General features: G+C 48.1%; 1 protein-coding gene across 1 annotated transcript; it reads left to right on the plus strand.

Annotated features, from left to right (window-relative positions):
- Positions 1–9973: 9973 nt before the first annotated feature.
- Positions 9974–81466, plus strand: LOC134414007 (nicotinate-nucleotide pyrophosphorylase [carboxylating]-like). The gene is made up of 6 exons (XM_063148007.1): positions 9974–10036; positions 10727–10748; positions 24711–24741; positions 74375–74999; positions 77882–78013; positions 81088–81466. The coding sequence occupies exons 1-6, from the start codon at positions 9974–9976 to the stop codon at positions 81292–81294; spliced, it is 1080 nt and encodes a 359-aa protein (XP_063004077.1). The 3' UTR covers positions 81295–81466.
- The last annotated feature ends 62713 nt before the right edge of the window (positions 81467–144179 follow it).

Here is a 144179-nt window from a genome sequence, read left to right on the forward strand (position 1 = left end):
CAAACTGCCCTGAGCATTTCCTTGGCTTCACCTTTGCTTTCTTTACTCTTCCTGTTTCAAATTTCTTCCTATTGCCCACCCCTGCTTCCTCTCCTGCAAACATCCCATCCCTGTTTGCCCTTTCCTCTCTGGCCCCACTCCCCATTGCAGTTCCTGACTTGGCCCCATGGGAACGTCCCTTGGGCAGCAGGATCATCCTATAAGTGCTGCAGGAATTGTCTGCAGGCTCCTGCAGTGCCTGGTGCTGCTCCCTTGCCAGAGGCACCCCAGGCCAGGGGGGCACATCTGGGCTGCTGTGTTTGGCTCTGGGGCTCCCTGTTCTGGGTAATGAGGAGGAGCTGCAGAGGCTCTGCAGGACTGACAGGATGGGCTTTGGGGCTGGCAGGAGAACCTGAGGGATCTGGGCTGCTGGAGCTTCTGAAGAGGAGGCCCAGGGATATTCCTGCAACTGCTCCAAGGGTGGTCCCAGAGAATCCCAGAATCAGCAAGATTGGAAAAGTCCTTGGAGATCATCCAGTCCAACCTGTGCCCTGACACCGCCTTGTCTTCCCTGAGCCTCCTCTTCTCCAGGATAAACAACTCCAGCTCCCTCAGCCTCTCCTCCCAGGACTTGTGTTCCAGACCCCTCCTCAGCCTTATTGTCCTGCTCTGGACACGCTCCAGCCCCTCGATGTCCTTCTAAATTGGGGGGCCCCAGAACCGCAAAGAGCACTCGAGGTGCTGCCCAACCAGTGCCAAGCACAGAGGAAAATTGGGTGCTCTGCTCCTGCTGGCCACACCATTTCTCATCCATAGGTGTCCCAGGGCTTTCATGAGGGAAATGGTGGGGAGGAGGTAGGAACAAAGTAAGATTGGTTGTCAGCAGCCATGAAGGATCTTCATTTTCATCTCTGTCCAGACTGCATTAGAAGGTGCTGGGGGTCAATATCAATTGTAAATTGTAGATATGAACCTATAAAGAGGAAAAGGAATGAGGAAAAAACATTTCTCTCTGATTTTTTTTAAAGATAGCAGATAAACTTTGAATATATTTTAGAAATGTGTACACCACAGAAAAATTGAAAATCTAAATTATTCCCAAGAGCTTTCCTTGTTCAGCTAGTTTGAACAAATACTTATGAGTTTTTGTCACTGAATTCCTGAACTGAGGAGATCCAGAACGAAGAGGCTTCTGGAGTAGTAAAATTCATCAGCAACCGCCAAGTGGCTGAGGATCCATCCCCATCCGAGCAGCAATGAACAGAAATGGGCACAGCTTTGTGGCTGCCCCAGCTCTGGGATGGGTCCTGGGCCTGGAGCAGATGCAGCTTTTGAGGGCCCCAGGGCTGGGGCTCTTGTGCTGCCCTGGGCAAATGGGATGGCAGCAGGGGCTGCAGAGCTCTCAGCACCTCAGCCCGAGGGGAGCAGGGCAGCCAGGGAGCCTCCTTTGGCCTTGGCCAAGCACCTTCCCCCATGGCTGGGGCTGAGTCCTGTGGCAGCTGCAGCTGCTGCTGTGCCCTTGCCAGGGGCTGAGGCCGTGGGGCAGTGCCCAGAGCAGCCTGGCCTGAGCAGAGCTGTGGGGCCAGAGCCGGCTGGGCAGGGCTGGGGAGAAGCCCTTGGTGCTGCCCAGAGCTCAGGGCAGCTGGCAGAGCTTGCAGGGAGCTGGGCTGGGCTCAGAGAGCCTGGCCCAGAAACCATCAGTGTCCATCTCAGCCTGGCTGAGCGTGCAGGGGCAAGACTCAGGCCAGGCCTTGTGGGGCAGGGCCAGCGCCTGTGCAAGGCATTGCAAACAGGCAAGTGGCCCAGAGAGGAGGCTGCTCTGTGCCCTTGGTGGCATGGACAGAGCAGGGAGGGGGCCCAGGACATTGGTCAGCACAAACCTCTGTGCCCATGCATTGGCAGCCCTGGCTGCTGAGCCCAGCTTTGGCCTAGGCTGAGTTTGGCTGTGGCCCAGCTCCATCCTCCTGCGGGGCTCAGGGCCTGTTCCCAGCCATGGCCAGCCCTTGCTGCCTCTCTGCTGTCCCAGAGGCCAGCAGAGCCCGGGGCAGGGCTGTCTGTGCAGCCCCACAGGTGCCAGGGGCTCTGCAGGAGCTGGCAGAGGCTGCCCAGCAGGGAGGCCATGGGGCACAGAGCCCCAAGGCTTCTGTGGGCACCACGGCACAGGGGCCGTTCCCAGCCGCAATGCTCCTGGCCTGGGCTGGGCCTGCACAGGGGCTGGGCCACTATGGCTGGGCCAGCCCAGGGCCACAAAGGGGCCACGCAGCCGCTGCCGGGGCTGACAGCAAGGCCAGGCACACACAGGGAATTGCTGAGCATGGCCTGCACTGGCCAGGCCTGACTGTGCCAAAGGCAGAGCTCAGCTGCCCCTGGTGGCTGCAGGAACAGTCAAGAGTGCAATGTGATAAATGGATGTGATTTGTGCTGACTAAATTGTAATTGTGTCAATAGCTTGGGAAAATATTAGAAAAGTACATGTGATTAGTGTTGTGAATCAGAGGGGTTTCTTTGTAGATGGTACATTTGAAAATACAGGATACCGGAAATTGGAATCAGACTTGGGAAAGACAAAATAGGAAGACTCCAGACCAGGGCTGGCATCAAGACGAAGTTAAGATGACTCCCAGGGCAGGATCATCCTTAAGAAGAATAACATTGGGACAATTCCAGATAGGGAGTCTAAAATACTGGTGTTATCTAATAAATAAATAAATTTTAATTGGAACATAATGCTTGCTTACATAACACAAAGCTTAATGCCAGGTTATTCTGAGGACAGTGAGGAAGACTCAACCCTTCCTCCAAGAAGACCCTTCAAGAGCCCAGAAGACCCCATAGTAACAATGAGTGCATGCGCTGTGTAGTGTAGTGACATAGATATTAGGAATAGAAAATAGGAGGAGATTTACAGAGAGATATTGATGAATATGTATTAGCATACAGTGTATAAGCTGTGTTGGGAGTTCTTTGTCTTTTGTACATGAGGCAGGGTAGGAAGTACTCCCCATACCCCAATCAATCAATTTTGCTTGTGCTTTATCCAAACCACTGCCAAATTTGTTTTTGTAACTACCTGAGTATATTTTATTGTATTATAAAAAGGCTGCTTAATTAAAAAACTGCTGCTGAATTTTAGGTCTGTGAATTAATAAATTAGACATATGGGACCTTATTTATAACCTCAAAAAGCCTTCATGGTTGCGCTCGAGACCAAGGCTGCAGGAGGGAAATGCAGGGCTGCTGAGGGATGGGGAGGACATTGAATTCCAGCACGCACCTCAGCTCTCTGATGATCCCAGCACCATGCTGGGCCCTGTTTCAGACTGTTGCAGAGCAGATGTTGATGGGACAGGAGCCCTGCAGGACTGGCAGGGACCTGCAGCTTGCAAGGTGCTCTGCTCTCCCTCAGGTGCTCTCGGAGCGATTCAATCCCAGCTGGGCACCTCAGGGCACAAGTGACACTGCCTGTTCATGGGCACACAGCTGATGTCTGCCTGGAAAGGGGCACAGGTGTTAATACCTGTTACTTTCATAATATACAAGCAAATCTTTATTGTCTGTGTCATTGGAGTACCTTTAAGGACTGGCAATGTTTTCCCACCAGTAACAGGAATTTCCTGGATCTACTGGACTCTTCTTCTGATGGCAGGAGAAGAAATACTCATCTTCCCCTCTGCCTTTGCCACAAACACTCCCTCTAATATTTAATGACCCCCTCTCTTCAGGTGTTTCCAGCTCTCCTGTTGAAATGGCCCTGTCTAAGAACATCTCTTCATTAAGAGCAGCTGCATCTATGTCCTTTCCATCGCTCCCAGGTTTTCTCATTCAGATGCTCTCTGGCCATTCAAGTGCCTCTCAACTTACTAGTTACATGCATTGAACATCAGGGAGTTGTCACATCTTTCTGAAGTTCAAATAAGTATCACATTGGACAGCATCCTAATGGTGTTTATATCTATCAAAGAATTACCACTTCTTATGTCTTTGTCCAAAACTCTTGCTATACAACGATCCCTGGGGAATGGTGGACATGTCAGATGGTGCTGGGACATTCCAGAGAGCCGTGGGAAGAGCTGTGATGGTTATTAAACTGTTCAAATGTTCAACTTCTGTTTGTTGGCAAGAAACATTTCTGTGCCTCTGAGTGCCACCAGGCCCTGAGCCCAAAGGACACAAACCTGATGAGTTGTGGTTCCCACTGCAGGGGCTGCACTTGGACCTTGGCTCTGCACAGGAGAGCTCTTCATCCCCTTTCTCTCTTTTCCTCCCTCTGGGCATGGAGGGAGCTCCTGACTTCAGCGTGGGACTTGTGTGTGCAAAGAGCAAATCTGGGCAGAATCGGGGCAGGGAGGGGGGACTTTGGGGGGACTTTGGGATCTGTGCTGGGCACTACAGGTGTTTTCCATTGCTCTGAGGCTGTCTGCTGCGGAAAGTGGATTCAATATCCAGCAGAGTAATGACTTCTGTATTTGATAGAGCAATGCCTTCCCTTGGCTTTGTTGGCTGACAAGAAATGAACATCCTTCTGTGTCTCGGGCAGCTCCTTCTCCAAGGAAAGCAGGTGGGAGTTGGAGCCAAGGAGCTGAAAGCTGCAGGTGCAGCCTGGGCTGGAGGGAGCTCAGATTTGCACAAGGCTGCTCTGAGTGCCAGGGCTTGGATGGGGAAAATGGTGGGGTGGGGGTAGGGACAGAGTCTGATTGATTGTCAGCCATGAAGGGTCTTGACTTTCATATCTATTCAAACTGCATGAGGAGGTACCTGGATTCAGTGTCAGCTGGAGATAGCACGTATCAATAAATTGACAGGGAAAAAACTCTTAAATTTGGCCTAAGTAATCTTTTCTCACTGTCTTTTTAGATAGAATCTATTCACCTTGAAAAGACTCCTGGAATTCATCTAATTAACCACAAAAGATTTGAAAATTAAAATCAAATTATTCCCAGAGGCTTGGCTTGTTCAGCTGTTCTGAATGTTAATGAACCCTGGGACACTGAATTCCTGCACTGAAGAGCTGAAGGCTGAACAAGCCCCTAGAGCAGTGAAATTCAGCAGCAGCTTCCAAGTTGCTGAGGATGTCAGCAGCCCCCACTGAGGCCATCCCTGCCCAGAGACCGTGGGGGAATGGGCAGACAAGGAGAGCGTCCCTGGGGCTGGGGCAGCACAACTCAGAGGCACCAGCGGCTCCAGCTGGGAAATGGAGTGTGGAATGTGGCTGGGAAAGCCCTGCCTGGGCTGTGCCAAGCAGGACACACAAGCCCTGACTCCCATTCCCCAACAAACTCTCTCAAGGAGACATTTAAAAGGAATTACAATTGTTTGTGTCCTCTGAGTAGGATGTACTGGAGAAATACCAGCAAGAGATTTTCAGGACCCCAAAACAACAAAACAGACTTTGCTGGTAACTTCACAAAATGAGAGAAATTTTAGCAACTGGTTTAAAACGACATTCAATCAACACAGAACACTTCTTAAAGCACTGACTTGGCCCATTCAACTTCACAAAATCTAAGCTATTTGAATTTTACATTACTCAAATTTACAAAAGGACAGAAATAGAAGGAAATGACAGAAAGAGGGAAAGGCAAAAAATGCAGAGGAGCACAAACAGAGGTACCAACTCCTGGATTCCAGCAGTGTTCAGATGGAAATTCCAAGAGGAGGTAGGGTCAAGATGTGTGCTTGCCTTGTGATCAGTCTCAAATACCCCTTGGTCTCCCTGGGCCCTTCCCCCAGGTGGGCCTTGGGCTCATTTGGTCCCTCAGGAGCTGGGCTGGGGCTGCAGAGGTGGCTGTGGAGCATTGCCTGTGCTGTGCCAGGGACTGGCAGACACTGCTGGGCTGGGATAGAGGCTCCGGGGGGATTGGGGTTCCAGGGCAGGGCAGTGCTGGGGTTCCAGGTCTGGGCAGGGCTGGACCTGCCCCTTCATCCCCCCCCGCCCCTGACAAAATGTTTTCAGCCAACAATCTCCAGTCTCTCACAACAGGGAATGTTGGAGGTGAAATCCCAATCTTGGACATGGGCACCTGGACTAGAAGGACAGTTCTTTCCCAAAGTAAGGAAAGCGCAGAGCCTGCCCCAGTGTTTTGGGGACAGATGAAAGGTGACCCTTGTGAAACCATTACCAGCCAGATTTGTCCTGACAATCTTCCATTGGAACAATCTCTGGATAAATGGAATTTTGGAGGTGAAATCCCAATTCTGGCCACGGGTGTCTGGAGGAGAAGGCCAGTTCTTTTCCATGAGAAGGAAAGCACAGAGCCCCAGTATATCAATAGCAGATGAGGAGACTCTCAATGTGCCAAGGTCAGCTGGACAATTGCCTGTTGATTACAAGAAGACCTGCAGTGTCACAATGGACCCTTGGTTCAATGAAGTCCAGCATTGTCACAGTGGTCCCTAGGTTTCATAAGGCCCAGTGGTGTCACAATGGTCCCAACGAATCCATGAGGCTTTGCAGTGTCACAATGGTCTCCGTAGCTCTCCAAGCCCCACAATGTCACATGACTCCTCTGTTCCATGAGCCCTGAAATGTTGGACCCTGGGAGTTTCTAGTGTCACAATGTTCTCCTTTGGGTCAACAGTGTCACAAGGGACCAATTATGACACGAGGCCCTACAGTGTCACAATGGTTGGTTCCATGAAGCCCTGCAGTGTCACAATGGCCTCTTGGATTCACAAGGCCCCACAGTATCACAATGGTCCTCTTGGTTCAGTAAGGAACCCCAGGGTCACAATTGTCTCACTGGTTCCATGAGGGTCCACAGAGTCACGGTGGACCCTTGGTTTGATGGGGCCTGCCAGTGTCACAATGATCCCTACATTCATGGAGCCACACACTATCACTACAATTCCCTTGTTCCATGAGGCCCAGCAATGTCACAGTGGTCTCCATGATTCCATGAGGCCCCACAGTGTCACAATGGTCCCTTTGTCTCACAGGGCCCCACCGTGTAACAATGCTCCCTTGGTCTCACAGGGCCCCACAGTGTCACAATGGTCCCTTGGTTCAATAGGCCCTGTGCTGCTGCATTCCCCCCTCCCCTTCTCAGGCCGCCCTGCCAGCTGAGAAATGCTCCTTGGGCCTCGGCCTTGGCCAGCAGCCCCTGGGCTCAGCTCCTCTGCAGCTCATCACAAACACTGTCTGCTCCAGGCACTGCTGCTGCCCAACCAGCTTCTGGTTCCTTTAGCAGCAGCCCTGGGAACTTTTTTTGTTCCCTCCGTGGCAAAACACACCCTGTTCTCACACTGCCAAAAAAAGCTGTTGGTGCCAAGTGCGGGCAGGATGAACCATTGCTGGGAATGAAGCCCCTCTCTTGGGGCCCTGCAAACAGCGCTCCAAAAGGAGCCATTGGAGCTCTCCTGGGCCAGCGACTCCCTCTGAGTGGGGCCTCTCCCAGCCAGGAACTCTCCCGTTTGCTGCACTCAGGGATCCTGAACAATGACGGAGCCTGGGCCGATCCCCCCACTCCTCCAGGCTCAGCCCTTTGCCCGCTGGGGAGATGCCAAAGCATCAGCAGTGAGCATTTCCTGCCCTCAGGGGAATTTCTCACAGATGCCTTGCACCGACTATTTGTAACTGTGTGCACACAGGAGTGCCTGTGCTGGGGAAATGTGGCAGAAATGCTGCTCCCTGAGGGGCTTGAGTGCCTTGGATAGCTGAGCCAGTCAGGCCTGTAAGTGAGGTTAAGTCGCAAGGTTTAAGCTAAATGCTGCTAAGAGTTGTTCTTTTCCTAAGTTGTCAAGTTTAAGTTATTAGCTAAGTTAAATGTTTTTAAGTGTTATTCCTCTGTCAAATTGCCAAGTCATAGGTTTTAATTTAGGTCAAATACTGTAAGGTGCTGTTCTTTTGCTAAATTGTGAAGTTGAAGGTATCAGTTAAGGTTAAGTCCTGTTAAGTTTGAGCTCGGTTAAGCTTTTAGGCCATATTCCTTTTATCCTTGCCCTCACTGTCCTTATGTCTCACACACACACAGGGACTGTTCTTGGTTCATTTCTGCTTTGATTGCCTGGATTTGGTTTGGTTTTGTTGTTGCTTTGTTTCCTTGGTGTGCCTGAAGTGTCCCCTCAGGAGCAGAGTGACTCTTGCCAAGGAACTTTGTGCTGCTTGAAATAAACACGGCCAGGAGACTTCTTCTCCTTTTTAATGCCTTTATTGAAAGTGATCAGCTCAGGATTGGGCAGCTCGGCGGGGCTGCAGTCCCCGTCGTCTCTCCCACGGCGACTCAGAGGAGGAAGACGACATGCGCAGCTTTGTCCACCAGGGGCAGAGCTGGGGGTCCGGTCCTCGTGGGAGCCTTTATGGCATCAACACCCTCCGATGTTGGATTGGTCTCAGTATCACTTCCTCCCAGATCTGGCCTGGGGGCTCTCGAACGCAGGGTGAGGAACAATGAAGGTTTCAGCATCTCTGCAGGCCCAACACTCCGCTCCTCTCATCAAGACATCACTCCAATCTCTCAGCTCTTAGCTGGCTCGTTGTTTTTGGGGTTTTCTCAGGGCATTCGGAGCAGGGGTCCCAAACAGCACGCTGGTCCTTGGAGTATTTTGCATATCCCTCCCCTGCAAAGTCTCTTCTCCTCGATGTTCGGGAGGTCCCCACCCTTCACTGTCTCAGAGCAGGGCCATTACCCCCAAAAAACCCCAAATCACCCCAAAAACCCCTGGTGGAGGAGATGGAGCTCAGTCAAACCCGCTGAGCTGAACTCCATGGGAGGGAGGGGTTAAACAGGGGGAAATTGCGAATATTAAAGGATTTGGGAGCTCGGAGGTGTCTGAGTGTTGGTCGTGAAAGAAATTTGGGGTTTTTTCCTCGTTTTGGGGGGTTTTGGGGGTGTGGGAGGGAATTAACAGTGATCTGTGGGGCGCGGGGGGTGATGGGAATTGGAGGCGCAGATATAATGGGGATCTATGGGGCGCGGGGCATGATGGGAGTTGTATGCGCAGATATAATGGAGATGTGGGCGCGGGTGTAATGGGGCTCAACAGGGGGTGGGGGATGATGGGAGATGTAGGCGCGGGTATAATAGGGATCTATGGAGCGTGAGGGATGATGGGAGTTGTATGCGTGGGTATAATCGAGCTCTATAGGGCTCAGGGGATGATGGGAGTTGTATGCACAGATATAATTGGGCTCTATGGGGCGCAGGTGATGATGGGAGTTGGAGGCGTGGGTATGATGAGCTCTAAGGAGCGCGGGGGATGATGGGAGTTGGAGGCCTGTGTATAAGGCGGCTCTATGGAGTGCGGGGGACGACGGGAGATGTAGGCGCGGGTATAATAGAGCTCTATGGAGGCCTGTGTATAAGGGGGCTCTATGGAGCGCGGGGAATGATGGGTGATGTATGCATGGATACAATAGGGATCGATGGGGCACGGAGGATGATGGGAGATGTAGGTGCTGCTTTATTGAGGCCCGGTGCATCACCGGAAATGAAGGCTTTGTTTAATGAGGCCACGGGGCATCATGGGGGATTGAGGCCCTGCTTTAATGGTGCTTAATGGAGCCGCGGGGCACGATGGGAGCTGTAGTCCCAGAACTGCCTGTGACGAGCGCTCGAGGATCCGGGAGGGCACCTGAGAGGACCATGTGGCCTCGGGGCGCCCTTGGAGGGCACCTGGGGAGGCTCTGAGGGGTCTCCGTGGGGCGCGGGACATGTCGGGGTTGGCAGGGCCGGAACTCGGCCATGAGGGGGCTCTGTGGCCACGGGGGATGACGGGAGATGTAGGCCCGAAAGCGGCGCTAGAAGGCCTCTGTGTGCCCTGGGGCGTTTGGGGGTCCCAGGAGGCATTTGGGGGTCCTGGATGAGCTCTGGGGGGCATCCGGGGGTCCCGCAGGGTCTGGGGGCGACAATGGGGCACGGGAAGGCGATAACGGGCGCTGTGGGGAGCGCGGGGCATGACAGGAGCTGTAGGCCCGGCTCCATTAGGGTCTATTGGGCTGCGGGGCATGACAGGAGCTGTAGGCCCGGCTCCATTAGGGTCTATTGGGCTGCGGGGCATGACGGGAGTTGAAGACCCGGCTCCATTAGGGTCTATTGGGCCGCCGGGCATGACGGGAGCTGTAGGCCTGGCTCCATTAGGCGTCTATAGGGCCGCGGGGCATGACGGGAGTTGAAAGCTAAAAGTTTCTAAAATGGCACCGCCTCCAGGCCCTGCCCCGAGGTCATGTTCCCGGGCGCTGATTGGTCTCAGCAAGTGACGGGCGGGAGCGGCAGCCAATGGGCGGCGGCGGAGGTGGGAACAGCCCCTTTAACCCTTCAGTGCCTCCCAGTCCCTCCCAGTTCATCTCAGTCCATCCCAGTATCGCTCCCAGTACATCCCAGTTTGCCCCAGTGCCTCCCAGTATCTCCCAGTTCATCCCAGTCTGTCCCAGTACAGCCCCCGAGCCCTTCCAGACCCTCCCAGTCCATTCTTTGATTACTCCCAGTACATCCCAGTTTGTCCCAGTGCCTCCCAGTATCTCCCTGTCCATCCCAGTACAGACCAGTCCATCCCAGTATCACTTCCAGTCGCTCCCAGTCCCTCCCAGTTCATCCCAGTATCACTTCCAGTATGTCCGAGTTTGCCCCAGTCCCCTCCCAGTATGTCCCAGTCCCTTCCAGTCCATCCCAGTATGCCCCAGTTTGTCCCAGTCCCTCCCCGACCCCTGCTCAGCTCTGCCCCGCCCCTTATATGACCACGCCCTTTCTTTCCTTGGCCCCGCCCCCTCCATTGGCCCCGCCCCCTCCCAGTTTTCCCCCCCCATTTCCAGTTCCAGCGGCTGCTCTGGGAAGGTGAGTGGGGCCCCAGTTCATCCCAGTTCATCCCAGTAACTCCCAGTAACTCCCCAGTAACTCGCAGTAACCTTCCAGTAACTTCCCAGTAACTCCCAGTTCATCCCAGTAACCCCCCAGTAACTCCCAGTAACTCCCAGTAACTCCCACTTCATCCCAGTAACCCCCCATAACTCCCAGTAACCCCCAGTAACTCCCAGTTCATCCCAGTAACTCCCAGTCCATCCCAGTAACTCCCAGTAACTCCCAGTTCATCCCAGTAATTCCCAGTAACCCCCCCAGTGCTCCGCAGTCCATCCCAGTAACTTCCAGTCTATCCCAGTCCCCCCCAGTTTGTCCCAGTTTGTCCCAGTCCCGCCCTGCTCAGAAATCCCAGTGATTCCCCCGGCCCCAGTTCCCTCCCAGTATAACCCAGTCACTCCCAGTATAACCCAGTTCCCTCCCAGTTCGTCCCAGTTCCCCTCCTGTCCCCCCCAGTTTGTCCCAATCCCTTCCCAGTTCCCCCAGTCCCTCCCAGTTTGTCCCAGTTCCCTCCCAGTATCCCCCAGTTGGTCCCAGTCTGTCCCATTCCCTCCTCCCAGTATCCCTCAATTCCCTCCCAGTGCACCCCCAGTCCCTCCCAGTATAAACCAGTATCTGCCAGTCCCCTCCCAGTCCCTCCCAGTATAAACCAGTCCCTCCCAGTCCCTCCCAGTTTGTCATAATCTCCTCCCAGAATCCCTCAATTCCCTCCCAGTGCACCCCCAGTCCCTCCCAGTGTTGGAAAAGAAATGAAATTTAGCAAAATATTTAATTATAGTGAGTTGTGTGTGAACTGGTTTGTTAAAAAGTAGTTTTGTAGCTGTTGAAAAGTGTGTGTTGGGTTTTGTGTGTTACCTAGCAGGTAGTCTTAGGGATTTAATAATAATTAAACTAGTGCAAGAAAGTAAGAATGCTAACCTGTCTAGAGGCAGCATACAATGCACTTAGAATAAGATAAGCAGAGGATTAATGATCTTGTTTGTGAACCAAGGAATGTATCACAAGGAGTCTGTGACCAGGCAAGGGGAACGGGAAACTGTTCCTTAGAGACTTTGTTGTGAATCGCATGTATAAGAGGGAAGCACCCATACGTGAATTTGGGGGGCTCGGACTTTGGGACGTGAGTCCCCCAGTTCCCCGGGCCCTTAATAAAGCACCCACAAAACTTATCCGAGTTTTGTGTCATTTATCAATCGGGCAACAGTTTTCTGGTGACCGCGGCAGGACTCCGAGGGCTGCTGGGGTGGTTCGCGTCCCGATCCACTCCAACCGGCACCGAGCACTTCTCGGGGAGTCATCGGTCGTGCCCGACCCCCCGCGCCTGTCGGACAAACTGCATTAAGGTAAGCCCGAAGGTGCTTTATATTGGAAAAAAGGTGATAATTGGATTTGGATTTGGTGGTTGGTAAAAAAAGCCTAGGCTCCGGCCATAAGACGTCTAAGGACGCAGGACCGGAACTCGCCTCCTGTTTGTTTTAGGGAAGGGCGGTGAGAAGGTATATTGGTTTAAGATATATTGGTTTTTTGGGATTAATAGTGGAATTAAAGGTTGTAATATGATGTCTTTTAAAACTTTTAAAACCTTAGTGCAAGCAAATGGTAAAATACCTGGAAATACACCATTAGGTTGTATATTGAAACGGTGGAAAAGTGAGGGGTATTATCAAGAATTGGATAAAAGTAAAATGATAGATTATTGTAATCATTGGTGGCCTGAATATGAGATTGGGGAAGCGGGATGGCCGGTGAATGGTACACTGGAATTGGGGATAATGGAATCTTTGATGCAATTTTTAAGGAGAAATGAGAAATGGGATGAAATACCATATTTGGATTTGTTTTTCGTTTTATATCGGAAAGAGGAATGGCAAAAGGAATGTGGTATTTTTGTTTTAGAAGTGAATGATGAAAGGGAGTGTGTGGGATGTAAAGAAAGAAAGGAGCGTAATTTGTATCCTTCAATCGAGGAAGATTTGTCTTATTGTATAGCACTTCCAAGGGTTCCGGTTGCTCCTAATGTGCCCCCTGCTCCCCCTGCGGATATAGCTATAAAAACGGGATCTAGTGAGAGTGATAGTGATGGTGGTGATGGTGAAAAGAATGAGTGTGTTAAAAGAACTCCGTTAGCAGGGCGGACTCGCAAGGGAAGGAAGGGGCAGAAGGGGCCACAGTTAATTGCGCTGTTAAGGGAAGCTGTGGGACCACTGGGAGAAAGTATACTTATAAAGGTGCCTTTCTCCCCCGGGGATTTGGTAATATGGAAGCAATCAGTGGGGAGTTATCGGGAGGATCCTGAAAGGGTGGCAAGGGTGGTTAAAATGGTAATAAAGACTCAGAATCCGGACTGGAATGATTTACAGGTATTATTAGATACTATAATGGATTCCACGGAAAAGGAAATGGTTATTAGAGCCACTAGAGAAAAGGCTCGTGAGGAAATTCGGTTGAGACAACTAAATGACACAGTTGATGAATTGGTACCAAGTGAGGAACCTAAGTGGGACCCAAACTCTACGGGAGGAATAAGGGCTGTAAAACGATATCAGGAATTGTTGGTGGAAGGAATTAGGACAGGAATACCTAAGACTATGAACTGGTCTAAGTTGTATTCGGTCAAGCAGGACAAGAATGAGTCTCCGTCTGCCTTTTTAGAACGATTGAAAGACATGGTTCGGAAGTTTACTAATTTAGATGTAGAGGATCAATCAGGAAAACTTCAATTGGCATTGTTGTTTATGGGGCAATCACAAGAGGATATTAGGAAAAAGTTACAAAAACTGGAAGGAGAGGATACTAGAAGTTTGGATAAAATGCTGGAGGTAGCGTGGAAGGTATACAACAACAGGGAAAAAGAAACTGCAAAAAGACAACAAGCTAGTATTCTGGCTGTAATGCAACAGACAGGGGCAGGAGGAAGACCCATTAGGGGTCGAGGTCGGGGAGGAACTAATCACGGACAGAGGGGGTTGCCAAGAGGTCGGGGAGGATTTGGGTTTGCACCTAACATGGGGAGGTTGGATCCAAACCAGTGTGCGTTTTGCCGACAATTGGGACACTGGAAAAATGAATGCCCAGTTAGAGGAGGTATGGGCATGGGAAACATGGGATTAAGGACAGGTCCAATGGGGAATGCTCCTGTGGGAAGACTCACGGGAGGACCAGCAGAAGTCGCTCAAGCACTAGTTTTGGGAAACTATCAGAATCAAAGCTGACTAGAAAAGGATTTAAGGGTAGTTTTAGAAATAGATGGAAAGGATCAAAAATTTATGGTAGACACTGGAGCTACTTATTCTGTACTCAATAGACGATTGGGACCTTTGAGTGACACAATGGTACAGGTGGTGGGGGCAACAGGGAAGCTAGAGGAACAACCATTTTTACAACCTTTAAATCTTAGGTTTGGGGGGAAGGAATTAGATCACCAATTTTTGTATATGCCAAACTGCCCCACACCCCTTCTTGGCAGAGATCTGTTGTCCCGACTTAATGTGAAAATAATATTTGAAGGGGGAAGGGTGAAATTGGAAATACCTGAGGAACAAATAGCAGGCATTTTTGTAATCAAGGAAGTGGATGCCTCTCCTATTCCAGAAGAAATTGAGCAGGCTGTAGTACCCTGGGTATGGAAGTCAGGGGTCCCCGGAAAATCTAAAGCTGCACAGCCAGTAAAGGTGGAGCTAAAGGAAGGGGCCCGACCAGTGAGGATAAAGCAATACCCCTTGAAGCTTGAGGCAAGGAGGGGAGTAGCCCTGTTAATTAAACAATTTTTGGCTCAAGGAATATTACAAGAATGTGAATTGGAGTATAATACTCCAATTTTTCCACTAAAGAAACCTAATGGTAAGTACCGTTTGGTACAGGACTTAAGGGCTATTAATGAAATAGTTAAAGACATACATCCAGTTGTTGCTAATCCTTATACCTTGTTAACATCTGTATCGGAGGAGTTTAAATGGTTCTCAGTGATTGACCTTAAAGATGCCTTCTTCTGCATCCCACTGGCAGTAGAGAGTAGGAAATATTTTGCCTTCGATTGGGAGAGTCCTGATTTTGGGAGAAAGAAGCAGCTAATGTGGACGAGACTCCCACAGGGATTTAAATGCTCCCCTACTATTTTTGGAAACCAACTGGCCAAGGAGCTGGAGGAATGGAAGATAACCCAGGTAACAATATCCCCATCCTTGTATGTAGTCCTGCAATACGTGGACGACATTTTTCTGGCTACTAAGGAAAGGGAAATGTGCGTGGAATTAACAATTAAATTACTCAACATGCTTGGCCAAGCAGGGTATCGGGTTTCTAAGGAAAAAGCTCAATTGGTCAAAAATAGCGTTATTTACCTCGGTTGTGAGATCACACAAGGGCAGAGACGTTTGGGAGTAAACCGAATAGAGGCAATATGTGCTATTCCTTTGCCTCATAACCATCAGGAATTGAGATCTTTTCTAAGAATGGTGGGATGGTGTCGACTGTGGATCATGAATTTCGGTCTCCTAGCCAAGCCACTATATGAGGCCTTGAAACAGCATCGGTTGGAGTGGACGACACAGCAAAAGAAGGCCTTCCAGGAATTGAAGCAGGCACTAAAGGAGGCCCCAGCCCTAGGACTCCCTGACGTGACCAAGGAATTCCAGTTGTACGTGAATGAGAGGCAAAAACTGGCATTGGGGGTCCTCACCCAGAAGGTGGGATCCTGGAAGAGGCCAGTGGGATACTTCTCTAAACAACTGGATTCAGTAAGTTCCGGCTGGCCCTCGTGTTTACGAGCCGTGGCGGCAACAATAATTCTTATTCAAGAGGCCCGGAAATTGACTTTGGGGGCAAAAATGAAAGTGTTTGTTCCCCATATGGTCATGGCCGTTTTGGAGCAGAAGGGGGGTCACTGGCTATCATCCAGTCGAATGTTGCAATACCAGGCCATCCTGAGAGAACAGGATGATATTGAAATAAGGACTACTAATCATGTTAATCCAGCAGAGTTTTTACGCAGTGACCAGGAAGCTAGGAGACTGGTGCATGATTGCGTAGAGGTAATTGAACAAGTATATGCCAGCAGACCCGACCTAAAAGATGAACCATTGGAAGAACCTGAATGGGAACTATACACTGATAGATCCGGTTTTGTCGAGAATGGGACTCACTATGCTAGGTATGCAGTGGTAACATTGGATCAGGTAATAGAGGCAAAGGCTTTGTTACCTGGAACTTCGGCCCAGAAGGCAGAGGTGACTGGACTCACCAGAGCCCTGTATTTGAGCAAGGACAAAAGAGTTAATATCTGGACAGATTCTAAATATGCCTTTGGTGTGGTTCATGTACATGGGGCGTTATGGAAGGAAAGGGGGCTTTTGAATTCACAGGGAACCAACATCAAGCACCGGGAAGAAGTGCTACAGCTACTGGATGCGGTACACAGTCCCAAAGCAGTTGCAGTAATGCATGTTAGAGGACATCAGACTGCGGAAGGAGACGTTTACAGAGGAAATCGATTTGCTGATGTTACAGCTCGGCAAGTGGCACGGGAAGTATGGACTCAAATGGCATTGGTACCGGTAAGAACAAATCCGGCTACCCCATACCTGAATCAGGAGCCCAAATATTCAATAGAAGATGGAAAACTAATAAACTTGCTAGGGGCACAGAAGAATCAACTTGGGTGGTACGTTACACCAATGGGACAAATAGTGGTACCTACCCGCATAATGAAATTTATTTTGGAATCAGAACATAATAAATGTCATTGGGGGGCAGACGTATTGGTAAAATTTTTGAAGACTGAGATAATCTCTAATCAGATGTTAACGATGGCAAAAAGAGTTAATGCAATGTGCCCAGTATGTTTGAAAAATAATCCAGTAGTTAGGAGACAAATACAAATGGGAAAGTTGCAAGTCGGGCCACAACCAGGAGATTACTGGCAAGTTGATTTTTCTGAATTGCCTAGGGCACAGGGATACAGATACTTGTTAGTGTACGTATGTACATTCTCAGGGTGGCCGGAAGCTTTTCCATGTAGAACTAATCAGGCTAAGGAGGTGGTAAAAACCTTGTTAAAAGAAATAATACCAAGATTTGGAGTACCTTTAGGATTGTCATCAGATAGGGGTCCACATTTTATAGCCGGGGGTAGTGCAGGAATGAGCACGAATGTTAGATATAACCTGGAATTTGCATACCCCCTGGAGACCTCAGTCTAGTGGGCAGGTGGAAAGGATGAATCAAACCCTGAAAGGACAAATCAAAAAGATTTGCCAAGAAGCTAAACTGCACTGGCCTCAAGCTTTGCCTTTGGCCCTACTCAGGATTCGAATTAAAACAAGGGCAAAGGTAGGCATAAGTCCATATGAGATATTATATGGCAAACCATATCATGCAACTGTATTAAAAGGGGAGGTACATGTGAGTGGGGACCAGGCGATTGCAGAGTATGTTATGTCACTTAATAAGATCTTGAATTCTTTAAGAAATACGTTACAGTGGAATAGACCGCTCACGCTGTAGAATTCTGTCCACGACATCCAGCCTGGGGACCAGGTGTACGTCAAGAAGTGGATCACGGATCCGCTATGGGAATCATGTGGCGGACCCCACCAGGTGATGATGACGACCTACACGGCGGTGAAGGTCCAGGGGATGGATGCTTGGATCCATTACACCAGGGTAAAGAAGGCACCGTTCCAGTGGGAAACTCAGATAGTGTCTCCAACCCGGATGATCTTCCGCGCAAAGCCGCCTTCTTAATTATATTACTGCTAGTGATCATGAGACTATTACCCGTTCAAGGGTCTACTCTAGTACAGGTTGAAGAAACAAAGGTTACAGTCATGGAAGGGATGGATGTTCAATTAACTTGTGTTATCTTTGACAGCCAGAAAGTTGAGGCCGGTGAAGTTATTGCAATATGGCAACGGGGGGCTGAAAGAAGCCGAGGCAAGATAGGAGTCGGTTGGGATCAGGATAAACAACAAGGAAACACGGTACTGAATCTTACCAAGGTAACCACAAACGATACGGGAGAATATACATGTTTGGTCAAAATACGGGATAGTTTTGATTACAAAAGAGTGAGTATGAGGGTTTTGCCATGGACAGGGGATCGTGCTGAAAACATAAAGGTTAATCCAGTATCAATGGCAGTGGACATGTGGGATGGGCCACCTCTCAGAATAAATTGTTCCTTCCTAGTAAGATCAAAATATCAAAGGAACCTTTGGGTCAAATGGTAGAAGCAAAATAGAGAACTGACCTGGGACAGAATAGAGGACGGGACCAATTGGTGGGGGAAGGAAGGCAAAGGTTGTGGGTGGTCAAGTGTCACTAATCCTAGAATAGGAAATGCATGGTGGAGGCATGACAGAATGATGTTATCCTTACAGAGACACGGTACGAGTAGACGGGAGGTTAATGATACAATAGAACGAAATACTGAGCAGGAAAATTTAGTGGTAGGATTAATCAGAGATTTTGGGATCATGCAGAATGTGACTAAAATAACAGCTTGCCTGCCGTTACCACAGGCTGCAGGTGAACCAATTCCCTGGGGAATAATACCAGTAACCAAAATGCCTGAAACATTCAAGAATGTTTCATGGTCCTGCCAGTCAGTTCCCAAACCAGTAGATGTATGGAGGGATTTGTGTATGACCACTCGGGCTATGACTAGAGAGGAATGTGAAAAGAAATCCAATCATTATGGTTGGATTCAAAATACCAGGAGGTGTTTAATTGCAACACCAATAGATGAGCCATGCAATACAGTACGAATAAGAACGAAATCCCAACAAAACGAGATGAGTTGTCAGAATGTCACACAGAATTTTGACACCTGGAATAGTTGGAAGACATTATGGGGACCCAGTGTTTTGGAACACTACAATTACCTTGGGGAAGTACAATGGTGCATCCAATGGTCAGGAGTAAAGAATCAGTCACATTATAGGGCCCTTATCACGTCTACATCTTCCCGAGAGTTCAGACCGCAGAAAGAGGATTGGAATTGTACTGAGGTTTTTACATCTGATACACCGGAAGACCGAATTAGATTGGTACCGGTGAAAATGGCATTAAAGTGGGGATGCGAGTGTAGGGGGTATGATCACACGGTTAGCAGAGAGTCCATGGATGGGCCTATAGATTGCAGATATACTACTGTGCATAGCCCTGGAAATTTAGTCTGGGTGTTGGGACACGGACAGTGGACCACACATTTACCTCTAGATGGATCAGTAACACAAATCACCCTAGGGGTTCCACATTGTGTCCATACTGGAAACAGAATAGATTGGTCCAACGGAAAGGACTCAGAAAGAGGGAAGAATCCCTAGAGGAGCAGTGGCATGAGCCTGGCTCAGGAGTGCAATTTGGATGGATATTGGAGTCATTATTCCCTCCGGTAGCGACATATCGAAACAGGGAAATGCTCAACAATTTGTTAGGACAGACAGAAAGGTTGGCAGCAGCTACTAAGAAGGGATTTAAAGATCTAAATTTGCAATTGCAACCTACATCAAGAATGACCCTACAAAACAGAATGGCATTGGATTTGCTACTGTTAAAGGAACATGGAGTTTGTAGTTACCTGAGTAAGAGAATAGATCATTGCTGTGTACACATTCCAAATGTTACACTTGAAGTTGAGAAAGATATTTCTCAACTGGCAGAAGTGGAAACAAAAACCAAGGAAATTGAAAGGGAAGCACAGCATAATTGGATAGGAGCAGTATTTGATTCTTTGGGGCTTCACCTGTCTGGCTGGATTACGTCTGCTATACAGTATGTACCAATGTTTTTAGTATTTCTAGTGACTATATGGATTGTATATAGATGCCTCTTAGGTGTGATCGAAAAGGAAAAGAGGCGATCTCTCCGGTTGCTGAAGGCGATGACCCGCGGGCGGCAGAATGAGGAACACTCTCCACCTCGTTATGAAGATGTTACTGTCAATACTGTTGATTGAGCATCCTTGCAGCAGGACTGAAGGATGCTCAAAAGGGGGGAAATGTTGGAAAAGAAATGAAATTTAGCAAAATATTTAATTATAGTGAGTTGTGTGTGAACTGGTTTGTTAAAAAGTAGTTTTGTAGCCGTTGAAAGTGTGTGTTGGGTTTTGTGTGTTTCCTGGCAGGTAGTCTTAGGGATTTAATAATAATTAAACTAGTGCAGGAAAGTAAGAATGCTAACCTGTCTAGAGGCAGCATACAATGCACTTAGAATAAGATAAGCAGAAGATTAATGATCTTGTTTGTGAACCAAGGAATGTATCACAAGGTGTCTGTGACCAGGCAAGGGGAACGGGAAACTGTTCCTTGGAGACTTTGTTGTGAATCGCATGTATAAGAGGGAAGCACCCATATGTGAATTTGGGGGGCTCGGACTTTGGGACGTGAGTCCCCCAGTTCCCCGGGCCCTTAATAAAGCACCCACAAAACTTATCCGAGTTTTGTGTCATTTATCAATCGGGCAACACCAGTCCCTCCCAGTTTGTCCCTCCAGTTCCCCCTTCATCCATTCCCAGTTCCCCCCAGTCCCTCCCAGTATCCCTCCAGTTTGTCCCCGTTCCCTCCCAGTCCATCCCAATCCCCTCCCAGTTTATCCCAGTTCCCTCCTAGTCCCCTCCCAGTATCCCCCAGTCCCCTCCCAGTATAACCCAGTCCATCCCAATTCCCTCCCAGTTCCCTCCCAGTTTGTCTCAGTAACCCCAATACCCTCCCAGTCCCCTCCCAGTTCACCCCAGTCCATCCCAGTTTGTTCCCAGTCCCTCCCAGTTCCATCCCAGTCCATCCCAATCCCCTCCCAGTCCCTCCCAGTATAAACCAGTCCCTCCCAGTTTGTCCCTCCAGTTCCCCCTTCATCCACTCCCAGTTCCCCCCAGTCCCTCCCAGTATCCCCCAGTCTCCTCCCAGTATAACCCAGTCCATCCCAATTCCCTCCCAGTCCCCTCCCAGTATGACCCAGTGCCCTCCCAGTCCACCCCAGTCCCTCTCAGTTCACCCCAGTTCCATCCCAGTTCCCTCCCAGTATGACCCAGTCCCTCCCAGTGCCCTCCCAGTATAACCTAGTCCCCTCCCAGTTCACCCCAGTTCCATCCCAGTTCCCTCCCAGTATAACCCAGTCCCCTCCCAGTTTGTCCAAATACACTCCCAGTATAACCCTGTCACTCCCAGTTCCCCCCAGTCCCTCCCAGTTTGTCCCAGTCTGTCCCATTCCCTCCTCCCAGTATCCCTCAATCCCCTCCCAGTCTGTCCCAGTATAAACCAGTATCCGCCAGTCTGTCCCAGTTCCCTCCCAGTCCCTCCCAGTTTATCCCAGTCCATCCCAGTCTGTCCCAGTTCCCTCAAAGGTCACGGAATGGAGCGAGAGCGGCTGTGGGCACTGGTGATACTGGGACAAACTGGGAAAAACTGGGACAAACTGGGGTGAACTGGGATGAACTGGGAGGGAACTCGGATGGAACTGGGGTGAACTGGGATGAACTGGGAGGGAACTGGGAAGGACTGGGAGGGAACTGAGGGAGGATTGGGAGGGACTGGGAGATACTGGTTTATACTGGGAGGGAACTGGGAGGGACTGGGATTGAACTGGGATGGAATGGGATGGAACTGGGTTATCCTGGGAGGGAACTGGGACAAACTGGGAGGAACTGGGATGGACTGGGAGGGACTAGGGGGTACTGGTTTATACTGGGAGGGCACTGGGAGGGAATTTGGGGGTTACTGGGAGGAACTGGGACAAACTGGGAGGAACTGGGATGGTTTTGGGGTTACTGGGATAAACTGGGATTAACTGGGAGGGACTGGGTTATACTGGGAAGGAACTGGGAGATACTGGGAGGGAATTGGGAGGGAATTGGGATGGACTGGTTTATACTGGGAGGGAATTGGGACAAACTGGGAGGGATTTGGGTTATACTGGGAGGGAACTGGGATGGATTGGGATGAACTGGGACAAACTGGGGATACTGGTTTATACTGGGAGGGAGGGTCCGTACTGGTCCATACTGGTCCATACTGGTTTATACTGGTCCATTCTGATCCGTACTGGTTTATACTGGTCCATACTGGTCCATTCTGGTCCGTACTGGTTTATACTGCTCCGTACTGGTTTATACTGGTCCATAACGGTCCATACTGGTCTGTACTGGTTTATACTGGTCCATACTGGTCCGTACTGGTCCCTACTGATCCATACTGGTTTATACTGGTTTATACTGGTCCATACTGGTCCGTACTGGTCTGTACTGGTCCGTACTGGTCCATTCTGGTCCATACTGGTTTATACTGGTCCGTACTGGTTTATACTGGTCCATACTGGTTTATACTGGTCCGTACTGGTTTATACTGGTCCATACTGGTCCGTACTGGTCCGTACTGGTCTCTGACTCCTCCCCTCCCCCCCAGGTGCCTCCAGTCCATTCCAGTATGGTGAGTGACAAACTGGGACAAACTGGGAGGGCCCCAAAATGTCCCCAAATGTCCTCAAATGTCCCCAAATGGCCCCAAAATGGCCCCAAATGGCCCCAAATGGCCCAAAATGGCCCCAGGATGTCCCTAAGGTGTCCCCAAGCTGTCCCCAAGCTGTCCCCAAAGTGTCCCCAAGGTGTCCCAAGGTGTCTCCAGGTGTGTCACAGGTGTCCCCAGCTGTCCTCAAATGTCCCCAAAACGTCCTAAAGTGTCTCCAAAGTGTCCCCTAAATGTCCCCCAAAGTGTCCCCAGGTGTCCCAAAGTGTCCCCAAGGTGTCCCCAGGTGTCCCCGTGTGTCCCCAGGCCGGTGTCACCTGCACGTCGGTGGCCTTATGGTGGCCGCGGTGCTGAGCGTGCTGGGGATCACTGTGCTGTTCAGTGAGTGACACCTGAGTGTCACTGTCATTGTCACCTGTGTCACCTCCCTGTGCCACCTGTGTCACTGTCACCTGTGTCACTGTCACCTGTGTCACCTGTGTGTGCTGAGCGTGCTGGGGATCACAGTCCTGTTCAGTGAGTGACACCTGAGTGTCACTGTCATTGTCACCTGTGTCACCTGTGTGTCATTGTCATTGTCACCTGTGTCGCTTGTGTGTCATTGTCACCTGTGTCATTGTCACCTGTGTCGCCTGTGTGTCACTGTCACCTGTGTGTGCTGAGCGTGCTGGGGATCGCTGTCCTGTTCAGTGAGTGACATTGTCATTGTCATTGTCACCTGTGTCACCTGTCTGTCATTGTCACCTGTGTCACCTGTGTGTCACTGTCACCTGTGTGTCACTGTCACCTGTGTCACCTGTGTGTCACTGTCACCTGTGTCATTGTCACCTGTGTTGCTTTTGTGTCATTGTCACCTGTGTCGCCTGTGTGTCACTGTCACCTGTGTGTGCTGAGCGTGCTGGGGATCGCAGTCCTGTTCAGTGAGTGACATTGTCATTGTCATTGTCACCTGTGTCACCTCCCTGTGCCACCTGTGTGTCACCTGTGTCACCTGTGTGTCACTGTCACCTGTGTGTGCTGGGGATCGCTGTCCTGTTCAGTGAGTGACACCTGTGTGTCATTGTCATTGTCACCTGTGTGTCACTGTTACCTGTGTGTCATTGTCACCTGTGTGTGCTGAGCGTGCTGGGGATCACTGTCCTGTTCAGTGAGTGGCATTGTCATTGTCACCTGTGTCACTGTCACCTGTGTCACCTGTGTCACTGTCATTGTCACCTGTGTCACCTGTGTGTGCTGAGCGTGCTGGGGATCACTGTGCTCTTCAGTGAGTGACATTGTCATTGTCACCTGAGTGTCACTGTCACTGTCACTGTCACCTCTGTCATTGTCACTGTCACCTCTGTCACCTGTGTCATTGTCACCTGTGTGACATTGTCATTGCCACCTGTGTGTCACTGTCATTGTCACCTGTGTCACCTCTGTCAGTGTCACCTGTGTCACCTGTGTGTCACTGTCACCTGTGTGTCACCTGTGTGTCATTGTCATTGTCACCTGTGTGTCACTGTCATTGTCACCTGTGTCACCTGAGTCACCTTTGTCACCTGTGTCACCTGTGTCACCTGTGTGTGCTGGAGATCACCGTGCTCTGCAGTGAGTGACACCTGTGTCACCTGTGTGTCATTGTCATTGTCACCCGTGTGTCATTGTCATTTTCACCTGTGTGTCATTGTCACCTGTGTGTGCTGAGGATCACCATGCTGCTCAGTGAGTGACATTGTCACCTGTGTCACCTGTGTCACCTGAGTGTCACCTGTGTCACTGTCACTGTCATTGTCACCTGTGTCACTGTCACCTGTGTGTGCTGAGCATGCGGGGGATCACCGTACTCTTTAGTGACACCTGTGTCACCTGTGTCACTGTCATTGTCACCCGTGTGTCATTGTCATTGTCATCTGTGTCATGTGTCATCTGTGTGTGCTGGAGATTTCTGTGCTGCTCAGTGACATTGTCACCTGTGTGTCACCTGTGTGTCACTGTCACCTGTGTCACTGTCACCTGTGTGTGCTGAGCGTGCTGGGGATCACCGTGCTCTTCAGTGACATCTGTGTGTCACCTGTGTCACCTCCCTGTATCATTTTCACCTGTGTCCCCTCTGTGCCACCTCCCTGTGTCACCTGTGTCACCCGTGTGTCCCCTGTGTCACCTGTCTCTGTCACCTCCCTGTGTCCCCTGTGTCACTGTCACCTGTGTCACCTGTGTCACCTGTGTCACCCGTGTGTCCCCTGTGTCACCTGTCTCTGTCACCTCCCTGTGTCCCCTGTGTCACTGTCACCTGTGTCACCTGTGTCACCTGTGTGTCATTGTCCTTGTCATTGTCATCTGTGTCACTGTCACTGTCCCCTGTGTCCCCTGTGTCCCCTGTGTCCCCTGTGTCACTGTCCCCTGTGTCCCCTGTGTCCCTGTCCCCTGTGTCATTGTCCCCTGTGTCCCCTGTGTCCCTGTCCCCTGTGTCATTGTCCCCTGTGTCCCCTCTGTGTCCCCTCAGGTGGGCAGTGCAAGTGCCGCAACAAGGCCAGGTGGGACCTGGGGACATTAGGGACATTGGGGACATTTGGGGATGTCTGGGGACATTTGGGGGAATTTGAGGGATTTGGTGACATTGGGGACCTTTGGGGACCCTCTGGGGACATTTGGGGACATCAGGGACCTTGGGGGCTTGGGGACATTGAAGGAGTTGGGGACATTTGGGGACATTTGGGGTTGGGGACACTGGAGGGGATTTGGGGACATTGGGGTCGTTGGAAACTTTGGGGACACTTTGGGACATTTGGGGACACTTTGGGACATTTTGGGGACATTTGGGGACATTTGGAGGGAATTGGGGGTTGGGGACATTTGGGGACATCGGGGGGGATTTGGGGACACTTTGGGGTTATTGGGAGGATTTGGGGTTGAGGACACTTGGGGACATTGGGGACACTTTTGGGGCACTTTGGGGACAATTGGGGTAATTTGGGGGTTGGGGACATTGGGGACATTTGGGGACATTGAGGGGCTTGAGGACATAAAAGGGGTTTGGGGACATTTGGGGACATTTGAGGACATTGAGGGGGTTGGGGACATTTGGGACATTTGGGGGATTGGGGACACTTTGGGACATTTTGGGGACATTTGGGGACACTGAAGGGATTGGAGACATTTGGGGACACTGGGGAGGATTTGGGGACATTTGGAGTCATTGGAAACATTGGGAACACTTTGGGGACACCGAGGGGACACTGAGGGGACAGTGCCACCCCTGACCCGCTCCTCTCTCCACAGGAGCCTGAGATGTCCCCAAATGTCCCCAAATGGCCCCAAACAGCCCCAAATGGCCCCAAATGGCACCAAAATGTCCCCAAATGTGCCCAAATGTCCCCAACAAAGGCAATGAATAAAAATGGAAGAAAAAATGGGATTTTGGTCACTGGGGGAGGGGACACGGGGACAGCGGTGGCACCGGGAGGGGACATCGGGGCATTGGTGGCCATGGGGACATCGGGGCCATCGTGGCCTTGGGGACATCAAGGTGATGGTGGCCCTGGGGACACTGAGGCGATGGTGGCCCTGGGGCCATCGTGGCCTTGGGGACATCAAGGTGATGGTGGCCCTGGGGACACTGAGGCGATGGTGGCACCGGAAGAGGACACGAGAGCAGCGGTGACACGGAAGTGACAATGGTGGCCTTGGGGACATCGGGTCATTGGTGGCACCAGAGAGTGACACAAAGCCAAGGGTGACATCGGGGTGACAGCGACTGTGGGGACATCGGGGCAGGGGTGGTGGCCTTGGGGACATCAGGACGATGGTGGCACCAGGAGGGGACATTGAGTAAATGGTGGCCTTGGGGACATTGTGGCCATGGTGACACCAGGAGGGGACATCAAGGTGACAGTGTCTTTGGGGAAACTGAGTCACTGGTGGCCTTGGGGACATCGGGGTGAGGGTGGCCTTGGGGACATCAGGTCATTGGTGGCCGTGGGGACATCGGGTCATTGGTGGCCATGGGGACATTGGGTCACTGGTGGCCGTGGGGACAGGGGGTGAGGGTGGCCCCAGGTCCGGCTGTGTCCGCTCCCCGATGTCCCCGCGTCCCTCAGGTGACCGAGCCATGGGGACGTCCCCCGGTCCCTGCAGCTGCATGAGGCCGCGGTGGCGGCAGCAACGTCCCCACGGTGTCCCCATGGTGTCCCCAGAATGTCCCCATCTCTACAACAACATGGTGGCCACCATCCCCATGTCTCTCCAGATGCCACCACCACGTGTCCCCTGATGTCTCTGATGTCCCCAGAATGTCCCCATCTCCATGATGATGTGGTGGCCACCATCCCCATGTCCCTCCAGGTGCCACCATGACGTGTGTCCTGATTCCACTGATGTCCCCATCTCCACAAGATCATGGTGGCCACCATCCCCACATCCTTCCAGCCACCACCACGTGTCCCCTGGTGTCCCCATCTCCAAAACATCATGGTGGCCACCGTCCCCACGTCCCTCCAGATGCCACCAAGTGTCTCCTGATGTCCCCATGTCCATGATGCTGTGGTGGCCACCATCCCCACGTCCCACCAGATGCCACCACCACATGTTCCCTGATGTCCCCTGATATCCCCATCTCCATAATGTTGTGGTGGCCACCATCCCCATGTCCCACCAGCCACCACCACGTGTCCCCTGGTGTCCCTATCTCCATGGTGATGTGGTGGCCACCATCCCCACGTCCCTCCAGATACCACCACCAAGTGTCTCTTGATGTCCCCTGATGTCCCCATCTCCATGGTGACGTGGTGGCCACCATGCCCACATCCCTCCAGATGTCCCCAGGTGTCTCCTGATGTCGCCATCTCCACAAGATCATGGTGGCCACCATCCCCACGTCCCACCAGCCACCACCACATGTCCCCTCGTGTCCTCATCTCCACAAGATCATGGTGGCCACCATCCCCACATCCTTCCAGATGCCACCAAGTGTCTCCTGATGTTCCCATCTCCACAACATCATGGTGGCCACCATCCCCATGTCCCTCCAGATGCCACCACAGGTCCCCTAGGTGCCGATGTCCTCGGTGACGTGGGCATAGATCTGCATGGCGCCCCTGAAGCTGGTGGCCATGGAGCCCTCCTAGCGCATCACCTGGGCGTGGTGGGGGGGCCATGAGATGGTGGTGGGACCATGGGATCTCTGGTGGGACCATGGGATCAGTGGTGGGACCATGGGGTGGGTGGTGGGACCATGGGTTGGGTTCATTGGGTTGGGTTGGAGCCCTCGCAGAGCATCACCTGGGCACCAGGGTGGTCATGAGATGGTGGTGGGGTCATGAGATGGAGGTGGGACCATGGGATCAGTGGTGGGGTCATGGGATGGGTGGTGGGACCATGGGATGGATGATGGGTCATGGGGTGGTGGTGGGACCATGGGGTGCTGGTGGGTCATGGGGTGGTGATGGGACCATAGCATGGGTGATGGGTCATGGGATGGGTGGTGGGACCATGGGGTGGGTTGATTGGGTTGAGTTGGTTGGGTTGGGTTGGTTGGGTTGGGTTGGGTTAAGTTGGGTTGGTGGGGTTGGGTTGGGTTGATTTGAGTTGGGTTGCATTGGGTTGAGTTGGGTTGGTTGGATTGGGTTGGGTTGAGTTGGGTTGGTTGGGTTGGGTTGGTTGAGTTGGGTTGGGTTGGTTGGGTTGGTTGGGTTGGGTTGGTTGGGTTGGGTCAGGTTGGTTGGGTTGGGTTGGTTGGGTTGGGTTGAGTTGGGTTGTGTTGGGTTGGGTTTGTTGGGTTGGGTTGGTTGGGGTGGGTTTTGGGGTCAGTGGTGGGACCATGGGATCAGTGGTGGGGTCATGGGATCTGTGGTGAGACCAGGGAATGGGTGGTGGGACCATGAGGTGGGTGGTGGAACCATGGGATGGTGATGGGACCGTGAGATGGTTGAGTTGGGTTGGGTTGGGTTGTGTTGAGTTGGGTTGGGTTGGTTGGGTTGGCTTGGTTGGGTTGAGTTGAGTTGGGGTGGGTTGGGTGGGTTTTGGGCTCAGTGGTGGGACCATGGGATGGGTGGTGGGACCATGGGGTCAGCAGTGGGCCCATGAGATGGATGGTGGGACCATGGGGTCAGCAGTGGGCCCATGAGATGGGTGGTGGTACCATGGGGTGTTTGGGTTGGGTGGGGTTGGAGCCCTCCCAGCACCATCACCTACCTGCACATGGGGTCAGGGGGTCAGAGGTGGCTCACGTGACCCCAGTTGGCCCCCGTGGCCATGTGGTGACCATCATGACCATGGTGGCCGAGCATGACCCTGGTGACCCCCCTTGACCACATGATCTTAATGGAACTGCATGACCCCATGACCTTGATGGAACTTCATAACCCCGTGACCTCCATGTACCCCCATGACCCCATGACCCTGATGGAGCTCCATAACCACACGGCCTTGATGGAACTCCATGACCCCATGGCCCTGATGGAACCCCATAACTCCATAACCATGATGGACCTCCATAACCCCATAACCTTGATGGAACCTCATAACCACATCACCCTGATGGACCCCCATAACCCCATAACCCCATGACCCTGATGGACCTCCATGACCACATGACCTTGATGGACCTCCATGACCCCATGACCTTCATGGACCCCAAGGACCTTGATGGACCCCCATGACCCTGATGGACCCCCATGACCACATGATCCCATAACCTTGATGGAACTCTATAACCCCATATCTCCATGACCCTGATGGACCTCCATAACCATGATGAACCTCCAGAACCCCATGACCGTGATGGACCCCCATAGCCACATGACCCTGATGGAACCCCATAACCCCATGATCCATCCCATAACCATGATGGAACCCCATGACCCTGATAAACCTTCATAACCACATGACCGTGATGGAACTCCATAACCCCATAATCATGATGGACCCCCATAACCCCAATAAATCCCCATGACCTTGATGGACCTCCATAACCACATGATCCTGATAGACCTTCATAACCCCATAACCCTGATGGACCCCCATAACCACATGGCCTTGATGGACCCCCATAACCTCATTACTTTGATGGACGTCCATAAGCCCATAACCATGATGGACCCCCCTAACCCCATGACCCTGATAGACCTTCATAACCACATGACCTTGATGGAGCTCCATGACCCCATGGCCCTGATGGAACTCCATAACACCATGACCCTGCTTACTCCCATGATCTTGATGGACCCCCATAACCACATGATCCCATAACCCTGATGGACCCCCATAACCACCTGTCCCTGTGCAGGATGTCCCTGTGCGGGATGTCCATGTGCGGGACGTCCCTGTGCGGGATGTCCCCATGACGGGATGTCCCAGTGTGGGATGTCCCTGTGCGGGATGTCCCTGTGCAGGATGTCCACATGCGGCGCGAAGCCACCGGCCCCCCACAGGAACACCCGGGGCAGCTGGGCCACCACCAGGAGCAGCGCATCACCCACCAGGACGGGGTGGCAGGACACCGGGGACGAGCCTGGGGGAGAGGGGACACGAGTGAGACCTTGGAGACCTTGGGGACCTTGGAGATGTTGGAGATGTTGGGGTGATGGGGATCTTGGGGACCTTGGGGAGCTTGGGGACACTGGGGGACCTTGGAGATGTTGGAGGTGTTGGAGACCTTGGGAATCTTGAGGATGTTGGGGACTTTGGGAATATGGAGGTTGTTGGGCACATTGGAGATGTTGGGGACATTGGAGATGTTGGGGTGATGGGGACCTTGGGGACCTTGGGGACATCGGAGATGTTGGAGACCTTTGGGACCTTGGGGACACTGGGGGCACTGGGGACATCAGGTGCACTGGGGTGATGGGGCCTTGGGGACCTTGGGGACATTGGAGATGTTGGGGACACTGGAGATGTTGGGGTGATGGGACCTTGGGGATACTGAGGACATTGGAGACCTTGGGGACATTGGAGATGTTGGGGTGATGGGGCCTCGGGGACATTGGAGATGTTGGGGACCTTGAGGACCTTGGGAGTATGGAGGACACTGGGGACATTGGAGATGTTGGGGCCGTTGGGGACATTGAGGACCCTGGGGACATTGGGATGATGGGGACCTTGGGGACACTGGAGATGTTTGGGACCTTGGAGACCTTGCGAATATGGAGGGTGTTGGGGCCGTTGGGGACATTGGGGACCTTGGAGATGTTGGGGTGATGGGGACCGTGGGGACATTGGAAACCTTGGGGACATTGGAGATGTTTGGACCTTGGAGATGTTGGGGTGATGGGACACTGGGGACATTGGAGATGTTGGGGACCTTGGAGATGTTGGGGTGATGGCACCTTGGGGACATCTGAGGACCTTGGGGACATCTGAGGACATTGGAGACCTTGGGGACCTTGGGGACATCTGAGGAGGCCTCGGGGCCATCGTTCTCCCCGAGGCCACTTTGGTGTCCCTCAGCCCATCCTGGTGTCCCCAAGGCCACTCCTGGGCTGGCATTGTCACCCTCGGTGTCCCCAAGGCCGTTCCTGGGCTGGCATTGTCACCCTCGGTGTCCTCGGGCTCCATCTTGATGTCCCTCACCCATTGACACCATTTCCACCCATTTTCACCATTTTTAACCCAATTTTCACCATTTTAACCATTCCCACCCCATTTTTTCACCATTTCAAACAATTTTTCACCATTTTGAACCCATTTTCACCATTTTAACCCATTTTCGTCATTTTTAACCAATTTTTCACCATTTTTAACCCATTTTCACCCTTTTAACCCATTTTTCACCCATTTTCACCATTTCCCCCCAATTTTCACCATTTCCACCCAAATTTCACCATTTTAACCCACTTTCACCATTTCCCACCCCAATTTTCACCATTTTAAACCAAAGTTTCACCATTCTAACCCATTTTTGACCATTTTAACCCATTTTCACCATTTCTAACACATTTTTCACCCTTTTAAACCCGTTTTCACAAATTTAACCAATTTTTCACCATTTTAACCCAATTTTCACCATTTTAACCCATTTTCGTCATTTTTAACCCATTTTTCACCATTTCAACCCATTTTCACCATTTTAACCCAATTTTCACCCATTTTTCACCATTTCCCCCCAATTTTCACCATTTTTAACCCATTTTCCACCTTTTCCCCCAATATTTTCACCACTTTCCACCCAATTTTCCCAATTTTTTCACTATTTTTCCATTTTCACTATTTTTCCTATTTTTCCCTCTTTTCCCCTCCCTTTTGCCCCCATTTTTCCCCTATTTTTTTTCTCATTTCCCCCTATTTTTTCCCATTTCCCCAATTTTTCCACTTTCCCCCCGATTTTCCATGGTTTCCCCCATTTTTCCCTGTTTCCCCCCAATTTCCCCATTTTTCTGCAGTTCTTTCCATTTCTTCCCCTTTTTTTCCAATTTCCCTCCATTTTCCCCTGGTTTTTTCCTTTTTTTCCCCCCATTTTTCCCTGTTTTTTTTTTTTTCCTATTTTTTCCCCACATTTTTCCCACATTTTTTCCTCACATTTTCCCCCCATTTTTCCTTGGATTTTTCCTATTTTTCCCCATTTTTCCTTTGTTTTACCCCATTTTTTTTCTTTTTTTCCCCCCACTTTTTTTTGTTTTTTACCGTTTTTTTCCCCCAATTTTTAAATTTTTCCCATTTTCCCCAAGTTCCCCATTTTCCCCCCCAATTTCTCTCCCCACTGACCACGCTCTGAGCCCGGAACCTCCCCCTCATTTTCCCTTTGTTTTTCTCCATTTTCCCCATTTTTTCCCATTATTTTCCCATTTTTTCTCATTTCTTTCCCTGTTTTCCCCCAATTTTAAATTTTTCCCATTTTCCCCCAATTTCCCCATTTTTCCCCCCAATTTCTCTCCCCGTTGACAACGCTCTGAGACCGGAACCTCCCCCTCATTTTTCTTTGTTTTTCCCATTTTTTCCCCATTTTTCCTGGAACCTCCCCCTCATTTCCCCCCCCCCATTATTTCCCCATTTTTCCCCATTTTTTCCCATTTTTCCCCGTTTTTTCCCCCAATTTTTAGATTTTCCCCATTTTTCCCAATTTCCCCATTTTTCCCCCCCAATTTCTCTCCCCGTTGACAACGCTCTGAGACCAGAACCTCCCCCTCATTTTTCTTTGTTTTTCCCATTTTTTCCCCATTTTTCCCCAATTTCTTCCATCTTTCCCCATTTTTCCCAATTTCCCCACAGCTCCGGGGACACAAAATGGGGACTGACATTGGAAAATTTGGTTAAAAATGGGGGGAAAAGCGGGAAATTTGGTCCAAAATGGGAAAATTTGGTCCAAAATGGGAAAAATTGGTTAAAAATGGGAAAATTTGGGGAAATTTGGGAAAATTTGGGATTTTTGAGAGACTGGAACGGCTGCAGCTCTGGGGACACAAAATGGGGAAAAAAACCCAGAAAATTTGGAGTTTTTCACATTAAAATTTGGTTAAAAATGGGAAAATTTGGGGAAATTTGGGAAAATTTGGGGAAATTCGGGAAAATTTGGGAAAATTTGGAATTTTTGAGAGTCTGGAACTGCTGCAGCTCTGGGGACACAAAATGGGGACAAAAATTGGGAAATTTGGTGAAAAATGGGAAAATTTGGAGTTTTTCACACCAAAATTTGGTTAAAAATGGGAAAATTTGGGGAAATTTGGGGAAAATTTGGGATTCTGAAGAGACTGGAACGGCCGCAGCTCTGGGGACACAAAATGGGGGAAAAACGGGAAAATTTGGGGACACTCCCAGCCCCTCCCAGTCCTGTTTTCCCCTCTAAAATCCCCATTTTTAACCTCTAAAATCCCCGGATTTTTCCCTTTAGTCCCTCCCAGTCCCTCCCAGTTCAAACCAGTTTGTCCCAGTATAACCCAGTTCCCTCCCAGTCCCATTTTCCCCTCTAAAATCCCAATTTTTAACCCTAAAATCCCCAAATTTTGACCTAAAACCACCAAATTTTCATTCCCCAGTCCCTCCCAGTACAAACCAGTCCCATTTTCCCCTCTAAAGCCCCGATTTAAACCCTTAAATCTCCATTTTTTAACCCTAAAATCCCCGGATTTTCCCCCCAGTCCCTCCCAGTACAAACCAGTATAACCCAGTCCCATTTTCCCCTATAAAATCCCCAAATTTTTACCCGTCAATCCCCCAATTTTGACCTAAAACCACCAAATTTTCCCAGTCCCTCCCAGTTTGTCCCAGTCTCTCCCAGCACAACCCATTCCCGTTTTCCCCTCTAAAATCCCCATTTTAACCCTAAAATCCCCATTTTATTTCCAAAAATCCCTGGATTTCCCCCCCCCCAGTCCCTCCCAGTACATCCCAGTACAAACCAGTATAACCCAGTCCCATTTCCACCCCTAAAATCCCCATTTTTAACCCTTCAATCCCCATTTTTAACCCTTCAATCCCCATATTTCCCTGTAAAATCCCCATTTTTAAAACTAAAGTGCCCAAATTTTAACCCTTAAATACCCGGATTTTTTCCCCCCAGCCCATCCCAGTTTCTCCCAGTCCCTCCCAGTATAACCCAGTCCCGTTTTCCCCTCTAAGGCCCCAACTATTAACCCTTAAATCTCCATTATTACCCCTAAAATCCCCAATTTTTAACCCTAAAATGCCCGGATTTTCTCCCCCCAGTCCCTCCCAGTGCCTCCCAGTCCAAACCACTCCCATTTTTAACCCCTAAATCCACGTTATTAACCCTGGAAAAAAAATCGCCATTTTTAACCCTGAAATTCCCACTTTTAACCCTTAAATTCCCGGGTTTTTTTCCAAAAAATCCCCGGATTTTCCCCCCCAGTCCCTCCCAGTCCCTCCCAGTCCGTCCCAGTCCGTCCCAGTCCATCCCAGTCCATCCCAGTCCATCCCAGTTTGTCCCAGTCCCCTCGCCTGCGCACTGGAGCCGCGGGGAGCGGGGCCTCGCAAGGACCACGCCCAGCTGGGGGAGGGGCACCAAACGGGGGCCAAATGGCACCAAATGGCACCGAAATGGCACCAAAATGGCACCAAATGGCACCAAATGGCACCAAGAGGCGCCAGGTGGCACCAAATGGCACCGAAGTGGCATTAAGTGGCACCAGAGTGGCACTAAGTGACAAAAAATGGCAGAGAGTGGCACCAAATGGCACCAGAGTAGCACCAAAGTGGCGCCAGGTGGCGCTGAGTGGCACTAAAGGGGCAAAAATGGCACCAGGTGGCACCAGAGTGGCACCAAAGTGACAAAAATGGCACCAGATGGCACCAGGTGGCACCAAAGTGGCACTAAAGTGACAAAAAATGGCATCAAAGTGGCACCAAAGTGGCACCAAATGGCATCAAAGTGACAAAAAGCGGCACCAAGTGGCACCAGAGTGGCACTAAAGGGACATCAGGTGGCACCGAATGGCACCAAAATGGCACTAAAGTGACAGAATGTGGCACCAAAGTGGCACCAAATGGCACCAGGTGGCACTAAATGGCATTCGAGTGGCATAAAGTGGCACCAAATGGCACCGAAGTGACAAAAATGGCACCAGAGTGGCACCAAATGGCACCAAAGTGGCACTAAAGGGACCCCAGGTGGCACTAAATGACACTAGAGTGGCACCAAGTGGCACCAAAGTGACAAAGTGGCACTAAAGTGACAAAAAGTGGCACCAAAGTGGCACCAGGTGGCACTGAATGGCACCAAAGTGGCACCAAAGTGACAAAAATGGCACCAAAGTGGAACTGAGTGGCATCAGAGTGGCACCAAAGTGGCACTAAAGGGACATCAGGCAGCACCAAATGGCACCAGGGTGGCACCAAGTGGCACCAAAGTGACAAAAGTGGCACCAAGTGGGACTAGGTGGCACCAGAGTGGCACCAAGTGGCACCAGAGTGGCACCAAGTGACAAAAGTTGGCACCAAAGTGACACCAGGTGGCACCAAAGGCACAAAGAGTGGCACCAGGGTGACACCGAGGGGCCGCAAAGTGGCACCAACCCCCCCAATGTCCCCAAAGTGTCACCAAAGTGTCCCCAATGTCCCCAATGTCCCAAAATGGCCGCCAAATTTTAGGGACAATTTGGGGACATTTTCAGGATATTTGGGGACATTTTGGGGACAATTTTGGAGTTGAATTTTTGGCAAATTTGGGGACAATTCTTGGTTATTTGGGGGAAAAAATTTGGGGACAGTTTGGGGTAAACTTTCAGAATATTTGGGGACATTTGGGGACAATTTTCGGACATTTTGGGGTCAATTCTGGGGACATATTTGGGGCATTTTGGGGCCATTTGGGGGAAAATTTGGGGCCAATTCTGGGACTGTTGGGGTCAATTTGGGGCATTTTTGGGGCAAATTTGGGACATTTCGGACATTTTGGGGACATTTGGGGACAATTTTGGGACACTTGGGGACATTTGGGGTCAATTTTGGGGTAAAATTTAGGCGAAAATTGGGACATTTTAGGGACAATTCTGGGGGAAAATTGGGGCAAACTTGGGGCAAAATTTGGGGACAAATTTTGGGACAATTTGGGGTCAATTATGGGGAAAATTTGGGGTCAAATTTGGGGTCATTTTGGGACATTTGGGGACAATTCAGGGTCAATTTGAGGCAATTTTGGGACAAATTTGGGTCATTTTGGGGACATTTGGGGAGATTTTGGGGACAGTTTTGGGGATTTGGGGGCATTTGGGGACAACTGAGGACATTTGAGGGGCAATTTTGGAATATTTTGGGGTCCATTGGGGACATTTTGGGGTTAATTTTGGGGAAACTTCGGGGCCTTTTGGGGTCATTGCAGTAATTAGGGTGAGTTTGGGTCATTTTGGGACATTTGGGATTTTTGGGGGAATTTTGGGATTTTTTGGGTTCACTCACAGCAGGGTCAGTGCCAGGAGTTCAATTTGGGATTTTGGGGGAATTTCTGGGACGTTTTGGGGTAAATCTTGGGGTTTTGGGGGTCATTTGAGGACATTTTTGGGTCACTCCCTGCAGGTTCAGCATGAGGGGGGGAATTTGGGGTGAATTTTGGGGTGAATTTGGGATATTTTGGGATGAACTTTGGAATGTTTTATGACATTTTTGGGGTGAATTTTTGGGTAAATTTTGGGGTTTTATGGGGTGAATTTGGGAGTTTTTGGGGTGAATTTTGGGGTTTTTGGGTCACTCACAGCAGGGTCAGTGCTGGGAGGTAAATTTGGGATTTTTGGGGTGAATTTTGGGGTAAATTTGGGATTTTTGGAGATAATTTTGGGGTAAATTTTGGGGTAAAATTCGGATTTTTTGGGGGTAATTTTGGGGTGTGTTGGAAATTTAGCTGCTAGAGATTGGAAAATTATAAAGCTGTGGCTAATTCCAAGTCCTGCACCTGTGAGATAGTGTGTCCTTGGGCCTAGCTGTAGTAGGATAACAAATAGTGAAAGAGACATGAGAAAAGAGAGATGTAACCCCTAAGGAATGAGGAAGAGTTCATGGTACAGTTTAACCAATAGATTGCTTGGTTTACAGAATATTCATAAGCTTATTATTTGCTGTATAAGTGTTTGATGCTTTCTTCAATAAACTGGACCTGTGATGAACCAGCTGGTGTCCTGGTCTCCTTCCTACGACACATGGTGACCCCTAACGCTGACCCCTCGTCTCGACTAAAAGAAAAAGGGGGAAAGAACGTCCCACGGTCGAGGAAGTTGGAGCTGGGTCCTGTTCACAGCTGGGACGGTGCTGGAATTTTGAAGCACCCTTGGGGTTCACATCGGTGACTCAAGCCATTTACATGCTGCCGGAGCCTGGAAAGCTGCAAGAGCGCTCACGAAAGAGGTATGAAAAGGCAAGCAGCATATAAGTTATTCGCCGCGTATCTAGAATGGCGAGGGGTAAAGGGGATAGATTTGTTATTAGCCTACGGATACGCTGAAGAAATTTTCCTTAACCCACATGAACTTTCGGAATGGAGAAAATCTGGGGATATACTGTGGGAAGCAGTGTTAGAAGATGATAAGTCAGCAAAGAAACCGAGCAAGCCATGGCGGGTGATATACAATACACTTCAGCATGTTTCTGATTGCAAAGCAGCAGCTGCGGCTCAGGGCGGCTGCAGGGCTGTGCCGCTCTGAACTCGGCATGGGTGCAGCGGCGGTAGCGGCGGCAGCCACGGGGGGAACGACCCGACCAGCGGTGGCTGCAGCGGAGTCAGCCTGCCAGCGAGTAAGCAAAGAGCCCAGCGCGGGGGGGTTCGCCCGCTCCGACACACACGCCGCAGGACTGGAGCGCTTTTTCAAGCGGGAGCGCTTCTCCCTCCGCCCCGCAGCAGGCAAAAGCTACAGTTTGAGATCTAACAGCTGTAATGAATCTGACTCTTGTCACCAAAGAAAGATTCCTACTACAATTAAGAGACCAGTGATAACAAAGAAACGACACCAAGGACCATTGCGCCAGCGTTTCTCACCTAAGTTAGAAAAACCCTTTTGCTTTTCCTAGCAGAGACTGTGAAAGACAAATCAGCATAGTGAATGCAGGAGTCAAATTTGGGCCAAATTGACTCAGCATTCGTTATGCTGTCTTAAAATCACCTGTATTAACAGAGACTTTAAACATCAGAATCACAGACTTTAATCGGTGGAACATTAAACTCTGAAATTATATTTTGAAAAATTTAAAAATGTTAAAAATGTGTTAAAGTGGTTGTAGAAGTAAGATGTAATGAGTGTGCTTTTGTATTTTTTAAGCTTTGTTTAGATGTGATAAAGGTAAAAGCAAGCACTGAATTCAAACGAATTTCTCCACAGGTATACCTTGAAAAAAACTTCTTATGTTTAAGTGCATTTAAGTATAAAAATGCTGCAGCAAATATGTGAAGAAACTTGTTTAATTTAGTATTTTAGAATCAGGCATGTAAGTAAGTTATAGTAAATGCTATATTCTCTTTCTATAGTAAGTTTTATTTGTTACTAAGTAGTTTAAGTTAAATTATCTATTAAGTGCTGCTAAATGTTAAATATTGTTAAGGTTTAGTTTTTTTAAGTTTAAATGTTTTAATTATTTTAATTCTAGGTACTATTAAGTTTAAGTCATGTTAGATAGATTTATGCTTTTATGATAGACGTTTATTTTATGACTTGTGTGGAAAGTGTTCTTGTGTTAACATCAGAGAAACTTTAGTTAAAAGAGACAATCAGAAGCATTTGTGAGTAAAGCTGTTCCTCTTTGAACTATATCTGCTGTTTGAGAATAGAAAGTAAACTTACGAGACAATCAATGCAGGTGAAACCTGCGCACATGTTACTCCTTTAGCTTATTTTTGTAGGTTGTATTAGCACATCTGAGTTTGGTTTGAGCCTTGTAGCGCATAGAATCCTTTTTGTATCTGTTCTATAGCATATCCTATAAATAGTGATAGCCTTTTCTGTTTGTTTCTCTGGCTTAGATCCCTTGTAAGGGAGAAACCTTGCTAGCTGAGAATATTGTTTAGTTGTTAGAATTGCCTATTTTTGTGTTGCAAAGAGTGTGACACAGTTAGCCCATAGAATTTTGCTTTTTTAAAAAAATAAAAACAGGGGAGATGTTGGGAATTTAGCTGCTAGAGATTGGAAAATTACAAAACTGTGGCTAATTCCAAGTCCTGCACCTGTGAGATAGTGTGTCCTTGGGCCTAGCTGTAGTAGGATAACAAATAGTGAAAGAGACATGAGAAAAGAGAGATGTAACCCCTAAGGAATGAGGAAGAGTTCATGGTACAGTTTAACCAATAGATTGCTTGGTTTACAGAATATTCATGAGCTTATTATTTGCTGTATAAGTGTTTGATGCTTTCTTCAATAAACTGGACCTGTGATGAACCAGCTGGTGTCCTGGTCCCCTTCCTACAACACCCCCAGAAAGAAGAAGATCCCTCCCCCAGAGGTTGGGAGGAGTTTAAGTAACATGAGGCCTAACCCAGGCTGTCTGTCCCTCTGGGTTTGCAACCAGCATGGGCCACAGGCTCACGTAGCATTGCGCTGTCCCTCCCAGACCTGCGTCAGACATCCCCACCGGATCCAGGGGCCACTCTGGGGGCCAGGCAGCAAGGGAGAGAACCATGACGTCAGCACCGCTGTCGAGAAGCCGGCAGAGGTGAATTTCCGATGGCGTCACACCAGGAACAGACAGGGTACACAGCATCTCAGGACGGTCCTTGGTCAGGACAGCAGTCCAGCGAACTTGAGGCGGCCCAGTGGATCCAAAGCCACCAGCTACGCGCAACCGGTCAGCTGCCCTGCCAACAGAGGACTTAAAAGGCACAAGCTGAGCAAGTCGCGTCCCTTTCGGGATCGTGACGGGAGGGGGTGGGTGTGGAGACCATGGCACAAATCTGCCCTGTGAAATCTGCATCAATGAGCCCCAGGGGCACAATGATGCCCTGAAGGGTGGCACTAGATCTCCCCATCAGGAGAGCACTCATGCCCCCACCCAAGGGATCAAAGGAATCCAGGGGAAACTTGTGTATTTTACAAGATTCTAAGACAACTGTTGCTGTGGTGCAGACATCCACACCTGCTGATCCACGGGTGCTGGCTACAAGCCGGCAAAGAAGACCTCCATCAGCTCCAGGGTCTGGAGAGAAGCTTGTGTCTGGGCACGTCCCTGCTGCGCGCTCTGCTTCACATTTGCCGAGCCTGGTAAAGCCTGGCCATTAACATGAACAGTCCCCTTGCAGATATTGGACATGTGATTCGACCTACCACACCGACCACATAAGAACATGGGAAATCTGAACTTCTGTGCTTTCTTCCCCTGCTTCTTGCCAGCCTGCGCAGTCCCCTGCTGTGGCCGCCCGCCCTGCGGTGCTGCCCAGACTGGCTGCACAGCGGCAGCCACGGCAGCCAACTTCTGACCCGAGGGGATGATGTCCGCACAGGCCTCTGCCATCTGAGAGACAGTAGGAAAACCAGGCAGAGCCACTATGATCCTCCTACAAGCATCATTCCAATTACACCTCACATGGTTTGCAATCACAATCCTCTTTGCCACAGGATCAGGCACCTACCTCTCCACAGACGCAGTCAGCCTTGGGGCAAATGCCATGAAAGGCTCATCCTCCCCCTGGACAATGGTCACAAATGGCTGCCTGGGAGCAGCCATTTTCAGGGTCTGAACAATCACTGCCATGCCCAGTGTGGGGCACTGGTCAAGCGCAAGGGGATTGAAGCCAACATGCCCCTGAGAATTTTCATAAAGCCCTGTGCCCAGCAGCATGTCAGTGACATCCACACGCCTGGGGTTCTGCGGCGCCAGCGCAGCATTCTGCACCACCGCTTGGGCCGCCAAACGAGCCCACTTGGTCTCAAAAACATCAAACTGCACAAAGTCAAAAAGCGAATGTGCTACACGACAGAGGTCATGAGGTGTCTGCACATCCATAGCAACCCTCCAGAGAGTCTGCATAACCTCAGCAGACCCCAAACCATGCTGAGCAACCGCATCATGGACTTCCCTCCCCAGCTAATACAAAAGCGGTTCATGGGTGTTTTGAGTAACACCCCTGAGCATAGGGAAAGCCTGGGGACTTTCCAACAAAGCCACAGCACCTGCTGTGTCCCAGTCCTTGAGCCCCACAGGGACAAGAGGAGATGATTGACTGGGAGCCAACTCAACACCACTCGCCTCTGTACCCCTTGCAGCCAGAGGAGCCCCCTCCATGATCCAGCAGATGCCGTGAGGAGGCAGGCTCAGACATCTCATCGGACTTGGTTTTGGCTTCTTGCCAGAAACGTTCGGGGTTACTCGGACGCGCAGTCACCTGGCACGAGGAAAGTGTCTACAAATTCGGTGAGGAAGTGTCACAGCCCCGGCCATCCACCGGCCTCCCGCTGGCTGTGTTGGCATTCACACTAAAGGTAAATACCTCAGCGCCCTGTTGTGCCACTGCCCTGGCAGCGGGCGCCTTTCTGGGCACAGGTGCCAGCACGGCCTGCAAACCCAGTGTAGACTGGGACGATGTGATGGTGGTCACAAGGGTTTTAAGGATGAGAGAGAGACAAGAATGTTGACTCCATGATCAGAAGGCTTGATTTATTATTTTATTATATATATACTACATTTTAACTGTACTAAAAAGTAATAGAAAGGAAAAGGTTTCTCGGAAGGCTAAGCTAAGAATAGAATTGAAAGGAATGAATAACAAAGATCTGTGTCTCGTCAGAGAGCAAGAGCAGCTCTGCCGTGAGTGGTCAGTAAATCCAAACATCCACAGGAGACCAATCACGGATCCACCTGTTGCATTGCACAGCAGCAGATAACCATTGTTTACACTTTGTTGCTGAAAGGTCTCAGCTTCGGGAGGAAAAATCCTAATGAAAGGATTTTAATGAAAAGATGCCTGCAACAGGGCGAGACCGGCGTGGGGCCCTGTCGCCGACATGGAGGAGGGGAGGGGTGACAAGAGAGGTGCAGCCTGTGGAGCCGCATCACTGCAGAGCGGCACAAGGGAGCCTGGCACAGCCAAATCCACCCCAGAGGAACCATCACCATCCCCCGTGTTGGACCCGTCCCCCAGCACACCGTCCCAGGGTGGGGAGAGAGCTCCACATTGCACAGAAACTCAAACTTCCCCTCGTCCGTGTCCGAGACAGAAGGGCTCCACTGGGAACTCCAAGGGGTACAAGAACCAGACCCCCGCCAAAGATCCTCACACTTTTTCCACTGCACCAGCAGTGATCCCACGTCTACGGTGCAATCATCAAGGAGGGCCTTCATGAGGTGTACCCCCACAAGAGACCACTCCTCCTTGGAGAACGGCTTTGCAGAGTCCGAAAAGAGCCCTCGCTCTCGGGCCTGTGGGATCTCAGCACCTCAGGATGAAGGTGCAGAGTGACCGAGACCATACTTGGGGGGCTCGGGAGTCCTGGAATGTTGCCAGAAGTGTCTGGTGGCTGGACTTTGATCCTACACAGGAGATGACACCTGTATGAGGACTGGGAGGATTTCACTGGGTGAATGGTGAAGGGATAAGTTAATTAGAGTGTAAGACACAGGGTTTAGGATTTCTGTACAGGGGGGTCTAAAGAAGTAAGATGGAGGAATTGGGGTGTGTCCTGTCCTTCTTCTTCTTCTTCTTGGCCTCCATCTTCTGTGGTGATGGTGGCACTTTGGGATTGGTCTTTACTAGAAGTGCACCGGTTAATAAGAGTAGAAGGTATTGGAGAAAAATTGTAAATATTGTACACGTAACTTCGAGTATAAAGATAAGTGACCGCCCCGGAGGCTGGGGAGTGTGCCCATGGCTGACTTGCTGTGCAGACCTCTGTTGGGCTGAAAGAAAATCTTTTAGATAAACAATTAATAAACACTGAGACCGAAACAAGATCAGAAGTCTCTCCTCGTCCTTTGAAGTGCGGGCTGCCCAAGGCCACTCTGGGCCTTTCCAGGTCTTTGAAACAGCTGAGAAACCGAGCAAGTGGCATCCCTGAGCTATCTCCGAACATAAATCAGCCAGCAGGAGAAACAGAAAACCAACAAGCATAAATCAACCTAAATCAGCATAAAACAGCGAGAAAAGAGAAACCACAGAAATCAGACAGGGCCCACAGAAGCAATCGCTCAAATTCATTCCAGGAAATAGAAACCTGTTTCCACTGCAGGCCCCCCCTCCAGAGATCCAAAATGAGGGAATCCTCCTTGAAACCCACTGCGGTTGCCATTACCCCAAGAACAGCAGGCAAAGCACCAAAGAGGGGAGACAATAAAACCTCACCGTCAATCCGGACTCTGTCTCTAGGCTGCAGTACACGTTGGCAGTCACCTGATGTCACTAGGGGACAGGAAAGAACAGAAGCACACATCACTGTTCTCAAGGTGAAGAAAAAATGTGAAGTTTATATTCTGACTCCAACATTTATAGTATTCCAAAAGTGACAGCGGATTGGAGGGTGACAGTGCCACCTCTCCAATGACACTGATCAAACCAACAGCCCTTCAACTCTCTCCTCCTCCATAAAAGGAATGCGAAACAATGAGTTACTTACAGAAAGTATGTGAGAAAGTTCACTACAAGAATGTCAACATGAGAAGGCTTAGAAAATCTTAAAAAACCAGGATGACACAAGTTGGGCTAAACTTGACCTCTGGTGACTGCTTCTCTGGTGACTGCCCCTGCACAACTGGGGCTCACTTGTGTCCTTCCTATGGAGACCATTGTGACACTGCGGAGTATTGTGGAACCAATGGGCCATGGTGACACTTAGGGACTTGTGGAACCAAGAGGAACATTGTGACCCTGCAGGGTATCATGGATTCCAGGGGCCACTGTGACACTCTGGGCCTCGTGGAACCAAGAACATCTTTCTGTTCTCTTCAAACCAAGAATATGAGGCCCAGTTGGGCGTCACAGTCCCAAGGGCCAGTGTGAAGCAGCAGGACTTTGTGGAACCAAGAGGCTATTGCTGCATTTCAGGGCCTTGTGGAGCCAAAGGGCACTTTGGATTCATGGAGAACATTGTGGCATTGCAAGGCCCCATGGAATCAGGCAGACAATTGTGACCCTGCAGGGCCTTATGGAAGGAAGGGGCCATTGTGACACTATGGGAAGTTGTGGAACCAAGGGAATCATTGTTGCACTACTGGGCCCCAATGGAACCAAAGGGCCATTGGACACAGCGGGACTTCATGGAACCAATAGACCATTATGGCACTGTGGGGCTTTGTGGAACCATGGAGACCATTAAGATCCTTAAGGACTTGTGTAATCAAGTGACCGTTATGACACCTGAGGGCACCATGGAAGCCAGGAGCCATTGTGACACTGCAGGGCCCTGTGGAACCAAGGGAACAGGAAATAGGTGTGGCTGCCTTGGCTTCCCAGGGGTCACCTGACAGGTCTGTCTGACCTTGGAATGCTGAAGGCCATTCCCATCTGCCCCTGAAACATTGGGGCTCTGGGCTTTTCTTTTAATGGAAAAGAACTGTCCATTTTTTCCAGGCATCCATGGTCAAAATTCCGATTCCACCTCCAAACATCTGTGTATTCAAGGATTGCTGCCAGACTAAAGTTGCCAGGACAGACAAGTCTGACTGGTCATTGACTCCTGAGTGGCAGCACTCATCTATTTTCCAAACACTGGAAAGGGCTCTGTGCTTTTCTTTGGAAAAAAAAATTCCGTCTTTTCCAGGCACAAATGTTCTAAATTAGGACTCCGCATTCATAATTTCAAATATCCAAGGGTTGCTCCAAGCAAACTTGCCAGGACAGACAGGTCAGGCTTGCATTGGCTGCTGATGGCTGCCGTTCATCAGCTCCTGAAACATTGGGGCTCTGTGGTTTCCTTCCTACGGAGACCAGTGTGACATTTGAGAGCCTTGTGAAATGAAGGGGCCATTGTGACACTGCAGAGCCTTGTGGAACCAAGGACATCATTGTGGCTCTGTTTGACCGCATGGTCCCAAGGGGCCAGCGCAAAGCAGCGGTGTGGGAGTTAGCCGAGCTGTAACTCAGAGTCAGACAGATTTTACCCTGGAAGAACTGGGTGTGAGTTTCAAGTTCTAGGAATCATTCGATTTACTTAGGGTGAGCTTGAGACTTTTCCCATAAGCCTTTATTGTTGTTATGCTAAGTTGTCCAAGTTCTACTCCTGTATTGGTTTATTGGTTACTTGTTTCTTCTATATGGTTATTGTTCTAGTTTTCTAGCCCCAAGCGTCTATGTTGTGACTTCCTCTTTGTCTCAGGTTTTAGGATACTGCCCCTCATACCGTGCTCGACTTCTCCATGTTTATTGTTTTTCACCCTGTAATTAAAGTTCTTTTTGGGAAACTCCATTAAACCCAGTACTTTTCATTTTTGCCACCCTCGCCCTGCTGAAGTCAGGGACACAGGGAGGTTTGTTTCAGCCACCCCTATTGTGACATTTTGCACCTGAACAGGCACCATGACATTCAGGGCTCTCTGTGTCAGTCACGTCAGCTGGGGTTAGCTGATGGATAGGCCAGTGCACCCTGGGATTTTGGATTGTGCAGGCCTGGTGGATTCATTGTTGCTTCAAGGGACCTCGGCCCGGGATCGGCAGGGGCAAAAACGGTTTCACCTGTATAGGATTGCAGGTGGGTTTGGGGAAATGCAAGACATTTATTGCCCATTTTGCCGCAGTGTTTTTACAATATGCACCCAAGTCCCATTATTGATTTGGTGTGCTCTGGTGGCTGTTGCCCCTAAGGTGGAGAAGGAGAAAAATGGGCAGCTAGATGTCCAAAGTAGAAAGGAGCTTATATGGATGCTTTAAGTTAATTCTAACAGATCCTGACAAAATATTTTCAAAGAACAAATTAAAATCAATTATGAGGTGGATCATTAAAAATTTCCTAGATGCCTCTGCTGATGAAATCCATACCACTGAATTTTAGGACTCAGTGGCACTTAAACTGTACAACCTTTCGATCAAAAGGGAGCCCATTGCAGCCCACATGCTCCCCATCTTCCACACCATCCTTGAGACCCTTCAGCAGCAAGCAATGTCTCAAAAACTCAATCCGTTGGTCACTCCTAACTCAGGACCTCCCCTAAAACATGCCTTTCTCAGACCTTCCACAATGGTCCAAGATGGCAATGGCCACGTGGTCTTGGAATATCATGCCCTGGAGACTCAAGATGGAAGGAGCCTGAAAGTGGCTTGGGAGCCGGATCATCCTCCCTCCATCTTGGCTCCTCCACTTCCTGCTACCACAACCTTCTCTTCCGCCCTGAACAAACCTCCAGACTCTATCCCCACAACTGTGGGTCATGTCCCTACTGTCAATCATTCCACTTTCACCCTGGGCAATGCCTCCAGAACTCTACCCCGGAAGTCTGCCATCGTAAATCAAGGCCCTTCCTCCCCAACACCTGACAAAATGGCAGTGCCTTTTGCCTCACCCTCCAGCAATAATATAACCCCATGGTCACAGATACTAAGCCCAACTGTCACACTATTTCTAATCCAAATGTTTCTCCTCCAAGTTATTCTTCCTCCCCGGAAGACAGTTTGGATTCCCCAGAGCCACCTTTCCCCTCAACCCCAGAAGGTCCCTAGGAAAGGATTCGGAAGGGAGCAGTTAAGGAAGGACACTGGCAAAGAGCCTCGAAACCCCTCATTGCCCCCGTACGTTATGAAAGAAGGGGGCAGAATCCCAGGTATCAGCCATTGGTTTACAGGGAAATCAAGGATCTGTGTAGGGCAAAAAAAGACCATAGGAAGGACTTACTTGGTTTTAATGGCCTAATGAGGCCCATGTTTACAGCACATCATAACTCTCTATGATTTAAAATGTATTAGGACCATGTTGTTGTCTCCTGCAGAACACACCCTGTGGGAAGGGGGATGGAAGTGTTTACTAAATCAATTAATAGCAGACTATGCTAATAATGAGGCAAGGGCAGAATTGAAAATCAACCATCTAGCTGGAGAAGGACAACACAGCCCACCAGATGATCAAGCAGCAGGTGTCCTGAGAGAAGTATTGGATAATATCAAAGAGATGGCTTTGAAAGCTTTAATCCAGGTATCGCATCGCATACCCCCAATTTGGACTACCTTGGGTGGTTGCAGCTAAAGCTTTAGGACAATCAGACCATCTTAGGTGCCTGTTAAGTAAGCAAACCAATGCTACTCCCTCACACTGAGTGGCCTGCTCTCAGACATAGAGACCATCAGACATGCTACCTTGCAGAACAGCAATAGAGTTTTTACTCTGGGCACATGGGCATGGCTGTGTAGACTCTGAGGGCATGTGTTGCATGAACCTCTCCAGCCACAGCAAGTCAATCCACAAGAGCATTCAAGTACTAAATGAAGAGTTCCAGAAGCTTCAAGTGGAAAACAAAGACTGGGTAAATGAACTCTTCCAATCCAAGGGACTAAGGGTTGGATGATGTCTATCAAACAGGACATTTAATTTTCTTAACTGTTGTTGTATTGTTAATTGTCTCATGTTTGTTTGGATGTTTTGAGAAAGCCTTACAAAATTCTTTCTGTTCCATATTGGTTGTAAAACAGAAAGCGGGAAGATACCCAACACAGGCTCCTCATGGACTCCTTGGAGGAGAGAACTGCAGGTCAGGATGGTACAAAAACCTTTCAGAGACTCAGTGTGGGCAAGGAAATCCTTAAAAGTACCTAAAAGTATTCTTAAATCCATAAAGTACCTTAAAAACATTAAGTATTTAAAGCCATTAATGAGCCCCACTGAGTGTCTGTACAAAGCTCTCCAGGGACTCGTTAAAGCAGATAATTGGGGCCATGATTGCCCAAACCTCTCACAGAGTCAGTATCAAAAGGGAAACACCAAGTACCTTAAAATCACTGAAGTAAGCTGAAGTACTAATGAGCCCCACTGAGTGTTGTTACTGAGAAAGCCTCTCCAGGGACTAATTAAAGCAGATAATTGGAGGCCATGATTGCACAAACCTCTCAGAGACTCCAAGGCAAAAGCCAAACCCAAAGTCCTTTCAAAAACCTGCAGTCCCTACAGGGAGCATTAAGGAGCCCCCAGGGCCATTGCTGAGTGAGGCTCCCCAGGGACTCCTTCCAGCTGATCCTTGAGGCCACTGGGATGTGGGCTAGGGGAGCCTGCTGAGGGCAGGACAAGGGGATGACAGTGCCCAGCCTGGCTGGGGCTGTGCCAGGAGGCCCCACTGCCTCAGGACAAGGTGTCTCCTCACAGCCCTTGGTGGCACAGACCCTGCTGTGCTCCAGGGCACAAAGACTTGCCTTCTCTTTGTCCCCACCTGTCATCACTGCCTCCAGTTCTCTGCTCTGCCTGGGGCCTGGGGACACTTTCTCAGTTGTGTCCCTCTCTGGGACCCATTAAAAGTCCAAGAAACTTTGGAGTTGGATTCTGATTTGGAGATCTGGAGAGGTTTCTTCAGCTCCCTCTCAGGGAATGATGTTCAGGGCCTGAGCACAAAGCCCTAGAGGGTCATTAAAATCCTTGTGCTGTGTCTGTGCTGCTGAGCTGGGCTGGGCTCCTGGCACAGAGGCCACTCCTGGAAACCAAGAAGAGCTTCAAAAGCACATTTCTCTTGATGAGCAGCTCTTCTGCCAGCCCAGCAGGGCTGGGGCACTGCCTGCAGCCACCCTGGGCGCAGCACAGAGGCACAGAGAGCTTCAATCAGTCAGGGCTGGGAAGGTGCTGAGAAGTGCCTGGGGCAGAATCACTGCCAGCCCTTGGCACAGGAACCTCTGCCTGCGGGACAATGCAGCTGCAGCTCCTGGAGCCATCTCCTAAAGCTGGAACATCCCAATGCCTACAGACCCTGTGAGTACATTCTCTGATTGTCTCTTGTGCAGAGCAGCCAGGGGTGCCCAGGGCTGTCCTGCAGAGCAGGGTCCTGCAGCCCAGGGCGCTGTGCTAGGGCAGGGACTCTGCTGCCTGCCAGGGACAGCTCTCAGCCAGCCCTGGCAGCTGCTCCCAGCACTGGGGGACAAGATCTGGGTGGGAGGCGACAGCTGGTCAGGCTTGGAAGTTTTCTCCTTGCGTGGGTTGATGATGCTGCATTGTTCAGGACTGCTCCCAGCATGGCATTTAACTGCGTGACATTTCCAAGTAGATTATACAGGGAGCAGAGCAAGGCAGGGGTTGCATAAAGGGGAAAACCTGCTTTTTGAATCTAATGCTCTGGGTTGCCTGGGTGGGAAACTGCCCACAGATATTCATCTCTCTGTTAAGGCTGAGAAAAATAAACAAAAAAATTCTCTTAGATGTGAATAAACTGGGCTGTTACAGAGATCAGCAGAGGCCCCCTCACAGGCAGCATCAGTGTTCCTTTTCCAGCGTCCTCAGGGTTGATATTACTTTGCCATCAGAGCCTGCAGAGCCAGAGCTGCCCCTGGGCAGTGCCAGAGCTGGGAGGGGTCTGCAGGGCAGAGCTGAGCCCCCAGGGCTGGGCTGGGCTCTCGCAGCACTGGCAGGGCCCAGCCCTGGGCACAGGGAAGGAGCTGCTGGCAGGGACAGCTCCAGGCAGCAGAGCCCTGGGCAGGCAGTAGGGGGAAAGTGCCCCCAGGCTGTCCTGGGATATTTAAAGTCCCCTCAAAACGCAACTATTCCATGAATACTTTTCTTACAGATCCCGATATCAAGGCAGGGCAAATGTCCAACAGCAGCTCCATCAGCCACTTCCTCCTGCTGGCATTGGCAGACACGCGGCAGCTGCAGCTCCTGCACTTCTGCCTCTTGCTGGGCATCTCCCTGGCTGCCCTCCTGGGCAACGGCCTCATCATCAGTGCCGTAGCCTGCGGCCACCACCTGCACACGCCCATGTTCTTCTTCCTGCTCAACCTGGCCCTCGCTGACCTGGGGACCATCTGCACCACTGTCCCCAAAGCCATGCACAATTCCCTCTGGGACACCAGGGACATCTCCTACACTGGATGTGCTGCACAGCTCTTTTTCTTTCTGTTCTTCATTGGAGCAGAGTATTTCCTCCTGACCATCATGTGCTACGACCACTACGTGTCCATCTGCAAACCCCTGCACTACGGGACCCTCCTGGGCAGCAGAGCTTGTGCCCACATGGCAGCAGCTGCCTGGGCCAGTGCCTTTCTCAATGCTCTGCTGCACACAGCCAATACATTTTCCCTGCCCCTGTGCCTTGGAAATGCCCTGGGCCAGTTCTTCTGTGAAATTCCCCAGATCCTCAAGCTCTCCTGCTCCAAATCCTACCAGAGTGAGGTTGGACTCATCGGTATTTGGTTGTTTTGTTTTCATTGTTTTTTCCTATGTGCAGATCTTCAGGGCTGTGCTGAAGATCCCCACTGAGCAGGGACGGCACAAAGCCTTTTCCACCTGCCTCCCTCACCTGGCAGTGGTCTGTCTATTTGTCACCATCAGCCCAATTTACCACCTGAAGCCCCCCTCCATGTCCTCCCCATCCCTGGATCTGGCCCTGTCAGTTCTGTACTCTGTGGTGCCTCCAGCGCTGAACCCCCTCATCTACAGCCTGAGGAACCGGGAGCTCAAGGCTTCTGTGAGGAGACTGATGACTGGATGCTTTCAGAAAAATTAAACTGCTGAGTAATTTCTGCAAACCACTTGTAATAAAAGTTGTCTTTGATACTTCTTGATGGTTTTATTTGGAGGGTTGATTTTCATTGTTTTACTTTTTTCATATTGTCCACAAATAAATGTCAATGTTTGTGCCATTTCTCATTCTGTTTCTCTCCACCTTCCTTATGGACACAGACTGTGTAAATGAGGGTGGTGCTCTCAGTGGCTTTAAAGGAACTAAAGGATCTCCCAGCAGAGTTTTCCGCAGAGATGCCCTTGTGTTGCCCTCTCTGGAGCTGCAGCAGCAATGTCTGTGTGCAGAGCTGGGGCAGATCAGTGCTGGCCCAGCAGCTGTGCCCAGCAGCAGCAGCACTTGGTGTTGCCAGTGCTGCTGCCGTGGCCCTGCCCCACTGCCCTGGTGGCCCTGGTGTTGCTGCAGGGCCTGAGTGCTCTCGGGGCCGGGCACAGCCCTGGGGGTGGCAGTGTCGGGGCTGCAGCAGGGACAGGCCATGGGCACTGCTGGGGCAGCGCGGACACCTCAGGCCAGGGCCTGGGAGCTCCAGGCTCCTTGCCCAGGCTCTCTCAAGAACACACCCAGGCCAATGCTCAGCACAGAAAACCGCCTTGAGCAGTCCCAGGCTGGCCGTGGGCAGGCTGGGGGCAAACAGCATGGCTGGGGCTCTGCAAGGGCCCTGGGGCAGATGGGAAGGAGCAGCAGAGCAGGGGCTGATCCATCCCCAGTGTGCTGCACAGCCCAGGGCAACATCCCAGAGCATCCTCATGGAGCTGCCAACAACATCACCCCTCTGCAGCCCTGGCCTCTGCCCCAGCTCACACAGGTGCCCCATCCTTGCAGGCACAGACACGGCAGCACTGGCTCAGGAGCCCCTGTTTGCATTGCACAGAGCAGGGGGAGCACCCCCATGCTGTTGCTGTGGGGACACGAACCTGAGGGAGCACAAATGCCATCAATGCCTGGTGGAGAACACCTGTCCTGAGGGAAACCTGTCCTAATTTTAAAAATTGTGACAAACATTGTGTTAAGCAGCTCAGTCTTTTCCTTATCTTTAGTTTCTATATTCTCCACTGCCTCCAATGAAGAGTAGAGATTCTTATCTCATGTTTTGCTGTAAATGTATTTGTAGAAATATTTTCTATTATTTTTCACAGAATGGTCAGATTAAGCTCAATTTTAGCTTTCACACTTCAACTTTTCTTTCTGCATGACCTAACAACATTCTTAAATACTTCCTAAGTTGACTGACCTTCTCTCCAAAGTTGATGCATCCTCTTCTTTCCCTTGAATGCTTGCAAAAGCTCCATGGGCAGCCAGGACAGTAATTTTCCTCAATAGCTCATCTTTTGGCACACTGGGAAGGGCTTCTCCTTCCCCCTTAAGATTACTATCTTGAAATGTGTCCATCCTTCCTGGACTCCTTTGTTTTTAGGGCCTGTTTCCCTTAAAAGAATCAGTACATGATTTGGTACTCCCCAAAACTACATCCTAAACAGGCCAAAGTCTGCCCTTCCTATTTCCAGTGCAGAAGTTTTTTTGTTGCCCCTCCTTCTTTCACAGAACATTGAACACTTGATTATTTCATGGTCACTGTGCTCCAGGCTGCCTCCAAGCCCCACATCTGCCACCAGCCCTTCTCTGTTTGTGAACAGCAGCAGACAGAGCTTTCCTTGGCAGTGAGGTTGTCACCAAAAATTCTGTAAAACAGAAAACTCCTTAACCCCAATGCAGCATTAAGAATCAGCATTCTTTATTCAGGGGGATGCACGGAGGATATCTCCTTCCAAAGCCGTGCAGGCTGAGCACAGGAAAGTTTCTTTTTATTTTCTGTATATTGCACACATATTCGTTGATTTTCCCTGACTGAACACACATATGATAATCATTTCCCCAAAATCATTAGCACATTTCTCCTCCCCTTTTTGAATGTGTTCTTCTCTCCTGGGGGTCTCTGGTGGTCCCTGGTGGTCATGGACCCCAGTGTTCCAGTAGGTCTGGCTAAGCTGGGAGGACACTGAGGCTGCTGAACTTCCAGTTCCCCTTCTCACACAATGGGCATTGTGTGGTTTCCACAGGCCTGGGGTTGTGGAGAACAAGCTCCAGGTGTCAGCTCACCTGGTGAAGACAATTTATCATCTGGTAACATGAGGACACAGAGTGGGCTTTGACATCACAGAGCGGGTTATGTGAGGTGTTTGAGCAGCTATGACATCATATACTGCCTCTGGGACATCACAGAGCCATCTGTGACATCACATATTTGGCTGTGACCAGCTGTGACCAACCATCAGAGACCAGCTGTGTGACATCCCAGCAGGGCTGTGTCAGGTCACTGGGTTGGTCACTCCACCCCAGCTCCCCCTCACATTTTCTCCCAACAAGTCCAACGCTGTCCATGCCCAGCAGGGTCCCTGTCCCCCGGGATCCCCCTGGCCCACCTGGAGCCACAGCCTCCACCAAAGGATGTTCCACAGGATCCACCCCAGAGCCTGACAGGGGACAAGGGGCCAGGGCTGTGTGACCAGGACATCAAGGACGTGGGTTCTCCAGTCACTGTGGTCTGGATTTTGTTGCCCATGGCAGGAAAAATGTCTGGCAGCTGGAGCAGGGTCTGGGAAGGGCCTCCAAGGTGGGGCTGGAGCCCTTGGGCTGTGAGCAGAGGCTGAGGGAGCTGGGCTGGTCCAGCCCGGAGCAGGGAAGGCTGAGGGGCTCCTCATCCCAGCCTGGCAGTGCCAGCAAGGAGGGGATGGAGAACACAGAGCCAGGCTCTTCACTGGGGAGCCTGGTGGGAGACAAAAGCCAATGGGTGGAAGGGGAAGGAGGGGAGACATCAGCCAGGGCATGAGGAGATTAAATGAGTCAGCTTTTTTCAGCTTTTCCTCAACACCAAGAGCAGCCTGACCTCCCATCTCCATCCACCACTGACAGCTTGGCAAATCAGGAATTGTTGGAGCTGTTTTGCACCCACTCCAGGACGAGCATCCTGATACAAGAACTTAATTGTTCTTTTGCCAGAAATTAATTTTAGTATGGAAATCACCTGTGAATGGTGGACTCATCAGATGCTGCTGGGACGTTGCACATATCTCAGGGAGGATTGTGATTGGTTTGAAATGGTGTCTTGTTCAACTGGGGCCTGTTTGCCATGAAGAGAAATTTTCTGTGCCTCTGAGTGTCACCGGTTCCACACCCCCCAAAAGACACAAACGTGATGAGTTGTGGTTCCCACTCCAGTGGTAGCACTTGGACCTCCCTCCATAGCCAGAGCAGAGCTCCCTTATCCCACAAAGTCCCTGGCAATGCAGGGATGAAGGAAACAAGACAGGCTGTGGGGATCAGGGGCAGGGTATGGTCAGGGATTTGGGGTGGTTGTAAGCCCAGGGTAGGACCCGGCCCTTGGCTGTGGTGAACCTCATCCAATTGTCCTGGGCCCATGGCTCTATCGTGTCCAGATCTATCTGCAGAGCTTCCTGCCCTCCAGCACAGCCACACTCCCACCCAGCTTGGGCTCACCTGGGAACTGACTGAAGGTACTCTCGATGGCCTCATCCAGATCAGCAATAAAGAGATTTCACTGACCTAGCCCCAGTTCTGAGCCCTGGGGACACCCCTGGATGTGACTCCATTCCTCAGCTGCTCTGAGTGCCAGGGGTTGGATGAGGGAAATGGGCGGGAGGAGATAGAGACAAAGTGTGATTGATTGTCAGCCATGAAGGGTCTGGATTTTCATATCTGTTCAAACTGCATGAAGAGGTGCTGGGGGTCAATATCAATTGGACATTGCTGATATCAATCTATGAGCAAAATAAGAAAACAGGAAAGAACAATTCTCTCTGCATTGTTTTAAATACAGTATATTCACTTTAAATAGACTTCTGAAATCTGTCTAATTAACCAAAGAACACTTGAAAACTTAGATTATTCCCAAGGGCTTTTCTTGTTCAGGTGTGTTTGGAACAAATATTTATTAGCCTTTTACATTGAATTTCTGAACGGAAGACCTCAAGAAACAAGAGGCCTCTGGAGAAATAAAATTCATCATCAACCTCCAAGTGGCTGAGAACCAATCCCCATCAGGGCAGAAATGAACAGAAATGGGCACAGCTTTGTGGCTGCCCCAGCTTTGGCATGGGCCCTGGGCCTGCAGCAGGAGCAGCTCTTGAGGGCCACAAGGCAGCGGCTCTTGTGCTGCCCTGGGCAGATGGGATGGCAGCAGGGGCTGCAGAGCTCTCAGCACCTCAGCCCGAGGGGAGCAGGGCAGCCAGGGAGCCTCCTTTGGCCTTGGCCAAGCACCTTCCCCCATGGCTGGGGCTGAGTGCTGTGGCAGCTGCAGCTGCTGCTGTGCCCTTGCCAGGGGCTGAGGCCGTGGGGCAGTGCCCAGAGCAGCCTGGCCTGAGCAGAGCTGTGGGGCCAGAGCTGGCTGGGCTGGGCTGGGCTGGGGAGAGTTCTTTGGTGCTGCCCAGAGCTCAGGGCAGCTGGCAGAGCTTGCAGGGAGCTGGTCTGGGCTCAGAGAGCCTGGCCCAGAAACCATCAGTGTCCATCTCAGCCTGGCTGAGCGTGCAGGGGCCAAGAAGAGCAGCCCAGGGTCTGCAAGTTCTCTGGGTGGGAGCTGAGCTTGGGAGCCCTTGAGCCCTGCCAAGGGCTGGGGCTGCACCTCCAGCTCCAGAGGAGATGGGACAGATGGGAACAGACACAAATCATTCCTGCTGGATTCCTTCTTGTGTCTGCTTAAACAGATTACCTGGATCCATATGTAGAGGAGGTGTTTTGTGTCAGATAACACTGGTAGAACTAGAAGATTAATGTTATTTACCTGAAAATAATATTTCATGCATAATACACAATAAGTAATAAAAGACACATATGATCAGAAGAGCATCTGAGTTTTTCAGAGGAGGAGAGACTCATTGATATTTCAGAGGTCAAACCTGTTCAAATACTTTGCTCAGGGCTTCCTTGAGATGAGGGGTGACCAGCAGAGGACAAGGCCAGCCAGAGCTCTCTGTCCTGGCAGGTTTTGTCTAGGAGAACCCTTGCACATAGGGAATTTTTCAGGGGGAGTATCAGTTTTGTCCATGGACACCTGGAAAGAGGGATGGTTCTTTTCCATAGAAAGGAAAGCACAGAGCCCCAGTGCTCCAGGGGCTGATGAGAGGAAGCCCTCAACATTCCAAGATCGGCTGGACCTGTCAGGTGGCCCCTGGGAGGCCAAACCAGCCAAACCTGCTTCATCTACCCTTGGTTCCAGGAGGCCCTGCAGTATCACAATGTTCTCCTTGGTTCTACACTGTCACAATGGCCCCGTGCTTCCATGAGGCCCTGCAGTGGCCTTTTGATTCCATGGGGCCCCACAGTATCACAATGGTCTCCATGATTTCATGGGGCCTTGCAATTCCATAATGCTCTCCATGGATCCACAATGCCCCGCAGGATCACAACGGCCCTTTGGTTCCACGAGGCCCTGAAATGCAGCAATGGCCTCTTGGTTCCAAAAAGCCCTGCTGCTTCACACTGGGCCCTTGGGACCAAGCGGCCCAGCAGAGCCACACTGATGGCCTTGGTGCCATGAGGCCCCTCAGTGTCACAATGGTCTCTTGGACCCATGGTACCTTGCAGTGTCACAACGGATACTTCATTTCTGAAGGCCCAGAAGTGTCACAATGGTCTGCATTGTTCCATTAGGCATGTGAGGAAGCTCTCAGGAAGTCAAGGGCAGGCAGGCTTGTTGGGAAAGGCAGCTTTTGTCTGGGAGCAACCCTGGATATTGGGAATTTTGGAGGGGGAAGCCCATTCTGGCCATGAATGCTTGAATGAGAAGGGCAGTTCTTTTCCATTTGAAGGAAAGCCCAGAGCTCCAGGGTTTCAGGGCTATGTGAGAAGAGACCCTCGACATGCCAAGGGCAGTTGGACCAGTCAGGCCAAGCCAAACAGACCTGTTCCCTGGGATCCATGGGGCCCTGCAGTGTCACAGAGGTGGTGTCATATTGGATCCTTGGTTCCATCAGGCCCAGATGTGTCACACTGGCCTCTTGTGTCCATGGGGATCCAGAGTGTCACAATGGTCCCTTGCTTCAATGAGGCTTTGCAGTGTCATAGGGGTCTCCTTGGTGCTGCAGTGTCACAATGGCCCCTTGGTTCCATGGGGACTCACAATGTCAGAAGGGTCTCCTTGGTTCCATGAGGCCCTGCAGAGCCCCTTGATTCAACGAGGCCTCCAAGTGTCATCATGGCCTCCAGGATTCCATGAGGCCTCACAATGGACCTTTGGTTCCATGGGGTCCTGCATTGTTCCATGAATCCTTAGTTCCATGGCACCCTGGAGCGTTACAATGGACTCCTTGGTTCCATGGTGCCACACAGTGTGACAACTGCCCCTTGGCCTGCCAAGACTCCACAGTGTCACAATGGTTCCATGCTTCCATGAGACCTAGAGTGTCACAATGGTCTCCATGATCCCACGAGGCCTTGCAGTGTCACAACAGACCATTGGTTTCATGGAGCCCCACGGTGTCACTGTGGTCCCCTTGGCTTCACAAGGCCCTGAAGTGCCACAATGGCCCTTTGGTTCCACAAGGCCTCCAAGTGTAAAAATGGCCTCCATGGTTCCATGAGGCCCTGCTGTGTCACAATGGACCTTTGGTTCCATGATGCCCCAGAGTGTCACAATGGAGTTGTTGCTTCCACGGTTTTAGAATGGACACTTCATCCCATGGCCACAAACAGTGTTCACTGTTGTCCCCTTGATTCCACCAGGCCCTGCCATGCTCTAATGGCCCCTTGGTTCCAGTGGGTCCCAAAGTGTCAGAACAGTCTCCATTGTTCCATGAGGCCCCACAATGTCACTGCGCTCCCCTTGGTCCCACAGGTCCCCACAGTGGAACAATGGACTCTTAGTTCAATCAGGTTCCTCAGTCCCAATGGTCTCCTTGGATCCACAGGGTCACAGTGGCCCCTTGGCTCCATGTGGCCACGCTGTGTCACAATGGCTCATGGTTCCATGAGGCCACACAGTTTAACAAGGGACCCGTGGTTCCACGAGGCCTAGCTGTGTCACAATGGACTTGTGGTTCCATGAGCTCTCATACTGCCAGCAGCAGTCTCCTTGGTTCTGCAGTGTCACCATGGACCCTTTGTTCCATGAGGTTCCGCAGTAGAACACGGTCACCTTGGTTCCGTAAGGTTCGGCAGTGTCACAATGGACCCTTGGTTCCAAGAGATTTCTCAGGGTCACAATGGTCTCCTTGGATCTGCAGTATCACAACAGGCCATTGGTTCAATGTGGCCCCAATGTGCTCAAATGGATTTTGGTTCCATGGGGTTCTGCTGTGTCACCATGGACCCTTTGTTCCATGAGTTTGCACAGTGTCACAGCTGACTCCTTGGTTCTATGAGGCCCCGCTGTCAGCAAATCTCTTAAATATCAGAATAAGGCTCCTTAACAGTCATTTGCTATTTCAGAGGGTATCGTTTATTCAGGCCTGAGGTCTAGGAGGCATAACCCTCAATCTCACATGGACATGTAATTCTACCAGTTGGCCCTGCCAGAGCCAACTTGGGCAGCACTTTGGCCATGGCTGCTGGGCCTGGGCCTGAGGCAGGAGCAGGAGACAAGTGACCCTTGCAGGCCTGGGGCCTCATTGCCTCCTTGTCCCTGCTCAGCAGCCTGGCAGGGGCCGCCCCATGCTCCTGCCCTTGCCATTGCACAGCCCCACATGCCAGTGCCCATCCCGGCAAGAGCCCTGAGCAAGGAGGGAGGGACAGGATCTTCCTGGCCAGGGGCTGGGGCTCAGGCCTTGGCCCTTGGCATTCCTGACACACATCGAGCTTTGCTCAGCACCAGAGACACCTTGGCCTTGTTTGTCCCCAGCTGTCATCACTGCCTCCAGTGTTCTGCTCTAACTGCAACCTGGGGACACTTTTTCAGTCGTGTCCCTCAGTGGGACCCATTAAAACTTCAAGAAACTTTGGAGTTTAAATTTAAGTTTGAGTTCTTGAGAAGTTTTTTGAAGACACTCTCAGGGGCTGAGTCTGAGGTAAACAACAGCAAAGCCCTGAGAGGGTCATTAAAATTTTCCAAGTCCTGTTATGGAGAAGGATTTCAAACACCTTGTAAAAAAATACACATTCCTATTTTAAAGGAGGTATTTTATTTTATTTCTCTTTAGAGCAGATCTGGTTGCAGAATTCTGTGATTGATATTGACCCAGGGTCTCTCCTCAGCAGCTCTGGCTTGCTCACAGAAGCTGTGCCTGGAGCTCTGACCCAGTGTGGACAACCTTGCTCCCCATTGCCCAGCCCCATCCTGTCTGTCCTCACTGCCCTGGGCCCTGCTGTGCTTGCAGAGCTGGCTGCACCCAGCCTAAGAGGGGTTTTCATTTTTTGGGGTTTTTTGAAGCAATCTGAAACTGCTGAGTTTCCCCACTGCAAACAGACACACTGCTCAGGTGTGTGCCAGCCCCAGGTGCCACCAAAGGCAATGCAGAGCTGCCCTGGGCCAGCTGTGAGGGTGGATCATCAGCCCAAGCTGCACTGGGCCCCTCCAAGGGGCTGTGGCCATGGGCACTGCACTGACTCCACTGCTGGGTTTGGCTGCCACAGCCACCGAGAGAAATGAAACTGTCCTTGGAAACACTAGGGAGGACTGGGACATACTGGGGACACTGGGAACGCTGTGGGAGACACTGGGATGTACTGGGAGTGACACTGGGGAGGACTGGGGCAAACTGGGGACTCAAGGAATGCTGAGGGGGAATCTGGGTGGATTGGGATGGACACTGAGGGTACACTGGGACATACTGGCAGGTACCAGGATATACTGGGAGTGATACTTAGCGATACTGGGGACACTAGGGACAGTGGGGAAGGCTGGGGACACTGGTGCATCCTGTGCATGACATTGGGGGGAAACTGAAAGGGACAGGGAAGAAACTCAGGTGTATTGGGAGGGACTGGGCTGTACTGGGAGGGATTGGAGGGGTACTGGGTTTCTACTGGGTTCTACTTGGGTCGAAATGGGCTGTACTGGGATGGAGTGGAGGCTGGTGCATGGGCTGTTCCCGCCTCCTCCCCATATCATTTGCCGAGGCTCCTGCCCATCACTTCCAGCAGCCTATCAGCGCCAGAGATCTGGGCCTGGGGGCGGTACCTCGATAGACGCCTTCTTTTATTATTGACTACAACTCCCATCATGCACCGCGGCCGGGTATAGCACGATTGCAGCCGGGACTACAAGCCCGTCAGGCCCCGCGCTCCACAGAACCCCGGGATCCGCCCCCATCTGTTCCCTAAGTGTCCGCCAGACCCTCCAGTATCCTTCAGTGCCCCCTCAGCGCCCATTCCGGACAAAAGCGGCCCCGGATCCCCTGAGTGCTCCCAACCCCACAGATTCCCGGTACAGCCACTTCTGGGAATTCATCTCCTCTCATCTCCCGCGGCCCCAGAGCCCCTCAGAACAGTCCCGCGCCAAAAAATACTGCCGTGTCCCGAGCTCTAAGGAGCCCGGTTGGAACACCCAGAGATCCTTCCAAGTGCTCCCAAACCATTTAAGTTCCCCCGAGGTCGTCAAGTCGCGGCTTGGACACTAAAGTGTCCCCCAAGAGCCTTCCTGGACCCCCAAACATCGTGTTTGAACCACTTCCGTAACTACAGCTCCCATCATGCTCCGCGCTTCACCTAAGCCATTGCAGCTGCGCCTAGAACTCCCGTGATCCTCCGCGAACCCGTTTAACCCTTCGATACCCGCGCTTACAACTCCCATCACCCCCTGCTCCCCTGAGCGCCCCGTTGGAGTCCCCCAAGGGCCCGCCCGGATCCCGAGGGGCCCCAAATTCCCCTCCCTGACCTCCAAGGGCCCTCCTGGACCCCCAAGTGCTGCCCCGCGCCCCGAACTGTCCCTCAGAATCCCTGAGTGCCCCTCCAAGTGCCCACCCGGCTCCCTAGAGTTTCCTCCAGACCCTCAAGTTCTCCCTGAATTCCCTCTCCAGAACCAAAACTCCCCCAAAAGGGCCCCAGAAATGTCTCCATGGACCCCAAAGTGCCGCCCCTTGACCCTATTGGAGAAAAAGTTTATAAAAATGGTGCCAAAAGGACTACAAATATTATTAGTTACCGTAAAGAAGAAGAAATAAATAGCCAATAAAGCTTAATTAATTAATGAACCGTATTGTGTTTACTTTGAACTAATGAGAAATAATTTTTTTGGTTGCTAAAATAGTATTGATTTTTAAATATAAATATAAAAATTAGGTAGTAAAATATTGAATAATACTATCATAACTAAAATAATATAAATATAATTTTGTTACTTAATTAAATTTTATTTAGAAGGAAAAATGCTTAAATTTTTTTCATGTTTTGTGATGTGAGATATGGTGAGGTTTGGGGTGAGGAACAGCTTGTCCAAACAGGCTCAGCCTGCAAGGGGCTCATTCTTCTCCCTGCCCAGACCTCCTAAGGAGACATTCAGCATCAAGATCACCTGAGGAATCCTTCTGTCCCCCTCTTCTCTGAAATAAAAATAAAAAAAATATTTCCTTGACTAAAACCAAAAATCCTGATGTGCACTTTGGAATCTCCCTCCTGAAGAGAACTCCAAACTGACTCAATCCCTGCACAAGCCCTGGAGACTGGAAGACAATGGAAGGGAGACAAAGAGCTCCTGAGGGCTTTCTGTATTTTAATCAGCCCCACGCTGGATTTGGGGCTGGCTCCAGGAGCCTCAGGCACGCAGAGAAGGATGGAGAAGCTGCTCAAGGAGTCAGCAGCAAAACTCCAAGTGCCTTGGAGCATGGCTGGGCCCCAGTGAGGGCAGGGAGTGCCAAAGGCTGCCCAGGGCCTGGTGAGAGCAGATCCTTGAGGGCAGGATTGCAGGGAGCCCAAGGCTCTGAGCAGGGAACTGCAGTGCTGAGCAAGGCCTGGCTTGGCTGGGTTTTCTCTCCTTTCAAGAGTCTCTGGGTAGGCACTGCTGGTTTCAGGTCCATGGTCCCTGTGCTGCTCTTGGCCTGTTCTGGTTAGGGTGACGAAGGCAAAAAGCTCTGACCATGGTTATGTTTTCTTTGGTTAGCGGTGTTATTTTAATTCTTCATTTGCATGGTGGCTTGTTGTTCTAGGGGTTTTCATTAGGTCATTCTTTTCTGCTAGGTCTTATGGCATTTTCATATTTGGTTATTATGACATAATCCTCTTCTTTATGGTGTCAGGTGGTTCACCATCTTAGATGAGTGGGAGTGACAGTAAAAGGTTTTAAAATAATGAAATTTGGAGAATTAGAAAGAAGCTATAGACTTAGTGGGGCCCTGGAAAATGTTTAAAAAAGACTCTGAAAACGTTAGAATTTGTGTTTGCCAGATCATGTGAAATTGCACCTGGGTAAGCAGTATATGATAAAAGATGTAATTGTTAGATGTGATGATTGTTTAGTAATTAAATATAATTATTGTATAATCATACAAAGAATCATGAGAAACTATTTCCGAAATTTAAAGGGGAGCCACGAGGAGCCCATGCTTGGATGAAATCTATGTATACAATAGAACAATATAAGTTTAATAATGAACATGAAAGTTATATGAGGATTGAATATAAAAACATGTTCATCCTGAATGCATGTCGGAGACAGATTTGTGTTTGTACCCCTGACACCCAGAGCTCTTCAATAAAAGCACCTGCATAGAATCATTGTCGTGATTATGTGCTTCTGAACACTGACAGGAGCAGTGGGGGTAACACCTGACAGTGAGGGGATTTACATAATTATAAATCCTTTACCTAATATTGGAACTTGACATAACTATTAAACACTCAACAAACAATCTATAATTAACATTGGAACTTTATATTAACTCCTTTAACAATGAACTTTATATCAACTCCCTTAACAATGTATTCTCTACAATTTCCCCCTCTAATTGTTCAATTGGGGCTCAAGCATGCATCAATTAGCAAATACTTCTTGAAAGTAAAATTTTTAAAATTGGTTGTGAATTTGCTTGGCATCTTGATGTTCTTGATCATTCATTATCATGATTACTTTTACTTCTTTCTTATTAAGCTCTCTTGGTATCATTACACTTGCTTGTACAGCAGATGTTGCAACTCGGATTATACAGTGGAGCATGCAAGGTAGGAGTATCAAACTAGCAATTTCACATAGGATGAAAAAGGCTGGTTTTTCCCACCAGTTTCCTTTTAATGACCAGAAATTGTCCCACCAGCTGGTATCGAATGTAGGGGTCCACTCTTGTGTTCCAACATAACTTCCGGATTTCCTTTGAGATATTTCTAATGACTTCACTGCAGTCATCCATTTCTAAGCAGCACTGGGGGAGTTAAATTTTCCACAAATAATAAATAATCTACTGCTAGTCTGATTTGATACACCGCAGTTCTAGTCTGGGATAGTTGGTCATTTATGTGGTCTAAAGCTAGAGAGGTTCGTTTCAATACCATCTCGAGCACTGCCTGTAATCTCAGAATCCGATTTAACCCTGTATAAATTGGGGTCCGGTGTCCCCAGGACCCATCTTGAGCCCAGGTTGCCGGTCCATAAGTGCAAATTATTTCCTGGGTGTTCCATGTCTGTGTTCCTCCAATTTCAATTAAGTTTCTTTTTGGTCAGCTAGATTTGTTGAAATAATCGCATACTGGGACCCCTAGGTTCAATCCAAGCTCTTTTGGGAGTAAGAAAAATGACGGTTTAATAATTCCGATAGTGCAAGTGCTGCTCCACTCCCCGGGTAATTCAGTGTAAGCCACATTCCCACATATCCAAACCAGGTTTTCTGGAGCTTTCCAAGAAGCATCACTGATAGTCATTGGAAATTCCCAGTATTTGGCTATTTCTCTCACTCCCCAGAATGGGTTTATTCCTTGATTTATTCCTTGATTTATTCCTTTTCCTTCTTGGTAGGGACACACCGTTTCATTCTTCCCAATGGATTTTCAGTATCTATTATTTTTAAAATAGTAGTAATAATAATAATAATAATAATAATAATAATAATAATAATAATAATAATAATAATAATAATAATAATAATAATAATAGTAATGAAATAATAATAAAGAAAATAATAAAATAATATATATAATAAATTACAATATAATATATACTATTATATTTCTATATATTATATAATATATAATATATTATATTAACATAATAAATAATTTATAATAAATAATATATAACATATAATATATAATACATAATATATAATACATTATGTATAATATATAATATATAATATATAATATATAATATATAATATATTATATATTATATATTATATATTATATATTATATATTATATATTATATATTATATATTATAAATTATATATTATATATTATATATTATATATATAAACTATATATATTATAGTTTAAATTATTTATTATTTATTATTTATTATTTATTATTTATTATTTATTATTTATTATTTATTATGTTATACTACACTATATAATATTATAAAGCATATAATATATATTATATTCATTATTAATAATTATATATTTTAGTTTTATACTATTAATTATTATTTCAATATTATAATAATATATAATATTATAATAATGTATGGTAATATAATATTAATTAATATATATATACTAAAAAATATATAATATATTATATTAATTATTAATAATATATTTTATTAATATGTTGTGTAATATATATTGTTATTTTTTACTATTAAAATAATTATTGTTTTAATAAGGTAATATTACGTATTATTATTTAATCAATAATATTTTAATAAACGAATAATTTTATTATTTCTAATTTAGTAAATACTACTTCCAGTATATAAATAGTAAATAATACTTCCAGTATATAAATAATTAATAATACTTCCAGTATTTATTGGGTTCTCTAGGGACCTACCCAGGTACTGGATATTTTATTTCTAAATATCTCTTACAGGCCATTTCTCCTATGGGGTTTTATAAATTTATACATTATCCCTTTCCTTGATATACACTGCTCTTCTCCAATTATTTTAGACTTTAATTCCCACCATTCTTTTCCTATTTGTCCAATAGCTGGTACTTTTTTTCTTGTTTGTGTCCATTTTAAGATTTCTATTGGTCTTTAGCTGATCCCTTCCCAAGGCCGGACTTTGGCCATTTGTGTATTTCCACAGATCCAGCAATTAGTTAAATGTAACTCTTTACTGATCTTTTCCACTAAATCTATGAACAAGTTTTTCCCACGAGATGTTTCTACGTCTTCTTTCTCATTTACTGATGTTGTTACTTCTTTCTCTTTTATTAAGTCTGCTGTGCCTTTTTGATTGGACTTACGTTCAAAGCAAAGCCAAGCATCTCCTATAGGACGCTCCCCAGGCAGTCATTGCAGTCATTCTATATTTTGTGAAATCCAATAAGTCTTCCCGTGCCCTTGACAGGTTGCTAACAGAGAGAGGTTGACACAGTTTAGGTTTAAATTTGTATGTACTCGTATTAAAGATATGGTTTCTTCCCCTCTGTAAAGGGGGTGGTAACATTGAGCACATGGGCTCTTCTGACTTCCCAGTGTGATGTTAAACAAGTAAGATCAGTAAGAGCATTCCCAGGAGTCTGGTATGAGGCATTCCCCTAAACTCTACAACTACTGAGCTGCACCCAGTGATTGGAGTGGCTGGTTTTAGGCGGAATGTAGACTCACCCAGCCTTGCCTCCTGGTTATGCTTTTCTCCTATGGAAGAGCTCGTTGGTTTTAGCACAGAGTTTTTATTCTCTCAGTGTCAACACATTTGACTTTTCTTTACTAATTTATTTTTGCCCTGAGGGATGTTCTTTAGGAGATTACTTTATACACTAAGATTGGAGTAAACTGGGGTATTTTAACTTTTTAACACAAAAATATTCATCTAAAAACCTTGAACTCAATGGTCAGATGACTTTAAGAATTTTCGGTATCCAAAATTATAGATAAAACACTCACACCAAACAAATAACAAGGTATTTACTCTTATGCCTAACCCTACAAAATAATAGTATGATTTTATGCTAATCCTACAAAATCATAATACACCTTATGCCTAATCCTACAAAATCATAACATACGCCGAAACAAACAAAGGCTCCAACGCAAACAAAAAATTCTTCATTCTTTAATAAACACTAACTAATAATACATGCAACAGGAAAGTATCTACTTTTCAAACTCAGAAGTAAAATATAAATAACATTAACTGCAATTTTTAACAGTTCTTAACAAGTTTTGATTATTTAAACAGTTCTTAACAAGTTTTTGACTATAGACAGTCTCCAATAGTCTTTAGGTCTCCTCTGGAGGGTTAGCTTTAGATTGTCTGAGTGATTAGTCACAACCCATTCATTAGAAGACTTAGTAGGGGATGTGGTTGGTTTTGACTCTTCAGTGGGAGGTGGTGCAGGTCCTTTAGTCTGGGTTATATGTGTCCACCCCTTCTCTTGGGTTGTATGGCTGTATTGGTGGTGAGTAGGACCTGAAAATGACCTTCAAACTTAGAGGTTAAAGGTGCAGAGTTCCATGATTTAACTAACACCCAGTCCCCTGGATTGATGCTATGTCCCTTAGTGTCTAAGGGAGAGGTTTGAAGGACATAGCCCTTTTTCCTAAGATCTTTGAATCTCCTTCCTATGGCCTTTACCTATTTTTGTGTGGCTGTCTCTCCTTCTGGATAAATTCCCGTGCCATACAGGGTTGTCAAGAAGGGGAGTCCTAACATCATTTCATAAGGTGAGACTCTTATACCTGTTTGAGGCCTTGTTCTTATTTGTAACAGTGCTAAGGGTAGACATTTAAGCCAATTCATCTGGGTTTCTGTAACTAATGTAGTTAACGTGTTTTTGATGGTTTTATTCATCCTTTCTACTCTTCTGGAGCTCTGGGGATGCCAATGGGTTGTGCAACCTCCATTTCATTCCCAGGGCTTCAACAACTTGTTGTAAAACTTTGGCAGCAAAATTTGGACCTCGGTCAGAATCAACATTATTTATCAACCCATATTGGGGAATGATGTTTTCAAGGATTGCTTTTGTGGCTGCTTGGGCTGTCTCTGTTTTGGTCAGGAACGCCTCTACCCAATGGCTGAGGTGATCCACGGTCACTAATAAGTGTCTGTATCCCTGGACAGGGGACATTTCTGTGATGTCTACCTGCACGCTTTGGAACCTCCGCAAGGACAACTCTCTTCCCCCAGATCAGACAGTACTCTTCTCATTACTTTCTGATTAATTTGTTGGCAAGTTAAACATCCCTTGGTAACTGCCTTTGCTATGGTATGTACTCCCATGCACATATGATCCCTTGGAAAGGGGTCACATAATCCTTGTATTCCCCAATGGGTCAACTCATATAACTCTGTCATCACCTTTCGGGCTAGAGCTTTATTTAAAATTTGCCGTCCATCAGGGGTCCATCATTCTCCATTTTCTTTTTGCTGTCCTCTCATCTTTTCTAACTCACTTAATTCTTTCTCGTCAAAGATGGGTCTTTCCTCTTTTCTTTCTCTACTAGGTGTTCCTTCTATCTTAAGAATTTTAACTGGTCTATCTTGGTCCAAGGCTACTTCTTTTGCTACATAATCAGCTAATCAATTTCCTTTCATTTTAAGGATATCCCCTTTTTGATGTCCTTTTATGTGACATTTGGCTATCTCTATTGGTTTCCTTAGGGACTCTAGTACTAATTTTATTAGCTCTTCATGTATTTAAGTTTTGCCTTTAGAATTTAGGTATCTCCATTCTTCCCATATTTTTCCAAATGTATGGACAATTCCGAATACATACCAGGAGTCGGTATAGATTGTTCTTTTATCTTTTTCTAGTAAATCTAGCCCTCTCTTCAGGGCATAGATTTCACAGCACTGGGCAGATCAATTTGAGGGTAGCTTTCCCATTTCCTCAACTTGCATGTTCTGCCCATCTATGATTGCATACCCTGAGACCCGTTTACTGGCTCCCATTTGTGATGATCCATCTGTAAATAAAATTCTCCCATATGGGAGCAGCCCTTTTTCTAAATCTTCTCTCACTTTAGTCTGCATTTCAATAATTTCTAAACAATCATGCTCCAGGTCTGTTAACAGCTCTCCTGTGAGGAACTGGGCTGGATTTAAACATTTTGAAGTGACTAATTCGAGGCCCTTGGTACTTATTAGGATGACTTCATGGTTTAGTATTTGGGAGTTGGTTAGCCCCTGAGGGGCCTTGTGACTTAAAACATCTTTGACATTGTGTGGGGTATGAACCCGGATCTTCCCCTTTCAGGTTAGTTTCTGTGTGTCTTCTATTGGGGTGGCTGTCGCCTCTATCACGTGCACACAGGCTGGCCACCCTCTGGCTACTGGATCTGGTGACTTGGAGAGAGATGCGACCGCTTCCTGCATCCTCCCCAATCCCGTGTAAGGACTCCGCAAGCTGTCCCCTCTTCCACGTTTACCAATAGGTCAAAGTTCTTTATAAGGTCTGATAGGCTCAGTACAGGGGCAGGGGACAATTTAATTTTCAGATTCCGAAGGTGTTCTTGTCATTTGAGGTCCAGGTTACAGGCTCTGATTCATTCAATTTGCCATATGGAAATTAAATTCTCTTATTATACTGATCAAGCCATAATCTGCAATGCCCAAACAAACCTAGTAATTGTCTAACGTCTCTTTTGGTCTTTGGGGCAGGGATGGACAGAATTCCCAAAATTCTCTTGGGGCTTCACCTTTTATACCCTTGGCCCATTATATGTCCTAGATATGTTATTTCTTGTTTCACAAATTGCAGTTTCTTTTGTGATACTTTTAGGCCTTTTTCCCCTAAGAAATTTAGGAACTCTATGCTAGAACTTTTAACATTGTCTTGTTCTCCCTCTGATGCAAGTAAATCATAAACATATAGTAAAATATGTACCCCACTCTCAGGTTTAAACTGTTCTAGGATTTCTTCTAGAGCTTGCCAAAGAGTTTCGGGGATTCTCTAAACCCCTGGGGAAGACCTGTCCACCTTCGTTGCTGTTTTCTTTTCTTTTCAATGTCCTCCCATTCAAAGGCAAACCAGTTCTGGCATTCTTCAGCCAGGGGACACACCCAGAAGACATCCTTTAAATCCATGACTGACAACCATGCATGCTCCTCAGGTACTTGGCTTAAAACGATGTGGACGGGTTTTGTACTACCGGGTAATGTGGTGTGCTGTAATGTCCCATTTTAGACTTCCAGGTCATCCCCCCAGGTGTGCCTATGCCTCTCTCCCTTCCCCCTTGCCCCCATGCTGAGTGAGTCCTGTCAATCAGGCTTAACATTCCAGCAAGGCGTCGTGTGGTTGGTCAAGTTCAAAGGATGCCCCTGTGCCCAGAGGTCATTGGCCTTTCTGGGTGTCATCTTCCCCTGAGACCCTGCCCCTCCTCACCTGGTTGGTGGCTCACCTGTACCTCCCCTCCCCCTATACCTGAGCTTAAAAAGGTGATCAGACCACACGGCCGGAATTCTGTTGGAGCAGTTCCTCAAATCCAGACCTCTGTAACCATGGAATAAACCTCTGGACATTAAACCCTCCAGCAGAATCCTCTCCTTTTTCTCTTCACCATTGCCTGAAGCCATTCCTCCTGAGGTAAACGGGGTTCCTAACCAGCCTGGACTTGTTCAGTGCCCAGCTGCAACCACCAGCAAGCCAAGGTATCTCTGGGGTGTTACACCGCAGTTGCTGCCTTTGGCCCGGCAGCGAGGGTCAGACTGGCCCAGGCACAATGTAACTGGGAATATTGGGAGCCTTTTTCCAAACACCAGTGACACAGCACAGTGACACAGCACAGCGCTCCCAGTGACACCAGTGACACATCCCAGTGCTCCCAGTGACACCAGTGACACATCCCAGCACTCCCACTGACACCAGTGACACCAGTAACACATCCCAGTGCTCCCAGTAACACCAGTAACACATCCCAGCACTCCCAGTGACACCAGTTCGGCTCATCCCAGCGCTCCCAGTGACACCATTGACACATCCCAGCGCTCCCAGTGACACCAGTGACACATCCCAGCGCTCCCAGTAACACCAGTAACACAGCACAGCGCTCCCAGTGACACCAGTTCGGCTCATCCCAGTGCTCCCAGCGCTCCCAGTGCCCCGGCGCTGCCCCTCCCAGCGCTCCCAGTGCGGGCGTGCCCGTGACTCACAGCGCCGGCAGCCGCAACAACAGCGGGGGGAACTGGGGGGGACTGGGGGGAACTGGGAGGGACTGGGGGGACTGGGGGGGACTGGGGGGGACTGGGGGGACTGGGGGGACTGGGGGGGGTGGGGAGGGACCACCAATGTCCCCCCCGTGTCCCTGTCCCGTGTCCGGCCCCCGTCCCTGTCCATGTCCCCATTGTCCCCAATGTCCCCCCCTTTTGTCCCCTCCCCCTTTCGTCCCCTCCGTGCCCCCCCCGCCCATCGCGTGTCCCGGCCCCCGCCGAGGAATTTCGGGAGTTTGGGAATTTGGGAATTTGGGAATTTTCTCCATCAACAGCGATGAGATCATGGAGGGGGGGGAGGGGCGGAGGAGCCCCGCCGGGGGGGGTCCGGCCCCGAATTGTTCCGTTGGTTTGATTGATTGATTGATTGGTTTGATTGGTGGAGTGATTTTATTGATTGATTGATTGATTGCTTTGATTGATGGATTGATTTTATTGATTGATTGATTGATTTGATTGATTGACTGAATGGTTTGATTGATGGATTGATTTTATTGATTGATTGACTGGTTTGATTGATTGATTGAGTGGTTTGATTGATGGATTGATTTGATTGATTGATTGGTTTGATTGATGGATTGATTTTATTGATTGATTGATTGATTTGATTGTTGGATTAATTTTATTGATTGGTTTTATTGATGGATTGATTTTACTGCTCGATTTATTTTATCGATTAATTTAAATTATTGATTGATTGATTTTATTGATTTATTTCATTGTTTGATTTATTTATTTCAATTGAATTTATTGCTCGATTGATTGATTTTGATTGATTTTATTGCTCGATTGATTTTATTGTTCGATTGATTTTATTGCTTGATTGATTTTATTGTTGGATTTAATTTATCGATTGATTGATTTTATTGCTTGATTGATTTTAATGTTCGATTGATTTTATTGTTTGGATTGATTTTATTGTTCGATTCAATTTATTGACTGATTTATTTTATTATTTGATTGATTTAATCGATTTATTTTATTGTTTGATTTATTTATTTCGATTGATGTTATTGCTCAATAGATTTTATTGTTGGATTGATTTTATTGTTCGATTTATCGATTGGTTTATTTCATTGCTTGATTGATTTTATTGTTTAATTTAATTTATTGTTTGATTGATTTTATTTTTGGATTGATTTTATTTTTCGATTCAATTTATTGACTTATTTATTTTATTGTTTGATTTAATTAATAGATTTATTTTATTGCTTGTTTTATTTATTTCAATTGATTTTATTGTTGGATTGATTTTATTGCTGGATTTAATTTATCGATTGATTGATTGATTTTATTGCTTGATTGATTTTATTGTGTGAATTGATTTGATTGCTCAATTTAATTTATTGACTTATTTATTTTATTGTTTGATTTATTTAATGGATTTATTTTATTGTTTGATTTATTTTATTGTTAGATTGATTTTATTGTTGGATTGACTTTATTGTTCGATTCAATTTATCGATTGATTTTATTGTTTGATTGATTTTATTGTTCGATTCAATTTTTCGATTGATTGAAATTATTGTTTGATTGATTTTATTGATTTATTTTAGTGTTTGATTTGTTTATTTTGATTGATTTTATTGTTCAATTGATTTTATTGTTTGGATTGATTTTATTGTTCAATTTATTTATCGATTGATTGATTTTATTGTTTGGATTGATTTTATTGTTCAATTTATTTATCGATTGATTGATTTTATTGATTGATTTATTTTATCGATTGATTTTATTGTTCGATTGATTTTATTGTTCGATTTAATTTATCGATTAATTGATTTTATTGTTTGATTTAATGTATCAATTGATTGATTTTATCGACTGATTGATTTATTTCGATTGATTTTATTGCTGGATTGATTTTATTGTTCGATTTAATTTATCGATTGATTGATTTTATCGATTGATTGATTGATTTCGATTGATTTTATTGCTGGATTGGTTTTCTCCCAACCTCTCCTCCCTGGGCTGGGTTTGCCCTTTGCTCGGGGCCATAAATGCCCTGAAAAACCAAAATTTGTTTGTTGGGGTTTTGTGTTTGCAGAGCATTCACAGCGGTTTTGTGTTTGCAGAGCATTCACAGCCTTGTTGGGGTTTTGTGTTTGCAGAGCATTCACAGCCCCAACCCCAAATCTGTTTGTTGGGTTTTGTGTTTGCAGAGCATTCACAGCCCCAGGATGGAATTTGGAATTTGGAATCTGAAGAAAAACAGAAATAAAATCGAGTTCTGAAGAAAAACAGAAATAAAATCGAGTTTTGCAATATAATACAATATAATATAATATAATATAATATAATATAATATAATATAATATAATATAATATAATATAATATAATATAATATAATATAATGTAATATAATATAATATAATATAATATAATGTAATATATCTAATGTAATATAATGTAATATAATATAATACAATACAATATAATGTAATATAATATAATACAATATAATATAATATAATATAATATAATATAATATAATATAATATAATATAATATAATATAATATAATATAATATAATGTAATATAATATAATATAATATAATGTAATATATCTAATGTAATATAATGTAATATAATATAATACAATACAATATAATGTAATATAATATAATACAATATATATAATGTAATATATCTAATGTAATATAATGTAATATAATATAATATAATACAATATAATACAATATAATATAATACAATATAATATAATATAATATAATATAATATAATATAATATAATATAATATAATATAATATAATATAATATAATATAATATAATATAATATAATATAATATAATACAATACAATATAATATAATATAATATAATATAATATAATATAATATAATATAATATAATATAATATAATGTATTATAATATAATATAATATAATATAATATAATATAATATAATATAATATAATATAATATAATATAATATAATGTATTATAATATAATATAATGTAATATAATATAATATAATATAATATAATATAATATAATATAATATAATATAATATAATATAATATAATATAATATAATATAATATAATATAATATAATATAATATAATGTAATATATCTAATGTAATATAATGTAATATAATATAATATAATACAATATAATATAATATAATACAATATAATATAATATAATATAATATAATATAATATAATATAATATAATATAATATAATATAATATAATATAATATAATATAATATAATATAATATAATATAATATAATATAATGTAATATATCTAATGTAATATAATGTAATATAATATAATATAATACAATATAATATAATATAATATAATACAATATAATATAATATAATATAATATAATATAATATAATATAATATAATATAATATAATATAATATAATATAATATAATATAATATAATACAATATAATATAATATAATATAATACAATATAATATAAAATAATATAATATAATATAATATAATATAATATAATATAATATAATATTATATTATATTATATTATATATTATATTATATCATATTATATTATTTTATATTATGTTATATTATTATATTATATTATTTTATATTATATTATATTATAATATAATATAATATAATATAATATAATATTATATTATATTATATTATATATTATATTATATTATATTATTTTATATTATATTATATTATATTATATTATATTATATTATATTATATTATATTATATTATATTATATTATATTATATTATATTATATTATATTATATTATATTATATTATATTATATTATATTATACAATATAATATGTTTAAAAACACATATATTAATATATTTAATATGTAATAATAGTAAATACAAATAGTAAATACAAATAAAGAAACAAACCAGCTCAGACAGTGCCTGAAATAAAGGGAAATCAACCAGCTCAGGGAGTGCCTTGGAATGTCCCCAGTGTCACCAAGGTCCCCAAATCTCATTTTTTCCGAATTTTCCCCCATTTTCCCCCAATGTCCCCCAATGTCCGCAGTGTCCCCCATGTCCCCAAATCTCATTTTTCCAAATTTTCCCCCAATTTTTCCCCAATCCCCCCAATCTCATTTTTCCCAATTTGCCCCCAAATTTCCCCAATGTCCCCCCAGTGTCCCCAATGTCCCCAAATCTCTTTTTTCCCAATTTCCCCCCATTTTCCCCCAATGATCCCAATGTCCCCAAATCTCATTTTCCCCAATCCCCCCAATCTCATTTTTCCCAATTTGCCCCCAAATTTCCCCAATGTCCCCCCAGTGTCCCCAATGTCCCCAAATCTCTTTTTTCCCAATTTCCCCCCATTTTCCCCCAATGATCCCAATGTCCCCAAATCTCATTTTCCCCAATTATCCCATTTTTACCAATTTTCCCCCAATTTTTTCCCAAATTTTCCCCATTTTTTCTCCAATGTCCCCAAATCTCTTTTTCCCCATTTTTCCCCATTTTCCCCCGCCAATTTTCCCCCAATTTTTCCCCCAATGTCCCCCAATGTCCGCAGTGTCCCCCATGTCCCCAAATCTCATTTTTCCAAATTTTCCCCCAATTTTTCCCCAATCCCCCCAATCTCATTTTTCCCAATTTGCCCCCAAATTTCCCCAATGTCCCCCCAGTGTCCCCAATGTCTCCAAATCTCTTTTTTCCCAATTTTCCCTAAGACCCCCAAAGCCCCTCCGGGACCTTCCTGGGACCCCCAAAATCGCCCCCAGACCCAAAAATCTCCCCATAGATCCCAATGGGGACCCCAAAACCCCCTCAAGGACCCTCCTGGGACCCCCAAAATCCTCACAGAGACCCCCCAAGACCCCCAAAATGCCCCCCAAGGACCCCAATATCCTCCCCCTAATTCCCTTTCTCTCTCCCCAGGTCTCTCCGCACCATGTCCGGCTCTGCGCCCCCGAACCCCCCGGGACCCCCGAACCCCCCGAACCTTTTGGGGACCCCCTGGCCGCCCCCCCCTCCCCCGCACCGCCTGCGGGCCCTGGCGCGCTCCTGGCTGGACGAGGACGCGCCCTGGCCCGACCCCACCGTGGCGCCGCTGGGGAACCCCGAGATCCGCGCCCACATCCTTGTCAAAAACCCCGAAACCCCCGCATTTAACCCCAAAACCGCCGGATTTAACCCCGAAACCCCCGCATTTAACCCCAAAACCCCCCCGTTTTTCGGGGTGCTGGCCGGCTGCCCGTTCGCCGAGGCGGTTTTCGCGGTGTCAGGCTGCTCCGTGCTCTGGAAGGTTCCCGAAGGTTCCTGGCTGGGCCCGGGCCGGGCGCTGCTGGCCGAGGTTCGCGGCCCCGTTTCCGGGCTGCTCCTGGCCGAGCGCACGGCCCTCAACGTCCTGGGCCGCTGCAGCGGCGTGGCCTCCATGGCCGCCCGGGCCCGGGGCGTCGCCGAGAGCCGAAACTGGGGAGGGGTCGTGGCGGGGACGCGCAAGTGCACGCCCGGCTTCAGGGCGGCCGAGAAGTACGCGCTGGGCGTGGGCGGCGCGCAGGGGCACCGTGAGGGGCTGGGGGCGTTCGGCCTCATCAAGGACAACCACAGGGCCGTGGCCGAGATGGGCGGCGGGCACGAAGGGGTTAAACGGGTAAGGACCCCGAAATTTTGGGTCGGGGGAACCCCGAAATGTGGGTGGAAATGGGGGAAAAATGGGTGGAAAATGGGGAGGAAATTTGGGGGGACAATCACAGAGAGAGTGACAGCGGACAGCAAGGGGTTAAACGGGTGAGCACCCCGAATTTTGGGGGGTTTTGGGGTGGGGGAGCCCCGAAATTGGGGGGGAAATGAGTGGGGGGACCCTTGAATTGGGGCAGTTTTAGTTGTGGGGAGAGGGGCTGAAATGAGGAGGGGAGACCCCGAATTTGGGGGGAAATGGGGGCAAAATCTGGGGGTAAAATTTGGGGGGTTCTGGTTGTGGGGACACTCAAATTTGGGGGGGAAATGGGGGGAAAATGGGGAAAAATTTGGGGTAAGATGGGGGAAATTTGGGTGGAAATGGGGGAGAAATGGGAAAAAAAATGGGTGGAAAATGGGGTGGGGAAACCCAAAATTTGGGGGCAAAATTTGGGGGGTTCCAGTTGTGGGGACCCCGAATTTGGGGTAAAAATGGGGGAAATTTGGGGCCAAATTTGTGGGGGATCGGGACAATGCCAGAGCGCTGGCAAAGGTGAGCACCCCAAAATTTGGGGGGTTTTGGGTGTGGGGGGACCCCAAATTTGGGGAAATTTTTGGGGATTAATTTTGGGGGGAAATTGCCAATTTTTCCGGGGAAAATTTGCAATTTTTGTGGGGAAATTCCCAATTTTTTGGGAATTAATTTCGAGTAGAAATTCCCAATTTTTAGGGAATTAATTTTGAGTAGAAAATCCCAATTTTTGGGAATTAATTTTGAGTAGAAATTCCCAATTTTTTGGATTAATTTTGAGTAGAAAATCCTATTTTGGGGGGATTAATTTAGGGGGCAATTCTCAAATTTGGGGATTAATTTTGAGGAAAAATTCCCAATTTTTTGGGGAATTAATTTTGAGTAGGAATTCCCAATTTTTGGGGATTAACTTTGAGTAGAAAATCCCAATTTTTTGGGGAATTAATTTTGAGTAGGAATTCCCAATTTTTTGGATTAATTTTGAGTAGAAAATCCCAATTTTTGGGGATTAATTTTGAGTAGAAATTCCCAATTTTTGGGGATTCATTTGGGGGGAAATTCTCAAATTTGGGGATTTATTTTGAGGAAAAATTCCCAATTTTTGGGGAATTAATTTTGAGTAGGAATTCCCAATTTTTTGAGTAGAAATTCCCAATTTTTAGGGAATTAATTTTGAGTAGAAAATCCTATTTTTGGGGGATTAATTTGGGGGAAAATTCTCAAATTTGGGGATTAATTTTGAGTAGGAATTCCCAATTTTTTTGGATTAATTTTGAGTAGAAAATCCTATTTTTTGGGATTAATTTAGGGGGAAATTCTCAAATTTGGGGATTAATTTTGAGGAAAAATTCCCAATTTTTGGGATTAATTTTGCGTAGAAATTCTCAATTTGGGGGGAATAATTTCTGAATTTTTGGGGATTAATTTTGCTGGAAAATTGCCAATTTTTGAGTAGAAATTCCCAATTTTTGGGGATAATTTTGGTGGAAAAAATCCCAATTTTGGGGGTGAAAATTCCCAATTTTTTTGAATAGAAATCCCAATTTTTTTTGGGGGGGGGGGAAATTTTGAGTAGAAATTCCCGATTTTTGGGGATTAATTTCTGAAATTTTGGGGGTTAATTTTGGGAAAAATCCCCAATTTTTTGAGATTAATTTGAGGGGAAAATTCCCCATTTTGGGGGGATTATTTATTGAGTAGAATTTCCCAATTTTGGGGGATTAATTTACAGGGAAATTCCCAATTTTTGCGGATTAATTTGGAGTAGAAATTCCCAATTTTTTGAATAGAAATTCCCAATTTTTGGGGATTCATTTTGAGTAGAAATCCCCAATTTTTGAGGATTAATTTTGAATAGGAAACCCCAAATTTTTGGGGATTAATTTCCAAATTTTTGGGTTTAAATTTTGAGTAGAAATCCCCAATTTTTAGGTATTAATTTGGGAGTCAAATTCTCAATTTTTGGGGATTAATTTCTGAATTTTGGGGGATGAATTTGAGGGGAAAATCCCAATTTTTGGGGACTAATTTTGAGGAGGAATTCCCAATTTTTGGGTGGGAAATTCCCAATTTTTGGGGATTCATTTGGGGAAAAAAATCCCAATTTTTGGGGATTAATTTCCAAATTTTTGGGGATAAATTTTGAGTAGAAATCCCCAATTTTTGCGGATATTTTTTGAGTAGAAATCCCCAATTTTTGGGTATTAATTTGGGAGTCAAATTCCCAATTTTTGGGGATAAATTTCTGAATTTTTGGGGATGAATTTGAGGGGAAAATCCCAATTTTTGAGGACTAATTTTGAGTAGGAATTCCCAATTTTTGGGTGGGAAATTCCCAATTTTTGAGGATTAATTTCCAAATTTTTGGGGAAAAATTTTGAGTAGAAATCCCCAGTTTTTGGGGATTAATTTTGAATAGAAATCCCCAATTTTTGAGGATTAATTTCCAAATTTTTGGAAATTAATTTCGAGTAGAAATCCCCAATGTTTGAGGATTAATTTTGAATAGAAAAACCCAAATTTTTGGGGATTAATTTCCAAATTTTTGGGTTTAAATTTTGAGTGGAAATCCCCAATTTTTGGGTATTAATTTGGGAGTCAAATTCTCAATTTTTGGGGATGAATCTGAGGGGAAAATCCCAATTTTTTGGGGACTAATTTTGAGTAAGAATTCCCAATTTTTGGGGATTAATTTCCAAATTTTTGGGGATAAATTTTGAGTAGAAATCCCCAATTTTTGAGGATTATTTTTAATAGAGAAAACCAAATTTTGGGGGCAAATCCCTAATTTTTGGGTTTATTTTGGGGTCCCACAGCTGATTGTGGAGGCGCGCCAGGCCGGGGGCTTCACGCGGAAATTGGGCGTGGAGTGCGCGAGCGCCGAGCAGGCGCTGGAGGCGGCCAAGGCCGGGGCCGATGTCGTCCTGCTCGACAACCTGAGCCCAGAGGTGAGCCCCAAAACATCAGGGAACCCCGAAAATCAAAATTTTGGGGGGAAAAATGGCGAAAATTTGGGAAAAACGGCGAAAATTTGGGGAAAAAACGGTGAAAATTTGGGGAAAAAGCAAAAATTTGGGGGAGAAACTCAAAAAACTGTGCCCAGAATTGGGGTGAGGGTGGCAGAGATTTGAGCTCTGAGCCCACGGGGCAGCCCCAAAACATCGGGGAACCCCAAAAATCGAAATTTTGGGGAAAAAAGGTGAAATTTTGGGGAGAAACACAAAAAATGGCGCAAAATCGGGGTGGGGGTGGTGGAGATTTGAGCTCTGAGCCCACAGGGGAGCCCCAAAATTCGGGAACTCTGAAAATCGAAATTTTGGGGGGAAAAGGTGAAAATTTGGGAAAAAAAGGTGAAAATTTGGGGAAAACGGCGAAAATTTGGGAAAAAAAGGTGAAAATCTGGGGGAGAAAACCCCAAAAATGTGCCCAGAATTGGGGTGGGGGTAGCAGAGATTTGAGCTCTGAGCCCACGAGGGAGCCCCAAAATTCGGGAACCCCGAAAATGGAAATTTTGGGGGAGAAAAGGTGAAATTTTGGGGATAAAAGGTGAAAATTTGGGGGGAAAAGGTGAAAATTTGGGGAAAAACGATGAAAATTTGGGGAAAAAAGGCAAAAATTTGGGGAGAAAACCCCAAAAATGTGCCCAGAATTGGGGTGGGGGTGGCGGAGATTTGAGCTCTGAGCCCACAGGGGAGCCTCAAAATATCTGGGGACCCCGAAAATTGAAATTTTGGGGGAAAGAGGGGAAATTTGGGGGATAAAAGGTGAAAATTTGGGGAAAAACAGTGAAAATTTGGGGGAAAAACTCAAAAAAATCGGCCCAAAATTGGGGTGGGGGTGGTGGAGATTTGAGCTCTGAGCCCACGGGGGAGCCCCAAAATTGGGGAACTCTGAAAATCGAAATTTTGGGGGAGAAAAGGTGGAATTTCGGGAGGAAAAAGGTGAAAGTTTGGGAAAAAACAGTGAAAATTTGGGAAAAAAGGTGAAATTTTGGGGAAAAAAGGTGAAATTTTGGGGGAGAAACTCAAAAAAATGGCGCAAAATCGGGGTGGGAGTGGTGGAGATTTGAGCTCTGAGCCCATGGGGGAGCCCCAAAATTCGGGAACCCTGAAAATCGAAATTTTGGGGGGAAAAGGTGAAAATTTGGGAGAAAAAGGTGAAAATTTGGGGAAAAACAGCGAAAATTTGGGGAAGAACGGTGAAATTTTGGGGGAGATAACTGCAAAAAATCGGGTTTTTTGGGGGGGGGTCAAATAATCCCAGAATTGATAAATTTTTTAGGGACCCAAATTGGGCAAATTTTGGGTTGAAAATCCCAAATTTTGGGGTTTTTCTTGGTGGGTCGGACCCCAAATTTTGGGTGGAAAATCCCAAATTTTTGGTGTTTCTGGTTTAAGGGGAATTTGGGGTGGACACCCCAATTTTGGGTTCAAATCCCCAAATTTGTGGAGATTTTTATGGGGAAAACCCAAATTTGAGCAGGGACACCCCAATTTTGGGTGGAACACTCCCCAAATTTGTGGAGATTTTTATGGGAAAAACCCAAATTTGAGCAGGGACACCCCAGTTTTGGGTGGAACAATTCCCGGATTTGTGGGGATTTTTATGGGAAAAACCCAAATTTGAGCAGGGACACCCCAATTTTGGTTCAAATCCCGCCCAACCCCAATGAACCGAACCCCAAATTTTGGGTTCACTGACATTGTCCCCCTTTACCGGGATCTGCACTCGGATAAACTCCAAAAATGGGGAGAAACCCATAAAAATGGGAAAAATCAAAAAATATTTGGATAAATCCCCCCCCCAAAAAAAGGGGGGGGGGCAGATCTGAAAAAATTTGGGATAAACCCCAAAAATGGGGAATTGACAAAAAAAAAGGTGGAAAACCCCCAAAAAATGAGGAAAAAATCCCAAAAAGGGGGGATGAACCCGCCAAAAAACTGGGGTAAAGTCCAAACATTGAGAAAAAACCCAAAAAAATGGAATAAATGCCAAAAAATTGGGATAAAACCCGCAAAATGGGGGTAAAACTCCAAAAAATGGGATAAAAGCCCCCAAAATGGGGATAAACACCAAAAATAGGGATAAAGTCCAAAAAATGGCATTATTCCAAAAAAATGGGGAAAAACCACAAAAAATGAGGGAAAACCCCAGAAAAATGGAAAAACCCAAACCAAACAGTGGGAAAAAATAAAAAAACATGGGAATAAAAACAAAAAAAAGGAAAAAAACCCAAAAAATGAGGACATGCTGCAAAAATTTGGATAAGCCCCAAAAATTGGGATGAAACCCCAAAAATGGGAAAAACAAACAAACAAATAAAAAGGAATGAACCCTAAAAAATGGGGAAAAAAACCCCAAAAAATTGAGATAAACCCCCCAAAAATCTGGGGAAACCCCCAAAAATGGAGACAAACCCCAAAAAATAGGAAGAAAAACCCAAAAATGGGGCTGTGGACTCTTTGAAATGGGATAAACCCCCAAAGATGGGAAAAACCCAAAAAAATGGGGAAATAAGCAAAAAGAAATTGGGATAAACCCAAGAAGTGGGACCGAAACTGGGCAGGTTTTGGGTTGCAAACCCCGAATTTTTGGGGTTTCTGGTTTGAAGGGGATTTGGGCGTGGGCACCCCAATTTTGAACACCCAATTTTAAGTGGAACAATCCCAAAATTGATCATTTTTTCTGGGGACCCAAACTGGGCAAATTTTGGGTTGGAAACCCCCAAATTTGGGATTTTTCTGGGTGGGAGAGACCCCAAATTTTTGGGTGAAAAAAAAAAAAAAAAAAAAAAATGCCAATTTTTTTGGTGTTTCTGCTTTAAGGGGAATTTGGGGGTGGACACCCCAATTTTGGGTGGACTAATCCCCGGATTTGTGGGAATTTTTATGGGGAAACCCAAATTTGAGCAGGGACACCCCAATTTTGGGTTCGAATCCCGCCCAACCCCAATGAACCAGACCCCCACTCATCCAATGAACCCCAAATTTTGGGTTTTTTGACGTTTTCCCCCCGTTTCCAGGAGCTGCACGCGGCGGCCGCGCGCGTCAAGGCCGCGCACCCGCGGGTGCTGGTGGAGGCAAGCGGGGGCATCGGCCTGGAGAGCCTGGGCAGCTTCCTGGGGCCCCACGTGGACGTCGTGTCCATGGGGTGCCTGACCCACAGCGCCCTCGCGCTCGACTTCGCCCTCAAGGTGGTGGGGATGGGGAGTGGAAGTGAGGAAAAGTGAAAATCCGACGTGGAAACCCCAAAATTTCACCCAGAAACCCCAAAATCCAGTGTAAAATCTCGAAAATCCAGCCTGGAAACCCCAAAATCCAACCCGAAACCCTGGAGATCCGTCCTGGAACCAATAATGTCCAACGTTGGACCTGTCAAACCTGGAACCCCAAAATCCAACCTGGAACCCAAAATCCATCCTGGAAACCTCGAAAGCGAACCCGAAACCCTGAAATTTGGGAACCCCAAAATTGAACCGGGGAACCCCAAAAATCCATCCCAGGAACGCCCAAATTCCAACCTGGAACCAATAAAATCCAACGTGAAACGTAGAGACACCTGGAACCCTGAAATCCATCCCAGGAACCCCAAAAATCCAACCTGGAACCCCAAAAATCCAACCTGGAACCCCCAAAATCCAACCCTCAAAACCCAGCCTGGAACCAATGAAATCCGGGAACCCCAGAATCCATCCCTGAACCCCAAAATCCGCCCCAGGCGCCCCCCAGCCCTGCAGGCCCTGCCCCGGTTCCTGGGGCCCCACGGGGCCGTCGTGTCCATGGGGTGCCCGACCCACAGCGCCCCCGCGCTCGACTGTGCCATCAGGGTGCTGGGCATGGGGGACGGAGCCGAGGAACCCTGAAAATCAAACGTGGGAACCACAAAAATTTGCCCAGAAACCCGAAAATCCCACCCAGAAACCCCCAAATCCATCCCAGATACCCCCAAAATCCAACCTGGAACCAATGAAATCCAACCTGAGATGTGGAAACGCCCGGAACCCTGAAATCCGTCCCAGGAACCCCAAAAATCCAACCTGGAAACCTCAAAATCGAACCTGAAACCCTGAAATTTGGGAACCCCAAAATCGAACCCCGGGAACCCCCAAAATCCAACCCAAAACCCTGAAGATCCAACCTGGAACCAATAAAATCCAACCTGAGATGTGGAAACACCTGGAACCCCAAAATCCATCCCAGGAACCCCAAAATCCAACCTGGAAACCTCAAAATCGAACCTGAAACCCTGAAATTTGGGAACCATAAAATCCAACCTGGAACCCCAAAATCCGTCCCTGGAACCCCCAAAATCGAACCTGAAACCCGGAAATTTGGGAACCCCAAAATCGAACCCCGGGAACCCCAAAATCCAACCTGGAACCCCCAAAATCCAACCTGGAACCAATAAAATCCAACCTGAGACCCAGAAACACCTGGAACCCCAAAAATATTTTTTTTTTATATTATCCAATATAAAATTGAATATATGAATTCAATTTTACATTATTTAGTGATTCGTTTAATTTAATATAAAAATATTTTCAATATATTTAATTATATAATCTATTTTCTTTTATTTTAATAATTATTATTTAATTTTTTATATTATCCAATATAAAATTTATTATATAAATTTAATTTTACATTATTTAGTGTTTCATTTAATTTAATATAAAAATATTTTACATATATTTAATGATATGATCTATTTTCTTTTATTTTAATTTTTATTATTTTTTTATACTATCCAACATAAAATTTATTATATAAATTTAATTTTACATTATTTAGTGTTTCATTAAATTTAATATAAAAATATTTTTAATACATTTAATTATATCTATTATATCTATTTTCTTTATTTTAATATTTATTATTTAATTTTTTATATTATCCAATATAAAATTTAATATATAAATTTAATTTTACACTATTTAGTGTTTCATTGATTTAATATAAAAATATTTTCAATATATGTAATTATATATATTATATTTTTTATTTTAATATTTATTATTTAATTTTTTATATTATTCAATATAAAATTTAGTACATAAATTTAATTTTACACTATTTAGTGTTTCATTTGATTTATTATAAAGGTTTTTCTATATATTTAATTATATATATTATCTATTTTCTTTTATTTTAATAATTATTATTTAATTTTTTATATTATCCAATATAAAATTTAATATATAACTTTATTTTACACTTTTTATTTAGTGTTAAAAATGACACAAAAAAGGTGAAAATATTAAACATATTGAAAATATTTAGATAATAAATTTAATGAAATAATGTAAAATAAATTCATATATTACATTTTATATTGGATACAATAAAAAATTAAATAATAAATATTAAAATAAAAGGAAATAGATAATGTATATAATTAAATATATTGAAAATATTTTTATGTTAAATTTAATGAAACACTAAAAAGTGTAAAATAAATTTATATATATTAAATTTTATATTGTATAATATAAAAATTAAATAATAAACATTAAAATAAAAGAAAAAATATAATATATATAATTAAATATAATGAATATCTTTAGATATTAAATTTAATGAAACACTAAATAATGTAAAATTAAATTTATATATTAAATTTTATTTTGGAGAATATAAAAAAATTGAGTAATAAATATTAAAATAAAAGAAAATGATAATAATAATAGATATATTAATGGCTTTATGACCTTTTATGGGTTTAATGCAATTAAGCATATTGAAAATATTTAGATATGAAATGTAATGAAACACTAAATAATGTAAATATAAATTTGTCTATTAAATTTTTTATTGAATAATATAAAAAATTGAATAATAAACATTAAATTGAAAGAAAAAATATAATATCTATAATTAAACATATTGAAAATATTTAGATATTAAATGAAATGAAACACCAAATAATGCGAAATTAAATTTATATATTAAATTTTATATTTTATAATATAAAAAATGAAATAATAGATAGTAAAATAAAAGAAAAAATATAACATATATAATTGAAGATATTGAAAATATTTAGCTATTAAATGAAATGAAACACTAAATAATGTAAAATAAATTTATATACAATAAATTTTATATTGGATAATATAAAAAATGAAATAATAAACATTAAAATAAAAGAAAATATATAATGTATGTAATTAAACTTATTGAAAATATTTAGATATTAAATTTAACGAAACACTAAATAATGAAAAATAATTTTATATATTTTAGATTTTATATTGGATAATATAAAAAAATTTAATTAATAAATATTTTAATAAAAGAAAATAATATTAGTAATATTAGTAATAATAATAATAATAATAACAACAATAATAATTGTAATAGATCTATTAAGGGCTTTATGACCTTCAATGGGTTTAATGCAATTAAACATATTGAAAATGTTTAGATAATGTTTTGCAGAGAAAAGAAGAAACCTCACAACTCTGTAAAAGTTGTAAAGTTCGGTATGCTTTATTACGACACGCGCCGGACACAAGCCTCCCCAATACGCAAGCGTGCCTCTGAAAACCTCGGGTCTTCTTTTATCCCCCTCCCAAATGCATATGCATACAGTTTCACAATAAGTTCATACATATTCATTCTGTGTGACATTTAGTACCAGTTCTTCTTTATCAGAGGAATTCCTAGGTCTGGGGCAGATCGACTTTGCGGTAATTTCTGTTTTTCTTTCTCTGTCTCCTTGCTGTCTCTGGAATGCGGCCTTTCCTTCAGCTTTGGCCCCACAGACCTCTCACCTCTTCCCGGCACTTCACCTAAATCAGAATGGATCCCCACTTCGTCTCATTCCCCCCTTTCCTAGGAAATAAGTAAATTCTTTTACTTAAGGAAAACCCCCGCGACGATAGGTGTCTTTTAACGCTTCACGATGCACGTTTGACAGAGGTTAGTACAGCTATTCGTTGTAGCATCCTACAGTTCCAAATTAACAATGTAATAGATAGTCCTAAACTTATCCCAACTAATATTAGTAAAACTACAATGGGGTGACACAACTTATTAAAGATTCCATTCGCAGTTGGTGACCACCCAAAGATCACATCCCAGCAGTGATGATCTATATTTTGTTTTATTCTTTGTAGAACCCTGGTTATCTCCTTTGTGTCGTGTTGGACAGTAATTAAGGTTTTCTTTCCACTTTCTTGGATTTTCTTCAGGATTTCCAATAAGTCTTGGTGCTCAATTAATTGTTTCACTAATGTAAGGTTCATCCCAATAGGGGTAGGTGGTAGTCTGTGATACATCGTGTAGTTAGCTTTAATCAGCTGGTGGGATGTCACTGGGGCCAAGTACGAAAAATCACACCCGATAATCTTAACAAAATTACAAATACAGAAGTTAGAATGATTTTTACTAGACAGAATAACATCATTGCTATCAATTTTTACTGCAGCACAGGCAGTCCTCAGTCACACACACCCTTTTCCAGTATATACGAGCACAGTTTTATGGTCAGTGACTGGATGAACTTCAAAGTGACAAATACTCTGTTCAGTGTCCAAACACACATCCTGAGCATTAATAGTATTGCTTTCACAAATGAATCCCATCTGTTCTCTAGTAATGCGGGATTCTAAGTTTACTGTCTGCCACTTTCCATTCATCTTTTGTGCCCACACTCTATGTTCTGAAGGATAGAGTATTGTTTTTTCATGGTTTAATCCTAGGGCAAGGAGGGGATGGATAACATAAACAGCGGCATTACGTATGGTAAGCACAAAGGCAGTTGCCACATTAGAAACAGGATCATAGGTGAAATTCACCATAGTCCACCAGGACTTATTATCCCACACTTATTATCCCACACCAGGACTTATTATCCCACACAACCTTCCGAATTTCAGCTGGAAAATTACCTTCACCCCCTTCCCGTATGATCAGAGCTGCTGTTGCCTGCATCCATAATTGTGCTTGTATACAACTGAAAGCTAAGGACACATTATCTTGAACTGTACCAAGTGCTTCTACTATCAGCTTGTGGTCTTGGTCCCCGGCCGTTTCCCACTTTGACAGTACTTGTGAAATCTGCCACTGGCTAGTTCCTAATGCCAATAGAGATGACTGTAAGGGTTGCTTCAATTTTGTTAGGCTACCTGCTGCAGCAGCCAGTTTATTCATCAGTATTTCTGAATCAATTCCATTTAAAACTCCTAATCCTGTCCCTAATAAGCCAGTTAGGTCCTTTCTTGTTCTGCTCCTGAGGTATGCCTGTTTTTGCAACCATGTTGTCCAGCCTCCAAATGAAGTTTTTAGGAAGGAGGAGCAGGCTGGTTGGATTTTTGAGATGTTAATTTGCATTATCAACTCCACACGTTTGAGAGACCATTCTGGATTGAATAATAGTTGCTGCTCACCCACATTCCTTACTACATAGGGGCCTATTCCATACACCTCAGGTTCAAGTTTGGGTTGAGTCTGAACTATTTGAGTCTTGCTGTGGGCTGTATAGGGTCTTGCTGTGGTAAAAGGTGCAGTGTCTACTTTGAATTTAAATGAAAGCCCGATATCATCTTGTGCCCAAAGGCAAGTTATTTCTACAGGCTGTATTAAGGTGAAATTACACCAGCAGTCTGATTCATTTGGGCTATCACAGATTTCCTGGTGTTCATATGCACCAGGAGAGGTTGAGACAATAATTTCATTTGGTGTCTCATAAGCCGTCCCATTTATCATCCGGCACCCTACCTTGATTTCTTCTCCTCTAATCCCTTGAAGTGTCCACAGCTTCCGTTCCTGCCATTCCTGCTCCCCATATACCTGATCTACATGAATAACCACAGTGGATAGATTTAAATCCTTTATCTCAGAAGGTTTTCCCATGGATCCAGTATACTGATTAAACGCCTGGGACCAAGGCCATTCAGCATTGCTCTGAATAAACGTACTCTCAAGTTCTAAAACTTCAGTTATGATTACACACAAAACAATTCTACAAACTAAAATATGAGCTACTCCCGACCGCAATATACTCATTTTGCCCGAGTAAGTTTTAGTCTCAGTTCATTGTCTCCTGGTGTCACTCCTCAAGGGGTTTCTGGGCCTTCTTCACCCGAGAGTGATGAATCCAGGCGTTCTGCTCCTTGATTCTGATTGCAGTGAAGGTGGTGAGAAGCACTTGGAACGGTCCCTCCCACTGTTGTTCCAAGGTCTTTTCTGCAAGAGACTTAACATATACATAATCTCCAGGTTGTATGTTATGTAGTGGCCCATCTAACTCCTGGCTCCGAGTTCCAGTCAGATGTTTCTCAATTTCCTTGAGCTGTTGGTTTAAGGCCACCATGTAGGTGGCTAGTGTTACCTCTCCAATATGGGTGGACACTCCCTTTTGTATTGCATATGGTCTTCCATAGAGTATTTCAAAAGGGCTCAACTTTTCTTTAGCTCGAGGTTTCGTTCGAATTCGCAATAGTGCTAGTGGAAGAGCTTGGGGCCAGGGTAGATTAGCTTCCTGCCCCAGTCTTATGATTTGCTGTTTAATCAAATGATTCATTTTCTCCACCTGGCCGCTTGATTGGGGGTGGTATGTGGTGTGAAGTTCCCAGTCTATGCCCAGGTGGCTACTAATCTGTTGTACTGCTTTGGAAATGAAATGTGATCCTCTATCTGAGGATATTGTGGCTGGAACTCCGAAGCACGGCATTATTTCTTGTAATAATACTCTGGTCACTTCTCTAGCTTTGACAGTTCTGGTGGGGAATGCTTTTGGCCACCCTGAAAATGTATCTGTCAATACCAGCAAATATCGATACCCCTCTTTCCTTGGGAGTTCTGAAAAGTCAATTTGCCACTGCTGTCCAGGCCCATGGCCTCTCCCACTCTGACCGAGTTTCGGTCTGGGGGTATTTTTGGGGTTAGTCTGGAGGCAAAGATCACACTGTCGGGTCACCTGAGTAATAGTGGCATATAAATTCCTAGCAACAATTCTTTCAATCAGGTATGTGTATAGGGCATTTATGCCCCAGTGCGTTTTCTGGTGTTCCTCCCTTACTAGTGACCACAATAGATGGGAAGGGATTACCAGTTTCTTTTCAATGGTAGCCCACCCTTCTTGGTTATACGTCCCTTTTTGATCTTCAATTAATTTCCTATCTCTCTTGTTGTATTCTGGCTTACCTTCAAGGGAGATTTGTCCATCTGGAATAAGGACTCCTTCAGTAGCTACCTCACCTTTTGCTGCCTCTTTCGCCAGCTCATTTCCTTCTTCCAATTCTGAACTCACTCTTTGGTGTGCCTTAATATGCATAATTGCTACCTTTTCAGGCAGCTGAACTGCTTCTAGCAGCTGGATTATCTCTTGTGCATGTTTGATGTTCTTTCCTTCTTTCCCTGTGAGGTAAGCAGTCCCCTCTCCTTCCAGATGGCCCCATGTGCATGTACAACTCCAAATGCATACCTCGAGTCTGTGTAGATGTTTATTCTCCTCCCTTTTGCCCTTTCCAAGGCACGGGTCAGGGCAATTATCTCAGCCTTTTGCGCGGAGGTACCTGTTGGTAAGGGTCCAGACTCGATTACCTCTCTGCAGGTGGTCACTGCATACCCAGCATGTCGCTTCCCATTGGCAACATAGCTGCTCCCGTCAGTGAACCAGGTCTCTGCATCATCCAGATGGGTATCCTTTAAGTCTGGGCGGCGGGAGTAGGTAGCTTCGATGGTCTCCAGGCAATCATGGTGTACTGCTTCTCCTTGATTTCCACTGAGAAAGGAAGCTGGGTTGACAATATTAGTCACCATGATCTCTACATCATCTTGCTCTACCATGATGGCCTGGTATTTCAGAAACCTCTGTGGTGAAAGCCAGTGGCCACCCTTTACTTCCAGTACTGCGGACACTGTGTGGGACACTAGCACAGTCAATTTTTGTCTCAGGGTAAACTTGCGTGCCTCTTGAATGTTCAGCACAACTGCTGCTACAGCTCTGAGGCAACCTGGCCATCCTTTGGCTGTTGCATCTAGCTGCTTAGAGAGGTAAGCAACTGCCCTCCGGTATGGACCCAAGTCCTGAGCCAGTATTCCCAGGGCAATTCCCTGTTTCTCATGGGAAAATAGGAAGAATGGTTTACTCACATCTGGAAGTCCCAGAGCTGGAGCTGACATGAGAGCATCCTTCAGCTGGTGAAAGGCCCGTGTTGCTTCTTTTGTTCACTGGAGATCATGCTTCCATCGGCAATCAGAGCATAGAGGGGTCTGATGAGCAGTCCATAATTATAAACCCACAGCCGGCACCATCCTGCCATGCCTAAGAAGGTTCGGAGCTCTTTTATTGTCTGGGGTTTTGGGGTTGGGCATATGGCTTCCTTGCGAGCCTGCCCTAAAGTCCGTTGCCCAGCACTCACCTCGTACCCCAGGTAGATAACTTTCTGTTTTACTATTTGCGCCTTTTTCTTCGATACTCTGTATCTTTGGAGTCCTAGGAAATTCAAAAGGCTTACCGTCCAGGCCACACATGCTTCCCTCGTCCGAGTGGCCACTAGAAGGTCGTCCACATACTGCAAAAGCCTCCCTCCTTCCTGTGGAGCTTCCCAGGACTCCAGATCCTTTGCAAGTTGCTCCCTGAACAAAGTAGGGGAATTTTTCCAGCCTTGGGGTAGTCTGGTCCATGTGAGCTGGGTTTTGCGCCCACTTTTAGGGCTTTCCCATTTGAATGCAAAGATTTTTTGGCTGGCTTCATGGATGGGGAGGCAAAAGAAGGCATCCTTTAAATCTAAAACAGTAAACCAGGTTAGTTCAGGTGTTAGGCAAGTTAATAAAGTGTATGGATTTGCTACCACCGGATACAGATCTTCTGTTATTTTATTGACAGCCCTCAAATCCTGTACTATCCGGTATGACCCATCAGATTTCCGAACAGGTAAGATGGGAGTATTGAAATCAGATTGGCATTCTTTCAGTAATCCTAACCGCAGAAAATTTTTGATTATTGGGCTGATTCCTTTCCTATCCTCTTTCTTTAGGAGGTACTGCTTGATTCTCACTGGTTGCGCCTCCTCCTTGAGTTTGATTACTATGGGGGAGGCATTTTTCGCCCTCCCTGGCACATCAGAGGTCCACACCCCAGGAAATACCTGACCTAGTATTTCTTCATCACTTTCTTCCTTAATGCCAATAGCTGTCAGAGTTAAACTTAATACCTCTATGTACTTTTGATCATTCACCTCCAGAGTAATTTCCCCATTTTTGAATGTAATGGTTGCTTGTAATTGTTCCAATAAATCTCTCCCTAAAAGTGCTTAATTCACCAAATTAGGCATGTACAAGAATTTATGAATACTCTGTTGTTTTCTCAATTTATACTTCAAAGGTTTACAAAAATATGCCCTTTCAGACTGGCTAGTTGCTCTTTGCACTACAACATAATCATTTTCTACTGGTACTAAAGCTTTATTTAAGACTGAATATGTAGCTCTTGTGTCAACTAAAAATCCTACTCTTTTCTTCTCTTAGCTTCATTGTTATGGATCTGCTGGTGTAGAATCCCCTGGTCCTCTTCAGTTGTTTTGTACGTGTGCAGCTATCTGTTGGTCACTCCTTCGTTCTGGGCATTGGCTTTTCTAGTGACTAATTCTTTTGCAGATTGCACACTGGTTCTTGCTTAGCTGAGGTGGTCTTTGTCTTGGCGGTCTCTGGTTGTATTTCTTCTGCTTTTCTTCTTGTACTACTGCCACTAACTTTTTCATTCTTTGTTTTTATCTTTCTTCTTGGTTACTAAATACTCTCTAGGCTTCTTCTAACAAGGCTTCAAGATTCTTCTCATCTGGTCTCTGAATTTTCTGAAGTTTACGCCTGATATCTCTAGCAGACTGCTTTAAAAATGTATTAACTAGTTGATTTGTCCCTATCTCAGACTCCAGATCTAATGATGTATGACGACGCATAGTATTCCTTAAACGCTCTAGAAATTCAGATGGAGTCTCAGAACGCTTCTGCTTAAGGGAATATAAGGCAGACCAGTTTATGGTTTTTGGAATAGCTCTTTCTACTCCTGTTGCTATCTACTCTTGATACTCTGCTAATTTCTTTACCTCTGCCGACACATTAGGATCTCATTCTGGGTCTTGGAGGGGGAAATGTTCTTTCACATCTAGCTGTGTGGCTTTACAGTAATCTTCTGCCAAATTCTCTGCTGTCTTTAGGATCAGCTGTTTCTCTGTTTCAGTGAAAGCATCTAGTAGTAGCTGGATGTCAGCCCAGTCTGGATTGTGTTGTTTGATAACATATCATAGGCATTTGGCAGTGAGTATCAGGTCAACACAATAATTCTTCGCAATCTTTTCTCATGCTTCTAAATCAAGGGTGGTAAATGGCACTTTAATCATTAATTTGGCTCCTTCTGGTCCCACTGCCTGTCGCAGAGGGGCCTGTAGCACTACTTGCTTCTTAGTTCTAGATGCAACTGGACTCCCACGGGTGGGGTGGGTTCTAGTAGATGTGCTTTCTCTACTTGAGTCCTCCTCCTTTTTGGGGAAGTACTCTTCCTCTTCATCTTCAGTTTCAGCTTCAACTTCTCTAACCTCCCCCCCTCAGGGAGGAGGTGGAGGAGCTTTCACTCACTCAAATGTGTCTCGTTCTTGCTCCTCAGAACGATAGACCTTATCTGATCTCATACACCGTTGTCCTATACTGCATGCTGAACAACAGCGTTTGATTTGCATTCTCTTTGCCTTGTTATCTTTTTCAAGGGCTAAGACCAGTAGGTCTGAGGGTGATTTAATCTCACAGTCTTTTTGCTACTCTTGGTGATTTCTTAAAAGAAAACCTTATCAGCATACGAGACCTCATGTCATTTACTTTCTCGTCTTAAAAACAACATTAACTGCAGTAAAGTATTATAGTCTAGGGTTCCAGTGGGTGGCCACTTTGCTCTGTCTTCTAACTTGTATAAGGGTTATTAGTGTGTGCAATACTGGATTAGAATTTTTTTATTCTCAGAGCTCCCCCGGCTAGTGACTTCTTTCTAGTGGGCTAAGATGCACCCTAAGGGGTTGGCCTGTGGAACTTTTTTGCTCTGGTTAGTTCTCATTATTTCCTTCTTGCCCTATCTCGCTCCCACCCAAACCTCTTTTCAGAGGACTTCACAGTAGCTTCTCAATCTTCCTCCCACACACTCCAAGTGGCAGGTATCAGATGCGATTTCCCACACACAAGTTTTAAGATCTTAGCCTCTGAATCAGCTTGATCAGAAACTTCTAATCTACACTTGGGGCACGTGCTCTGTCGCTTGTTAGAACAGCAATACCAGTGTTTCTCACAAACTATACACTGTAATAATACTTACGCAGCGTGCCAGCCCCTTGATGTACCAAAGGCTACTTGAAATTTTTCGCAAAGGCAAGCTATTCTATTTATTACAGGGAGCTCTAAATCTTTTACGGCAAGTTGTTCTCAGTCTAGACTTACAAGAGTGTTAGCTGAAGTCTGGTAGAGTTTTTTTAAATGAATTTGTTCATCTCCCCTATCTATCCAATAATCTACCGGATTCACAAACTCTCAGGGGTCAAGTCTAAACCACTGAGGCAGAGGAACCCCTCGGGTTCGTCTAGCGACGGTGAAAGTATGCACAACTTACACTACAATTTACTACTTTTACTCAAGAAACGTCTTCACCTACGCTTTTCTACAGTTTACTCTGTCTTCTCTGTCAGGCGCTCCCCGCCCCCACAGCTTGCCTCGGCCTGTGTTTACTCAGCTTCTTCAGCGGCAGGTAGGACTTCCTCCCCCCGTGCAGTAGAGCACTATGGATCTACTCTCTTTTATACAACATACACTTTATACACTTGCACAATTACAAATACAGCGTGCCGATCACTCAATGCAACATACAGCAACACAGTGTCTGGACACCACTCACACACACACAAAGAAAACATACGCGGGTTCAGCTCTACCCTATCAGAACAATGAACCTTAATACACGCATACACGGGTTCACCCAGCTCACCCCCAGAGCTGCTGGCGGTTCCGCTCTATCCGAACGATGAACCCCGTCTCTAATACAGCTGCTCTATCAGCTGAACCCAGACATCTCTGGGTGGTTTACTCCTTTGCTCTCCTTCCTCTCCCCCAGGGGCCCCTCAGTACATACTGTATCTTCCTCCGCAGGCCAGCAGGTCCTTGTCTGTCCCAGCAGGAGGCAAGTCGAGAGGAGCGGAGCCTCCTCCAGGAAAATCTTGGGGCGGGCCTAGGAGTCCGTCGGTCCCCCCCTGTCCCTGTGGGGGCAGAGATGGAGACGGAAAGTATCTCTTTCTCCTGCCTGGCTCACCAAGAATGTTTTGCAGAGAAAAGAAGAAACCTCACAACTTTGTAAAAGTTGTAAAGCCCGGTATGCTTTAATTACGATGCACGCTGGACGCAAGTCCCCATAAAGGCAAGCATACCTCTGAAGACCTCGGGTCTTCTTTTATCTCCCTTCTAAATGCATATGCATGCAGTTTCAAAATAAGTTCATACATATTCATTCTGCGTGACATTTAGCACCAGTTCTTCTTTATCAAAAAAATTTCTAAGTCTAAAACAGATTAACTTTGTAGTCATTTCTGTTTTTCTTTCTCTATCTCTTTATTGTCTCTAAAATTCAGCTTTTCTTTCAACTTTAGCCCCACAGACCCCTCACCTCTTCCAAACACTTCACCTAATTCAAAATAAATTCCTACTCTGTCTCAATCTCACACCTTTGCTCTGGCTCAGTGCAGAACTGCAGGATTGCAGGCGCTTCCTCCCAGAGCTGCGTGAGGCACTGGCTCCTGCAGATGTGCCCTGCCAAGCTGTCCCTGCCTCACACTGGCCTCGCTTCCCTGGCACAATTGCTGGGCCTGAAGGAGCTGCCCTGTGCTCCAGCCTGCCGAGCAGCCCGGCTCCCTGCCCCGGTGCCCAGAGTGCTGCACACACTGCTGGCCTTTGCCAGGAGTTGCAGGGCAGCCGGCAGAAGAGGAGGAATCCTCAGGCAGCCCAGCAGCCTGCGGCTGCCCTTGGCCTTTCTCTGCTCCTGGGTGTAGAAGTCCATCCGAAAATCCTTCATTTTTTGCCTCACAATTGTCATGAGAAAAGACTACCGAAGGGTTAAAGCTGCTGAGCCGGTTGGGAAAGAAAGTCTCCTGCTTATCTAGTGTGTTCACAAGTGATGTTTGCAGAACACGCCATGCTGTACTTGAAGGGGGCATGCTGCCCTTTTCTGGACAATTGAACTGGACTTTCTTCCAAACTCCTGACCTGGCTGGACTGAGCTCTGGGGTGGTTCCCCTCCGCTCCATAAGAAGACCCCTCTTGTCTGTCTTCAACCACCGTGACAGACCAACAGAGATGGGAATCCCCTCATCAAGGAACCAAGAACCCCTCTGGCACCCTATTGACACCCCCATGGCACCCCCATGGCAACCCCATGGCACCCCCATGGCAACCTCCTTCCAGAGACTGGGACTGTTCTCCCTCCACACTCAGGGAGGGGGAAAAACCTAACGTACCTGTGAGCATTCGGCCATGAAAACAATGGACTTCTCCCCTCCATGGAAACCTAATTTCAGCTACCTTCCCCCAACCAAGAACAGTATATATATTGGGGTTCGGCCCGACTGTCCTTTGAGATCTCCCCAAGATGTGTACCAGCGAGTTTCGGCGGCGGGACCCCGAAGACATCACGTTTTGGTAGCTATACCCCATTCCCTGACCTTCTTTCCTCCCTTTTTTCCTTGTCTTACCCTTCTCTTCCCCTGATCCCTCAACCAAACTCATATTTAGCTGTGGTTATAATCAATAAAATTGCACCTTGTTGATTTGTTACTGCAAAACCCCTGTGCCTGTGTTGGTTATTTTTGCACCCAAAAATCATTCGTCACCCGTTCATTTCGGGCGGACCTTCACACTGGGCACACTCCAGACGGCCATGGCCTCCAGGCTGGGCTGTGCCCAGCACGGCTGCGCTTCCCCTTGGCAGCAGCCAGCTGCCACCTGGGCTCTGAGGGCAGAGGATTTGCCAGCTCCCAGGAAGAGGCACCCAGGGCCCGGCTGCTGCCTCTTGCAGCTCCAAGGGCCTCCTTCCAGCCTGCCTCTGCCGGGGCTCAGGCTGCTCCGGCCTCTGCCGGGGCTCTGCTGGGGCTCCAGCCCGGGCAAGGCCAGGCCCGCTCTCACCTCACAGGTGCTGACAGCTCTGCACCACAGGAGACCTTTCCGAGCACCCTCTCTGATCTTTCTGCTTTCTCACTTGAGCAAGGCTTTCCTCCAGCCAAAGAGATTATTGCATTTAGGGATCCAAATACAACTGGCAGGAACCCCAATGCTCTCCAGTCACAGCTGAAGGCCTGCATCTGCACAGGGTGTTTGGGCTGCCTCATTCTTCTTTTGGTTTTGCCTTCAAATGCCATTGCCCTTTCTGCCTCAAATAGAAGTACCAAAGCTGGCCAAAAATAGACCAGTGGTCCATATTCCAAAGGCAGTGTGGTCTGGAGAGGATGAATGAAGAACATCCTTCCCCTCTTTGACATGATGCCAAAGACACTGTGTCACTATCCACCTTTAAGAAACAACAGACAATTCAGAAGGAATTTTTGAGCTTATTCACAGAGTGAGAAGGAAGGGAATCTTCAAGGTTAGGTGTGGTTTCAGAAACTTTATTCATTTCCAGTCCTACTCTGCAGTCCTATTAGACAATCCTACTCTAACCCTAACCCTAACCCTAACCCTATCCTGAATCCTAATCCTAATCCTAATCCTAATCCTAATCCTAATCCTAATCCTAATCCTAATCCTAATCCTAATCCTAATCCTAATCCTAATCCTAATCCTAATCCTAGTCCTAACCTACAATTCTACTCTAAACTGGTTGAGGAATAAATGGTCCTGATGGTATTGTCACGTTCTTGTCTCCCTCCTCTTCTTCACTGAAACAATCAGTGGCACCAGGCTGGACGCAGGCTCAGCAAATGTTACAAATGGATGCTGCCCAAAGGGAAAATAAACAAATCAACAAAAAACAATGGACCATGACTTTCCAAGCTCAGTGCTTCACAGGATTCCTCTGGCTCCTAGAAGGATACAGGAAGAGGACCATCTACACCTCCAACTTTATGTGCAGGAATTTGCCATCACAGGCAAACCTGGCCCAGAATCCCACTCATCCATTTATCCAGTTGTCTTCATCTTGCTGAGATTTTTGTCCTGCCAGTGCTCTAGAAATGGTGCTTTCTTTGTCCTTGGAGTTTCTACTTTTCAGGAAACTCCAAAGCCTCACACTGGTCCCTCCCACAGACAGGCACTGTGCTGATTTCCACTGGGAGACAGAGCAGTGTCTACCATTCCATGCCTTGCCCCTCATGTGCTGGATGGCACCTTCCTTCCCAGCAGGGCCAGCCCAGTGGCACTGGGCCCTGCAGTTCCCTCTCTGCCACACAACCTGGCAGTAACCCTGGCACAGTTCCCGTCTGCTTGAGCGTGCCAGGCAGCAGATGGGGCTGGGACAAGTCCCTCCCAGCTGTCCCTGTTTGCATGGCAGAAACCTCTGAGGGTGGGCTGGGGGGCACCAACCAGGGCCCCTCAGAGGCTCACAGTGAGCCCCCCACAGCCAAATCTCTGACCCCTAGGGTGGGACTGGCTTCCTTGGGTTCCTCCACCACCATTTAATGTCTCTGAACCCTGCATTGCTCTACTTCAATTCTTTTGCCATTACATAAAATTGAACACCCCACCAAATTACAAAAGAAGGTGACAGAAACAGCCAGAGGACCTCTCTGACTCAGGAAATGCAGTAAGAGGTGAGGTTATTCAGTTTTGTGAAGAACAGGCCCCAGGGAGACTTTATTGCCAATTTCCAAGACTTCAGAGTGGCTTTGAGGAAAGTGGAGGACATCTTTTTTAACAGGGCCAGTTACAATAGGATGGGGGTGAATATTTTTTAACACAAATAGGATCTTGTTTACTCGGAGCATGGTGTGACCCTGGCACAGGTTGCCCCAAGAGCTTGTAGGAGCCCCATCCCTGCAACCATTCCAGCTCCGGTGGCAAAGGGCTCTGAGAAACTTAATGTCTTTAAATAGGTCCCTGCTCATTGCAGGACACTTGCACCAGAGGATCTTTACAGGACCCTGCCAGCCCAGCCCAGTCTAGGATTCCTCACTGTTTTCATTTGAAGAGCACCAAGAGTGGAGGTGAGGAGGAAGGGGGCTCATCTGCTGCCTTGGGCTTGAGTGGAGGAGGAGCCCATCCCTCAGAGCCTGTTTCACCTGCAGCCCCTTCACATTTTACCTGCAGGAGCTCCTTGGCAGACCAGCGCCGCGCCTCGTCTCTCTGCAGGCAGCAGCTCAGGAAGTCACACAGGCAGGATGAAAATAGGTTGGGCTGCTTCAGCTTTTGTCTTCCTCCTGTGGCTATCAGGAGTTGGGGCTGGGGAAAAAGGAGACACCAGGCTCCACCTGCTTCTTTCCCACCTGTAACCGCTCTCCCAGATCCCATTGATTAAGCTCCACTCTGCAGTGGCAGTTTCTGCCCTGGCACAGACCCAGAGATTACTTTCCTTTACCAACCAAAAACCCAAACCCTGATGCACAGCCTCTCCAACATCCCACAGATCTTGCCTTGGCAGCTGATTTCATTGACTGACCTAGTTAGTGGGAACTACATCAGCACAAGCACATTTCCTTCCCTGAGGATTCACACCAGCTTGAGAGGCTTTTTGGAAGAAGGACTTTGCTATACTAACTCTACTCTATCCAAGGGTTAATACATGAAAAGTATTTCTGCAGTGCTTCTTGTCCCTTAAGCACAGCTGCCATAAAACAAAATGAAACAATCTTTTTGCTTTGTTCTTGAAAAGAATGGGAATTGGAAAAAAAGAAAGGAAATCCACCAGGTATTCCTCAGGTAAGGAAACAAATCTTTGGAATCTCAGCTTCAATACAGATACATTAAGATCCATGCACAAATGTACTGGGATGAAAACACCTGCTTGGACCCACAGGAGCCACCTGCAGCTCTGTCTCTCAGCAGTCTGAAAATTTCTGCTTTCCTTACATGGAAAAGTAAAACCTTTCATGGTCAAATCAGAAGGAGAGGTTCCATCCCTACGGTCACCCTCTACTCCTTTGGCCACTCAAGTGAATGCATGAATGGTAGGTCCATCCCAGAAAGTGCCAGGAAACAAATGGGAGGATCTGGCAGGCTCTCCACATCACCAGGCTCTGGCTTGGTGACGGGCAGAATGTGGCTTGGGCTAGGAGAGAAACGTGGTCACTGAGTGTTTCAGCAGCACTGCACAAGAAGCAGAAGAGACTCTGTGGCCTTTGCACCCTCATGCCCAGGTTTCAGGAACGTTTCTCAGTGAGAAGAAACTGCACAGGGGGTTAAGTTCCTCTCTAAAAACCAGTGCCTTAGCAACTTTCTTGTGTTTGGGCTTCTTTTCTTCATTTCTGGAAATGTAACACCACTTCTGAGAGGCTTGCCTTGTGTTTGAGGGGCATCTTCACAGACAGACAAGTGGGAAAACTTGAAACCCAAAGCAAATGTTGCCTGAGAAGAGCTGGGGAGTGTTTGCCTGTGGTGAGGCTTGAGCTGTCTGGCAATCCCCTTCCATGATGTGCAGAAACATCCAGCTGCTCCCCAGAACTCAGTCCCTCTGGGCACGCAGGCCTCTGGAAACACCTGACGATTCCAGCCTTTCTCCTGCTCAAGAGCATCTAACCTAAGCTGAGCTCCAGTTTCTTCAGCAAGGCCAAGGATGCTCACTTCCATGCAGCTGACAGTGTCCATGGAGCTCAGCAGGTCTTTCTGATACTCCACAGGCCAAGGAATTACAGTATATATTGGCAAGACATCGACTGATCATTATCCAGTGTGGTTCATGTGGAACCAAGCTCTAACACGCTGACAAGTCAGAGGCAGAGAGCTCATTCTGCTTTTGCAAGATGGTATTTAGAAACATAAGACACCGACTTGGAACTATTCAAACCTCAACTTGCAGAATCCATCTCAAATAGACAAAAATAACAGTGGCAAGAGGTCTTGGAGTCTCCATAAAAATGCCCACCACTGTAATGATAACTCTGTGCTCATGGCACTGAAATAGATGGTGACCAAAGAGACTTTGCTATTATCCTCTTTAAGCCAAAGGAGAATTTCAAAGCCAGAAATGGCAATGCAATCCCCTTGTGTACAAATAATTGATGCGGCTATCTGTCCTTTTCCCACATCACCAGAGGTGACAAAGAGGGTTTTATCCTGACTCTCAGCTGAGCTCAGCCACTGGCCATGGTGGGGAGCTGGAGCCCTCCCTGTCATTAGAACTGTGCAGGCCAGGGATGGCCCTGCTCCTGAGGTAAAGAAACACAGCACTGGTGTCAACTGCCCACGTTGGATTCCAGCCCAGGCACCTGCCTGCGAGCTCATCAACTTGTTAAAGTACCCAGAAACAGCCAAGGGTTTGGCAAACAATTCTAACTGCAGTCGGAGATAAACACATCCTACACTTATCCAGGCCACCCACACACATGACTGAACAATGTACAGGTGACTTGAAAGCCTGAAAGTTTCAACGACCACGGGATTTGGAAAAGATGCTACAGAATGGAAGAGAAGAGATGCATTTAAAAAATGAAAAAGCAAGCAGAACTGCTTGGGCATTGCTTTGGTAGTAGGTTTTTTTCTCTTTTCCTTTTTTGTTTAGTTTTCTTTTTCCTTTTTTCCTATGTTTTCTATAAAATTGAAACTGGGAAGGTCTAACCTCCATTTCTCAGGATGTTTATCACATGTCTACCCTGTCCACTGAAAAATTCTTGTCCTTCAGAAACAGAGTTCCAACATTGTTCAAAAAACAAGTGGGAAATGCCAGGCATGGCTGGAGGCCAAAATGGCAGGTTTCTGAACTGGTTAGGTTTCTGAACTGCCACTTCCCTTTCTGATACAACCACAGCTACAGCAGATGCTGCTGTGCTGCAGGGGCATTTTTAGAAGGGGACCTTGGTGGAAGTGGTGCCAGCAGATGGCAATGGGATTTTGTCCAATGGCACACAGAACACGGGACAGGTGAGAAAGACAGTGGGATCAGTGAGTATTTGCACCTTACCAAGACAGGAGTTGCATTCCAGGAAGGAACTTCTCGTTCCACCATTTCGATGCCCACGATTCCCAAAGACCATATGTCCACTTTGGGGCCACATGGTTGACCTGTCACCACTTCAGGCGCCAGCCACCCAGCAGCGCCGGCCACGGAGCTCCGTCTGTCCTGCTCAGGGCTGAGCTGAGCAAAGAGGCCAAAGTCAGCTGTGGAGAAAACAACAAACCATGAAAGCCAGCTCCAATTTGGAAACCAAGCAACTGAATTCCCCACTCTCAGGCTAAGAATGTGCTGTTGGATCTCCTGGAGAACTGTCCATGCGCGATTTCCTTGGGGCTTTAGCCAAGGGAGTATGGAATTGGCCACTTCCAAAAAAACCCAGGTTTCTTAACGCTCCTCACAGCAGTGGACTTCATTCCCCTGAAGCTTTAGATTGTAGCTCCCTCTGTCTGGAAGGGACACACACAGAGCAAGGCCACTCTTGACTGCTTGTGGTTCCTTATACCTCTGTGCGCATTCCAACTGTGCCCTCAGCTCGCAGCAGGAGTCCCTGCACTGCCACCAGCACCATTTCTGGGGAGCTGGCAGTCACGCCAAGCAGCCCCACACACACATCCCTGGAACGCTGCACCTGACCAAGAATATACTGACCCAGCTTGACAGAGCCGTCAGTTCTGAGAAGGATGTTGCTGCTCTTCACATCTTGGTGGATGACATGGTTTGAATGAAGAAAATCCAGTCCTTGCAGGCACTGAGAGAGAAAACAGAAAGAGGAGGGCAAAAATGAGTGATGTGATTTCATCACAAAAGAAAGGAAACAAAGAATCTAAAAGATTCCCTCTCCAGGGGAATGGGGAGTAATGGCAGAACAGTAATGGCCACTGAGAGGAAGAGCTTGCTGCTCCAACACTTGCAGAGCAGGACCTTTCTGAGGAAAGGCACATCAGCTTTTGAAAGAGCAACAGCACCTGTTGTTGTAGGCTGTCCCCTGCAAACCAGCCAGGACGACTCCTGCTGCAGTGGACGTGCTTTTTCCATGCAGAGGACAAAGGAGGGGTTTGGAAAGGAAAAGTCCCTCTCTTCGGTCTTTAGTGGATCACTTTTGGGTGGGAGGCTGCATGACAAAGATTTTCTTGCTGGCCTCAGCACAGGCTTGGAAGTATCACACCAGTCACTTTGTGGAAGCAAAGAGCATTTTTGGCTGCACTTTTATTCTTTTCAGCTGAGGACTATGAGAAATGAGTCTTTTTTCTTTGCTGGTCATTTCATATCCTGCCACCAGCACCTTTGCTTTTACAGGCAAGGAATGCAGTGAAGACAGACTCCAGGCAAACATTTAGAGAGGCAAGGTGGAGAACAGCAAATACAAATACAAGAGACAGAGCAAGAATACAACAGCAGGAGATAAGAGTACTGGCACTAAGTACAGGGAGTGAAGGGGCACTGGCAGGCCTTTCACTTGAGATGCTTTTACTTGCCCATAGAATAGCAGCAACACAGAAACAAAGCTTGGCACAGGAAATCACTCCAGCTCTGAGCCCCCGTTTCCCAGACAATGCTGCCCAAGCCCCTGGAAACACAGATGGGATTGCAGACCTCCCGACTGATGGCTGCCATCTCATCTTCCGACAGGTAGACCTGGCTGATGACATTGCTCAGAGTGCCTCCATCCATGTACTCCATAACCAGGGACAGTTCCTCACCCACAAGGTAGCTGAAAGAGGGAAAACAAGGGCGTGGAGATGAATGTACATGGGTAGGTTGCTGTTTGGAAAACATGGGTTGATTCTTCTTTTCAGGTCCCTTTGAGACAAAGACAAAAAAGAGGAATAGACATTCCCTCTTCGCTGTGCATTGTTTGCCATCTGTGCAGTCTCAAGGAGAAAGGCACAGCTGCAAAAAAGGAGATGTCTTAGATGGGCAGTAAGCAAAATGTGCAGTTTAGTAACAGCCCAGATAAAAAACGTGTCAGGCATGGTGTTTCTGGAAAAAAGCACCTAATCTTCCTGGCATGCATGGCAATGAAAACCAGTGGCAACAATCCAAGGGAAATCCTTGTTAGTTTACCTGGACATAAGAAGACACTTGAAAAAAATCAAGCTCTAAAACAAAGTGGTGGCTGTGAATATAGAGATCATTGATTTAGTAAGACACGATTCATCCGGGTTTTTGAACAATTTTCAAATACCATGTGCCAGCGAAGACCCATGCAGACAAAATGCAATCTCTTCCCACCCACTGGAGATGAAAAGAGCAATAATAATTAGCCAATAATTACAGCTCTATTTTCTGCCAGTGACCAAAGTGGGATTTTAACTTGCATGTTTGCAATATGTGAACAAACATTCATGGGAAAAAAGCACAACTCACCTGTCTAAACAGTTGACCAGGTTGGGATTTCTATTCACCTTCATGACCATGAGTTCATTTACTTTTAGTTCCTCCTTTCTCAGTCCTTGAAGCTGTATTTTTTTTATGGCCACCTAAAATGACATTGAAAATCAGTAACTTGAGAAGTTGGTGGCACAAGACCACAAGGCACATGGAGCGAGTGATTTTGCAATGACACAGCTGAGCTGTGCCAAACTGCCTTGTGATTAGGCACTGCAGTAATCAGGAACTGACATTCCAACAGCCCATTTCTCTGCTCCCTTGAGAGCCAGTTACAGGACACGTGGGGTCACAGACATTTTGCCTTGACCACTTGGTAACAGCAGTGTCTCAGTTATCACCCACAAAGCTCTGACCACACTCTCTGCTGCTTGGCTTGGGATTCAGAAGAAGTAATCCATGCCTTAATACTCTGTGGATACATCTTGTGATATGGGCAGGGCTTAGGGCTTTCAGGGACGCCTTGCAGATCTCTCCCTATGTGCAGTTCCCAAGTGCAGCACTGCAGGTGGCTAAGGAACTACCAGTAACTTTCAGATGGATTTGCTGGCAGCCAGAAATGAGAATTCAGGACTCTGAAGCCGTAGCCACAAAGAGCAGTGAGGTGCTCGAAGGTAGCGCCTTTGTTTTAGCAATGGAGAGCAAGTGAGCGCGTCCTTCTCTGAAAGGAACCGCTGCCCTCCGTGCCTTCCTTCCGGCAGCTGAGGAGGACAAAGTCCCAAATGTGTTTTGTGGGCTGGCACCAGTCTGTGCTTCTTGTGCCTTTTCAGCACAGCTCTGCCCAGAGCTCCAGCCACAGCTCACACCAGAGGGGAAAGCCCTCGAGTGCAGCAGAGACTGCAGGGGCTGTTCACATTTACCTCTCCTCCTGTGGCAGTGTTGAGCGCTCTATAAACGTCTCCAAAACTCCTAGAAACAAAACAGAAGCAGAGAAAGGAGAAGCCATTTAGATCTTGCAGTGAAAGCCAGCCCACACAGGAGATCTCTGCTGTAAATGCCTGCAGGACACTGGAAGCATGAAGATGTCTTTGACAATGCCTTCTGAGCACACCTAGAAATTCTGATCAGCACTGACAATCTAAGCCCAGTGCCTGAACACATTTGCAGTTTGTCTGACTTCACACTTGATACCTATTCCACCAGCAAAACACCTGATGCATAGTTTTGTACCATTAACATTGCTTGGACTCACCCACTGCCAATATTTTCCAGTTCAATGTATTTTAGAATAGGACCTTCCATCTTCACCATTCTCCCTGAGGGAAACAAAATGCAAGATGTTCACTTTAAAGCAGAGATCCCAGCTTCCAGGAGATACAAAAGGCAGCCCCACTGTCTGGAGCTCTGAGCCTCCCTTGGTGGACAGCTGGCCAACAACAGGAACAGCAACTGGAACACCAAGAAAAGAACAGCAGGCCCACAGCAAAAGTGGCTGTCACAGAGACTGATTTCCAGCATCCTTTGAAGGGAGAGACCTCTTGACAGCAGACACACAGGGAAGCACAGGGAGATACATTCAGAGGACACTGAGACCAGAAGAGAATACCTACCTAGGCAAGTAAGTTTGTCATCTAGAAACATTAAGGAGAGCTGGAACTAACAGTGCCTTTGTTTTCTTGGGAATAAACACTGTGAGATTTAGAAAAGGTTTCCTACTTGCTAAGATTAAATGCACCTGGACATCTAGAATCAATTCCTCTGAACAGATGCCAAGTTCAGAACAGGAGGAATATTGCCAAGTGTTCCCATCTTTTCCACCTTGCAGCAGTTTGCCAGAAGAATGCCTCTGCATTTGTAAACCAGAGCAGCTCATGCTAGAACCAATCCCCACGGGGCTTTCAGCATCAGGACCCTCACCCTTTATGAGCAGGCTGAGCTCACAGACGCCCTTGCCCGTGCCCCGCGTGAAGAACCGCGTCGCTTCTCTTCACCCTGACAGCGCGGATCAGTCGCTCCCATTGCACTCGCCCTCTCGGCACCGCACACGTCCCCATCTTCCCAACCCGGCAAGGCGGGCACGGGCACAGAGGACAGCAGTGCTCCTCAAGCGTCCCTGTGACACAGAGAGCTGCCCAGAGGAGATGCTGACCCTCTTGTGAGCCCAGGCCGTGCGAGGCAGAAGCCGGCCCAGAGAAAGGGGCTGCTGCCTCAGGCAGCTCCGCACTGCAGCAGCCGGGCAGCAGTGGGACCCTCCCAGCTCAGGAAGGCTCCAGCCTCTGCATTCCCACAGCCCTCAGGGGCAGGGCAGCGACCACAACAAGGCTGGCAAAGCCCAAGCATGAGCACTGACAGGCACTGATGGGAAGAAGCCAGAGTGAGTCTGAGCCCCGGACAAGCTGTTGCCCCCATTCAGGATACAACAGGATGGGCTCTGAGATCAGCCACACCCAGGCACAGATCAGTGCCCTTTTTGTCCCAACAGGTGATGGTAGACACAGAATCCACTGGGCTCCCTTCTCAACCCTACCAGATCTTATCTGAGAGCACAGCACTGGCAGCTGTTCAGGGCAAGAAGCAGATTCATTGAGTTGTGCTGCAGAATCACAAAGGGCTTGATGTGTTCTCCTAGAGACTGATCTCAGCAGGGCTTCTGCCAATGGCTAGGACTCAAGCAGTCACAGCCTTCTGCTGATCCAGGAACAATCCCTGCTTCTGCCTTCGGCAGAGAGGGAAGCCCAGGAAAACTCCAGCCAGTCTAAGCTGCCCTCAGAGGCAGCAGGAACACCCAGAGCTCTCTCTTGCTGCCTCGGAGCGCTGCCAGCACTTCTGTGACACTAAACTGAGCAGAACCCTTTGGTACAGCTGTGCTGACACGTGCACACAACACACTGTCCCTCAGATAAGAAAGATACCAGATGTACTCTGCTGCTCCAGGGAGTCACCCGCCATCTCCTGTTGCTGAGCAGCAGCTGGGTCAGCACGGCAGGTGAACCAAGGGCTCAGGCTCCACTTCTTCAGCTGGAGAGCAAAAGCTCCTTGGGATGGCACTGCTGCTTCTGCAGCAGCTTCAGTGTCAGAGTCAGTGTAGATCTGAGACAAGAAATGAGTTGATGTCAGGAAGGTGTGGCAGAGATTGCCCTGAAATGCAAGAGAGATTGCTATTTGAAATGCAAGCCCTAAGGAAGCTGCTGTCAGCCACATGCAGAGCTCTTCAACTGGATTGCTTTGGATGTCCACTTGTGAAACCAAATGGTCAAAACCAAAGGCTGGTTTGACTCGAGTTCATAGCCAGTTTCGTGTTCTGAAGGATGACTGCAGCAACGACCGCTCCACTTCTCCCAAAGACTCCTTTCCCCCTCCTAGGTCTGCAGATACATTTGCAGCTCCTCATTCTAATATTCTACCTCCTGCCATGAAATTCTCTTTTTCTGCACCTTCCTCGGGATGTGCTTATCCTGCAGCATCTCTGGATGGGTCATATCCTGAGCCTCATGCCAGCCTCGGGGCTCTTGGTTGCCCGTCATTTGCTGGAACTCTCTGCAGGCTGCCAGGTAGGATGGTGACACTTCCACCTCAAGTCAAACAGAACAAGGCAGTCAGAGACTACAGCTTGTCCCTGTCAGCCAGGAGTCATCGACTGGGAAGAAAGTAAAGGACAGGAACAGATTTGCAAGGGATACAGACAGCTTGTAGCTCGTATTCCAAATCTATGTGAGTGACCATGTTCACCTGCAAAAACACCTCAAGAAACAAGGCCACCTGGAAGAAACCAGCAGGAGTTCATTCGCATGACTGCTGGCTAAATGGCCAAAGGAGTAATGCCACTGTCTAGAGCATCAGCTGAGATCCAGCAGAGCAGGAAGTGTCCCTGAGAGCAGCTCTGACAGAGGCCTCATCAGGATGGCACTCAGAGGCATCACCCACCCCCTGCTGCTGCTCTGCACTGGAAAGGCAGGGCAGGCAGAAACCACCCCTTGGGTGACTGCAGTGCCTAGTGCTATTTCACTCGCTTTCCTAGAGCCTTTTGCTCCTGAAGGAGGTGATTCATTTTCTCTTTGATGATTTTAATTTTTTCATCTAGCCTCTTCTTCCTTGTCTTTATCCTAGTCTCAGTTTCTTGCAGCTGTGCCTCCATCTGTTCGTCAATTTTCTGTAAACAACAATGGAAAGGACTCTCTTTCATGAGTGGAGTGGCTGCCATTCCTTCATTCACCTCTTTTTGTTGATTGCCCCTCTGCATAGGGAGATTCTTCTCCTCTTGGATGTCTTCATTCCTCCTCTTCACTGCCATGATGTCACTCTGAGCTTCAGGCAGCTCTGCTTGTGGCTCTGCCTTGATGTTCTGTGCACACAAAAGCAGAGCAAGTGACTGAGAGCTGCCATCAAGCTCAGCTTTTCCCTCTTTTAGCCTCAAAATCAAATTTATTCAGCCCCTTTTTCTGCTTCTTTTCCACTCAGCTCTGTTTCCAATGTAACCTTCCTGTCCTGGTGCTGATCTCTGCAGATTGCAAGGCTCTGTCCTTCCAGTGCCTGTGGGACTCCTGGCCTCCTCAGTCCCAGGAGCTCTGGTTTATGCCCCTCTCCCTGCCCTTCTCTCTGTGCCCTGGCCAGTCAGGCTCACCTGGCCATTCTCCTGTGGCTCTTCCACCTGCTGCCTGAGCTGCTCTTCCTGCTCTCGGGCTGGGAACAGCTCTCCCTGAGTCTGGCATGGCAGCTCAGATGAGGCAGTGTGCTCCTGCTCTTTCTCTAGAAGCACCTGCACAGAAAGCAAGAGAAGATGGGTTTCAACTTCCCATACGCCCTTTGTGGGCCAAGACTCAAAGGCTGCTGGGCTCACACGTTCCCAAAGCACTGTGCTGCTGCTCTCCTGGGTCGTTCTTTGCCCGAGGGGAGGCACAGATTCCACAGTGCCCCTGGCCCTACAATCAGGGGCCATCTGGGACTGAAGCTCCAACAGCCTCTCAGGCAGCTGACAGGGAAGGGGTGGCATTTCTCAAGGGTCTGGTGAGAGCCTCCCTCTGCTTCTGCCATGTCCTGTTTGTCTTTGAGTAGTGACTGACACCCCGCCCTGTCCCACAGCTCCATCCTGGCTCTGCAGGGGCTTCCTGGGTGAGCTCACTCCTTGTTGAGAGACACTTCTGGAGTTCACCTTCTCTTCAGGCCGGCACCAGCATTCCTTCCTCCTGACATCCACACTCTCGTTAGAAAACCGGGTCATTCAGGAGATAAGGATGCATGCAAAGATCTCTGATGGAAGTCAGAGAACCTCTATGGCCACCTCAGTATATGGAGGATGACCAAGGTGTTTCTTCTCCCTCTTTTGTCAACGGAGAATTCTGACCAGCACTAACAGAGTTTCTCATAAGGCCCCATTAATGAATGCACTCAGACAGCCCTGAGGATGCCAGCGTAGGAAACCATGTGTCATGTAATGCAAACCATGTGTCATGTATGAGCAAAGTCACCAGACCCCAGCTACAGCATGGGATAGTTCCACTCCCTCAGGACATGCAAAAATTTAAAGAATAAAAAGAAGGCTTCAGGGCACAAGAGGCTGGAGGAGGAAAACATGAGGCGAAAAAACAACCATCTCTGGAGGGGGAAACATCTCTGCCTGCTCAGGATCAGTCAATGGAACTTGTCTCTACTCCTCTCCTGAAGGGATGCCTTTAGGTGAGCTTTGCATCTTCCACTGGTTTGGAGCTGAGCCAGGAAGATTCAATAGACAGATAGATAAACAGATCTCACTTTTTTAATCTCTCTTTACTGTGCTGTGGCATTTACATTCTTTGAATACAGAGAGATATAGTTCCTCTCTCTCTCCTAGGTTTTTTTTAAAGCAAGGTAGTGAGAAACTTAGAGAAGAAGAGAAAACAATTATCTCTACTGGCTGTTCTTGTTGTTTAGTACATGTAGAATGTGTTATAGTGATTGTTTACTGAAAGTGATTTGTTAAGTGGATTTTAGTGATAGTTGTTTAGCTTGATTAGCTAATTAGATAAAATCTGTGTTGTGACTGTCTGGAGACAGTCACGAGTTTTTCTTTTGTAGCTTTTTAGTATAGTATCTCTATAGTATAGTTTTAATATAGTACTAGTGTAATGTAGCATAGCCTAAGAAAGCATTTGTTTAACCTTCTAAATCATAGAGTCAAAGCACATTATTCCCCACGTGGAGGTCACCCTGAATCAATTCTGTCCCTTCTGTCACTACACACATCAGCACTCTGCAGCAGTGCCCCAATCAGCAGCCATCCTGAACTTGCTCTCCTGTTGCTTCAGTAACCCACACTCTTCGGGAATCTGGAGCATGTCGGTCCTTATGGAATGCAACCAAACCCAGAGCATTGCACTGGGAACTGCACTCTTTGTGCATCTGTGCTTGGGCAAGTTCTTCTCTTGGACTCGCCCACACTGATGGTGCTGAAGTGGCTGGAATCAGAAATGCAGCCCTGCCCCTCCCAGCTCCTCTAATGTCTGAGCACCAGCTGGAATGCAAGGGCATTGATTTCCTGCTCAATTCCCAAACACAACACACACTGATTCCCTGGGCTGCCAAAAGACACAGGAGTCATTAATCTGAAAGTAATGTGTTTCTGTCAGTGCTGGAAAAGGGCAGGAAAGATTGAGTAAAAGCTCCCTTGCTCCCTGGAGAAGGAGAAATTGCACAAGGCTTCTCCTTCTAGCAAACAAACAAATAAACAAAATATGAAAGTGTTACCTACTCCAGTGTCTAAAGCAGTTGGATGCCGTGAAGGGATGTTTGGCAGGGAAACAGCCCTTGTGCTGAGCATTGGCTCTATGGATCCAAGGCAGGGATCTATGGAAGTCTGCCTGAAGGTCCCTCATGAGCCCCCATTGTCCAGGCTAAAGCTCCCTCAGCACCTCCTCCCTGGCCTTGTGCTGCACCCCTTGCCCAGCTCCCCTGTCCTTCTGTGCCCACGCTGCAGCCCCTCCATGACTTTCTGCTTCCCAGGGCCCACAGCTGCACACAGCACTCCAGCTGTGGCCGCAGCGCTGCCCAGCACAGGGCCACGCTCCCTGCCCTGCTCCTGCTGCCCCACTGCTGCTGGCACAGCCACCGTGCCCTTGGCCTTCTTGGTCCCCTGGCCCCACGCTGCCTCATCTTCAGCTGCTCACGGCCGCCAACCCTGTGTCCTTTGGGCCCACGCAGCTCCCCAGCCACAGAGGTGCCCATTGCACTTCAGATACTGCAGGCACCATTGCAAGATGGCCTTCCTGTTCTACAACGATATCTTCTAAGTAGATATCATAAAGTTTGATAGGAATAGAATTCTAAGGGACTCTGACTAAATTAAAATGGTCTAATTCAACTGTACAGGAAATTGCTCCTATGTAAATATTCCACCCTATCTGCCGTCAGCAATCAAGGTTCTCTCTTCAAAACTAGGTTTGTAGTTCTTCAAAGCTCTGATGTAGAAATTTAAAATATCCATTTCGCACTTTGTTATTTTTCTTCAGGCATGAAAATGGATTTTCTTTCAGCCTTCCTAGCTGGCTCTCTACACTCTGTTGCTACTGGCCCAGCTCTCAGCTTGCTCTACAATTCTTAAACACCAGGAACATGAAATGTTCCTTTCTCACTCACCTCAGGATCTTCAGCACTGCTGAATACACGCTTCAGGTGACCTGTAGTGGGAAGGGAAAATGAACCAGATGCTGTCAGAAAACTGCCTGGGCTGCTGAATCCCACAGAACAAGTCAACCCAAACAGAGATGATTTCCCGTTTCACAACATCCCTCCAGCAGACACATTTCATTCACACAGCCAGCAAGGGATCAGGACAATATTCTTGCTTGTGCCTACACTTCAGCCTGTTTTGCCACTAAATGAATACAAATATGACCAAGAAAATGCAAATTGTTCTTTAACACTCAGTGCTCCTGTTCTACCAAAGACATAAAACAGCTTCTGAAATCCTCTCCTTGAGGTTCTTTTCTTTTTTTTTAATCAGTTGCATGCACCGGTTCTCATTAACTTGCTTGAAACAGTTGCTCAGAAAAGCTTCCCTAAAATCCCTCTGAGCTGTGGCAGACACTCACTGCTTTGGAGTTTGCATTTCCTTGCAAAGGGAATCACTATTTTAGCACTTTGAAAAAGGTCAAGTTAGACAGTCAAATCCTTTCATGACAAAATTTTAAAATAAATAAGCTTTCTCTGAATTCTGGGAACAGCTGCAGAGTTTTAGAAGGCCTTCCAAGAAGCTCTGCCAGTCTACATTTTCAAAGGTGTCTTGCTTGTCCCAGCAACCTGAGGAAATGACAGACTCTGCTGCCACAGACTCTCCCCTGGAGGGAACAGAAGCCCTGCAGGTTCCCCTGCAAATGCTGCCCCTGTGGCTGCAGACACCCCCTTTTTAGCTGAACGTCATGACAGGAGCTTTACCACACCACTGGCATCCTAATGCTCTTTCCCTTTCAAAATCAGAAACTCAGCCACCAGGAGGAAGACATACAAAAGCCAGGTTAGGATACACCCTAACCTAAGTAGAATGGAAAACTCTACTTACGTGCAAAGTGTATAACGTAATACGCGGAAAAACAAACACCATAAGCAGCAAAAGCTGCTGTGGCCAGATGGTGGATCATATTCCCAGAGCTGTGCCAGTCTTCTCCAACACTAGAAAAACAAATGGCGTCTCAGAGTGCAACTACCCACTGACCAATGCTCCAACCAGGAGGGTTCTCCTGATGTGAGCAAGGCTGCTCTGACACTCAGGCCTTCTGTGCACCAAGGCAACCTTCTGATGTCACCACAACGATGTGGCAACCATGCCGTGACATCACAAAGCAAAGTATGACAAAGAAAAGCATCACAAAGCATGTTAGTCTGTGAATTTATGCAAACCAATAACCAACCTTCCGTACAGCAAACACAAAAGAGCCAGGGAAGTTCTTCTCTGTCACAAAGAAGCACAAATTCCCCTCATGGTTCAGGGGATCCAAGGGGAACTCCAAGAGTGCCTCAAGCACCTACAGCCTGTACCCCAGCTGAGCACTCAGATGGGACCCAAGCAAAGGAAACCAGACCAAGACAATGGCCCACAGCATTGCACATGTGAGAAATGACTCTCACTTTTAACATTTTAAAGGTTTAGTAAACCTTAACAAAGGACTGAATAAGGAAAAATTGCAGCATTGGGAGTCTCTGTGACTAGCAGCCATGTTCTCATCTACAAAAAGGATGCTCTGCCTTTTATACCCTTAGCCCCTCCAAAAGTTTTGTCAGTCAACTCTTTCTCTGCTGTCCATTGGTGGAGATTACTTTCTTGCATCCTGACTGGAGGTCAGGTGTTGTTACACCCTGCCTGTTGGTCACAAGCCAGCCCTCTCCAAATGCCCTGACTACCCAGGCTATTACAAGGGGGACGGGAAAGAGGACTATGGGAGGATATATTACAATACCATCACTGCACATTTGAACATCCACATAACATCTGCTTCTTAATTGTCAGAGCCAACCATTGCATTACTTGTCCAGAACACACAGAACCAGGAGAGAAGCCACTGTTGGCATCACAGCTGAAATGTTTCCTAACAAATCTCCCCACATATTTGCTCCTTTATTGGACATGCCCAGGGCTCCGGTGCGGGTACATCTCTGCCTTTCTTCCCCTTTGGCAGCAGTCAAACTGACAGCATCTGCCCGTCAGCAGCAGCTGCTCCAAGCTGGGAACGCCGCTGGCCGTGCTGATTTCCAGAGGCTTCTGTGTGCCAGGGGAAGCCAAGGCAGGAGCGGGTTGAACGGTGCTGGCGCTGCTGCTGCTCTGTGCCAGAGAGCCCCGGCTGGGCAGGGCACGGTGCCCACTGCGCTGCGGGCTCCTTCTCCTGCCACAGCTGGGCACACCTGGCAACAAGGCATGACAACCTGTGGGCAAGCCAAGGGGTTGCTGGGGCTGCACTGCTCTGCACACACCCAGCACACCTGCAGCACAGAATTTTAACCCTCAAACAGGTAAACCAAAGGGAAACAGCTGGAAAATATTTCATTTCAACCATTCTTTATGCTTCAATAGAAATGACCAAAATGAACGTCACCGAGCAGGGCCCAATCCACACTGCCAGCTCAGTGTGAGAAAAGAGGCATTACTTTATTTCAGTGCTGGGTGCGTGAGGAATCACTTCCCTGAAACATGCACGCCCACGTGTTAGTATCCACGGAACTAAGACATTACTTTCATTACTTTTATTCATTACTTTGCTCAAACTCACAGGCTAAACATTCTCAAAAAGTGTTTGACATGTTTAAATCACTTCCCCAAAATTACTGACATTTAGAGTAGGGGTCTCTTGAGGGTCTCTGGTGGCCATGTGGTGAATATCCTGTTCCTCAAATTCTCCTCCCGTGGCTAAGAGCCTTCTTCTGTTTGAATGCATTGCAGCTACCTCCTCAGCAGGCCCACTGTCTTTATTATCAAGGCTAAGACATCCACTTGCACACATTAACCACTGCTGTGAGGGAAGGTACGATCAAGCACCGCCTGTTAAAGCTTAACAAATTCACAATTTGTTGCAGGTCAACACTTCCCCAACGTCTCTCGTTCCTTCTCTGGGACTCAAACACAAGCATTTTGTGATCCCTGAGCCCAAGGCCGCCTCCAACCCTCCTGTCACCCAGCAGCCCTTCTCTCCTCACAAACAGCAGGCCCAGCAGTGCCTTCCCTCACTGGCTCAGTCCCCAGCTGTGTCAGGAGTTCTCTGTCACACACTCCAGGACCATCCTGGACTGTTTGCTCTCCGCTGCACTCTGTTGCCAGCAGACATCCCCACCCTGTTCCATGCCCCTTGCAGAACCCTGCACCTGCTGTCCATGGGCACCTGGCAAGGGGAGGCACTCACGGCAGAGATGCACCAGCTGCACTGGGCAGGAACCAAAACCCTCTGGGGCACAGCTGCTGGCCTGGGTCTGGCACAGCTCTGCACGCCCCACTCCTCACGGGCTCTGGGCTGGAAATGCAATTGCACTTTCTGCCTCATGGAGAAACACCAGGGCTGCACAAACAATGGCCAGCAGGCCACATCCCAAAGGCACTGCAGCATGGAGCTGAGAAGGAAGAAGACCCTTCCCCAGTTCCTAACCATACCAAAACCACCATCATTAGGACTTTTAATCTTCTGAATGTAGAGCTGATTCACAGGGTGACAAGGGAATCTTCCAATGGAGTTGAAGTTTGGTAGAGTTTTTATTCTGAGTCCTACTCAGACTGTTGATCTGAAAATTTATTTGAAAATATTTTTAAAAGGCTGCACAGTCATATGGTTTTGTTCTAATACCAAGATGGCTAAATGAAATGTACTGGCATTTTAATTGCATCCAAACTGATTAGTCTGTAAAAGCCTTCCTGCAGAATAGCCACTAAACAAGAAATGAAAATCTGTGGACTGTTGACTTTGCAAATTTCTACTAAATTTATCAGACAATGAGGCATTTTTAGGTAGATCAAAGAGCAAATTAATTCCTATGGATAACTTGATTTGGATAAACCTGTTGATTACAAATTAAAACTGCCAGCACATACTAAGTGGAAATCTGAATACTCACTCCTATGAGCTCTGATGTATTAGATAGTCATTGTTTGCCATATTAACAAAAATTAACATTCTGGCTGTTTTTTTTTTTTTTTACTTACAACCAGCTCTTCAACACTCTTTGTAACATCAGAAAGAGAATTTGTAGCAATGTGAACCATGGGTTGGTGGGGCATTGCAGAAGGCTCCTATGCCAGCACTAAACGTTCACATTTACCATAGCATCACTTCTTGCCTTTAATTCCAAGCTACAGCTCAGTTCCTGCAGTATAGATGCACACTTGTAGTCTGTATTTGCAGCTGGTTCTTACCTTCCTGTCCATAAAAAAATCATGCTTGGATCTCAAATCAAAATAAAATGAGGAGAGAGTCAGGTTCTGGATAGGTATAGCAAAAACTAAGAGTTTTTTTGCAAATATGCTGGAAAGTTGTTTGTACATGCTGCAAAACCAGCAGATTAAAGACTTGCACTCTAGCTTGCAAGCTGAGGTTTGCCTGTTCTTTCTGGACTGATTTCTTGAGGCCAGACACTGAACCTAATCAGTAAGAAAATCCAAACCACAGGAGTAGTTTGAAGAATATTGTAAATTATTCTGTTATGATGCTTTTTGCCTAAAAGTTTTGGCCATCATCTGATTGGAGTAATTAGAGTAGATCGAAGCCATCATACTGTGCCTGTGCACACAATTCCTTCCCAGGAGTAATCCATGAAGCAACGCTGACAAACCCACACCAGCAGCTGCTGCCACACAGCCATGAAGCAGAGAATATGTATTTCTGCTACACTTGGACAGCTGAAGATGCCTCTGCTGAGCTAATTTTAGTGACTGCCCACCACAGATGAGACCTTGTGGTCAGTCTCCAACAAGTCAGGGCAGTTAATATTCTGCCTAGATGAAGTGACTCTAGCAATACATAGACCATGGAGCCTGAGGAAAGCCAGCAGCTGTGGGAGATTTGTTTCCATATCTTTCTTTTTACTAATTTATTGCAGTCTATTATTTAAAGAATGGAAACTTTTGGCATACCATTGGCTGGAAGGTTGGTCAATCTTCCATTCATGACTCCTGTGAAAGCATCACCCCATTGTTTTTATCAGTAGCTCTTCCATCATCATGGCTCACACAGCATTTCCTGCAGCTCTTGCTGGAGCCAGGGAAAGGCACCAGGAGAAGGGGGAGGAAGCTGTGTGCAGAGACTGTGTCAGCTGAAGAGAAATTTGTTCCTCTGATTTGGCTGAATGGCTGCAGGAACCTTGCTGGCTCTGCTGGCGGGGTGGCCTTTGGCAGGGCTGGGCAGAGTTTGGGGCCCAGGATCCCTCCTCTCGGTGGGACACCAGGGTGAGCAGCCCCTGTCCCAGCCAGGAGCAGAGGTTCTGTGGCTCTGCCCGGGCACAGGGACCTGCCACTGCCATGAGCTCCTGCCGCGGCTCCTCTGGGGCAGCTCCTGCTCTGCAGTGATGATGGGCGCAGCTGGGGGTGGCTGCAATGGAGGGGGGCTTCCAGTGGGCTCTGCTGGTCTGCCACACTGGAGCCAGCAGAGCTTCTGGAAGGAGTCTCCTCTTGTGAGCTGCTGGAGCTGGCACTGGCCACAGAGCCGCTGTGTTCATCCCTGACAGGCCCAGAGCACAGCAGTCTCTGGGCCTCCTTGCTGCACGATGGCAGTGAGCAGGCCATGGACCAGAGGTTCAGTATGTATGACTCAGTTTCCTGATAAACTGTGCTAAGAAAACCCTGCAGATCTAAGACACTCCAAGAAATCTGTTGGCACGTTGGGAACTCAGAATTGTTTGCATTTTGAACAATTTTCCTATGAGTGCTTTTGATTGTTTTTGTCATTTTGTGTTGATTCAGTTGATCCTTCAGAGAAGCTTTCCTAATAATATAAAACATGGTGAACTGTGGAGACCCTGGGGGGGCATTCCCTGGTCTAGGGAGACACAAGAAGCTTCCCCCAAAAAGCTGTTAGACCCCATTGGCTCCTTCCCCTGTTCCTGTGTCTGTTCCTGTGCTCCTGAGCCACACCTTCCCTATTCCCTGATCGGCCCCCTTATCTTTGTACTGCCCCGAGATCAGGGTCAGCCCCCAGGCCCCTGTGGAGACAAAGTGAGACCCTCTGTGTGTGGGTGCTGGGAGCTGAACATCTCCCTGCACAGCTGAATGAAACATCTGTGGAGATCATGCAAAGGTCCTTTTTGCTTCTCTACCCTGGACTGTGCTAGCAGCAATTCAGACTGCTACAGACTGCTACAGACTGCTGCAGTACTGGCACCAAGATTTTGGCAACTTGACCATAGGCACAGAGGGCGTGCAGGATGCTGCTCTATGGATTCCTTAACCAGCCATCTCTGGTGCTGACATATTCCCTCCAGCTTCTGGTGCAGCCAGGGCCACCTTTGGTCCAGTAGATGACATTGTTATTTGAAAAATTTGGCCCACTCCTTGGGCAGGAGGCTATCCACAGGCTCTGGTCCTGCAGCCCCTGCTCAGCTGGGGACAGTGTTCCCTGTGGGGAAGATGGAGCAGCCATCACAGGGTCTGGGGGGCTGCTTTCAGCAAGGTGGCCAGGCTCTCTCCCTGCTGGACTCTAGCAATTGTTTGGGGGAGCTGATGGCAAATTGTATGTAGTCCTCTTCATCCTACTCAGAAAACCTGACAGCTTCTATCATTCTTCTGCAGAGTGGGCACACTGGATTTCTCTTTGCCCACTGCAGGATGCAGCCCAGGCAGAACTGGTGGTGACGGGGCAGAGAAAAATTTACGTCCTTCTTAGTGACCTAGCAGACGGGGCAGCTCCATTCTGTCCCCATGGCCATGTCTGTGTGTCACAGCAGCAGGGAAGAGCTGAGGACCATGAGCTGCTCTCATTGGAAATCTTGCATGGCCAGAGCCCAAGCTCCAGCCAGAGTGGTCCAGGCTCTGTCAGTGCCCAAACATAAGCAGAAAGGGATGTTGTATCACAATCCATTCCTTGGTGAAGGAGGTCCATAGCAGCCTCAAGAGCACCTCAGACACTCAACAGTCAAGGCAGTAACATATGGTCAGGACACAGATGGCAGTTCATGGCTGGGAGAGCATTCATAGACATATCCAAGGACAAATTTCCCAGGAACTCTCCACAGCTCTGGGATCTGCCCATCAGCTCTGTCAGAAGCTTCAGCAGAACAACCAAAGTCCTACAAAGCAGCTTCCAGACACTTTTCCTACCATCCTGCCTGAGTAGCCGGGTTGCTTGCTGCAAAACACTCTTTTTCTCCTCTTCCCCAATGCCCTGTGCACACTTGCAGACAAAATAAAAAGCTCCTGGCTCTCTGTGTGATGTGATAATACAGTTTTTATATTTCCATGCTGGGATGAAAGAAAGCTGTGCTGTGGGTCAGGAGAGGCCAGGACCCACTTGGCCTTCCTGCAGGCTGAGGTGGTCCCAGCAGACATCCTGCTGCTTTTTTGGGGAATGTGTGAGGGGGAGTGGAGGGGGTGACAGAGAGGCCGAGATCACAGAGTGGAAACTCAGCTCCAGAGTGGCAGTGCAGACTCTCCCTGCTGAATGCCTGCTGGGGCTGACAAAGAAGGAAAATGCCCCAATAACAGCCCGGTGGCACTGTGTCTCAGGGACAGGTACAGGGAGGTGACAACAAACAGCAGCATGGCCCGGTCTCACAGTTTCTAGGAAGCAATGACAGAGGGGCCTCATGTGCCAGAGATTTCAGAAAGGCTGTCTTCTCAAATGGCCACTCTGAAACCCCTCTCTTTGCCTCTTGGGTTTGTGAATGCTTTTGACAGCCACAGCATCCTGGGGCAACGCGTTCCACGATTTCATTAAGCGCTCCTTGAAAAGCACCTCCCATTGTTCAACTGAGCTGCCAGCCTGGTCATTCCAGAGGGTGCTGCCTTGGTGGAGAGAAAAATCAATCTTCTGCCTTTCAGGGAGCTGAAGGAGGAGGGACTCTTCACCATCCAACACCTGGCTGGGTCCCATTCAGAGGTCCTGCTTTGTAGACTTGGTGAGGTTTGCTTGGCAGTTACCAGCGAGGTGAGAACATTGTTCTGAATTGTCCCCCATACTTCATACACGGCGGGTAGAGTAGGTATGTGCTTGTTCATCTCCATGTGTGCTCAGAGTCTGCCTTCATTTCTGATTTTAGACCTGATATTTCTAATGTCTGTCAGCTGTCTGTAGGATCTGTGGGTACATGCAGCTGTATTTACTGGCAGGTCGGGTATCTGACACTCATCTTTGAGTGTGGAGCCTTTATAATGCAATGTGCAAATGCAGAAACTGAGACACTAATGACGTTATTTGCCAGAGTCCCAGTCTCTGCCCAAGCTGTGATTCAACACTGCAAATTATTCTGTAGACCTGAGCCTGTGTTTTCTGTTTCCTGGCTGAGTGCTTCAACTGCTGGTGTTGGCTTTTTGAAAAGGAGCACCTGACTCTTTTATCTTTATCACTTGTCCCTTTATGATTTGAAAGCAGCCCTTGCTTTAATTTTCTAGTAAAAGGGCCTAAAATCAAAGCTGTGGACATTTTAGAAGGCTTAAGTAGAACACTGAATGAAACTTTTATTTTAGGCCTGCAGTGAGAAGTTCTGAGGCCAGAAATTGGTGGCAGAGTAAGTGCCTTTCTGTGCTTGTGCTCTCCTGCTCTTCTTGTAATTTTATGTTCCTCTGGACACGGTGGGATGTGTTGTCATTTCCTGGGACTTCTGTTGAAGACAACTGGTTTTCTTTTCAAGGTGATTCTTATGTTTCCCCTCATGGCTTCCCCAGGTGACCAACCTCTGTTCCAAGGTGTCCTGCTCTGCCATTGTCACTCTGGGAGAGCTCTCTGTGACCTTGAAGAAGGACATGGACTCTGAGGTGGATGAGGTTGCTCGGGTCCTTCTCCAGATGGTGTCCAGCTCCCCAGAATTTGTTCAGAAGGCAGGCAGTCAGACCCTGGGGATCATGGTGGAGAATGTGACTCCTGCACGAGCAATGATTGCTCTCATGGACATGGGAGTCAAGCAGGTTCTTCTTTTAGAAATTCTTCACCTTTGTGTGTGTGGGAGGGAGAAGGGATGAGAGAGAGAATGGGAATGGTTGGAGGGAAGGGTCCTGTATCCTGCATCTTCTGTGAACTCAGTGACTTAATTCTCCAACCAACCTCACTTCTTTCCTCTTGTCACCTATTTCTGCCCTCCTGCAGCCCATTAGTTCTCAGAATCACAGAACTGCAGAATATGGGGAGTTGGAAGGGGCCCATCAGGACCATCGAGTCCAGCTCCTGGCCTTGCCCAGAACAGCCCAAGGGTCACACCAAGTGCCTGAGACTGTTGTCCAAATGTTTCTTCAATTCTGTCAGACTTGGTGCTGTGACCACTGCCCTGGGGAGCCCAATCACCCTCTGGGTGAAAAACCCTTTTTCCTGATGTCCAAACTAAAGCTCCTCTGACTCAGCTTCCTGCTGCTTCCTGGAGTTCTCCCAGCCTGTCAGATTTTCCTAGATGTGGTGACTGATGGGGAAGGGAAAGTGCCTGCAAAGGCCAAGGATAGAGCCTTGTGCTTTTGTGGGGAGAGGGACAATTGCAATTGCAGCTGTGAGCAGTGTTTTGTATTTCACAGTGCTAACCACTGAGGCCCTGGGAAAACCACGTCTCCTCATGATGCCACTAACTTGGGAAACGAAGAGCATCCTTGCCCTCATGGAGCACATGGGGGACAATCTGCTGGGTGTGGCACAGCCTGCACAGCAGGTGCAGCTCCTGCCAAAGGAGTCTTGTATGACTGTCATGGCCTTAGAGCTCTACTTTCTATTCAAAGTGATGTTTCATGTTAGCCTTGAGATGATAAATCACTTTACAGGCACCTTCACAGGCTGAATGCCATGGGACAGTTGGAGCAAATGCTGCCTTAAATGTTGGTGCTGGGCCTGATAGTTCCCAAGAGACACTCTCTAGAACAGGACAGCCTGGCTAAACTGCCTGCCACCCTTTCCTCAGCTTTGCAATAGGGTAAAACATTCAGATGGATCCATTGCCAAGCCCCACAGAAGAAACAGGCTGCATTGCTGGATATTCTGCAACTTCACAGCCCACCACGTGTTTTCCCTGCATTTGTTGTTTTCCAAAACTCTGCAGATTTCGGGATACATGGGTGAAAAGAGCCTCAGTCCTGCTGCAGGTCTCTGTGGTGTGCATCTGCCCCTGTTCTCTCCATTGCCCTTCCTACTCATGGCATGGGGGGCCTGAAGCAGCTCCAGATTGAGGACAAGGTGAAGGCAATCATGGCTCAGCCTCACACAGAGGTGAGGGGGGAGCTGGGCCAATCTCTGCTGGGAGGAAGGGTCTTGTGGCAGCCCAGAGAGGCTGTGCACATTGCCAGGGAACAGCTGTGCCCTGCACGTGCCCCTGCAATGAGCTGTGCTGCTGCCAGTGCCCCTGGAGCTGTGGGGCTGCTGAGCTGTGGGGCAGGCAGAGGAGCAGGAGGGTGCGTGTGGAGCTGAGCCATTCCTGGGGAGCACAGGGCTCTGGGTTCCCTGCTGTCCCAGGGCAGCCCAGAGGCCAGGCTGGGCCTGTGCCAGCTCTGGGCAAGTGGCTCAGGGTTTGCCCTGGCCTGCCTCAGTGTCTGCCAGCAGGAGCATGTTTCCCTGTGCAGCTGTTTGGACATTTCCAGGAAATGTGTCCCATGAAATACGGAGCTTCAGATGCTTTAGGTTTGCATGGTGGCCTCTGTTAAACTTTGTGTCTCCGCTTTGCAGATCTGACTGGTTACCGTCTTACCGAGAAGATTTCTCGGGACACTTTCCATGTTCCCTCACCCACAAAGTCCTTGCCTCCCATCCAGAAGAGCTCTCTTTCCTCCAAGCTCAGGAAGAAGCTGCCGCCTGTATGGAGAGTGTTTGAAGAATAGGATTGATGCGTTAGGCTTGATAGTTACAGATGTACATATGTTCTGATCTTTAGATGTAGTTTTGAACTAATGTGTTTTGATTCTGTCTTTAAGTTTTGATGACATGTTTTTAATTCTATATATTTCATTTTGATGATGAAAAAAAGTAAATAAATAAACAAAATTGAAAAAACCAAGAGGAGAAAGTGAGACCAGGACCTGCCAGCCTAGAGATTATGGGAGTGCAGCTCACTCGGTGTGCCAGTGTCTCACCACATCCTTTCCTCATTGGGCCTCTCCTCTTCCTCTTTGGCCATGTTTTCTTTGTGTCATTTGTGCTGCTCTTTGTTACTTAGCATTACAACAGAGTCACCTGTTGACCTGTTTGAGGGACAATGGATCCAAAAGATCCTGTCTAGTCAAAGGTTTTCTACCTAGGTGTGTTCTGTGCTCACCAAAGGCCTGAGTAAAGAAACCAAGAGAAGTGTGCCCAAATCCCAAAGCTTTGCTCCTTTGCCATCTCCCACAGATCTGGCTCACAGGTGTCTTCAATCACAATTCCATAGGTAAGAAGAGGTAATGTATTTCACCGGGAAAAGATGCACTGCTTTGGCAAAGTCACCTGTATGTATATTTACCCGGGACAGCACTCCATCTGTGTTGTTTGCCCCTTGTTTGCAGAAGGATGAGTGCACTGGGAGGCCAATAACAAGTGACAAGGGTTCCTCAGATCTGCACTGCAGCCTGGCTGCCATTCAGCCCAGAGCTAGGGGATCATTTGTTCCCATGGACCAGTGCTTGCCAGTGGAATGAATTCCTGCACAGCTGGAAGAAGCAATTCTGGATTCAGCTCCAGCTCTTGGTGGGCTGCATGATCATTGACAATGCTGCCCTTCCAGAAATTATTCTGCAGTTTCCTTTCATAGTCATTTGAAGCTTTGAAACTTCACATTTCAATTTGCTTTGCCTTAGGGAAAAACACTTCTGGGCCCAGTGCAAACTGTAACCTTTTGACAGCAAAGTCCTGGTTGTTGCCAGCTTCTGATGTCACACAATGTCACCTGGCTGCATGTGTTTGCTTGGCTCTGGGTCTAGTCCCGGCCTAGTAAAGCCCAGGCAGGGTGGCACGTTGCAGGGAAAATTGGTCCATGAGCTTATGGGGTTGCCATCAGCAGCAGGGTGAATGTGCCCTGTGGGGATTCCTCTGGAGACAAAATTAGGGACCTACCCCATGCCACAATATTCTCTTAGATCTTTCTAAAATATCCTAGGAAAGGCTGTGAAACTTCACATCTCCTTGCACACCCACTGTTTGAAGAGGGGCGTTTTTGTCCCTCCTCAAAGTCATTGCTCTTGCACATGAGAAACATGAACATCCACCAACAGGAATGATGCATGGTCCTGCTGCTGCTGCTTCAGAGCTCTGGGAAGGTCAGACCTGGGTGTTACCAATATGAGCACTTAATTAGCACTTCATGCTCCTTCAAGCTGTTCAGATCTCAGGGCTCTTTGTTTCAAAGCAGACACTGCACCATCTCTGGGGAAGAACAGGAACTGGGAAACAGCCACTGCCAGCCTTGCAGGGGTGTGGGGGAAAACCTGAAGTGTCTGCATCGAAAGATGAATGGGAAGAGTGTAATTGCCAAAGCAAACGCTTCATTAGAATAGCAGGAGCAGTTCTTTACTGCATGTTTGCATGAAGATCATTTGGGATCTCCTTTTTGTATCTCATGCAGAAAAGGAGCTCTTAATAATACCACGCTACTTAAACCAGATTGGGATGCAGCTCTGTAGTGGTTCACAATGAAGCAGACTGCCTGCTTTGTCACTGCCAGCCCTGGTAAGCCTGCAAGGGACTGTAGTGTATCCCATGCCTGTTTTGCCTCCAAGCAGAGCTTGGTTTTCCTTATTAGTGTGGAGTAAATACAAGAGTAATAAAATGGACAATTAAACTGGCCACTTTGGAGGATATGCTCATGCTTTCACACATCAGTCCTGTACCTCATGCTCCCAAGGCTTGTTACTCAGCATTAAATATTTTAACAAAAAAACCTCAGCTCTCATGTTACATCTGAATAAAACTGCACAAGATCATCAAGAATTCTGCTGTCAGGAACAAGACAAGAGCCTTCCGACACTCACTTGCAGCTGTCCTGGATTGCTGCAGCCCTTTGTGAAAAGCTGCAGCTGACAGAGTGTTTGGAGTTGGTTTGGGCCTGTATGAAAGATCTGTGGAGCAGTGTGCAGGGCTCTCCTGGCAGGAAACTGTTTGTCCAAGCCCAGGGACACGGTGCCGGCAGGAGCGGAGCGGCCCCGCTCCCAGCCCGGGAGTCTGTGAGCTGAGCCACGCCGGGGAGAAAAGGCAGCGAGGGGCTCCAGCCCAGCTGCTTCACTGCCCTGCCCGCCCCATGGAGCTCTGCCATGGGAGAAAGCCGACGCCGGATGAGTCCCCGAGCTTCCATCAGCTGCTGGAACTGCTCCGTGACAGCTCCTGTTCTTCTGAGAGAGACCCCGGCGCCTTCTTGTAATGCGTGTCATGGGGGGATTCTGTTTGATAATAAACTTTTGGGGGTTTTCCACTTTCATCTATCAGTAATAATTTCCTATTGCTGGAAATGGACTGTTGGAACACTTCAGAGGAAATGATTTATTGCACAATATCCTGTTTGAAGTTGTCTGAAACTGTGTGAGACAGATGGCTTCACACAGGAGCATCCCCAAGGCTGCTGAGGGGAAGGCACAGAGGAAGACAAACCCAGTATTTCTGAGGGAACTCCTTGACACCAAACCAACCTGAGTTGTCAAACAGCAGACCTGATGTTTCGAGACATGGGCCACAGGGGAAACCTTGCAGTGTGTTTGGTCCAGGCTGGGTTATGCTCGAGGCAAATGTGTTTCAGTGTGTTGGATAATACTCTTTTCTTGACCTAGAGATGGGGACACTGAGAGGTGTTTTAAAAACTTTTATTCAATTTTCAGTCTTATGAGAAGGGTGAGACAATACAGATGTTATAATTCACGCCATCACAATCAGAAGCCAACTATTTCCTAATTATAATACATTATAATTAGTTTTTTTGGTCTATCAGCCTTTTGCCATGCCACGTTGTGAATGCCTTAAAGCCAATTATTAAAACTGCCCCTTGTGGGTCTCACTACAATGCATCTTTCATAGCTCTGTTTTTCCAAAATCTTATTTGCAAGGCCATCTTTTGGAACTTTTTTTCACGTCCATTTCTCTCTCAACAATATCTGTCCTATTCCATGGCATTTTTAAGTTAGCATTTCTTGTCTCAAGGTTTATATACAGATTCATACTCTGTGGGCATTCTACTAGGCCCTAAAAGCTTTCTAGATATCCATTTCCCACATCAGTGCACTTGGCTCCTTCTCTCCTCATTGTGCCTGGCAAGCACAGGAGCCCAGAGCTCCTGCAGAACCCATCCCAGCACTCAGTGGGAGCAAACTTGTGTCCAGTCCTCACCTGGAGCTGTGGTGCCCAGCATTCCACCTCATTGCAATGAGGAACTGTTCCTGCTCTTTCAGAAGGAGCTAAGGAGCTTTGGCCTTCAGATCAATTGTCTGCAGGCTCCTGCAGTGCCTGGTGCTGCTCCCTTGCCAGCGGCACCACAGGCCAGGGGGACACATCTGGGCTGCTGTGTCTGGCTCTGGGGCTCCCTGTTCTGGGCAGTGAGGAGGAGCTGCAGAGGCTCTGCAGGACTGACAGGATGGGCTTTGGGGCTGGCAGGAGAAGCTGAGGGACCTGGGCTGCAGCAGCTTCTGAAGAGGAGGCCCAGGGCTCATCCTGCAACTGCTCCAAGGGTGGTTTCAGAGAATCCCAGAATCAGCAAGGGTGGAACAGGCCATGGAGATCATCAAGTCCAACCTGTGCCCTGACACCACCTTGTCTCCCCTGAGCCTCCTCTCCTCCAGGATAAACAACCTCAGCTCTCTCAGCCACTCCCCACAGCTCTTGTGCTCCAGACCCCTCCCCAGCCTTGTTACCCTTCTCTGGACACGCTCCAGCCCTTCCATGTCCTTCCTAAATTGGGGGCACCAGAACTACAAACAGCAATCGAGGTGCTGCCCAAGCAGTGCTGAGTGCAGGGGAAGAATCCCTGCCCTGCTCCTGCTGGCCACACCATTCCTGATCCAGGCCAGGAGCCATTGGCCTTCTTGGCCACCTGGGCACACTGCTGGCTCATGTCCAGCCTGCTGTCCATCAGTCCCTGCAGGTCCCTTTCTGCCTGGCTGCTCTCCAGCCCCTCTGGCACCTTGTTGAGGGAGGTGGGCAGGGAGGGAACAGGTCCAGATCCAGTCCTTCCTGAAATGTGGTTTTTGCTGGCACTGCCAGTTCCCAGATTTTGATATTTCCCTATTCTGGCACAGCCCAAGTGCAGCAACTTGCTGGCAAAGAAAGTCAAAACCAAGCAAAGACCTGGTACCTACAGCAACCCGATCTCATGTTTGGTGACACTGCCAGTACCCAGATCGGGAATGTTTCAGATGCCTGCACAGCCTAATTCCAGCAGTTTGCTGGCACAGGAAATTAGAATCTGGCAATTTCTCAGTGCCAGCAAAACCTGGCTGAAAAAAATGCAGCAATTTTCTGGAAAGAAAGCCAGAACCCAGCAGCTTCCCGGCCCTGCCACCAGCACCGCCCAGGTCTGGTGTTTGCTGGGCAAGTGCCCAGATCTGGAAATTTCCCAGTGCTGGCACAGCCCAAGTCCAGCAATTTGCTGGCACAGAAAGCCAAAATCTGGCAATTTCCTGATGCCAATACAGGTGCCCAGACCTGGTGTTTGCTGCCACTGCCAGTGCCCAGATCTGGAAATTTCCCTATTCTGACACAGCCCAAGTGCAGCAATTTGCTGGCACAGAAATCCAAAACCTGTGGCAGCTTCCTGCTACTGGGTCTGGCACTGCCCCCACATCTTGTGTTTCATGTAACCAGAACCCAGATTTGGAAATTTCTCAGTGCCAGCAGAGCCCACATCTGGCAGATTTCTGTCGTTGGCAATGACACCACCCAGATTGGTCTTGGCTGGCAGTGCCAGTGCCCAGATCTGAAAACTTCCTGGTGCCTGCACAGCCCAAGTCCAGTGATTTGCTGGCACAGAAAGCCAAAATTTGGAAATCTGCAGGTTCTGGCACCAGCACCATCCAGCTCTGGTGTTTGCTGGGACCGCCAGTGCCCAGATTTGGAAATTTCCCGATGCCTTCACAGCCCAGGTCTAGCAATTTGGTTTTAGGTAGCTTAGGAAGCGAAGTTCCTTGGACTGTGGCTTTCCTTTTTCTTGGAACTGTTTAAACCTGTTCTGGACTGAAAGCCCAGACAAACACCAGCAGCTCACACCTGTGGCCCACCAAGCTCTGGGATGCTGCATTCCAGCGCCAGAGGGACTTAGAAGAGACCGAGTGAGCAAACTACAACCCACAAAAAGGACTTCCTGAATTTGCCATCTCTTCACCACTGTCAGAGGTTTGATTTAATATTATTCATTTTTCATGTTTGTGAATACTTTACTTGTTAAATAAACGGGTTTTTTTCACATTTCTCGAGGGAAGTCTTTTCCTGAACTAGTAGGGGGAGGGGCCATTTGAACTTGCTTTCTAGACGGACCCCTTTTGGAGATTTCCTCCCAAAATTTGCCCTAAGACAGCACAAACAGTCACAATGAAAATTTCACCAGTGGCATAATTTCCCGGAGGCAAATCTTGTGACAGAAGCTTGACCTTGTTCTCCATGAGAGATTCTTGGGAAGAGCAGACAGGTGTAGATTCCTGGAAAACTGAAACAGCTTTCCAGAAGTGAAATGAAAATAAAAGAAACAATCCAAGATCTTTTCCTCTATTTATTTCTATGTTCCCCTTTTCTATGTTGCATCCCAGTAATTCCAGATGCACAGCACCTCTAAGATCGGTGACTTAGTGATTTTTAGGCACTAAAATACCATGAGCCACACAGAATTTTCCTTCTCCTGTTTTTACAGGAAAGCAACACTGGAGATGTAAGTGCAGTGCACTGCTGGGCTCAGGTAGGAATCCTACCCCAAGGGAAGGTGGCCCGACAGTATTTGACGCTCAGCAAGGACAATGCACAGCACCAAGCAAGGGCATCGCTTTGCCAGAGTGCAGGAGTCAGGGCTCTGCATCTGGGCCCAGCACTGCAAAGTTCCCGTGTTTGGGCAGACGGAGGGGCTGTCCCCGGGGCGCGCGGGGCTCGAACGTGGGGCTCGTGGGGCGAGCGGGGAACGGACACGGGGACGAACGGCCCCGGTGCTTCAGTTGCAGCGGCGGCAGCAGCAGCGGCGGCAGCAGTAGCGGCGGCAGCAGCAGCGGCGGCAGAAAAGAGATATTTTGAATACTCTCTTTCTTTCTCTTCTCTCTTTTCTTTCTCTCTCTCTCCCTTTCCCGCTGTCGGGCACCCTTCTCCCGCGGTCCCTTGCCCGGCCTCCCTCTCCTCTCCCCGCCTCCCTCTCCCCTGCCGGGCCGGGCCATGCCCCCGGCCCGCCCCCGGCCCCGGGCGGGGCTGCCCCGTGCCCGGCCCCGGCCGTCCCGCCGCGGTCTCGCCTCCGCCCGGCTCTGGCCGTGCTGGCGGTGGCGCTGCCGGGCGGGCATCAGGGCCTGGGGCGGGGGCGGCACCGCCGCCCTTCGGCTCCGCCTGGCCGGACCCCGGCCCCAGACCCGACCCCGGCCCCGACCCCGGCCCCGGCCCCGGCCCCGGCCCCGGCCCCGGCCTCGGCCCCGGCCTCGGCCCCGGTCCCGGCCGCGGCTCCTCCCGGGGCCCGTGGAGGACACAGGCGGCGCGGCCGCTCCCGCCGCCTTCGCTGCGGCTTCCCCGGCCCGAGCTCCGCCGCTCGGCAGCGCGGCCGCCGGCCCCGAGCCTCCCGTGCCGCGTTCCCGGGAGCGAACGCCTGGGCATGGCCGGCCCGGGGCGGGTGAGGGGCTCTCGGGGGTCGTTGCTGGCCCCGGGCCGAGCGCTGACAGCCGCGTCCCGCCCGCAGGGACGGCGCAGGAGGCCCTGCTGGAGCGGTACCGGCTGGGATCGCTGCTGGGGCGCGGCGGCTTCGGCAGAGTCTTTGCAGCCACGCGGCTCTCGGACGGCGCCCTGGTGAGCGGCGGGGCCGGCGGCGGGCGCAGGAGGAGGGGATGGAGGAGGAGGGGATGGAGGAGGAGGAGGGCGGAGGATGCGGCTCGCAGTGCGGGCGGCGAGCTCACCCCGCTGCTGCCCTTGGCTTGCAGGTGGCCATCAAAAGGGTGCCACGGAACCGCGTCCGGCACTGGGGCGAGCTGGTGAGTGAGCGGGGCCAGCAGCCGGGGCTGCCGGCCAGGGATGAGCCGGGGCCCGGCACGGTGGGAGCCGTCAGGACGCCCCGAGGGAGAGCGGGCGTGGGGCCAGCACAGGGCGCAGAGCATCCCGGGCTGGTTGAGGGCTTCCCCAGGCCTGGCATGGCATCGGCCCCACTGACGGCATCGTGCTCCTCCCGCAGCCCGACGGCACCAGCGCACCCCTGGAGGTCGTGCTGCTGGCCAAGGTGTCCACTGGCTTCCCCGGTGTGGTCCAGCTGCTGGAGTGGCTCGAGCTCCCCAACTGCATCGTGATGGTGCTGGAGCGGCCAGAGCAGTGTCAGGACCTGCAGCGTTTCATTCGGGCACGGCAGTTCCTGCCCGAAGAGGTGGCGCGGGAGCTGTTCCGCCAGGTGCTGGAGGCCGTGTGGCACTGCACCAGCTGCGGGGTCCTGCACCGGGACATCAAACCAGAGAACATCCTGGTTGACCTGGACACCGGGCAGGCCAAACTCATCGACTTTGGCTGTGGCGCCTACCTGCAGGACACAGTTTACACTCACTTTGCAGGTGAGCCTACACAGGGCTGTGCTCCCGCTGCTGACATCTCATGGCCCAACATCTCCCAGTCCAAGCTGGCTGTGGCAGCGGGGATTCTCCCTTTTGCTGCCAGTCAGAGCACTGAATCTTCAGCTGAGTTGCTTTAGAGCAGGGCTGGGTGGGCAGCGATCTTCCAGCCCTGCTGGCAGCCTTTGCCAGCCACTCTGCCCAGGACTGGGGCTGGGCTGGGGCAGCCAGCCCGACCAAAACCCCCGTGGGTGGGGTAGCAGAGAGGGAGGGTGGAACCTGTGCCCCAGCCACTTTGTTGTGCAGATGAGAGGAAGGGCTTGGGATGCTCCACTCACCCTGTTTCCCTTGGCTTCATAATATTTTTGGGGAAATGCAGGCAGGGAGGATAAGGGCATGTTTTTTCCCCAGCATGGATTTTTCCTTTGCATGTCATGGTGGGGCCTAGCTAGGGCTGCCCTCTTCCAGCACCAGAGGCTTCTTTTCCAACCCTAACTTTGTGTACAAGTCCCAGGTGCTGGCGAGAGGGCAGTGGTAACCCTGTGTGGCCCTGATGCAGCCCCCGCACACCCAGGGATGCTGGCGCCAGGCTCTGGGAGCAGCAGCATCCCCCTGATGAACTCCATCTGTATTCCATAGGAACACTGTCGTACAGCCCCCCAGAATGGAACGACTTTGGCTGGTACCATGGCGAGGCAGCAACGGTCTGGTCCCTGGGCATCCTGCTGCACCAGATGGTCTGCGGGGAGCACCCATTCAAGAGGGGCCGGAACCTCAGCTGGGGCCAGCTCCCGCTGCCACAACGGCTCTCTCAAGGTGGATCCTCTTCTCTGGGCACGGGGGGAATCCCAGTGCTGGGAGCCAGCAGCGGGCTCGTGAGCATCCTGCACTGGCAGCTGCTGAGGAGGTGGCACATGTCCTGCTCTCCTCCAAAACAGGGAGTCAATGGGAAAGTTTAGGCCCAGCTCTGAGCACATCCAGCACAGCCTGGGCATGGGAATAGTGGGCTAAATCAGACAGGAGCCTTCTCTGGCTGACCGTCACTTTCTGCTTTCTCTCCCCAGAGTGCAAAGACCTGATCAGGTGGTGTTTATCTGTGAACTCCTTGGACAGACCTGCACTGGAAGACCTGTTCTGTGATCCTTGGATGCAGGATATTCCTCTGCCATAGAAGAAGGGAGAGAGCCACAGGCACACTTTGATCCAGAGCCCTGGTAAGTTCCTGCTCCACATATGCCTTGGCAATGAGAAGCAAAGGAACTCAGAGCTTTTTGTGCTGCCAGTGTCACTGCACCGGGGTCATGGGATGGGAACACACAGCCCTTGTGCTGGAGCTGAGCTGCTCTGCCCAGCACTGGTGGCTGCCATCCCAGCTGATTTTGCTTGTCCCGGTTCCCTGACAGCTGGGGCCCTGGGCAGAGCCCTGAGAGCCTGGTCTGCACCCAGGGAAGGAGAAGGAGCCCCTGGAGAAGCTGTACCGGGTGGGGATGCTGCTGCTGCTGCTGCTGCTGCTGCTGCTGGAGACAGCGAGGGTGACATCAGGGATGACAAGCTCTTCCTCAGCCTGGCCAGGGGAGGCTGAAGGTGATGCACTTTGATTCTGGCACCTTCTTCAAAGCCAAACTCCACAGGGAATTTGCAGATGAGTCCCCACCCGGGGAAATTCTGCCAGATTTGGGCATTGCCCAGCCTGGCTGGGAGCCAAAGGCTCCCCCTTTTCTGGGGCAGATGCAACTCATTCTTCAGTGGCTGCCAAGCTGCTTTTGGCAGGGCTGGGAGGATGGGCTGGGGTGGGTACGAAATGGGAGTGGGCTCCTGGCTCTGCCAACAGCCCCCAGCACCCACCGTGCCCCAGGCTGGGGCTGGGGCTGGGGCAGCCAGCCCGACACAAACAAACCCCCATAGTGGGAGCAGAGGTGGGGCTCCAGAACCTGTGCACAGCTGCTTTGCTTTGCAGGCAAGGAAGGGCTTGGGCTGCTCCACTGCCCTTGTTTGCTTTGGGGTCACTGTGATTTTGGGGGGCAGTGCAGGGGGAAGAGAGAAAGTGTAGGCTTCCCTCACCAGTGGGTGGGTTCTTCCTTGGCATGCAGGGGTTGGGCCTTCCTCAAGGCACTGACCGAGATAAGACTTTATAGCATTTTTCTTGTTTTCCCTTTTTGTCTCTAATCTCTTTTCAATAATGTGTTGTTTGTTTTTCCAGAGGAAGCATTCATGGTGGTCCAGTGTGGATGGGGAAGTGCTTGGGAGCAGCTGTGGCGTGGATGGGCCGTGCCCTTGGAGAAGGCTGAGGCCATGGTTTGGGAGCAGCTTTTCTTGCAGCCGTGGCTGGCGTGAGGTGGGTCCCTGTGTGCTTGGCAGGGTGGGATCAGAGCTTTTGGGAGCTGGCAGCAAGCACAGGAGCATCCTGCTCTGGGCAGCTGCTGAGGGCTGGATGTGCCGTGGCTGGCTGCAGGCTGGGCACATGTGCTGCCCTCCTGCTCTGTGCCAAAGGCAGAAGGGATGGGCAGCTCTGGGCACAGCTCTGGGCACAGTCAACATGGCCTGGGCACCGCAGGCCTTGGTACAAGGGCACAGGAGCCCTCAGCTGACGGGCGGTTTCTGCTTTCTCTCCTTGCAGCCGGGCTCTGCGGGTGCTGAGGCTGCTCTGGGCTCTGCCAGGGCTCTGCTGGGCTCAGCCCTGGGCCCAGCTGGGCTGGCTCTGCCCTCACATTGCTCTGACAGCTCTGCATCAGACGAGCCCGTTGTCAGCACAGTGCCTGAGCTTTCTGCTGTAGGTGAGTGAGACTCTGCTGCAGGCCCAGAGATTGCAGCTGGGGACACACATCCAATTGGCAAGGACCCAAACTCTCCACAGTCCCAGCTGAATGCCTGGATCTGCACAGGGTGTTTTGTCTGTCCCATTCTTCCTTCTTTACTGGCTGGAATTGTGCAATTGCACTTTGTTCCTCCTCTAGCAGTGCCACGAGTGGGCCAAAGCTGGTGAGTGGGCCGTGCTCCTGAGGCAGTGCAGTCTGGAGCTGGTGGATGGAGAATTGCCCTTCTGCAGTGCCAAGCCAGAGCAAAAAGCCGTAAGTGGGACTTTGTGACTCTAAGAAACTCTTGGCAGTTTCAAAGGGAATGTGCAGCTCATTAGCAGGGTGAGAAGGAAGGTCATCTTCTAAAGGATTTGGGCTTTGACAGAGTTTCCATTCCCAGTCCTGCTTGGAGCTGGAAGGGCACAAAGCAATTTCCTCTTGCTTCGAGCACAATTTCAAATACCAGTGTTGGGAGCAAAGCCCAAAATCTTTTAAGAGGTTGCTGAGGTCAGTAAGATGGATCCATGCCATCAGCACATTTACAATGTAAAGAACTGAGTTCTCTTTTGAAAAAGATCATTTACCTCTTAATGGAAAGAATGTATATTTTCATTTATGTTTTGGTTTTTTCACTAACATTGTGTTATGTTTTTTCACTAACACTTGGATTTTATTCTTATCTTTTACAATTTACCTATTTTCTTCCTTTTTCCTTTTTTTCCCTCTAAATAGAAAACATGTCCTACAGAAGGAATGTCCTTTGCTCCTGGTTCCTGTGTGGAGCAGCTCCCTTCCTGCTGGCTGAGCTGCTCAGGCAGAGCCCGGCAGCTCCTGGCCCTGCAGGGCTGAGGCTTTTCCCCGTTGCTGGGCACAGACTGATGGAGCAGCACTGCTGAACACGGGCACACAGAGGGACCAGCAGCAGCTGCCTTTGGCCACCTGAGGCTCCAAGGCCCAAACTCTGAGCAGCCAGGGCTGGAAGAGACTGGCAGGATCTGATCCCTGACTCTGGGCCAGGGCTGCACAAATGACCCCACAGCAGCAGCAGCAGCAGCAGATGGAGCTGACTTTGAGCACAGCCCCTGCCCCTCTTCCCTCCCGTGTGCAGCGGTGTCACAGCAGCCTGAGGCACCTGGGAGCCCCCAGGGCCAGCAGGGACTGGAGATGGCAGCCCTGGGCTCCTGGAGGCTGTGCAAGGAACGGAGCTGGGCACTCCCTGTGCATGGGGAGCTTCCAGATGGAAAAGGCTGCTGTGCCCAGGCAGCTCCAAGGGCACAGAAAGGAGGCTCTGGAGCACTGGATCTGTGCCAGTGCCACAGTCCTGGGCAGCAGCCAGCGAGCCCTGGGGGAACAGAGGGCACAGCAGGAGGGACAGAACCAGGCAAGGGCAGAGACTGGAGAGAGCCAGGCCTGGGAGCAGGAGCAGCTGCTCCATTGCGCTCTTGGAGAAAGCTCTTGGCTGGTTCAAAGCGCTGAAAGGCGTGAAGGGCAGAGAGGAGGCCACAGCAAACAATGCTCCTGTTTACACAGCCTCCCCTCTCCGTGTCCCAGAAGGGATTGCATGGACTGTGTTCTTCTCTCCGAGCCGTCTCTTTCAGCATGAGCAGCTCAGCACCAGGAGCTGAAGGAGCTGAAGCCTCAGGCCACAGGAGCTGGGCAAGAGGGAACTTTTGGAGCAAAGGAATGCTGTTAAAATAGCCCCAGCTGAATGCAGTGGATAGAATCATGGAATCACAGAATCCTTTCTGTTGGAAAAGCCCTCTGAGCTCACCCAGTGCAGCCGCTCACCCAGCAGTGCCAAGCCCAGCACTAAACCACGTCCCTGAAGTGCCAAGGCCTGGACACCAGCCCTGAGTGAGGCCTGGACAGCAGGCCCTGAGCCAAAGGTGGCCTCTGGATGAACCTTCCAAGCAAAGGTTCTCTTTGTATCTGCTCCCTGATGAAAGATGCATGGTCATTAGCAGTGTGATAGATGTAGCCACTCATTAGTGAAACATGTATTGACCTTTGTGTATTTAGAAGCCAGACAAGGCCATGAAATCTGACATCTGGCCTTGTTTGGGGCTGAAGGATCAAAGTCACCTCCCTTGGTTCCTCCTTGAGCCCTGGCCAGGCTTTGGGAGGGACCCAAGAGGAGGGTGAAAGCAGATGCTGCCACACTAGCAGTGCTGTCAGTTTGTTCATTCAGCACTGTCAGAGCTGGGCCCTCTCCCAGCGGGGTTGGAGCCTCACCTGGGGCTGGAGGCACCTGCAGGAATTGCCAGCGCCCAGGAGTGGCTCTGCAGCCCTTGGCTGTGACAGCTTCCCCAGCTGCTGTGTGGGTCTGGGGGATGGTAAAGGCTGAGGGTAAATGCTGCAGGATCTTTCTTAATCACTGCAGGCAATCTTTGGTGGGGATGGTTGGGTGCATTGCTGAGCTGCTCCTTTTGTGATTCTTTGCTGCTCTGAACTGCAGGAAATGACACTGATTCCTTCAGTTGGAGTCTATGTCTCTGGTGCTGACTTTGCCCACTGGTAAAACAAACTGGCACAGTCTGGCCAGATCCCAACAAAATGTCACTTGTTCAGTGTCAGTGTGAGGAATCAGTCCCATCAGAAATTCCCAGCTGGGAAGCCCTTCCCTGGAGTTCCCTGGCTCTGGAGTGGGCTGAGGTTGGATCCCTGTGTGAGCAGTGGGGCAGTCGGGTAAAAGAAGCTGAACCCCTGGATGGCTTCAAATGCATCCAAAAACTGCAAATGGAAAAGGAAAAGACCTTGTGGGTTTGGGCAGACAAAGATGAATTTGTTGAGAGTACATTGGGAACAGCACCTTCAGAAGAAACAATTATGGTTGGGATGCTTCCACATGGAGCAAGAGAACAACGTTTTAATCCTGAGCTCAAATGCATTTGTGCAACTGAAATATCTATATACATAACAATTATATATGTATTTATAGTATAATAAGACCTCAATATATCTATTTATATATATTTATTTATGTCTGTATCTATCTATATTTCTATATCACTATCTATGTATAAAATTATATAATAATGTGAAATAGTGCTGACAATACTAATTTTGTAGCTTTGCCTGCTCAGGGATGTAACACTAAATACCCTACAGAACAGGATTGGCCAGGACCCTCATGTCAGTGGTCAATTTTTTGAGATTGTATACAATGAAAAAGGGAGAAAGGGAGGAAATTGGCTATTTTTGCAGGGTTTGCTGATACTGTGATGCAGAGTGCTTTGTCTGTTCCTGTGAAAAATACAGTGATCTTGCCTGCAGGGTTTTTCACGTACAAGATTATGCACAAGCTGCAGGATTGTTTGCACGGGTGAAAGGGTTGTTAAAAGAGCAGCTGGAAAAATGAGGAGATGGGAACCTTTGTCCATGGAGAACCCATCTCCCAGATGTGCTCCATGCCCTTCACAATGGCCCACTGGGAAAATGAAACCCCCTGGCTGTGCACGGCTGCCCCCAGTTTGCAAATCCAGCCATGGGCAGTGAGACTTGGGCTGCCTGGGAAATTGTTCTGGCTGTGATGGCCCCTGGCAGGGCCAGCCCAGAGGCTGCAGGGCTGGGCCTTCATGCATTGGAATTAATGTGGAGAAATTCAAGGCAAATGAGAGCTATCAGTACTGAAACAGGAGTTCAGATTCCTCCAGGACACTTTGATTTGGTAACTGCTCCCTTGGAGCTTGGCCTTGCAAAGTGTTCCTGTCATGGCAGGAGGAAGTGATGCAGAATATCCAGGAGAAATTACAGTAATTCTGTAAACAATAACAAACAAGATTGGATTGTTCAACCCCGTGACAGAGTAGCACAATTATTGATTTTGCAATTTTAAGAACGATTATGAAAACAGGAGATCCACCTTCAGTCACCACCGTTTGTGGAGATAAAGGGTTTGGATGCAGCAGCCCTAATAATGGAGCCAGAGTGTGGGTCCGGAGGCCAAAAGGCCCTCCTGAGGCAGCTGAAGGAGCAGCTCCTAGGAGAGACAACTCAGAGTCCTGAACCCTGGGCAGGAACAATGGGAATGTGTCCCTGCAGCCAAGGATTCTGTGTGAGAACAAGCAGATCTGACAGGAGATTGTTTTACACATCCTGCCAGACCAAATCTCCCTGTTTGCCCCACGGGCCCCTGTGGAAAATGCTCTGATCCACGGGGCTCCATGTGAAGGCTGCTGTGACACTGAGGGACTTGCACAGGAATTCCATCCAGGAGCCTGGGTGCCCCTCAGGGACTGGGACCCGGCCCCTTCCAGCCAGAGGGGAAAGGGCCCCCCAAGCCTTGTTAGCCACAGACAGCATGGGAAAGCTGAACAGCAAAGGGCCTGGGGGCATGATTCTGGAATTAAAAAGGTGCCAGCTCCATGCACAACAGAATTCTTGTTCCTAATTGGAATGAGATTGAAAAAAAAAGAATGAAGAACAGTGTCACTAAAGTACTACTGATGTCTATAAGGTGTACCTTGATAGTCAGCCAGAATCTTTGTCTGCCACAAACACCTCTAGTGTTTCACCAAGGGATTGGTCATCAAAATGTAATGATGGGTTATGATGGATTGCTGAGCTTCTTTTGTAATTCTTTGCTAATGATGATGTGCTTTGCTGAGCTTATCCTTTTGTAAATCTCTGCAGCTGTGCATGATATAAATGACACAATTCCTTAAGCTGATGTCTGTGTCTTTGGTTGTGACCCTGCCCACTGGTGAAACAGGGCCCCTTCTTGCCTAAGTGTTCCCTGGGAAGGCAAAAGCCCTCTCTCCAAAATTCCCCCCTTCCTCCTTGTTCCCCCCTTCACACCCTGAGCATGATGTGCTCTGGTCTGGGGTACCCCGGGCTCAGTTGGGGTCCCCTGTCCTGGCTGTGTCCCCTGCCCAGCTCCCCCGCAGCCCCAGCCCCTCCCCAGCGTGGCTGACGAGGGGCAGGACAGGCCTTGGCTGTGCTGCAGCTCAGCAAGAACAAAACCATCTCTGCGTGCCCAGCCCTGTGCTCAGCACCCGGCCCAGCAGTGTCTCAGTGCCAGGGGCTGTGCCCTCAGTCCCTGCCAGGAGTTTCCATGGCAACTGCCAGGCCAGGTGACCCAGGTGTCCCCCCAGTGCTGGTTGCCATGGAAACAGTGCCCAGCCCTGCCCCTTTCTGTCTGGCTGACCTGGCCTTTGGCCCTGGCAGTGCCGGTGGCTGCTGGTTCCTGGTGCCAGAGCGGCCAGCGCAGCACAGGGCAGGTGGCCATGGCACAGCCCCCAGCAAGGGATCCCCTCTGGCTCTGGGCACTGACACCAGCCCTGAGCAAGGGCCCAGGGCAGCTTTCCATGGCCACCAACCACCACAACAGGGCCGGGCATTGGTTGCCATGGCACCAAACCAAGGACCGGGTCCCCGTGGCCATTGCCATGGCACCTGGTGGCACCAATTCCAGGTACAATTGTCACTGGAATTGTACCTGAAACAGCCCTGGCACCGCTTTGTCCCAGGGTTGCCATGGCCGCTGAGGACAGCAACAGCTCGGCAGGCAATTGGCCATGGAACCTGGCTTCAGAAATGGCTCCTTGGGCTGGTTTCCAAGGAAACCTGAACTGATGGGGGTTGCCATGGCACCCAAACCCAGCAGTGGGGTCATTGCAGTGTCCATGGCAACAGTCCCTTTCAATGGCACCACTGTGTGTTGGGATGATGATCCACCCTCACAGCTGGCCCAGGGCAGGCCTGGAGTGCTCTGGGTGGCACCTCGGGCTTGGCCCACACTTGAGGAGGATGTCTGTTTGCAATGGGGAAACTCAGGAGTTTTAGATTGCTTCAAAAATCAAAGAAGGCAAATCCCTCTTTGGCTGTGTGCAGCCACTTCTCCAAGCAAAGCAGGTTCCAGGTGAGTGAGGACAGACACGATGGGCTTGGGGAAAGTGGAGCAAGGTTGTCCACACTGGCTCAGAGCTCAAGGCACTGCTTCTCTGCGCAGGCCAGACCTCCTTAGGAGAGTCCCTGGATCAATATCAATCACTGAATGCTGCAATCACCTCTTGTGTAATAGGAACAGCAATAAAAGACACGCTTTAAAATAGGACTACATATTTCCTGGAAGCTCTTTGAACTATTAGTCCATAACTGTCAAAGGAAAACCTCCTAATGAACTACACTGGAGCAGAGGGAAATCAAGGCAGAGCTAGGGTTTGTCAGGACGTGCTTGATCCTCATGAGCCTCACTGTGCATTTGGAGTGAGCCCTGGAACCTCAGGGCCTGGGAGGAGATTGCACAAACCTTGCCAGGAGTCAAAGGCAGAGGAAACACCCCAAGTGTCTCCAGGCATTCATGGCTCCCACTGAGGTCCCTCTCCAAAACAGGCTCCTCATGGACTCCTTGCAGGAGAGAATTGGTGGCCAGGATGGCACAAAAACCTCTCAGACAGTGTGGAAAGGAAAATCCAAAGCACCTTCAACATCTTGAGTCTCAAAGCATTAATGAGCCCCACTGAGTGTCAGTACAAAGCTCTCAAGGGACTAATTAACGCAGATATTTGGGGCCATGATTGCACAAACCTCTCCCAGAGTCTGTATCCAAAGGGAAACGCCAAGTACCTTAAAAGAACTGAAGTAACTTGAAGCATTAATGAGCCCCACTGAGTGGTGTTACTGAGAAAGCCTCTGCAGGGGATAATTACAGCACATAATTGGAGGCCATGGCTGCACAAAGCTCTCAGAGTTTCCAAGGCAAAAGCAAAACCCAAAGCCCTTTCAAAAACCGGCAGGCCCTGGGAGCATTAAGGAGCCCCCAGAGCCATTGCTGAGCAAGGCTCTCCAGGGACTCCTTCCAGCAGATCCTTGAGGCCACTGGGATGTGGTCTAGGGGGGGATGCTGAGGGCAGGACAAGGGACTGACAGTGCCCAGCTTGGCTGGGGCTGTGCCAGGAGGCCCTAGTGCCTCAGGAAAAGGTGTCTCCTCACAGCCCTTGGTGGCACAGACCCTGCTGCTGTGCTCCAGGGCACCAAGAACTGGCTTCTCTTTGTCCCCACCCATCAGCACTGCCTGCAGATCTCTGCTCTGCCTGGGGCCTGGGGACACTTTCTCTGTCGTTTCCCTGTACACGACAGTACAAGAAACTTCAGTGTTTCAATAGAACTGAGTTCTTGAAGGTTCTTGAGGGTTCTGTGACATCACAGAGCTGGCTGTGACATCACAGAGCTGGCTGGGAGGCCATAGAGCAGTGTCTGCCATCATAGAGGGTGGCTCTGAGGCATCAGAGAATGGGTTGTGACATCACCTGGTGGCTGTGTAACGTCATAGAGGAGGCTGTGACATCACAGAACAGATTGTGACATCACAGGGTGACTTTGTGACATCAGTCTTCTGCAATGTCACAGCACAGCTGTAATCACAGGGTGACATAGAGTTGACTCTGTGATGTCACAGGGTCAGTGTGATATCACAGGGTCAGTGTGACATCACAGGGGCTGTGTGACATCATGGGGGCAGTGTGACATCACAGGGGTTGTATGACATTACAGGGGCTGTGTGAGGTCACTGGGGAGGTCACTCTGCTGTGGCCCCCCTCACAGTTCCCCCAGAGCAGTCCAACCCTGCTCGTGCACAGCGGGGTCCCCTCTCCCCCCGGGTCCCCCTGCCCCCGGCCCCGCAGCCTCCCCCAGAGGATGTTCCACGAGATCGACCCCAGAGCCTGAATCGGGGCCGGGGGGCCGGGCCCTGGGGGTAGCACAGGGACCCCCAGGCAGCGTCTCCATGTCCCCCAGGCCAGAGCCTGGGCCAGGGCTCCTTCACCCTGGTACCAACAAGGCCTTGAGAGCGCTGAAAAAATCCCCAGCAAGGGAGCAGCAAAAACCAGATTTAATATTAACCAACAGCAGCACAAAGTTCCTCCGCAAGAGTCACTCTGCTCCTGACTGGGCACTTCAGGCACACCAAGGAAACAAAGCAAAAACAAAACCAAACAGAATCTAGGCAATCAAACCAGAAATTAACCTAGAAGTGTCCCTGTGTGTGTGTGTGTGACACAAGGACAGCAAGGGCAAGGATAAAAGGAACACGGCCTGAAAGCTTAACAGACCTCAAACTTAACAGGACTTTACTAATACATTAACCTTAACTGATACTTTCAACCTCACAGTTTAGCAAAAGAGCAGAGTATAACAGCATGTAACCTAACTTAAACCTATGACTTCGCAACTTAACAGAGGAATAACACTTAACGATATTGAACTTAACATATAATTTATACTAAAGGTAACCGCTTAGCAAAAGAAAACTTCTCAGCAGCATTTAACTTCATTTAGGCCTTGTGATTTCACCTTCCCTACAGGCCTGACTGGCTCAGCTATCCAAGGCACTCAACCCCTCACAGAGCAGCATTTCTGCCACATTTCCCCAGCACAGGCACTCCTGTGTACACACAGACACAAAGAGTCAGTGCAAGGCACCTGTCAGAAATTCCCCTGAGGGCAGGGAATGCTCACTGTGGATCTTTGGTATCTCCCCAGCGGGCAAAGAGTTGAGCCTGGAGGAGTGGAGGGACCGGCCCAGACTCTGTTGTTGTTGGGGATCCCCGAGTGCAGCAAACAGGAGAGTTCCCGGCTGGGAGAGGCCCCACTCAGAGGGAGTCGCTGGCCCAGGAGAGCTCCAAGGGCTCCTTTTGGAGCGCTGTTTGCAGGGCCCCAAGGAGGGGCCTTCAGTCCCAGCAATGGCTCATCCTGGCCGCACTTGGCACCACCAGCTTTCTTTGGCAGGATGAGAACAGGGTGTGTGTTGCCACTGAGGGAACAAACACAGTTCCCAGGGCTACTCGTACAGAAAGCAGGAGCTGGTTGGGCAGCAGCAGTGCCTGGAGCAGACAGTGTTTGTGATGAGCTGCAGAGGAGCTGAGCCCAGGGGCTGTTGGCCAAGGCCGAGGCCCAAGGAGCATTTCTCAGCTGGCAGGGCGGCCTGAGAAGGGGAGGGGGGAATGCAGCAGCACAGGGCCCATGGAACCAAGGGACCACTGTGACACTGTGGGGCCCTGTGAGACCAAGGGACCATTGTGACACTGTAGGGCCCTGTGAGACAAAGGGACCATTTTGACACTGTGGGGCCTCATGGAATCATGGAGACCACTGTGACATTGCTGGGCCTCATGGAACCAAGGGAATTGTAGTGATACTGTGTGGTCCATGAATGTAGGGATCATTGTGACACTGGCAGGCCCCATCAAACCAAGGGTCCACCGTGACTCTGTGGAGCCTCATGGAACCAGTGAGACCATTGTGACCCTGGGGTTCCTTACAGAACCAAGAGGACCATTGTGATACTGTGGGGCCTTGTGAATCCAAGAGGCCTTTGTGACACTGCAGGGCTGCATGGAACCAACCATTGTGACATTGTGGGGCCTCGTGTCATAATTGGTCCCTTGTGACACTGTTGACCCAAAGGAGAACCTTGTGACACTAGAAACTCCCAGGGTCCAAAGGGCCATTGTGACATTTCAGGGCTCATGGAACAGAGGAGTCATGTGATATTGTGGGGCCTGGAGAGCTACGGAGACCATTGTGACACTGCAAAGCCTCATGGATTTGTTGGGAATATTGTGACACCACTGGGCCTTATGAAACCTAGGGACCACTGTGACAATGCTGGACTTCATTGAACCAAGGGTCTATTGTGACACTGCAGGTCTTCTTGTAATCAACAGGCGATTGTGCCTGACTGGTCCAGATGACCTTGGCACATTGAGAGTCTCCTCATCTGCTATTGAAATACTGGGGCTCTGTGCTTTCCTTCTCATGGAAAAGAAGTGGCCTTCTCCTCCAGACACTCATGGCCAGAATTGGGATTTCACCTCCAAAATTCCATATATCCAGAGATTGTTCCAATAGGAAGATTGTCAGGACAAATCCGGCTGGTAATGGTTTCACAAGGGTCACCTTTCATCTGTCCCCAAAACTCTGGGGAAGGCTCTGTGCTTTCCTTCCTTTGGGAAAGAACTGTCCTTCTAGTCCAGGTGCTCATGTCCAAGATTGGGATTTCACCTCCAACATTCCGTGTTGTGAGAGACTGGAGATTGTTGGCTGAAAACATTTTGTCAGGGGTGGGGGGGAGAAAGGGGCAGGTCCAGCTCTGCCCGTCCCTGGAACCCAAGCCCTGCCCTGCCCTGGAACCCCAATCCCCCCAGAGCCTCTATCCCAGCCCAGGCAGGGCTTTCCCAGCCACATTCCACACTCCATTTCCCAGCTGGAGCCGCTGCTGCCTCTGAGTTGTGCTGCCCCAGCCCCAGGGACGCTCTCCTTGTCTGCCCATTCCCCCACGGTCTCTGGGCAGGGATGGCCTCAGTGGGGGCTGCTGACATCCTCAGCACCTTGGAGGCTGCTGCTGAATTTTCCTGCTGCAGGGGCTTGTTCAGCCTTCACCTCTTCAGTGCAGGAATTCAGTGTCCCAGGGCTCATTAACATTCAGAACACCTTAACAAGCCAAGCCTCTGGGAATAATTTGATTTTAATTTTCAAATCATTTGTGGTTAATTAGATGAATTCCAGGAGTCTATTCAAGGTGAATAAATTCTATTTAAAAAGACAGTGAGAAAAGATTACTTAGGCCAAATTTAGGGGTTTTTTCCCTGTCAATTTATTGATACGTGCTATCTCCAGCTGACACTGAATCCAAGTACCTCCTCATGCAGTTTGATTAGATATGAAAATCAAGACCCTTCATGGCTGACAGTGAATCAGACCCTGTCCCTACCCCCACCCCACCATTTCCCCATCCAAGCCCTGGCACTCAGAGCAGCCTTGTGCAAATCTGAGCTCCCTCCAGCCCAGGCTGCACCTGCAGCTTTCAGCTCCTTGGCTCCAACTCCCACCTGCTTTCCTTGGAGAAGGATCTGCCCGAGACACAGAGGGCTGTTCATTTCTTGTCAGCCAACAAAGCCAAGGGAAGGCACAGCTCCATCAAATGCAAAAGTCATTCCTCTGATGGATATTAAATCCACTTTCCACAGCAGACAGTCTCAGAGCAGTGGAAAACACCTTCTGTGCCCAGCACAGATCCCAAGGTCCCCCCATACCCTCCCTGCCTAGATTCTGCCCAGATTTTCCCTTTGCACACACAAGTCACAGGCTGAAGTCAGGAGCTCCCTCCATGCCCAGAGGGAGGAAAAAAATGAAAGGGGATGAAGATTTCTCCTGTGCAGAGCCCCTGCAGTGGGAACCACTACTTATCAGGTTTGTGTCCTTTGGGCTCAGGAACTGGTGACATTCAGGGGCACAGAAGGGTTTCTTGCCAAAAAACCACAATTTGAACAGGATACAGTTTAACATTGCAGCAGACAGAGTTCTCCATGATGTCCCAGCAGCATCTGACATGTCCACCATCCCCAAGGGATTTCTGTACAGGAACAGTTTTAGACAAAGACATAAGAAAAGGCAGTTCTGTGATAGATATAAACACAATAAAGATGTTGATTATTGATATATTTATTTGCACTTCAGAATGATTGGGCAACTTCCTGCAGCTCAAAGCATGAAGCCAGTCAGTTGAGAGGCACTTGAATGACCAGAGAGCATCTGGATGAGGAAATCTGGGAGCAATGGGAAGCATAAATATCCAGCTCGTCTAGTGAAGAGATGTCCTTAGACATGGCCATTTCAATAGGAGAGCTTGAAACCCCAAATGGAAAAGAGAGATTTATATAATAGAATGGATACTGGTGACACCAGTAGAAAGCAAGATCAGTATTTCTTCTCCTGCTATCTGTACACCTCCAGGAAAACCCTGTTCGTGGTGGGAAAACTTTGCCATTTCTTAACAGTACTCAAATGACCCAGATGATAAAGTTTTGCCTGTATATGATGAAACTAACAGGTATTAAAACCTGTGCCCCTTTCCAGGCAGACATCAGCTGTGTGCCCGTGAAAAGGCAGGGCCACTTGTACCCTGAGGTACCCAGCTGGGATTGCATCTCTCCAAGAGCACCTGAGGGAGAGCAGAGCACGTTGCAAACTGCAGGTCCCTGACAACCCCACAGGGCTCCTCACCCATCAACATCTGTTCTGTTCCAGTCTGAAACAGGGCCCAGCATGGTGCTGGGATCATCAGAGAGCTGAGGTGTGTGCTGGAATTCAATGTCCTCCCCATCCCACAGCAGCCCTGCATTTCCCTCCTGCAGCCTTCGGTCTCCAGCACAGCCATGGAGGCACTTTGGGCTCTGGACTGTTCCTGCAGCCCCCAAGGGCAGCTGAGCTCTGCCTTTGGCACAGTCAGGCCTGGCCAGCACAGGCCATGCTCAGCAATTGCTTGTGTGTGCCTGGCCTTGCTGTCAGCCCCGACAGCGGCTGCGTGGCCCCTTTGTGGCCCTGTGCTGGCCCAGCCATGGTGGCCCAGCCCCTGTGCAGGCCCAGCCCAGGCCAGGAGCATTGCGGCTGGGAACAGCCCCTGTGCCGTTGTGCCCACAGCAGCCTTGGGGCTCTGTGCCCCATGGCCTCCCTGCTGGGCAGCCTCTGCCAGCTCCTGCAGAGCCCCTGGCACCTGTGAGGCTGCACAGACAGCCCTGCCCCGGGCTCTGCTGGCCTCTGGGCCAGCAGAGAGGCTGGCCAAGGCTGGCCATGGCTGGGAGCAGGACCTGAGCCCCGCAGGAGGATGGAGCTGGACCACAGCCAAACTCAGCCCAGGCCAAAGCTGGG

Source organism: Melospiza melodia, unplaced genomic scaffold, assembly GCF_035770615.1.
Source record: "Melospiza melodia melodia isolate bMelMel2 unplaced genomic scaffold, bMelMel2.pri scaffold_88, whole genome shotgun sequence".
Classification (NCBI taxonomy): domain Eukaryota; kingdom Metazoa; phylum Chordata; class Aves; order Passeriformes; family Passerellidae; genus Melospiza; species Melospiza melodia.

Excerpts from the sequence above, each read along its gene's own strand:
- LOC134414007 (XM_063148007.1), top strand. The coding sequence starts at position 9,974 with ATGACGGGAGTTGAAGACCCGGCTCCATTAGGGTCTATTGGGCCGCCG. Across the intron at positions 24,742-74,374 it reads AAGTGCCGCAACAAGGCCAG|GCCGCCCCCCCCTCCCCCGC; the intron begins GTGGGACCTGGG and ends GGGGACCCCCTG. Across the intron at positions 78,014-81,087 it reads TCGACAACCTGAGCCCAGAG|GAGCTGCACGCGGCGGCCGC; the intron begins GTGAGCCCCAAA and ends CCCCGTTTCCAG.